General features: G+C 38.7%; 1 protein-coding gene across 1 annotated transcript; it reads left to right on the top strand.

Annotated features, from left to right (window-relative positions):
- The first annotated feature begins 55,773 nt into the window (after positions 1 to 55,773).
- On the top strand, positions 55,774 to 107,101 carry STMN2 (stathmin 2). Its single transcript, XM_058528934.1, has 5 exons — positions 55,774 to 55,892; positions 83,335 to 83,430; positions 87,243 to 87,415; positions 98,284 to 98,475; positions 106,338 to 107,101. Exons 1-5 carry the CDS (start codon positions 55,874 to 55,876, stop codon positions 106,395 to 106,397), a joined length of 540 nt encoding a protein of 179 aa, XP_058384917.1. The 5' UTR covers positions 55,774 to 55,873; the 3' UTR covers positions 106,398 to 107,101.
- The last annotated feature ends 14,795 nt before the right edge of the window (positions 107,102 to 121,896 follow it).

Genomic DNA, 121,896 nt, shown 5'->3' on the forward strand with positions numbered 1-121,896 from the left:
GTACCTGGCACAAAGCCAGGTATATAGAAAATACTCAGTTGATGATTGTAAACTTGATGACTGAAAAGAATACTAATTAAAAACTGTTAATAAATATTTGAGTTACTCTCAAAAATTATGCATTTATTAATCATTTACTAGTCTGTGAAGATTCACAGCATAAACAAAGGTGTAAGACAATACAACATCAGAGTTTCCAAAAGCACCATTTACACAAACATTACCCATTAAATATAATTCATTTTTATCTCTTTATTTTTTGTGAGGAGGTCAGCCCTGTGCTAACATCTGCCAATCCTCCTCTTGTTTTGCTGAGGAAGACTGTCCCGGGGCTAACATCCGTGCCCACCTTCCTCCACTTTATATGGGACGCTGCCACAGCATGGCTTGCCAAGCAGTACGTCGGTGCGCGCCAGAGATCCGAACCCATGAACCCCTGGCTGCCATAGCCGAGCACGCACACTTAACCGCTTGCACCACCGGGCCGGCCCCTATCTCCTTATTAAAATAGTTTCTCTAAAGGTTTCTACTAGGTGTCACTGTTAATATAGTTGATTTATTTAACATTTAAAAATTACATCTCTGTAATCTGTATCCTGCATAGTTGTTTTATTATTACTGTTCCTTTTACTACTATTTATTTAAACTAGCTGTATTTTCTCCCTATTCTCTGTCTGAGGAATCAAAATTAGCGTAGTTCTTTTTCTGGTCAATGAACATTTAACAAGTCAGTTTCTAAAATTTTTACTTCTTGTGGTTAGCTCTACTCCACTAACCCAAAATGAGTACTTTCCTCGCTTCCCCATCCCGTCTATCCCCAGCCCCCTTCCAGGATTTCTGTAGCATATACACTAGCAACACAGTGTCAATCTTGGTTGGTCATCTTAAAATCCTTCCAAAGGTGCAGTGAAAACTCAGCCTTTATTTTATTCTAATAGCCTATAATTTTAAAAAATTAAATCTATACTCCCTGCCTTGAGCATCTATTAATAAGCCAAAAGATTTTATATATCAGTTATATATAGGTTATATACTAGCTGTCATCTTATTACAAGTATTCTTACTCAAGCATAGCTTCTTTTTAAAAACATAATTTTAATAAGTTTATCTTGGGTCTTCCCATTTGATTTACATGGTAGATTTTATAATGGCAACTTTACCAAATCTCAATTGACAAAATCTCTGGAATGTGCTAGAGTATAATAAAACTTTGACTTGAGACATTAGCTAGGTGATAAAAGTGCTACATGAGATTCTTTTGTAACGTGTAAACTGCTAGTTCTAACTTAATGCCCTGTAATTAGAGGGCAATGTAAAACTCATGCCTACTCCTTGAAGAAATAAAAAGGCAGAAGAATCAAGAAACTGGCCTCTTCATTACTTCAGCAGCCTAAGTATGATGACATAAGATGATGATCTTCTGAGTACAAATCAACATAAAATCATCGCCCCTCCTGGGGAATAGAATTAGATGCTATGCCAGGAATCCGCAATCCTGGGCAAGAGTAAAAGATCCCCACAGCTCTACGTCAGGTCTGAATCTGACACAAAATAGCCATAAATTTTCCATCTGTAACTGTCTCTTTCCTTACCAACTTTTGTCCAGTATCCCTTTGCTGCCACTTTTTAAAGGATGCTTGTTTTGCCACTGACCCGACCTCTTCTCTTAACTACAGGCAGCAGTAGCTTTCTTTAAGAGAGACACTCCAAAGAGAATGTAACTTAAAGAAAAGTGAAACGATGCAAGTTTTGTATTCAGTCATTCTATTCTTTTCTTAAAATATGGGAAGTCATCTTGGGGAGAATATCTATATCATCAGAATTTTGATCGACCACTCCCCAGGATGAACTTACACCACACTGAAAGCTCCAACTCGCTTTCCTTAAGCAAACTTGTAGCTGAATTCCAGTCTTCCCTCTATTCTACTAGGCTGGAGAATCTCCCTTTCCTATTCTTCCAGTATCTGTGCCATAGAAATAACGTATACAGTGAACATGTGTAATACTTAAAAATAAGACCTGGACTCCAAGGTTTTTTTCCATATATGAATTATCTTGAGATAAGTCATTGACCAATGTAATACAAAGTATTTGATAACTTGGTTTCATTGAAAAGTATCAAGATGCTCTCTAGATAATTAGACTGAATCTGTCATTTATCACTTGCTAAAGAAGGTGAACACAGTTCACTAAACTAAGTTCCAATGCTGTCCTTCAGCAAAAAACTCTCCACTCAAAGGAAAAACTATACTTCTAAAGAGCTGGGGCTCTGTGCCTTTATTTTACTGTCTGTAAATAGACACTAGAACCTCCAGACTATTTTCCATAAGTAACAGAAAGTATGACTGATTATAGACTAGGGAATAGGGGAGATAAGCTACTAGAAACACTAATATCCATCCAAGAACCCCACCAAATCTGTCTGTCTCAAAACCAAGTTCTCTAAAATCTCTTCTCTGAAGACCAGATCAATTTAAAACACAACTATGACTTTCCCACTGGCTTATTGAATTGAATGAGCTACACATTTTTTTTTTTTTCTTTTGTGAGGAGATCAGCCCTGAGCTAACATCCATGCTAATCCTCCTCTTTTTGCTGAGGAAGACCGGCTCTGAGCTAACATCTATTCCCAATCCTCCTCATTTTTTCCCCCAAAGCCCCAGTAGATAGCTGTATCTCTAGTTGCACATCCTTCTAGTTGCTGTATGTGGGACGTGGCCTCAGCATGGCCACAGAAGCGGTGCGTCGGTGCGCGCCCGGGATCCGAACCTGGGCCGCCAGCAGCAGAGTGCAAGCACCCAACCGCTAAGCCACGGGGCCGGCCTGAGCTACACATTTTTAAGGAGAGAAAACATTCCAAAAAATCATCATAAACAAAGTTGAAAGACAAGAAACTAATCAAAAACAGATTCATAACATATGTGACCCAGAAAGGCTTAATATCCAAACTACATAAAGAGTACAGGACAACATTAAGCAAAAGATAAATGTTTGTATTAAAATAGGCAATGTATATGAATAATTACTTCAAAAGACAAATCATCAAGATATTAAAAAGAAATTTGATCACAATAATAATCAAAGAATTGAAAAGTGAAATGACAATAATAATATACTTTTCTCACTTGTCAAAGTGGAAAATATTTTCCAATATTTTTTCAAAGATAATACCCAGCGTTGGCAAGGGTTTAAGGAGCAAGTTATTTTGATATATTACAGGTTGCAGTGCAAATCACTCTTCTTGTAAAGCAATGTATACTTCTATGATGTGCATATTAATTTACACATGTTTATTTGTAAAGGCGTATATATAATACATATCTTAAAGACATGCATATATTTATATAGTGTATATTATTTATATTATACATTATTTACATATTTATATTTGTATTTTAAAGGCACATAAATTAAAAACAGATTCATTTATTATATATTATATATAGGAATTTATATATTATGTGGTTATTTTTAAAGACATATTTCTATTCTGCTACTATTTCCTAATAAACTAGTTGAAGATATGTTGATTCAAGATTCTGGCTCTCCTAAAGTGGATGACTTTCATGGCACATAGACAAAGACTTCTCTGGGACTGTTCTTAGAATCTTTGATGCCATGTATACTAATGGAGAATCAACAATGAACATCCTTCTTCAACAAACCAACAAAACCAGATGTATTGCCAAGCATTACAGGCACTCTCTCTACAGGCAGAGTGGATGACATTTTCTTCTAATTGAATTTTTCGCTAGCAAAGTAACTTAATCATTTTGAAGATGTCAGTTTCACACTTTTCAAAAGAGGCCCACAAAATGAACTCAGCACATGCATAATATGTGAAAATGCAAAAATGAGGTCACTAAAACATCTGTAGTTTCAGATTTCATGTTGAAGGCGAATGAAGTAGCTTCCAATTCCCTAATTACTCACTTAAAATTATTAGAACTTGTCAGCAATTCTGGAGTGCTGTATATGACATCATTTAAAAAGACTGAATCTGTTCTCATCCTGCTTCAAGATACAAGTTCGTTCCACCATTTCCAGACAAATGGATTTACCAAAATCACTCATTACATAAGGCTTCTCTTACTTGACATTATAAAAAAAGATTTTGTAGGATGGATAAAGAAGGCTATGAATTGCTGAAAACCTTGGTCTTGGTAAAATTCCAGACTTTAAATTGAGACTTCTTCAAAACACATTTTTCATCTGTGTTTTTGATTGACCAGTGTAATGGGTTCATTGGTTCCAAGAGCTTTGTGCTTGCATTACAGAAGTCTTTCCATAAAAGAAGTACTTCAGCTTTTGTGTCTCCTCACATTCAGTGGTAAAAGTAAAACCAATGAATGTATCAGCTAAATTATACATTCGTTGCCTCGACATTTTCAATATCACCTTAAGCCCAATACAAATGCATATAGGTCTCCCAAATATAATCTCAAAACTACATTTTTATAAAGAGTATCAATGGGAAGCAATTGTTGACATCATGACTTAGCAAAGTTGATGACTGATGGTTCTTGACCATGTATGGAAGAATTCAATACCACTTGTTTAGAGTTAAACTATAGCTTAAATAAGATAGTATGTCATTAAAAAATACTTTTAATGAAGGAAATATTCAAAACTCCAGCTCGTTGTGTATCTGAACTTATCCTGAGACCCAATAGGAATCCATAAAGCCTATAGACTGAGGTCCAAACTCCTCGTCATCTTATGATGACCCAAATCATCAAACATTTATTAAACACCTACTATATGCCTGTGTCTTCTCTGTGGTTGCAAAACTGAATAAGACACAACACTTACTCTTGAAAGGTTTATAGTCCTATAGGAGATACAAGTACCTAAAGAGATAAATTCAATATAGTATGGTAACCACTAAAACAAAGGAAAGTAAAAACAATATAAAAGCTTAGAAGAGGAATATTTATCTCTCAAAGAAGACCTCTCCTTGGGGAGATGATGCCTCAGCTAGGTCTTAAAAAGGGAAAGAACTTAGCTAGGAGAAAAAAAAATGTGTGGAGAGCATTTTAGCTAGAGCAAACATCAAGGGCACAGGCATAGATGTATGAAGTAGCAGAGTATGTACAAGAAATAATCAGGACCTCAAAGAAGAGTGTTATAAATATTTAAAATCTAAAATCTGTAGACCCTAACAATTGTTTGGATATGGGCATCAAGAAAGAAAGAGTCTAAGAGTTTAAGACAGGATTCTGTCTTAACTAGGGTTGATGTCATTAAGTGAGATTAGGCTCAATTGTACTTGCTTTCTTATCTCCCACTGCCCCCCGCCCAACACTCACACATGTGTGCACACACACACACACACACACACGGAAAACCTAATCCATAGTGAAGTATAGGTTGGCAGACAGTATGCCCACTCTGACAAACCAGAATCACTGCTCTCCATCTATCCAAATGGTACCCATTTTTCAGAGCCTAGCTTAAGTTCTGACTTCCTTACGGACAGCTTTCCCGACCATCGCCACCTCCAAGATTTCTTTGGTCTCTCCTTACTCTGACCAAACAAATTGCCTGATGTCTAAATCTACACATTTCAGAGGTTAGTCACAGATTATTCTTTCATTACCTTACGCATTTTGTTTGTTTGTTTTTTGGAATAAAAATAGCTTTATTATTGGGGTTAATTGGATTTTTAAAATAACACTTTTTCATGAATTAAATTCTTCAAATATGAAGTGTATAAAGAAAAAGTGAAAAATTACCCAAAATACCATCACCAGAAGCAATCATTGTTCAAAATTTGGTATATGTAGTTCCATACAGATCTCAATGTATGTATAGTTTTATATAAACAAAATGAAACCCTGTATACTCTTTTACAAACTGCTTGTTTCTTTCCACAACATGGCATGTCCATTACTTTAGATAACATATCATTTTATTTGAAAGCTGCAGAGCATTCTATTTTATAATGAGTCATAATTTATGTTCTTCGCATTTATTTTGCTATACTTTCTCTAACGTCTCAAGCTTAGATACTTAATATTAAATATATTTTATTTTCTTACATATGCATTTAAAGCCATAAATTTCCCTTTAAGCTTACCAGCTTACAAATTTTTCTATGTTGTATTTTAACTTATCCAGTCCAAAATATTTTATAAAATCCATGTGATTTCATCTTTGATCTATAATTTATTTAAAAGTCTATTGATTAAATTCCAAACACACAGAGATTTTCTAAATTTTCTTTTGTTATTTACTTTTCTAGTTAATTCCATCAAGGCCTAAGAACATATTATGTGTGCTTTTAAATTTTTGAAATTTGTTAAAACCTGCTTTATGGTCATTATGTTAAAGTTTGGTAAATATTCCATATGAACTTGAAAAGAGTGTGTATTTATCAGTTGGTGGATGCAACGTTGGATAAACCTGAATTAGGTAAAATTTGTAAATCATGTTGTTAAAATCTTCTATACCCTTACAATTATCTGCTTGTTCTATAGGTTATCAAGATAATTGTTTAAAATCTGTTACAATGGTTGTGGTTTGGTCTATTTCTATTTTAAATTTGGTCTATTTTTGTTTTCTATATTTTGAAGCTATGTTTTTAAGGGCATATAAGTTTAGAATGGCTATACTTTTCTGTCAAGTTGAAACTTTTATCATTTAAATAGTGTCACTTTATATTTCTAGTAACGCATTTTTGCGTTAGTATCTGATTTGTCTAATAATAATATAGGAACAGTGTCCTTGTTTTAGTTAGTGTTTGCATGATATATTTTTCATCCTTTTACTTTCAATCTTTTCTGTATCCTTATATTTTAAAAGCCTTTCTTTTAAGCAGCATACAATTGGGTTTGGGTTTTTACCTAATCCGTTAACCTTTGTCTTTTGATTTCATTGTTTAGTCATTTTAATATTGATATATTTGACTTCAAATCTACCATTTTGTTATCTGTTCTATGTTATTTTTTTCTCTACTTTCTTGCCTTCTTTTGGGTGGATTACATATATTTATAATTCTATTTTTTCTTCTTTATGTGTTGGTAATTGCACATTATTTTCATGATCTTTTAGTGGTTACCCTAGAAATTATAGCCTGAATCTATGACTCATCAAAGTTTAATAAAAAATAGTGCTTTCAACACTGCTTAGACTATAAGACTTTAGAATATGTTAACTCTTTTTACCTCTTTTCCACATTATGTGTTATTGTTTTCATGACTTTTAACTTTTAGACTTCACAATTTTTATTATGTGCAGCCAACATTCATTCATATTTACATCGATATGTACATATTCTGTTGCCCTTTACTGTTTCTGCATCTCTGGTTTTCTATCTGGAATAATTTAACTTTATTTCTGAAGAAGATCCTCCTTTAGTGTATATTTGGTGAAAATATTCTCTGCTAGGTTTATCTAAAAATGCTTTTATTTTTCCCTGATTATGGAATTCTAAGTTGGAAGTTATTCTCTTTCAGTAGTTTAAACATTGCATTCTATTTTCTTCTGGGTTTCATTGTTTCTGTTGAAAAGTTAGTTCTACTTGTTTCCTTGAAGGTAATCTGCCTTTAAACTTTTAACTACAAAGTTAACATATTTCCTCTCTGTCTTTGGTTTTTAGTAATTTTATTATGTGGCATCCTACTTGTTGTGGAAAATTTTCAGTCATTGTATCTTCAAATATTGCTTCTATCTCATTCTCTCTCTCCTTACATCTATTAGACCATTTAATTATATCTTCATGTTTATAGGATACAATTAGATATAGATAGATGATAGATAGATAGATAGATAGATAGATAGATAGATAGATAGATAGATAGATAGAGATACAGAGATACAGAGATATAGAGACATATATCATATATATTGTATGTTCTTTACTACCGTTGGATTTCTAATATTCATCTTTATTAATTTTATCCTGAATATACATACAAAGTGTTCTGGATCAGAGATAGGTTTTTTTTAAATACCTCACAGTAAATAATGAGTTTGTCAAACACCGTTTTACCTAGTCCTTACCTCTAGGGTAACATGATGAGAGAAAAGTCAGTTGTGCTACACAAAAAACCAGACGCACAAAAAGCAAAGAACAAGGAAAACAGTTTTTTCTCTGCTTGTAGGAAAAAAAAGGAGACAGCTGCCATCCTTCGCTCTGAAAGGGTGTCCTCCTTACTCCAACATTTTGGTGTGTAATAAAATCTCTCCAGGAGCCAGATAGACCCATGTGGTGGCTTTCAGAACCTAGCAGTGTCTCCAAATTCCAGCCCTCATTTCTCCTTGAAATGTAAATACCTAGGAAGACAGTCCCTCCAGTCTTTCTGGCACCATGGGAGTTTAACCTAAGTACCTAGTCTAGGGCTATACCCACTTGACCCTCTCCAGGACATGACAAGTCTTATTACCCTTTTGAGTCAGAATGATTAAATAGACAAATGGATGCAAATCTAATTCTCACACTATGCCAGGAGTGTTTTTGCAGGTACACTAAGAAATCCAGAGAAGTTTTATTTCTCCACAATTATATTTTCTCACTTTTTATCTGTTTGTGCTTTACTCTGGATATTTTTTCTCATCTATTTAAGTGATTCTTCAGTTGTGACTAATCTGTGTTCAACACATCTATTGAGTTCTGAACATATTTTTGCTGTATTTTTCAGTTATGGAATCTTAATTTGGTTCCTTTTTGCAGGTTTTTTTCCAGTTCCCTGCCAAAATTTTCAATTTGACATTTATTTCCTTGAATATTTTAAACAGAGTTGTTTTAAAGTCTGTGTCTGATAAATTGATTATCTGGATTTTTTAAATCTATTTTTAGTGTCTATTGTTTCTCTTGGCGTTTATTTATATTGCCTTATCTCCTAATATACCTGGGCTTTCTTAATTCTTTTTATGTGTGACGCTAAATTCTAAAGACTTTTTAAAGGTAATTTGAGGCTAAATCTTATTATTTTCCCTGGAAGGAAGTTGAACCTTTTTTTTTTTTTTGGTCATTGAGAAACTACTAGTAGAGACATGAGGAATTCCAAATTAATTTAATGTAATTATCAATTAAGGTTAGTGAATCCGGGCTTCAGTTACTCTGAGCCCTTTATTGAGCTTCTTGCTTACTTCCAGGGAGAAGTCCTTCCAGTTCTCAACCACAGACTGAGTGTGTTCCCAGGAGCCCCACCTTCCTTGAAAGACCCTGAACTCCAAGTTTTGCCAATCAATCAAGGGGAAAATGACCCAAATACATACCCACCATTCTAGGTTTCTTTCTTTTCCTAGTTTTCGGCCCTATAATTCTTCATTGTCTTAATCAATCTTCCATGCCTTCAAATATAGGAGGTTTTTATATTTTGTCCAACTTTTCTAGTTGTTCTCAGGGGAAAGGTTGGTCAAAATTACTTAGTCTACCTTTACAGTAAATGGAAACAATAATATTTAGCCAATCTCTTAATAATAATAACTTACATTTATTGAGTGCTTACTAAGACCCAAACTCTGTTTTAAGAGCTTTAAATATATTATTTACAATTCTCACAAATCTATAAGGTGGGTACTTTTGATATCCCCATGTTATAAATGGTAAAACTGACACCTAGAGAGGTTAAGTGACTTGTCTAATGTCACGCAGACAGCAGTCATGTAGCCAGAATTCAAATTCAAGCAGTTTGACTAAAAAGTCAACAGTTTTAACAACTCTTCAGTTCTTCTTCTTGTTAAAAATTTTTCCCAATTATAAACAACGCTGCCATAAGCCTTATGGTACATATATAATTGTTCCTTTTCAATTACCTCTTAAGAATATATTTCTACAGGTGAAATCACTGGGTCAAAGGAACACACATTTGAAATATTGTTCACATATTACCACACTGCCTTCACTATGTTGAAATGAATTTTTCACCCTCTAAATGTCAATTAATATCTTAAGTATTTTTTCATAGTTTCCAAGGTAAGTTAAAAATAACATTCTATTATTTTTATTTGCCTCACTGCTTATTTAAGTTGAACATCTTTATATATACGTACATGCCACTTGTATTTTTCTTTTTTACATTATCTAATCATATAATTTTATTTTTAATGATATACTCATTTTTTTCTTTTTATTTGTAAGACATTTCTATTCGCTGTTTGTTAAAATATTAAATTTTTGTCACACATGATGCAAATATTTTTCTATCTTATCTTTCATTTTGGTGGGTTTCACTGTGTGTGTGTGCTCGCGCCTTGATTCAGGCTTCCCTAACAAACTCTAAAATTATTTTTAAAAATTCTTCTCTATTGTCTTTTAATACTTTTATTATTTCATTGTTTTAATTTTATATCTTAGGTCACCTAAAATTTATTTTTGCTTAGATAGCAGGAGAAGCGACTTATCCTTTCTTTTCCAAATAGTTAGCTAGTAACCCAACATAATTTAATATTAGAGAAAGTCCATTCTTTACTACTGATTGAAATTGCACATTCATTCTGTGCTAAATTCTCTGACATACCGTTCTCTACTTCTGTCCTCCATTTGGCTCTATTGATCTAGCTTCTTCTGTGTCATTAACATACTATTTTAATTACCAGAATTTGGTACTTTTGCTTACTAATCGTTTCACTTGTATATACGCTTTGTGCCCAACCAGATTCTAACCTCCTTGAAATGAAAGACTAGACCTTATATTTGTGCCTGTTTGTGTGTGTATCTTCAAAAGTACTTGAAACAATACGGTACACTCATGAAACTGAGCTGCATTTATCTGAACTTGGTCTCAGAATTTCATAAGAATCTGTGTTTGTGAAGAGGCTTTCAGATCTTTGCTACGTGTAGAGCGATGGAAATATCTCTGGAACCATCTCAGCTAATCACCGAGTTCAAGGATTTATTGTCCTTTATTCTGTCCCACAATTGCCAGATAATCAGAAGTATTAGTTGCTTTGTTTAAGTATAACGCCTTATGAATCTGATTGCTTTGACTTAAAGTTATGATTAACATGGCTTAGGAATAATTTTCTTACTCTGCAGTGGAATAGAGCAAACTGTTTTTACTCTGGGCATGTGCTTAGGGTTGTGAGAAAGGCCTCATATTGTGGTATAGCAAACATGGGCTTCAATATATGAGATCTCATACAAATTTTGATGTTGTCATCTACTGCCTCTGTGCTTGATATGTAATAGATATATAATAAATATTTTTGTTTAATAAGGAATGAAGGAATAAAGAAATGTATGTAAGTGACATAAGATGTGTCACTAATGGCAACAACCTCTCAGGAAGTAGGCTGTCTTCAGTGCCAATGGTTTCAATCTTTCTTGGTATCAAATTCCTTAAAGGCAACTGTTTCTGGAGATATCTCAGAGGATGAAAACAAAAGCCTCCTTTAAACTGCCTTAAACTCCTTTAAACCGCAAACAGAACTTGAAAAGTTGATTTTATATCCAAATACCTCCTTCCTTCAATCATCCCATGAAATATAGAAGAAAACATTTTCTTTCTTTTTTTTTTTTTTTTGTGAAAAAGATCAGCCCTGAGCTAACATCCATGCCAATCCTCCTCTTTTTTTACTGAGGAAGACCGGCCCTGAGCTAACATCTATTGCCAATCCTCCTCCTTTTTTCCCACAAAGCCCCAGTAGATAGTTCTATGTTATAGTTGCACATCCTTCTAGTTGCTGTATGTGGGACGCCACCTCAGCATGGCCTGGCAAGGGGTGCATCGGTGTGCGCCCCGGATCTGAACCCAGGCCGCCAGTAGCGGAGCGCGCGCACTTAACCTCTAAGCCACAGGGCCGGCCCGAAGGAAAACATTTTCATATCCAACATATAAATCTGGAAACTAGATTATTCCATGACTCTCATTCCTTGGAAGCATGCCTTCCCTCCTTCTTTAATCAAAGCAAGTTGTTTTCTCAGGAAGATTTACACAATAGGTCTAGTGTTTATGAAAACTTCCATGATTTTTCTATAATTCGATGCAATAATGGAGGCTAAATAGTGCCTTTAATGTTTGGGCCCAGGGTAGGGTGTGTTGCCGAGAGGCCTGGCTCTGGAGGAAAGTCCAGTTGAGGGAAATGTACAGGACAAACTGAGTAAGAAACAGCTAGAACTCATTGAGGACACTCTTTCAGAATGAGATTATGAGAACCTGACCTAGGGCAATAGCACATAAAGATTTTTAATGAGGAGAAAAATATGAGAGAGAATAGGATTTGGTAAGTAATTGGATGGACAAAGGATTTAAAAGCAAAGAACTCAAATTTGTCTCTCTATTTACCTGGAAAGGGATAGTGATGATACACCACTAATTAAAAACAGGGGTCTCATGGTGGAAAGGTAACCTTCTTTGGGGAAAGCTGCCAAGTGCAATTAAAACACATAAGTCTACTTTGTGAGATCAGTTGGGCTGAATGAAGAAGAGTAGTGATAGTGGGAGCTTGAGAAAAGAGAGAGGACAGCTCAGGAAGAGTGATCTACGAGATAAACAAGAGGAAAAAGAAGTAGTGGTAAAGCCCAGTCGAAATTAGATGTCATTAATCTACAGTGTAATAAATCATTTCACCATTGAATGACTTTCTTCAGCAGCATTCTGTGACGCAGAAGCAAAAGCTGAGAAAACAGATGCCACACAGAGAAAACAGATGCTGCACCACAGAAAGGCAAAGAGGTAAACAAATCCATGTGCCCAAATATTTTCCAAGTATTAGCTCATTTAGTACTCATCAAAGTCGCTATAGTAGACCCTAGTCGGACTTGCATTGGTCAGATCCTCCTAGAACTTTCCACACACCCACAAACATGTCATCATTTTACAATTGCAATATGACTAGGCATGCTTGATAACTACTCATTATGATACTTTGTTAAAAGTGTTTCTTTTGTTCTTACAACAGTAAACAATAACTTCAATAGGATTTATATGTTCAATAATCTCAACCAGGACTTCAACTCAGTCCTTCAAGAATTCACTTGGTCTTCTGAAATAGGTTTTTATCTTGTTTCCATTGTACAAAAAAAAAAAGAAGCTAAGACTCAAAAAAGTTAGCTAAGGTTATTCAACTACCGTGTGGTGGAGGAAGATTGAGACTCAGACCTTCTGACTCTTACTTTTTCTGCTGCACCAAGCTATGCAGAGCAAATAAAGGAGGAGAGAAAAAATGCCTGTTCATGAAGAAGGTACCAGATTTAGCAGATGTAAAGAAAAGTCAGATAAAAACAAGTTAGCAATCTGTGAGATGGAACTGGGTTAGTAACAGCAAAATCCAGGATATGAGAGTAAGGATGAGCGTTATTTGGAAGCAGGAGCTGAGGTCACTGGCAGTGTATTTAGTAAGGAACTTTGATTCAGCATCTCATGCTCAATGTGGACATTAAAGTTACCAATTATTTAGTGGGAGGTAAGAAGAAATATGAAGAGAGTAATGTCAGCAGTAGCATGAACACAATGTCCAAATGAAGCAAGGGCAGAAAATAATTGAAATGCAAAAGGCACTGAAACGCAGAGAACAGGCTGAGCCTTTCTGAGTTCACCAGAATCACAAAAGAAGGCAACAATCTATCTATCCATCTATAAACATATCTATAGATCTATATCTGTAGTGTTATTTGAGGAAGCCACATTTCCACTGAAGGAGTAAGGAAAGTCTGAAGATGAAGGAAAGTTTCTGGCAGGGAAGTAAAAGTTACATAAAAACCGTGGGAGAGGTTAGTTAAGGGACAAGCATGGGTAGCCCATGAATGGAATTACTGGCTAAGCTGAACTGGAATGAGTTTTAAGGTGTGGAGGAAGCAGGAAACAGGAGGACAAACCAGAAAAACAGAAATGTATGATGTCAGAGCTTGGAAAGTATAGAGGAAGAAAGGAGTGTTTTCGCAGTGTTTCAATTCCAAAGCAAGTAGACTGTGACAAGAGTAGAATTAGGCGGAGACTCCCATAAAATTTCACATGAGGTGTTTTCTGACATTAATGAGCTCTCTTTGGTCATGTACTTTGTACTTTATGGCAAGATCAAGCATTTCCCCTGCCTGTGTTGTTCTTAAATGTATCTCAAATTAGAAGCAAGGTATGTGCTTACCAGAAACATGAGATACATCAAAACTTCGTCCATGAATTTTTTATAGGCGGAGAAGAATTAAAAGATCAGATTAAATTCAGAGCAATAAGTGAAACCCTGCTCAGAATTAATGTGCCTCATTACTTGAGTGAAGTTTTCAAGAGTAAATACTGCTCATTTCGCAGTCAGAGCACTGTACTGGTGACACGTTTCTAGTTCACTCAAGCAATCCACTCATTTTAATGTGATATTTCCTAATTATGATAAAATATTCTAGGATGGAAATTATGTTTGGCCATTTATGCAAACTTTCATTTTGTGCAAATTAATGCAATTCATGACCTGGTATGCCTCAGGGCTTACATATTTAAATGATATTTAATATAATCTTTCCCAATGGATAAAAACATTTTGGAAAAAGACAAGATTTGAATATAGCTACATATGATATTAAGAAAATGTTTACTTAAATTTATATTTGCTTGATGCTTAGAATAAATGCTTCAGTTCATTTAACAATCTTCTACTCTGTTCCCCTGTGCTTTTTTTATTCTTAGAATCTTTGTCATTTGAATTTCTCTGTGTTTTAAATAAACATATGTAAAAAATTTTTACTATCTGTGGTTGGTCATTTGCAAAGACAACCTCAATAGTCCCATCCATTCCTGTGTACATGCACCCTTACAACATGACTTTGCTTCTCCTCCTGATACTGAACCTCTTAACCGCAAATTTGTGTGCCCAATGCACAGCAAGCCAAACCCTGAGACATCGGTGCTGGGAGATGAAGAAAGATTTATTCTAATTGGCCAAAATGAGCAGGCGGGAGCCTGGGTTTGCTCGAATCCCCCTCCTCAAGAACAGAAAGCAGGGGGGGGTTATAGAGCTAAGGGGTTGGCGGGAGGACCTTCTGGGAAACAAAGGGGTCACTCCCGACAAGCCCTGGGCAACCTGACTTCCAGGCTTCAACGGCTGCTAAGGGCCCGCCATCCTGCGATCGCACCCTCTCTGAACGCGTTCTCTCTCTTCTGCAAAACAGGCTCACAAATCCTTTGGAAAACAAGCTCACAAATTCTCTAGACCCCTGAGTCATCCCTCAAGTGAAACAGGCAAAACAGCAAATTGGTTTAATATCTACAGTATCCCTCGGGTATCCAGCTTCACTCCCACCAAGAGGTGAAGTTTTTTCCTCCACCCTTTGAATCTGGACTTGGCCATTTGACCAGTTTTAACCAATGGGATGTTAGCAAACACAAGATCATCAAAGACTCAAAAAGTACTTGCACATTGGGGCTTGCTCTTTTGACTCCAGTTGGAAGCTTAAGACCACAATGTGAATGAGCCTGAACCAGCCTACTGGATAGACCATTTGCAGTGCCACAGAGCACCCCAGATTGACAGCCTGCTAACTGCCTCACTGTGAGTGAAGCCGTCTTAGACAATCCAGTCCCAGTGAAGCCAGCAGACGACGACAGTCAAGTGAATGACCGGGGAAAGACCATCAGAAGAACTGCCCAGCTGAGCTCAAGAACCATCCAAACCGATGACTCACAGAATCAAAAGCAAAAAAAATGTTGTTGTTTTAAGCCAGTGAGTTTTTTTATAATTTGTTACACAGCAATAGATAACTGACACACTACTACATTATTATCCTCTGAAATAGGTAGCATTCATTCATTTAAGGAGGAATAGTAAAGAAGAGTGGTAGTAAACAAAGCAATGCTTTAATTTGGGGAAAAATAGGAAATAAAAGTATGAATAAAATTATGTTAATTCTCAGTCTCATCCAATTGCAATTTATACCACCACTGACCCTGTCTAACAAATCTTTAGTCTTCTAAATTAGCTCAGTGTTCTGAGTGTGGAAATCATGTAACTTCCAAATGGTTTCAATTCAAGCTATGCTACTGTCCTAGAATCCGTATAGTAAACCCATTTCCTAATTTGTTAACAGTAGAAAGCAGGAAGCGGCCTCAGTGTTCATTAGTTCATTATTGCATGCCTAAATTGATCACAAGACACCTGTCCCTCTGTCATTCACTTTATGTCATGCACAGGAAAGGCTCTAGGGGATCTGGCTCCATCATGAGTTAAACTGAGGTTAGGCCAGGATTGCCACTAAGCCCTGCGCCACGCGATGTGGGAAAAATTAATTATTGGTCAGGGTCTACACTCATGGTTTTTAACCAGGGCTGGGCATAGTAATAACCAGTGGACTTTTTCAAACTACTAATTTTTCCCCACCTACTGAAAATTTTAATTCATTTAGTCTGAGATGGGATGCTAGCATTGCTGTGTCGTAACCTCACAGGTAATTGCCATGCACACTGCTAAATAAGACTAACCAGTAAAGGCAAAGGAGGACATTAACAATGCGATATGATTTGAGGGGTAACAAGAGGATTTTTTAATAATACAACTCCCTCTGGCCTAATATAGTGCCTGAAATTACATTGTCTTCTTTGGCAGCAAATATACTCTCCGTGGCCAGGGTAGTTACAATATAAGGGAAAAACCTAGAATCAAAAGACCTGGATTCTCTCCTAACTACTTACCTAACCTTAGGGAAGTCATTTAACCTCTCAGTTTCTTCCTCTGCAAAATAAAGAAATATCTGCTTCCTGGGTTACTGTGAATGACAAATGACTCATAGGAAAGCATTTTGCAAATTCTAAAATGCCATCTAAAATAAGGAATGACTACCCTTCAGCAGGGAAAAGCCATTAGCTTCTGAGAACAAAGTTATTTATTTGAATTGCTAGCCTATTACCTAATAAAACAATGAGGAAACGAGACCGGGCACAGGTAACTTTGGATTGGGAGGGAGGAAGCCTCTGAAGTGGGACAATATGGAGGAAGGAGAAACCAAGTGTTTCGTCTCAATGAGAGACCCTGCCTAAGTAGCGTGAGGACAGTACAGAATAAGGTGGCGCAAAAAAGATGCTGGATGCAACTTTGCCTACTTCCCAATTTAGCCTTGTATTCACTTAACAAATGGCCCCAAATCAAAATGGTTCAATGGGTTCACTTTATTCTTAAATCATGGGACTGCTTAGGGAGAGAAAGAATAAAATAAGATATACCTTGGAATAATGCACTTGATTAGATATATTTGATTTTTGTATGCAGCTATTCTCTTTATAGTTTTCCTTTTGAAAATCAGGTTATTTCTATTTTTCACATTTGGAAGCATAGACCTATAACAGCAGAGTCAGAGGAAGAATTTTGCAGATACAGTACAAATAAAAGCAAATTGCTCTTCTAATTGCCTTGCAGACTTAGCTTATATGAATAACTATTCACAATCTTTTTTTGATTCTGTAGTGTAATAAGGGCTACTTTTCTTTTGAGGGCAAGGAAATAGGTTCACTTATTGAGGCCATAATGATCAAAATGAAAAGTTGAAAAATGATGGGCTCGCACACTAGAGAAAAAAGAGTTTGAACATTTAATATACTGAGCAGTGAAAGTTTTTCTCACTTCAAGCTTTCAAAAATGTTATGTGAAGGTGAACTCTGTGCACTTTGTTTTTTTAAATTTTAATGATATATTTTGTTTAACCCAATATATCCAAAATATTATCATTTCAGTATGCAATCAATATAAAAATTATTAATGAGGTATTTTACATTCTTTTTTCGTACTAAGTCTATGAAATTCAGTGTGTATACACTTGCAGTATATCTCAAACTGGGTTAGCCACATTTCAAGTGCTCGGTAGCCACAATGGCGCTAGGAAATTGGAAGGACGGCACAGATCTAGAACATAAGAATGTTCCTAGAAGAAGGCAACAACTTAGCAAAGAAATTGTCAATTGATATAATGAAGAGTTGAAGGGTGCAGGAAAAGTGGAGTAGGAGCAAAGGCTTCTAGACTTCTGAATGAAAGAGGGGCGGGGTGGGAGAAATGAGAATAGCCTCCGAGGAGATAAGGTACTGGCTGTCCAGAGGAATTGAGAAGCCAACGGGAGAAGAAAAGGAGGATTTTGAGAAGTATTGAGGGTCTATGGGTCCTCTTCATGGGGTTAAAGAGAATCCTAAAGGTCTTGTTATTTTAAAATATTTAAGTTTCCATGGACTTCATTCTTTGCCAAGAGCGCTGCTGTAGATTCGAATCAAAAGGATTAAAACTTCAAGACATTAATAAATATTTTAAAGGAGGAGGGCTTTTAGTCAAAGGGCTGGGGGTGGGGAGATAAATCCTGAATCCATCCCTCTTTTTCATTTCCACAGAATATGGCAACGAACACTTCCTGATGCCTTCTCTTTGATTACCTACTCCCTCCATTGAAAGAGAGGTGGCCAGTCTCATGGGTAGTGGTCTAACACTCACTGGGTCTCTCATTTCTGGTGGGGGGGGTCCAGATGTTAACAGCCACTGGCCCAAGCTTTCTTCCCTCCATGCTGTCAGCTGCAGCACAGGCTTTCCCCACGTGCTCACCTCACCCCTTGCACATCCTCTCTTGTGTGGTAATAGACATACAATTCCAATACAGTGCTGTAACTCCTATAACGGAGCTTTGTTCAGAGTAGCATAAGAGCAGAAAGGAAGGAGGGTCAAGGTTTTGGAGGACATTCTTCACAATCGAAGGACCTCCATTACTACTCACAGTAATTTATATAATGCTCTTTTGTCATTCAAGATTACTATGGAAATGTTATTTTCTCCTAGCTTTATTGAGATATAATTGGCATATAATATTGTATAAGTTTAAAGTCTACAACACATTAATTTGATATATGTGTATATTGCAGAGTGATTACCACAAAAAGGTTAGTTAACAGATCCATAAACTCAAGATTTACAATTTTTTGTATGTGGTGAAAACTTTTTAAATCTTTCTCTTAGCAACTTCCAAATATTCAATACACTGTTGCTAACTACAGTCGCCATGCTGTACATTACATCCCTGGAATTTATTCATCCTATAACTGGAAGTTTGTACCATTTAACCACCTTCACCCATTTCCCCCACCTCTCACCCCCTGCCCACGGCAATCGCCATTCTACTCTCTGTTTCTATGAGTTTGGCTTTTTTAAATTGCGCGTATAAGTGACACCATACAATATTTGTCTTTGTCTGACTTATTTCACATAGCATAATGTCCTCAAAGTTCCTCCATGTTGTTGTAAATGGCAGAATTTCCTTCATTTCTATGGATGAATAATGTTGCATTTATATTTTATACATATACTATATATACCACATGTATATACCACATCACTTTATCCATTCTGTTAATGGACACAGGTTATTTCCATGTCTTGGCTATTGTAAATTATGCTGCAACGAACATGGGGGTGCAGATATCTCTTCAAGATAGTGATTTTGTTTCCTTGGGGTATGTATTCCAGTGGAATTGCTGAATCATATGGCGGTTCTATTTTTAAATTTTTGAGGAAACTCCATACTGTTTTCCATGGTAGCTGCACCAATTTACATTCCCACCAACAGTGAAAAAGGGTTCCCTTTTCTCCACATCCTCCCCAGCACTTGTTATGTCTTGCCTTTTTTATAATAGCCATTCTAACAGGCATAGCGCTCATTACTTTAAGTCCTGCCCCCTTCTCCGTTTCTATCTCAGTGGTCAAGCCCGGCACATTTCCCCAGTGGTCTCTGTGAGGCGAGACCGAGTGGGCTTCTTGGGAAGTGCCTGGCAATGATGGGGGACGGGATGTCCACCTTGGGCTCTTTTTTTCCCCATTGGAGAAGCCATAGGCCCAGAGGGGCCCCTTGGTGTGACACTGCAGTCCTGGAGAAGAGGCAGTGCAGCCAGTGTAGCCGCTCCTCTTACCCTCCATTAGAACGCCATCCTTCTGGATGTCTGTGGTCCAGGGGACGCTTCAGCCCCACCCTTGGGTTTCTGGGACTTTCACGATGATGTCTTGTCTGCGGATAGTGGCTAATTGGTCTTCTCGTGGGTAGGACTGAAGTTGGGAATGACCTATGTTGTCATCTTGATCTGTGCGCTTGGTTTAAATTGAAAGAATGAGATGTTGATTTGGGGAAAATATGAAAATTCTATATTTTCTAATATTAAAAAGCCAGAAATTATATTCCTTTCTTCTAAAAGAACTTCATGGAAATGCTGAACGTTTTTCAAATAAATAAAAAATTGTTTACTAAGCTTGTGAGGATGTCTTTTTTCCTCCATACATTCCTTTACCCTATAAACTGCCAACATGTGCCCTTTTACCCTCTCTCTCCTTTCCTACAAATGGACATAAGGGCATACATTCGTTTTCTCGTGTGATGGACTTAAGGGCAATAGTAAAAGACACCTGGGGGTATTGTCCAGCTATTCTGAGTTGGATAAAGAGTTAGACTTCGAGATGTGACCTGGCCAAGTGGTTTTCTTCCCTTCTGGAGATGTTCTACAAAATGCATTGTTTTATAAGTCTTGGTTCTCTGCCTAGAAGTTTCTACACAACCTGGGACCGTTAAACCAAGCACAATAAACAGACAAGTTAACAATCAATAACGATATAGTTTGATAGACACTGTAGGAAAAGTGTTATAAAAGTAAAACAATATTATAACACGCCATGAGGGCAGTCAAGGACTTGCTTGTGCACTGTGTCCAATGAAGGAGGCGCACATTAGTTTTCTCTTGCTGTGAAACAAATTACCACAAGTGTAGCAGCTTAAAACAGCACCTATTAATTGTCTCACAGTTTCTATGGGTCAAGAGTCCGGCTCAACTTAGCTAGGTCTTCTGCTCAGTGTATTTTCAGGCTGAAATCCAGATGTTGACTGAATTGCATTCTCATCTGGATCTCAGGCTCTTCCAGGCTCATGTGGTTGTTGCAGAACTCAGATCCTTGCAGTTGTAGGACCGAGGTCCCTGTTTTCTTGCTATCTCTCAGGCCAGGGTGCTCTCAATTCCTAAAGGATGCCCACAGTTCTTTGCCACATAGCTTTCTTGTGAGCCTTCTCACGACGTAGCAGCTTACTTCTTCAAGGCCAACAGGAGAATCCCTCACTCCAGTCTGCTAAGACAGAGTATTATATGACTTAATGTAACTTCATGAGTAACTATCCCATTACCTCCACCATATTTTATTGGCTAGAAGCAAATCACAAGTTCTGCCGCACTTAAGGGTAGAGAATTATAGGAAGGCGTGACTCCTTTGCGAGTTACCTTAGGGCATGCCTGCCGCAAAAAGACACAGAAATTTCATAAAGATGATGTCTGAGACAAGCTTTGTAGGTTGCCTTTGATTGGACAACAGAGGTGGAGAGTGGGGAAAGAGATGAGGAAAAGATATTCCAATCAAGGAGAAGGGTGTGAGCCACAGAGCAGAGGAGGGAAAGTACAAAACATGTTCTGAGATAGTAATTAGTCCAAATAACGGAGTGAAAGGACCTCTGGTCTTTCCACTTTGTGTGAATGTCTGGGAATTCCCAAAAAAGAAGGTGGAGTTTCTGCTAACCCAGGTGATGCCTTTGTGCAAATTAGATAAAGACACTCCTTCCCCTCAGTGTGTAGGGTGTCACACCATGGAACACAGCTCCGAGGGTGGTGTGCAGGCTGGGTTTCATCCCCACTCCCTCTTCAACCAGGGCCCTTGTCCAGCGAACAGCCTGCACAACTGTATGCAGTGGCCTTGGAGGGAGAACTGTAGAGGAATTTGGGAAGGGGGGCAGAGTGATGCTAGGTCTCTCAGGTATAATCTGCCCCAGCTGCCTGGCCACAGACCCCTCTAGAACTTTAATGTGTCTCTTTCCAGGCTTTCCACAGTCACTCCTTGATGGCATTGGCTGCCCTGAGCCTGGGATCACTCTGGGGCACATTTCAAAACTGGCAGATCTGAGAGGGGAGAGAGATGGTGGTGGAGATGCAGAGAATGAACACAAAAAGAAAGAAAATGAGCTGGAAATTAGAGTATGGAAGCTGGTAATAGAGGTGTCTGGAAGAAATACAGCTGTAAAGAGACATCAAGTTCAAGAATAATGGGATTTTACCAAAGAAAGGAGATTTGCATTGACAAGATCCAAAATAGAATAAAGAAAGGTAATTTATACATCAATAGAGTGAGCGATTCGTGTGAAGCAGACTTCTAAATGTTCAGAGAAGGGAAAATAATGAGAACTGGGAAAAATGTCTTTTTTCTGAAGATTGTTTTGCTTTTTTTATAAAGTGGGAATTTTCTGCAGGCCTTCATAGCTCTAAACACTATGGTTTTATTTCAAAACCAAGTTAAGTGTAATATATTTCAATATTCCTTATCTGAAACACTTTATTTTTTTTTTAATTTTTTGTTTATTGCAGTAACATTGGTTTATAACATTGTATAAATTTCAGATGTACATCATTATACTTCTATTTCTGCATAGATTACATCATGTTCACCACCCAAATACTAATTACAACCCACCACCACACACATGTGCCGAATTATCCCTTTTGCCCTCCTCCCTCCCCCCTTCCCCTCTGGTAACCACCAATCCAATCTCTGTCCCTATGTGTTTGTTTATTGTTGTTATTATCTACTACTTAATGAAGGAAATCATACGGTATTTGACCTTCTCCCTCTGACTTATTTCACTTTGCGTAATACCCTCAATGTCCATCCATGTTGTCACAAATGCCTGGATTTCATCGTTTCTTATGGCTGAGTAGTATTCCATTGTGTATATATACCACATCTTCTTTATCCATTCGTCCCTTGATGGGCACTTAGGTTGCTTCCAAGTCTTGGCTATTGTGAATAACGCTGCAATGAACACAGGGGTGCATGTATCTTTACGCATTGGTGTTTACAAGTTCTTTGGATAAGTGTTTTCAAGTTCTTTGGATAAATACCCAGCAGTGGAATAGCTGGATCATATGGTAGTTCTATCCTTGATTTTTTGAGGAATCTCCATACTGTTTTCCATAGTGGCTGCACCAGTTTGCACTCCCACCAGCAGTGTATGAGAGTTCCCTTTTCTCCACATCCTCTCCAACACGTTGTTTCCTGTCTTGTTAATTATAGCCATTCTGACGGGCGTGAGGTGATATCTCATTGTAGTTTTGATTTGCATTTCCCTGATAGTTAATGATTTTGAACATCTTTTCATGTGTCTGTTGGCCATCTGTATATCTTCTTTGGGGAAATGTATGTTCAGGTCTTTTGCCCATTTTTTAATTGGGTTGGTAGTTTTTTTCTTGTTGAGATGCATGAGTTCTTTATATATTTTAGAGATTAACCCCTTATCAGATGTATGGTTTGCAAATATCTTCTCCCAATTGTTAGGTTGTCTTTCCGTTTTGTTGATGGTTTCCTTTGCTGTGCAGAAGCTTTTTAGTTTGATGTAGTCCCATTTGTTTATTTTTTCTATTGTTTCTCTTGCCCAGTCAGACATGGTGCTTGAAAATATGTTGCTAAGACTGATGTCGAAGAGCGTGCCGCCTATGTTTTCTTCTAGAAGTTTCATAGTTTCAGGTCTTACATTCAAGTCTTTAATCCATTTGGAGTTAATTTTTGTGTATGGTGTAAGGTAAGGGTCTACTTTCATTTTTTTGCATATGGCTATCCAGTTTTCCCAACACCATTTGTTGAAGAGATTTTCTTTTCTCCACTGTATGTTCTTGGCTCCTTTGTCAAAGATTAGCTGTCCATAGATGTGTGGGTTTATTTCTGGGCTTTCGATTCTGTTCCCTTGATCTGTGTGTCTGTTTTTGTGCCAGTACCATGCTGTTTTGGTTACTATAGCTTTGTAGTATATTTTGAGATCAGGGAGTGTGATACCTCCAGCTTTGTTCTTTTTTCTCAGGATTCCTTTACCTATTCGGGGTCTTTCGTTGTTCCATATAAATTTTAGGATTCTTTGTTCTATTTCTGTGAAAAATGTTGTTGGAAATTTGATAGGGATTGCATTGAATCTATATATTGCTTTAGGAAGTATGGACATCTTAACTATGTTAATTCTTCCAATCCAAGAGCATGGAATATCTTTCCATTTCTTTGTGTCTTCTTCAATTTCTTTCAGCAATGTTTTATAGTTTTCGGCATACAGATCTTTCACCTATTTGGTTAAGTTTATTCCTAGGTATTTTATTCTTTTTGTTACAATTGTAAATGGGATTGTATTCTTAATTTCTCTTTCTGCTACGTCATTGTTAGTATATAGAAATGCCACTGATTTTTGTATGTTGATTTTGTATCCTGCAACTTTACCGTATTGGTTTATTACTTCTAAAAGTTTTCTGGTGGATTCTTTAGGGTTTTCTATATATATAATCATGTCATCTGCAAATAGTGACAGTTTCACTTCTTCTTTTCCAATTTGGATTCCTTTTATTTCTCTCTCTTGCCTGATTGCTCTGGCTAGGACTTCCAGTACTATGTTAAATAGGAGTGGTGACAGTGGGCATCCTTGTCTGGTTCCTGTTCTTAGAGAGATAGCTTTCAGTTTTTCACCATTGAGGATGATATTAGCTGTGGGTTTGTCATATATGGCCTTTATTATGCTGAGGTACTTTCATTCTATACCCATTTTATTAAGAGTTTTTATCATAAATGGATGCTGTATCTTGTCAAATGCTTTCTCTGCATCTATTGAGATACTCATATGATTTTTATTCTTCATTTTATTACTGTGGTGTATTACGTTGATTGATTTGTGAATGTTGAACCATCCCTGCATACCTGGAATAAATCCCACTTGATCATGGTGTATAATCTTTTTAATGTATTGTTGTATGCAATTTGCTAGTATTTTGTTGAGGATTTTTGCATTGATCTTCATCAGTGATATTGGCCTGTAATTTTCTTTTTTTGTGTTGTCCTTGTCTGGTTTTGGTATCAGGGTAATGTCAGCTTCATAGAATGAGTTAGGGAGCTTCCCCCCATCCTCAATTTTTTGGAAGAGTTTGAGAAGGATAGGTATTAATTCTTCTTTGAATGTTTGGTAGAATATACCAGGGAAGCCGTCTGGTCCTGTACTTTTATTTTTGGGGAGGTTTGTGATTACTGTTTCGATCTCCTTACTGGTGATTGGTCTATTCAAATTCTCTACTTCTTCTTGATCCAGTTTTGGAAGGTTGTATGATTCTAAGAATTTATCCATTTCTTCCAGATTGTCGAATTGGTTGGCATATAGCTTTTCATAGTATTCTCTTATAATCTTTTGTATTTCTGAGGTGTCTGTTGTAACCTCTCCTCTTTCATTTCTGATTTTACTTATTGTGCCTTCTCTCTTTTTTTCTTGGTGAGTCTAGCTAAAGTTTTGTCAATTTTGTTTATCTTTTCAAAGAACCAGCTCTTGGTTTTATTAATTTTTTCTATTGATTTTTCAGTCTCTATTTCACTTATTTCCGTTATGATTTTTATTATTTCCCTTCTTCCACTGATTTTGGGCTTTGTTTGTTCTTCTTTTTCCAGTTCCTTTAGGTGCATTGTTAGATTGTTTATTTGAGATTTTTCTTGTTTGTTGAGACAGGCCTGTATTGCTATAAACTTCCCTCTTAGAACCGCTTTTGATGTATCCCATAAATTCTGGCATGTCGTATTTTCATTTTCTTTTGTCTCCAGGTATTTTTTGATTTCTTCTTTGATTTCTTCGTTAATCCAGTCGTTGTTCAGTAGCATTTTGTTTAATCTCCACGTATTTGTGGCTTTTCTGATCTTCTTCCTATAGCTGATTTCCAGTTTCATACCATTGTGGTCAGAAAAGATGCTTGGTATTATTTCAATCTTCTTAAATTTATGGAACCTCGTTTTTGTAGCCTAATATGTGATCAATCCTGGAGAATGTTCCATGTGCATTTGAAAAGAAGGTGTATTCTTCGGTTTTTGGATGGAATGCTCTGTATATATCTACTAGGTCCGTCTGTTCTAGTGTGTCATTTAAGGCCAATGTTTCCTTATTGATCTTCTGTTTGGATGATCTATCCATTGGTGTAAGTGGAGTGTTAAAGTCCCCTACTATTATTGTATTACTGTCTATTTCTCTTTTTACGTCTGTTAATAATTGCTTTATATGTTTAGGTGCCCTTACATTGGGTGCGTAGATATTTACAAGTGTTATATCCTCTTGTTGGATTGTTCCCTTGATCATTATGTAATGACCTTCTTTGTCTCTTTTTACAGTTTTTGTTTTAAAGTCTATTTTGTCTGATATGAGTACTGCTACGCCAGCTTTCTTTTCATTGCCATTTGTGTGGAGTATCTTTTTCCATCCCTTCACTTTCAGTTTGTGAGTGTCTTGAGGTCTGAAGTGTGTCTCTTGTATGCAGCATATATATGGGTCTTGTTTTTTTATCTAATCAGCCACCCTATGCCTTTTAATTGAGGCATTTAGTCCATTGACCTTTAAAGTAGCTATTGATAAGTATGTACTTACTGCCATTTTTTAACTTTTTTTCTCAGTGTTTTAGTAGTCCTTCTCTGTTCCTTTCTTCTTCTATACAGAATTGATGGTCTCTTTAGTTTGACCTCTGTCTGAAAGGTCTACTCTTTAACTCCCCTCTTCCCTCCTTTTATGTTTTTGATATCATATCTAACCTCTTTTTTGTGCATTTGTATCCATTGCCCTCTTATCATGGAAATAGATAATTTTTCCTATTTGTGGTCTTCTCTTTTCCCCTTAAATCATTCCCTTTAACATTTCTTGTAGCACTGGTTTCTTGGTGACAAACTCCTTTAATTTTTGCTTGTCTGGGAAATTTTTGATCTCTCTTTCCATTTTGAATGATAATCTTGCTGGGTAGAGTATTCTTGGCTGTAAGTTTTTTCCTTTTAGCGCTTTAAATATATCTTGCCCCTCTCTTCTAGACTGTAAGGTTTCTGCTGAGAAGTCAGCTGATAGCCTTATGGGGTTTCCTTTGTATGTAACTCGTCTTTCTCTGGCAGCCTTTAGGATTCTCTCTTTATCTTTAACTCTAGACATTTTGATTATGATGTGTCTTGTTGTGGGCCTCTTTGGGTTTATCTTGTTTGCGGCTCTCTGTGTTTCCTATACCTGGATGTCTGCTTCCTTCCTTAGGTTAGGGAAGTTTTCATCTATTATTTCTTGAAATAGATTCTCTGCCCCTTTGTCTCTCTCTTCTCCTTCCGGGACACCTATAACACAGATGTTAGTGCACTTGATGTTGTCCCAGAGGTGCCTTAGACTGTCCTCACTCTTTTTAATTCTTTTCTCTTTTATCTGTTCAGCTTGGGTAGTTTCTTCTAGTCTTTCGTCCAGCTCGCAGATCCGTTCTTCTGTATCCTCTACTCTGCTTTTGAGTCCCTCTAGTGAATTTTTCATTTCCAGTATCGTATTCTTCATTTCTGATTGGTTCTTTTTTATATCTTCCATTTCTTTTTTGACATTCTCACTGAGTTCATCTATTCTTCTCCCCAGATCAGTGAGCATCCTTAACACTCTTTGTTTGAACTCCCTGTCTGGTAGGTTTCTCATTTCTGTTTCACTTAGTTCCTTTTCTGGGGTTTTGTCCTGTTGCCTTACTTGGAATGTATTCCTTTGTCTCCTCATTTTGCCTTTTTCCCTGTGCTTGTGTCTACGTATTAGGTAGGTCAGCTACGTCTCCTGATCTTGGATAGGTGACCTTATACAAGTGATGCCTTAGGAGTCCTGCAGTGTGCTTCCCTCAGTTCTCAATGTTCCAGGGGTGACCCCTATGTGGGCTACGAGTGTCTTTATATTGTGGCCTGTTTGCTCTCCCTGTATGCACCCAGGTAGGCCGAGTTATGCTCCTGGTCAGCTGTTGTAATGCTCAGCTGTTTGTAGTTGTTGTGGGCCCTTCAGTCTCTTTATCAGGTGTGGGGAGCCCCAGCACAGTTGGCTGCAAGTTCTAATACCACATTCGTGTTGCAGTATTTCTTTTAAGTGAGTAGGCCCCCAGCGTGGCAGGTTGTTAGGTCAGGGGCTTACAATTGCTATAAGCCTCCAGCCTTTAGGTCTCTTGTCAGCTCTCTGAGGATTGCAGCTGGGTGCGGCTGGCCTCAGGCACGGGAGCACCCAATTGTTTCAGACTTTGGAAGGTGGGGCAAACTGCCTATGTGGGTCTTTGAGAAGCACAAGTCTTCTGCAGCTGACAAGCCCTGCCGCCCACAGGTCCACACACACAGTCAACACAGTCCTGCCCCGTGTGTGTACCCTGATCTCCCGAAGCAGACCCAGTCTTTCCACGGTAGGAGCCCCACACACTCCACCACCGCCCCACACTCTCCACCCGCTCCTTGTGCATGCCCTGCCCCACTGAAGTAGGCTCAGTTGCCAGGCTGCAGAGAATCCAGTCACCAATCTATGCAGGCCCACAAGTTGTCCAAGGGCTTGTTGTTGGGTGGGACCCATCTCTAGGGTGGGCTGCACACCCTGGCTGAGCTGGATTAAATCGGTGCTCTAGTGGGTGGGGCAGACCTGGGCTAGCAGGCCTCAGGGAGAACTCCAATGGCATCTGTGTCAGCACGCCCACACCAGGCCACAACAATGGCCGCCGCCAATGTCCCAGTCCCTGGAGAGGTCTCACCTCTCACTGAGATGCACTCAGGGCCTATCAGGTGAGTCTCTTTTCACCAAAGCACTGTGCACCTTTCTTTCTGGTGATTTTAGGTTGCTTTCTGAAACGGGTGAGTTGCGCACAGGCCCTTTAAGAGCCGGTTTTAATTTCTTTGTGAGCCAGCTTTTCTGGGGGTGCTCCCCAATGTTTTAGTAGCAGGCACAGTCAGATATTCTGCCACTTGTCTCGATTGTGCTGGGTCCACAAAATGCCCCCAGCGGGGGCGCTCCCGGCTCAGGACCCCGCGCCTCCAGGGAGGCTGCAGACCTGTGAGCTGCTCCCGGGCCGCCGTGAGGTGTTGCGGCTTGTGAAGGCGGCCTTTTTCCTCTCCAGAACGGAGTTTCTGCCTCTTCCACCTCAGTTAGGATTGTCCTTTGTTGCAGGAGTTCCTCTTATCCAGCTTTCAGTTCTGTCTCAGGGGTAATTTTTCTACGAGTAGTTGTAAATTGGCTGTGTCCGCGGAAGGAGGTGAGTTCAGAGTCTGCCTACGCCGCCATCTTGACTCCTCTCATCTGAAACACTTTAAATCTAACTCTATACATGGTATTAAACACTAAATACATTTTTATTTTTCCAAAATAATAACTATTTATCAATTACCTGTTGCATACTAAGTGCTAAGCTTTATAAATATTGCCTCAATTAACCCTTACAGCCCTGAAAGTAATTATTAATATACATATTTTATAGTAAGGAAATTGAGATGCCAAGATACAAGGCCAGACTCCGGGGGGCTCCAGTCCCACTGGATTCCATGTGCATTGTGCCTCCCAGACACTGTATGGCCTGGTCACATGAAGGAAGTTGCCCAAGTCTACCCATCTAACCAGAATAAGCCCTGGTCCTTGACTCTAAGGCCTTCTTACTCTTTGTACTGCACTCAAAAGTAAATTTCCATTGCTCCAAAATTTCGGGAAATTTTACATTTCTCATTTGAGCTTAAGTTTCATGGAGTTACATAGTTATTAGGTATTTATCGAGCCCTTCTATGTGCCAAACACAGCATTTGGTGTTCTACACATTATTTCATTTAATCTTCACAGCTTTCTGATGTGCATACGATCATTGCTCTCATTTCGTATACAAGGAAATGGACAGGTAAATAAACCTGCCCGTGACACTCAGGCAGTAGTTGGTAGATTCCAGCTTGAACACAGGCATCTCTGACTCATTGTGCAAAGTTAGTCTGAGGAACTCTGGGAGACACCACACATCCCTTAGGTTGAGTTCCCCACCATAGTTAATCTGAAAATATCTTGACATTTATCTCTCTCTTATTTAAATTGTCATGCTACTTTGCAATGATTTATCATCGCACATCGGATTTTATAGTCGCCTCCACACAAATCTGTGGTTGATTAATTAACTAAAATTGGAAGACATTTTGATGATGAAAAGTGCTAAGTATTCCTATGAATAATAATTAGTGTGGTACTCAACTAAGTTATGTATGTCAGTATTGGGAATCAATCCACAGAGGGAGGGTCAGACCTCAGAGGATGAGAACTAGATAAGATGGATTAGACAGAGCAACACAGATGACGAGAGCAGAGATTAGCGCAAAAAGCACAAACAACTTATTTAAAGCCTAGTATGCACCAGGAACCATTCGGGACCCTGGAGACACAATGCTGAACAGGACAAAGATGGTGCCTGCCTTTGTGGGTTTTACACAACAGACATGAGAGGTGGCCCCAGCACAATGGAGCTTGGTGCTGAGGAAGTCTTGCAGTCTGCAGGCAGCCAGGTAGAAAGCAAGTACATTGCCATGGTGACTGTGAGTCAGGGCCTGATCCAGTCCCCAAGAGGTTTGAGATGAGGCGAGGCTGGGTTGCAGTATCAGACGAGAACCAGGACAGACGGGGCTATGCCACAGATTCGCCTACTGAAATAAGGCAGTGACCTGCTCACAGGAAGTAAGCAAGAGCTTGTTTACTGGAAACCAGTCAGGGCCTGACTGTCAGGAAGGTTCAAATAAGACTGGTTTTCAGGCCTAGAATTTCTTAAAGCCCCTGCAGCCTAGTAGAAACACAAATGACCCCAGAAGCTGGGGTACTTGTGAGCCTATGTTCTCTGGTGCAGTAGCGCTGCTGAGGGAACTGGAGACAGTGGAGTAGGAAGCCAGATCAGCCACTCCACTTTTCCAGGCTGAGTTTTCTCTCAGAGATGGCTCACAACGTTTATGTAGCTATGATGAGAGATCACACCACCAACTTAGCTCCCAAACCAGAAGTTACCCAAATAGTATCTCACATCCCCTTCCCTCCCACAGAGATTTTCTTGTAAGCATGAATTAGATAAGTATCTCACAAGTGTTCTTGCCCAGTAGTTCCACTCGGGAGCAGTCGCTGCCTTCTTTCCTGGAGACTGGACTCCCAGTGTTTGCTCTAAGTGATGAACTCGCTTAAACAAGTGAGGCAATCGTGACAAAGGCACATACCTGGATGTGTGCTGTCTTGGTTTGCAGGGGCCTCCGTGACCTACTCAGTTCTCTGACTCGCATTCTCATCAGGAAGTCAACTTCATCAAAGGTCCCATTTCATTCTCTTCTGATTCTATGATTCATCCCCTTCTATACTGCAGAAGGCAATGGCCTTTCTTTGCTTTTGCCTTACTCCCATTAGTTTCTCAGGTGCAATAAGGGAGTCACCTTCCTTTAGTGATGGTATGCCTGTGCCTGGAGGCTATAATCAATCGTGAAAGTCACAAATTACATTTATTTGATCAAAAATATTAGAACAACTGTCTTTCGCAGAGAGATGCAATGTTTCTCCTAAAGATAATATATTAAAACAAGATGTCTCCAGTGTAATTTACCCCATACTCCTTAAAGACATTTCTTCTCAAGACATTAATTACAAACTATAAGCTCATTTGCATCTAAGCTTGGACCTATGCATTGCCAAAGCTGTCAAGTATTTTAAAATAAGTATTTGTAAATATTTTTATTTAAAATAAGTATAAAAAAGCTAAGTGACTCTTCGGTGAGCACATGATAAACATTCAAGAGTCAAACAGTCTATGCAACTCTTGATGACTTAACCAATACCTTAGAAAGTTCTTTACATAGTTCAAATTCTTTTATCCTTGAAACAGAGCAGAGTTATAATGCCCATTTGGCAGTGACATGTTCATGTTTGCACTCATGGACTTTGACTATAGCCCAGATCTCCTGACCCCGACTTCAATTTTTTTGTGTGTGTGTGAGGAAGATCGGCCCTCAGCTAACATCTGCCAATGCTCCTCTTGTTTTGCTGAGGAAGACTGGCCCTGGGCTAACGTCCATGCCCATCTTCCTCCACTTTATACGGTACGCCGCCACAGCATGGCTTAACAAGTGGTGCATCGGTGTGTGCCCGGGATCCGAACTGGCGAAGTCCAGGCAGCTGCAGCGGAGCGCGCGCACTTAACCGTTTGCACCACCGGGCTGGCCCACCTGACTTTGATTTTTCTTTCTGAAGTGTGCCATGTTCAAAAGCTGTTATCTGTTTTACTTTTTCAATATGTTTCTATCATATAAGGAAATTATGTTGTATTCTAAATTTTTAAAAACCTTTTTCTATGGAAGTCTTATTCAAAAAAAAAGCTGACTTCCAAGTGGTAACTCAGTTATCACTTTTAATGACACACTTGCATACTTACAGTAAAGACACAATTTATAGTCTGTATTGGTCTGTTTGGGCTGCTATAACAGAATACCACAAACTAGGTGGCTTACAAACAATAGAAATTTATTTCTCACAGTTCTGGAAGCTGCAAAGTCCAAGATCAAGGTGCCATCATGGTGTGTTTTGGTGAGAGCTCTCTTTCTGGTTCGTACATGGAGCCTGCTCACCATGTCCTCATATGGGGGAAGGGGTGTGGGATCTCTCTGGAGCCTCTTTCATTTTTTTTTTTTTTTTGGTGAGGAAGATTGGCCCTGAGCTGACACCTGCTGCCAATCTTCCTCTTTTTGCTTGAGGAAGAGTGGCCCTGGGCCAACATCTGTGCCCATCTTCCTCTATTTTGTATGTGGGACACTGCCTCAGCACGGCTTGATGAGTAGCATAGGTCCGCGCCCAAGATCCAAACCTGCGCACTCCAGGCCGCTGAAGCGGAGCACCCCGAGCTCAACCACTGCACCACCAGTCCAGCCCCTGGGGCCTCTTTTATAAAAGTGCTGGTTCCATTCGTAAAAACTTTGCCTTCATGATGTAATCACCTCCCAAAGGCCCCGCCTCCTAATACCATCGCCTTTGGAGATTAGGATTCAACATATGAATTTTGAGGGATGCATTCAGACTATAGCATAGTCCTTTGCAATCTTCTTGCTAGGCTTTTAACATTTTTTATATGAGGACCTTCTTATCACCATAAAGGAATTTCAGAGAAATCCAGACTTATAGACATGAGTAAAGATTCAGATTAGTATAAGAAGTCACCTATATTAAAATAGAGAAAGAGCGTGGCAGTGAGATAAATTGCTGTTATCCTTAGAGTGACTGAGAAAGTTGAAAGTATCTCTGGACAAAATTGGTCCTGAAAATACTGGATCCTTTCCAAGAATGCTTAGTTGGTTACCTTTTTTATAGGTTGGAATTTTTATATCAAAATCGGCCCTTGAGGACACCTAAAAGGAGACTGAAACTCTTGATTTTTTTCCCTCACTCATCTAGTCTGGGTCTTTCAAATTGGGAAGACTCATCACCAAGGGCTCTTTCTCTCAGGAAAATACTGAGCTGACCAGACTCCTCATCCAGACTGGTGAAGAATCAGAGTGTGAGTGTATAGGAGGAGGTGGAATATCGTGGGAAAAACAACCATCTGTTTCACTCCTTCCTATATTATATTGTGAAGGATAGAGAAGGGAAGTTATATGTTAAATGATAATAATAACTAAATATCTACGAGTAATTATGACATGCCAGGTTCTACTGCTCTACGCCTTTTGCTATGAATTATCCCATTTAATCCTCATAACACACCTTGAGATGGTGCTATTATCCCAGTTTTGTAGATGGGTAAACTAGACACAAAGTGGTTAATAAGGTTGCTCAAAATCACATAGTTAATGAGTAATGTTGCCTGGATTTGCCCCAGGGCAATGCGGCTCCAGAGGCCAGACTTCTATCCACTGGGCCATCCTGCTTCTCATTGTGTAAGTAAACATCTACACAAAGACAAACACACACGATGTGCTTTCCATGTGCCAATCACCACAATAGGAATTTTTACGTGTTATTTCACTGCATCACCATTACCAGTGAAGCATAATTTCATGATTTCCTGGTTCTATTTCTCTATCTAAATTTCCTAAATTTCCGAAATACAATTTTGAGATGTATTAAAACTTCCACTTTACTAATAGATGAGATGGGTTACATAAATGGGTAAATAATTAGACATTTTTAAAGAGTTAAAAGTGAAATTGCCCAAAGGAATAAAAAAGTGAGAACATACACCCCACAATGAAGGAAATTGTGTACATCTAAAGTCAATAGGTGATGACAGTAATTCAAGACACTGGAAAGATGAAGCTATGTATGCAGTTTCTAAAAGGAGATTAAGGAATAGATGGGCAACACTGCAAAAAGCTTTGACATAAACTCCAGAGAAAATAAATCTATAAACCATTTTATTTTTCATGATCTAAAGTGTGAATATTGGGAAGAAGAAGATTGCTTAATTTCTATTAAAAATCAGATATAGACAACCTCAGATGATGAGTGATCATTAAATATGCACCTGCTTGTGCCATAACTATGAAATGGTGGGATTGATTTCTATTATGAATCTACAATAAAAATCATCTTTTCCCGTTACACACATACACACACACACACACACACACATGCATTACATCTTGATTTACACACAATTCTTACATACTAAGGACCACCCCAGCCAGGCTGTAGAAGTTCTTTCTACCTCACCATCAGTGAAGATTTCCCTGCCTCTCTCTCTTCCTTCCACACGCTAACCTGTTCTCAAATTTTCACCACCACCCCCTGCACCTCTCCAACATCCTCTTCCTAGAGCATCCACTCTCAACCACTGGGGCTCCCTTCTCAGCCCTTTATCCTAACACAATAATTCCAGGCCTGCTGGAGACCTCTTCCCAATAAATATTCATTCATAGTGGCCTAATGAAGGGTCTCCACTCATACCTTTGTGTATTCAGGAAAAGAGGGAGGAGAGATAAACTACTGACATCCCAAGTTAGAATTCTGAATGTATCATCCAATGGAAGCAACAATATAAATAGCAATTATATCTTTAACGGTATTAGTAGTAATCTTCAGTTTCTTTCACTCATTTATTCAACAAAACATTTCTTATTGTCTACTATATTCCAGGCACCATTCATGAGTCTGGGGATGTGACCATTAAAAAACAGATAAAATTATGGACTTTCTATGGATTGGTCTTAATACATGAGCATGATGAATAACATCGGTCCTCTAGGAAACTGTGTACTGAGTTCCTGATACCAACTCACAGCGTGCAACAATGCCACCAATCAGTTGAGGAATTCCTATATATGTTGATATCTGTGTATGTATAAATACTAATTTCTCAGTCAAAAACTTATAGCCCATGTATTCATTCATAAACACACAACTAAATAAATATACATGCTTTGTATCCACCTACTATACCATAGAAACTGGTGTCTGGACTCAAATCCTTAATCATGTCCTCTTCTCATTATTCCTCAAGGTACATCAGATTTCTAACATAGATTTTTAAGTCTAAAATAAAGTTCCAAATCCAAAATATTTTTTTGATTTCCACATAGATAAAGCATAGTTACTAACGACATGTGTTTTGGAATCAGATAGACCTGGGTCCAAATCTTAGTACTTAGTTTTGTTACTTTGCACAAGTTATTAAACTCTCCTACCCCTTAGATTCCATACCTGTAAAATGAGGATAATTGTACCCCTCATATAGGGTTGACATCAGAATTAAATCAAATTATGTAATGTATCTGTTAAGCCCACCATGCCTAGTGCAAGGTAAGTATTCAAAAACTTATTAATATGAAATGGTTATACTTCGTCTATTTGATGGATCAAACAACAAGAATTAGTTGACTTGGAAGCCCTTGAGAAACAATAGGCATCTGTGTCCTCTTCCGATGAGAGTATATTGGAATATGAAAGTACACGAGTCCTATTTTGTAACTAGGTGGTCGATTTTATTTTTCTTTCCCTCTCTAATTCTCAGAGAGGGATATGTGTTCAAATATTCCCCTCTACCATGCTTCAAAGAAGCAAATACAGTAATTCCATCAATACAAATACAACCTCAACCTGGGAGGTCAGATGAACACTTCAAGCAAACTCAAAAGGAGCAGCTGAAAGCGATATTTTTTTTAATTAAATCTCCTAAATCCCTCTGACCAAACCTAGGGGGCAGATATGGATCAAAATGATGTATGAATCGTCAGATAACCACTTGCTGCAAATAATTTTCTTGCAGGACTTGGAAATGACATTGATTGAGAAATGGCATGCTGTTTCTCACATAAGGCCATTAGCTAAGGCATCTCTTTAACATTCCTTTCTTTCGTCTCTCTCCCTGGGGCAGCATTTCAATATACAATGCTAGTCGAGAATTGACATTTGTTCTGAATGAGAAATACATTTACCTGAAGCTCTTCCTGAGCAGCTTCTCGGGTGAAGAAACAGGTTCATATGCCTTTGTCTCAGGAATCCATCCTCCACTTAGTTTCCTCAGCATCTGACAGAGGAGGAAACGTTCTTCCAACCACTCAAACGCCAAGCAGGAAGGAGTAAAATTGATCTTTAATTGACTTTCCTAGTGGAAAATTAGAACTATCCTTTTCCCAATAAGTCTTTCTGAACTCCGGCAATTAAAAGTTAAAAACCTCAGGCAGAAAGCAAATACAGGTGACCACATGGTCAAAAAGTATTCCATCTAACCCAGCATTGCCAGCCCTGGGGATGATGAGTCACCAAAGGAAGGAAACCTCTGCATCAGCGGGAAAACTTTCAGGTACTAACTATGGAGAGAATTCAAAGTTTCCCTGTTTTCATAAAGTACCCTGGCCTTAAATATGAAATGTGGAGTTCCTTCTTCACCGGAACCCAAAGAAAGCATTAGCCTTGTGCTCTGTCACACAGTCATTTTCTCTCCTTCTTTGCGTATTGTTCTTAATCTACTCAGCTCGATTTGCTAGTCCTCTAGGGTTACTTTGAAAATAAGAATTAAAACAAACAAGACTAATAATAATCAAGGAGTAGACATAAAATAAATATAATTGTTTTGTTCTGCCTTTGTAGTTTCTTTACATCTTGTTTTTGAAGAATCCAAGTCCACATATATACCTTTGCAAATGTTGTGCATAGATCAGCAATAACCTTGAAAAATAGATTGAAATAGTCTCTCTGTGTATCTGTCTCTCTCATTAGACTATCAGCTCCTGATTATAGAATCCATGGCTTATACTCCCTTGTGGTGGCATAGGATAGTGTCTCAGAAATTTTGCTTCCGTTTTTAATCTATTTGCATTTAGATAAGACCTAGTATGAAATATCTTTAGACAAATTCAAGGATGAATTGATGTTATTTGAAATGAAGGCAGTTTGTGTCTGTCAAATATTAAAAACAACATCTAGCTCTGATACCAGAAATGTTTGTATGAACTGATCCATTAAAGTATATTATTTTATTTGACAAAGATGGCACTGTAAATTAGTGAGGAAAAGATGGACATTTTTAACTGGTGTTGGAACAAAGCATAGCCATTTGGAAAAAAAATAAAATTGGATTTTCATTCCACACTGACATCAAATAGATTAGAGATCTAAAATATAAAAATTAAAGAAACTATGCAATAAATAAATAAAATGAGGTTGAATTTCTTTATAACCTGGTAATTGGAAAAATATCCCTGATTCAGAATTCAGAAGCAACTAAAGAAACAATGTTTTACTACACTAAAAAAAAAAAAAAAACTTTTATAGGAAAAAAATGCCATAAAACAAAGGAGAAACTAAGAAAAGATATTTAGAACTTAATTCATAGACAAAAGGATGATATTTTTATGGTACAAAGATATCCTAAAAATTGAGACAAAAAAACAATAACCAAATAGAAATATGGGCAAAAGATGTGAACAAACAATCCACAGAAGAAGAATGAAATATATGAGAAGATGATTGACCTGACTCATAAATTAAAATTTTATTAAGATACCACTTCTCACCTATAAGATTGGCAAAAATCGCAAAATCTGACAGTATGTTATTTCATTGTGATGGAGCAATCCCATGAAAAGTGGGCATACAAAAAGAAACAGCACTGATAGAGGAGGACAGGGCAGTGTCTAGAAGGATTACTTGTGCATTTTCTTTTTAACTCAGCAATTCCACTTCTAGGTATCTGTCAAGAAATGGCAAAATTATGAAACTTTTTAGGTACAAGGTTATTTATTGCAGATTTGTGGTGGTTTTTTTGGTGTTTGGGGTTTTTTTTTTTTTTTTTTTTGCTGAAGAAGACTTGCCCTGAGCTAACATCTGTTGCCAATTTTCCTCTGTTTTGTTTGTGGGTCGCCAACACAGCAAGGACACCAACGAGTAGTGTAGGTCCATGCCCGGGAGCCGAACCTGGGCTGCTGGGGCGGAGCACGCCAAACTGAACCAATAGGCCATGGGGCCAGCCCCTCATTGCAGAATTATTTTTAATACTGAAAACTGAAAACAACTCAAATGTCCATCTGTAGGCACTGGTTAAATAAATCAAGGTAAATTAAATATTATATAGTCATAAAAAAGACTGAAGAAGATTGCTATAGACTGATACAAAATAACTTCCAGAATATATTACTAAGTGGAAAAAGAAAATAAAAATGAATAGCAGAATAGCATATATAGTATGCTATCTTCTGTCTAAGAAAAGAATGTGTATTTATTTGGCAAATTACATTTGGAAAGAGAATTTTTTATACTAAACTTGTACTAATCACAACTTGTTATAAAAAATGGGTAGCTACAGAAAAAGAGAAGCAAGAGGATGGAAGATTTTGTAATTGAAGCAAAAGCCCTAAAATATGAAAACAAAGTGAAAAAAATGAACCTAATTGTACATCAAGTTAGAGACATAGGCACACACAAAAAAATTGTTTTTTCACATAGTATTTTGACTTTTCATACTTAGTGGAATATAATAAGTTCCATGGACAAATAGAGTTCAAAAGAAATCTTAACAGTAGTCTAGTTGTTGGTAATGATATTGGTATTTTATTTTGAAATTATATACATATGCAAATATGTAATTAAATTAATATTGTTACATAGTAAAATACTCCATGTAAGAGAAAAACAATACAAGTATAAAATCAAAAAAGTTGAGTTAAATATTTTAATGTTAAATCTGATTTGAAATATCATTATAAACTCATGATTTTTTTTCTCCTTTTGAAAATTCAAATTTCTTAGCTCTGTCCACTGAAGAGGCCTGAACAATGACAACCAAATAGTACTGAGCACAACTGGAACCTAGATTATGTTTTCTAAATGCCATTCCCTACTGAAAGGATTCAGGGACTTCAGAGGAATAACTGATTCTAAATGTGGATCTGGAAATGTGCAAGATGAACATTTTGCTGTGTCAAGAAGCAAGGAAATTATCAAAGTCAAAGGGTCATTTCCAAAGGTCACAGGAGCCAACATGAAGGGATGCCTATTGGTCAAATTTGAGGTGATTTGAGCATCAAATGTAATAATGAATGTAATTGTTTAAAACATGTTGAATATAGATTTTTTTATTGTGGTAACATTGGTTTATAACACTATATGAATTTCAGGTATACATCACTGTACTTCTATTTCTGCATAGATTACATCATGTTCACCACCCAAAGACTAATTACGATCCATCACCACACATATGTGCTTAATCATCCCTTTTGCCCTTCTCCCTCCCCCCTTCCCCTCTGGTAACCACCAATCCAATCTCTGTCTCTATGTGTTTGTTTTTTGTTGTTTTTATCTTCTACCTCTGAGTGAGATCATACGGTATTTGACTTGCTCCCTCTTATTTCACTTAACATAATACCCTCCAGGTCCATCCATGTTGTCACAAATGGCTGGATTTCATCTTTTCTTACGGCTGAGTAGTATTCCATTGTGTATATATCCCACATCTTCTTTATCCATTCGTCCCTTGATGGGAACTTAAGTTGCCTCCAAGTCTTGGCTATTGTGAATAATGCTACAATGAACACAAGGGTGCATGTGTCTTTACGAATTGGTGATTTCATGTTCTTTGGATAAATACCCAGCAGTGGAATATCTGGATTGTATGGTAGTTCTAGCCTTAATTTTTTGAGGAATTTCCATACTGTTTTCCATAGTGGTTGCACCAGTTTGTACTCCCACCAGCAGTGTATGAGAGTTCCCTTCTCTCCACATCCTCTCCAACACTTGTGGTTTCCTGTCTTGTTAATTATAGCCATTCTGATGGGTGTGAGGTGATATCTCATCATAGTTTTGACTTGCATTTCCCTGATAATTAGCGACATTGGACATCTTTTCATGAGCCTGTTGGCCATCTGTATATCTTCTTTGGAGAAATGTCTGTTCAGGACTTTTGTCCATTTTTTAACTGAGTTGTTAGTTTTTTGTTGTTGCGATGTATGAATTCTTTATACATTTTGGAGATTAAACCCTTATCAGATGTATGGTTTGCAAATATCTTCTCCCAATTGTTAGGTTGTCTTTTAGTTTTGTTGATGGTTTCCTTTGCTGTGCAGAAGATTTTCAGTTTGTTGTAGTCCCATTTGTTTATTTCTTCTATTGTTTCCCTTGCCCGGTCAGACACGATACTTTAAAATAGTTGCTGAGACCCACGTTGAAGAGCATACTGCCTATGTTTTCTTCTAGAAGTTTCATGGTTTCAGGTCTTACATTCAAGTCTTTAATACATTTTGAGTTAATTTTTGGGTATGGTGTAAGATAATGGGCTACTTTCACTTTTTTTTTTTTTTTTTTTTGCGTGTGGCTGTCCACTTTTCCCAGCACCATTTATTGAAGAGACTTTCCTTTCTCCATTGTATGTTCTTGGCTCCCTTGTCAAAATATTTTTAAACAAGGAAATATATTTTAAATGAGTAAATAATAATAAAAGGAAAGAAAGCAAAAAATGAAACCTATTTAATAGATAGCATTTTAAAAATCCTTCTTCAAAAAATGTCAATTAAGGGGCCAGCCCGGTGGTGTAGTGGTTAAGTTCACACACTCTGCTTTGGCAGCCCAGGGTTCATGGGTTCAGATCCTGGGCACAGGCCTACACACCACTCATCAAGCCATGCTGTGACATCAAGACATGCTGTCCCATACACAAAATGGAGGAGGATGGGCACAGATGTTAGCTCAGGGACAATCTTCCTCAGCAAAAAGAGGAAGATTGGCAACAGATGTTAGCTCAGGGCCGGCTTACCTCACAAAAAAAAAAAAAAGTCAGTTAAAAGCATGAAATTAAGTGTCCATCCTGCCTTCATTCTATTAACTATATTTCAGAGATTCAAAATCATTCGTCTTGGTGAAAGAAAGTTCTTCTTTACAGAATGATGTGGATGAAATTACAGAATTATATAAATTACAGAATTCTTAAAATCACATTTTATAACCCCAAATGAAAGAATTGATTTAAACATCATCAATAGATGAAATCATTAGATGACAGGGACCTGTACAATGAGGAATTAGGCCGCCGCCACCCAAATCCCACTGATCATTCTTAGCATCACAAAAATTCAGACAATTCATGTACCCTAGTGTGTTGTGATAAGAGGGACACTATATCAACCATGAGGGAGTCTTGCCAAAAAGTTTGAGTAAATTATAATGAAGGGAATGGGGCATTCTTGGCTTAACTAGAATGGAGACACCAAAAGCGGGGGTCCAGTAGCCACTACCCAGAAATTTACATGCCACACACATTCCACAGTCACAAAGCATTCTGAAAATAACTGAAAAATGCCTTCCCTGATAATTGCTCATCAGCTCCGGGACAGGTAGCTGTCCCTGAGATCTGCAGTCAAGCAGAAGGAAGGAAATAATAAAGAAAAAAGAAAAAATCAATGAAATATGAAACAGAAAATACAACAGAAAAATCAATAAAACCACCAGTCAGAATGATCAAGAAATAAAGAGCAAAGACACACATTACCAATGTCAAGAATGAAAGAGGAAGCAAATAGAAATCCTACAGACATCACAAGAATAATAAGGGAGTAATATCAACATTTGCATTACTTGAAAATCAAAGAACTCTAATTATTTGTATTATAATTGTGTAAGTATGCTGGAAAGGGAACATAGAGGGAATAGGATTCATTGCTTCTGGCTTGTCGAAGCTTCATGACCTCTCCAGAAACCTGAACTTTTCTGGGTGTGGGACTTTTTTCGTCTTCTTCAGAAAAGAAACTCGAATTCTGTAGAAATACACAAAATGAGCCAAATCAAGATATAAAGGACGCGTTTCACATCAACAACAAAATATTAATGAAACAAAGTTGAGCCTCTAGCTTGACTTGGAGAAGTACTATTGGAAAAATATTTACAAAAACAGCACATAATGAAAGACGGGGAAAATTCCAATTTTTTCCAGAAATTTGATAAGGTTTTTCCATTGAGTGAATATGAAATATGTTCTAATCAAACGTATTGGTGTACCTTTGCCTTTTCCAGAGACTGTTAATAAATTGGGTTATAAATTCTCTCCATTTGAGAGGAGCTCCTATTATGATTTGTTTATAAAGACTAATACGCCCTTATTTAAACTAGCCTAGGGAAATAAAAACTCCAAGAAAGGAAAGTAGAAATGCTTTTTAAATACTGGCCCTTTAAGAATTTGAAAGACCTGAAATTCCTAAGAAAAGAAAGAAAGAAAAAGAACAAGTTTAACTGTGAACCATATTAATGGATTTGGTTGCTGAGTGACAAAACAAAAAGCAAATAAGTGTCGCTTTATATCAAGCTGGTGAATAACTTGTCTTTTTTTTTTTAATGAGAACTTTTGCTCTTTGAAATAAAATTTGAAGAGCTTTTACTATCAGACATATAAATACAGAAAAATTCCATAAGGATAGATTTGGGTAATACTCCTAAGCAAAGTAAATCCTGGTAAGGTGCTGGTGTGTGATGGTTCTTAATTACCTACTTCTCAGTTTTCTCTCTAACTGTGAATGACTAGAAATTGCATTTTTTTTATGGTGAAGCTGATATACATGATGCAGTAGTTGCAAAGAGATACTATTATGTCGAATGATGGATGCACTTTATCCGTTTATCAAGGAAATTGATGCAACTTTTTTAGGATGGCAAATTCAGTGAGGTTGTCAATTGTCCTGGATGTGTGGTAGGGCTAATATTTTTTAAATGTTAAACATCTAAGTAATTTTATGTGTATTTGTGTCTGCTTAAATGTATACCTATAAAATTATTTTAATTAGCAAACAAAGAAAGCTTATAAATCATAGTTTGGAAAAAGGTTGATCTTTGAGTATAATTTTTGTGCTTTCGTTATGCTCGTAAATCATTTTTTAAATTTTTATTTCTACTTTTAATTGTGGTAAAATACATATAATTTAAATCATTTTTAATGAAATCTCTGTTTCTGAAGAAGCTATGGCTTCCAATATCTGTTAGTATTTGCTATTATGTTTATTTTAAATATTTTGCCTTTTCTAAACCAGGTAATAATGTCCTAACTCTAGGAGAAAGTTATGCTTTATGGTAATATATTGATGTAATGACCAGTTTCCTCTGACAAATCTTTTTGATACTGTCTTTCCCAAGTGTGGTCTCCAAATTCAGAATAATAAAACTCTTAACATATCTTTTGCGCTCAGACAATCCTTGGTGCTCCTCAAATAGGCCACCGGGGTTACTGTTTTACCTTATAAAGGATGGATGCTGGACGTAATTGAAATATGATATTCTTCATATATTAATTATCTCAATCACCATGAAAGCTAACTAGAATAAATACCTAGAGACTCTCTCTTGGGATCTAGAATCAGAAAAGTCCTTTTCCTTTCTTAAGCAGACATTATAATTAAACTTACACAATGTTATATGTCAATTACATCTCAGTGAAGCTGGGGTCGTGCAACAGCCAGCCCCAGTGGTCTAGTGGCTAAGATTCAGCGCTCTCACTGCCACGGCCTGGGTTTGTTTCCCGGTCAGGAAACCACACCACCCATCTGTTGGTTGTCACACTGTGGCAGGTGCGTGTTGCTGTGATGCTGAAAGCTATGCTACCACTATTTCAAATACCAGCAGGCTCACCCACGGTGGACAGGTTTCAATGGAGCTTCCTTATTAGACAGACTAGGAATAAGGACGTGGCCACCCACATCCAAAAAAATTGGCTATGAAAACCCTATGAATTGTAGTGGAGTATGGTCTCACATAGCACTGATATAGCACCAGAAGGTGAGAGGATGTCCCGAAAAAGGCTGAGCAGGGTTCCGCTCTGCTTTACACAGAGTTGCTAGGAGTTGGAATCCACTTAACGGCACTGACAACAACAAATGCTGGGAAAAGAAATTAAAATTAACAATTGTCCCAGGGGGCCAGCCCCATGGCTTAGTGGTTAAGTGCGTGCACTCCACTACTGGCAGCCCGGGTTCGGATCCCAGGCACGCACCAACGCACCGCTTCTCCGGCCATGCTGATGCCTCGTCCCACATGCAGCAACTAGAGGGAAGTGCAACTATGACATACAACTATCTCCTGGGGCTTTGGGGTGAAAAAGGGAAAAAAAAAGGAGGAGGATTGGCAATAGATATTAGCTCAGGGCCAGTCTTCCTCAGCAAAAAGAGGAAGATTCGCATGGATGTTAGCTCAGGGCTCATCTTCCTCACAAAAAAAAAAAAAAATTGTCCCAAATGTCCCATTCTGACATTGATTAATGTTCTCCTAGAAACCCCAATATATTATTTGTTGATGACTTGTATCTTCAAAATAACGTATATTTTGTGCTGAGTGTTCTCTTTACAAAAGCTGCCTTATCTAAAGTTTTCAGTTAAGCTCCTTGCTGATAATAGATATGTTGTAGAAGTTGTTTTTGATTGCAGCCTTGTTGGGTTCCCCAGAAGCAGCATCGAAGACCGAGATTAGTTTGTGTAGAGCATTTATTAGAGTGTACACTTGTGTTTAACACCTCTGAAAGGGAAAGAAAGGAAGCAGGATTGAGCAGAGGATAAGGTTGGGCTGTGATGCAGTCTCAACCAAGACCTCAGGTGACCCTGTGGAGAGCTCTGAGGCTGGGATGACCTCTCAGAATTGTTCTCCATTACAGCGAGCAAGTCAGGCATTTTTACTCAGAATCAATCGGTTGCTGGATGTAGACTGCCCTGGAAAGAGAGCATGGCCTTGGGTGAAACAGCTGGAGGAAGCAATTTCCAGGAAGAGCTGACAGCTGAGGGACTGGGTCCTTCGGTCCTGAAGGGGGTTGCAGGCATCACGTCTCAGTTTCCACTATAAGCATGGTATGAAAACAAAGAGGTTTTCTAACTTCCTGAGACACCCCAACACGAAGAAGAAACAAATGACTTTTTAGAGGCAGTCTAACATACAAAGGAAATCTTAGTTATGAATTAAAGCCCACACTTCTGAAGCTAAAGGGGTTACCCCACCCATAAACCACTATGCACAAAGGCACCCTTTATTGATTTTGTTACTTTCAGTGTGAAAAGGAAGTTTCCCCTCTGATTTCATGAATCCATATTTAAATAAGAAGTTGTCATTATTATAAGACAGATATAACCATCTGTCCCTACAGGAAAGAGAAGGTATCTCAGCACTGTCCCACACACAGCCATGGATCTGGACATTCCCAAGACTTCCTCAGTGGCACCCGAGTGAATGCATGCGCTATATCAAGTGTCCACAATGGCAAAGGCAAATTGGTCCAAACTTTTCAAAAATATTGGCAAAGAAATTTCCCTGAGGGACTTAACAGGTGACCAAATATTGCCTTTTCTATAATTGTCATAACCCAGGTAAAACTATAAAGGCAAAGCATGATTCACAACCCCACCCCAAGGATAATTTAACCATCTACAAATGGATTTCATTTAGTTGCTCAAGTCACAAAGCTTTAAGTAGGTTTTAGTAAAAATGTTTAGATTTTCTGGTGAGATTGAAGCTTTCCTTGCTGAAAGTCTAATACTCTAACTTTTGGGGCGGGGGAGTTGTATATTTTGTTGTATTAACCTCTTTACAGGTAAAATGCTTAAGAAGCTATACAAGATACTTTCTTTAAAACAGAACCTTCATTGGCCTATCAGCCTCAAAGCCCTGGAGAGGTAAAATGAATTAATGATATTTTTAATTTTTTTTATTTTAAAAAAATTAAAATTTACAGGAAAGTTGCAAGAACTTTAAGAATTTAAAGAAATTTAAATTAACTCCTGTATACCCTTCACCTATATTCACTAATTGTTAACATTTGGCACATTTGCTTTATATCTCTCTCCTTCTTTCTCTCTCTGTTTATATATATTATACATATTCATATAAATAATAAAAAATTATTATTACTAATGCTGAACCATTTGAAAGTTCGTTGCAGATATCATGACCCTTGATTCCTAAATAGTTCTCCTAAGAATATGAACATCTATCTATCTCCTAAGAATAGGAACATTCTCTTACATAACCACAGTGCAGTCATCAAATTCAGAAAATCCCATAGTGATACAATATCATAATAGAATATACTGATTATGTCTTATATGTCCTTTACATAATTTTTTTTCTTGATCCAGAATCCGATCCAAGATCACCCACAGGAATTAGTTGTCATGTCTCTCTAGTTTATCTGGAGCAGTTTCTCACCTGTCTTTGCCTTTATGACACTGGTATTTTTTAAGAACACAGGCTAGTTGCTTCATGGACTCTGCACCAATATGGGCTTTTTGATGTTTTGTCATAATTAATGTTTGCACGTTTGGCAGGAATACCAAGTAACTGATATTGTGTCTTTAGTGCATCATATCAAGAGGCACATGATGATCATTTTCATATTACTAGGGATGTTAACTTTGATCGCTTAGCTTCGATGGCTTCCACAAGGTTTCTGCACGTAAAATCATCAATATTCCCTTTGTAATTAACAGGTAATCTGTGGGGAAATACTCTGAGACAGTTTAATTATCTGTTCCCCACCAAACTTTCACCTACTGGTTTTAGCATTTATCAGTGGTTCTCAACTAAGTCAATTACCACTATGGTAGTTGCGAATGGTAATTTTTTTCCAACTCTATCTTTCCTTCTACATTTATTATATAACATTCTGTGATAAAGTAGAGCTTTTCCTTCTCTCCCATTTATTTATTTAGCATCACTAGAGCCCCATGGATTCTTATTTTATTTAACAGGTTCTCATTCATTGCTGCTATATTTGTGTTGATGGTTAGGTTGTCCCAGAATTTGGTCATCAATATCCCTTCAAGCTTGCCCCTCTGTCTTTTCTACAATGTCCCTTATTTTTTAGAACTTCCTTACTTTTTCACACAATAAGATGCCTCAAACTCATCTTGAATTTTCTCCATCCCAGCCCTGGAGTCAACCATGTCTCTAAGCTATTCAGAAACCATTACATGGTTTGTTTAAATCTGCCTAGAGTGTTCTCTATAATTATATCAATAAACTTATGTACCTTCAATATGCATTCTTAAGGAATCTTTTCCTATGTAATTAAATGGTCCTCCTATGCTGACTACATGGAAATGTGACCTATACTTTGACAAGATCATCGTGCCTTAATTCCTGTTAGTGGAAAATGGCATTTCAAAGCCAAAATCTAGATGCTAGCTGTGCTCATTGTCCAGGGCATGATTGTATCTAAGCTAATTCAGTGGATAGAAATAAGAAATATATACTTTTATTATATGGTGTATTTTAAATCATGAATTAAGAAATGTGTATATATTTTTATAATATGAATTCTTATATCTCTAATTCCAGTCTAATCCCACAATAGTCTTTCCTACCTTCCCCAATTCCATACTTGTGTCTCCCCACAGAGACAAGGCTGGCTCCCAGCAATAAGATTATATTTACTCAGTTTCTCAATCCTACTGTATATACAAAGTGCTTCCAAAATTTCCACACCCATACTATATGAACAAGAAACAATTAAGAAATGTTCAAGGTTTTGGTTTTGCTGTTGTTGTTGTCTTGTGCAATTTTGTTGTCTTTGAACTGAGGTTATGTCATCAAAGCACTGTGTTTAAAAGTTATAAACTACTGGTATTTAAAATCAGAACAGTTAATATTTACAGAGGAATTCAATCCGCCTTATCCTAAAGCTCTGCCCTAATCTTAACGATGATGTCATCTACATCACAAAATTCCCATAAACTCTCATTTTTTGCTGACCAACATTACCCTTACTACATCCTGATTTTGTCAGGTGTTTTCAAAGTCTAATATCATATAAAAAGCCATACCTAATAGGTGCAAACTGTATATCCCAAAGAGATACCAGTGAACACACCGCTATATAATACACAACCAGTAGACTGGTTATACAGGTTTCTCCCAGTATCCAAAAGTAGAGCATTCCTATGAAACCTCTTCTAAGCCAAAATGGCATAAAGCAAAAAACTCTATTTTCGCTTTTCGCCTTTTTTTGTAAAAGTGAAAATTCTCTTTGGATTTCTTTCAGTTAGCAAAAACAGGTACTAATATAGGTCTTAACTTTCAAAAAGCGGGGAATACCTATATAGAGAAAGAAATTGAAATGTAAGTCAGTCTTAGAACTGTATTGAAAAGGACCATTTAAAGTGTTTCTAACCACTTTAACTCTTAAACTCCAGAACATGCAATCCACGGATTTATAGTTCGCAATGCAAATGTACTAAGGATCTTACAATTTGAATATCCTTTCCCGTTGGAGATCTACTCCTGGGCTCCCCAAAAGGCCCCCAGAAGCAGGACATTTACAGAAATAAACAAACAATTGCAACAGACAATTGCCACAGCTGCCAACGTTGCTAATTGTGGAATTTCCTACCTGGCCCAGACCCTTCTAAAATGTATTAACCCAAACACATCAAATGCACATGCCTCATGGAACTCCAGGCCTCCTACAATTACTGCTGCTATTTATATATCCAGAGTCTCAAAGTCATCTATAGGATGTCAAGGATAGAAAGGGACAAGTGACTAATAATGCAAGTTACGATTCAACTATTTTGTCATTAATCAGTTCAGAACTATTACATGATTTGTTTACATCTACTGAGAATATTTGTTCTTCCCAATTAGACCAATTACAGTCAGGCAGCAACTGGTACCAATTGATTATCTTTGTGTCCTCTCGATATCCACCCAAGGGACTATTTTTCCTATATAATAGGTGGGCCTCCATGCCAGTGATGTCAAAAGATGACCTACACCTTGACAAGATCATACTGCCTCCCTAACCATTCAAAACAAGTCCCTCTGCATCTCATATTTTTGGTGGCGAGCCTGACTTGGTAACTTATCAGAAAAGATCCAAGATCCCAGATATGAAGATTTCTTCCTCAGACTGAAATGTGTGATCCACAATTTATAACTGACTGTAACCAAATAACAAATAAGAGAGCTTAAGCTTTAGAAGTCCACTCAACCCACAAAAATTTGTTGGCTAGAAGAGTCCCAGACGATAAAACTGTCCCTGACTATTTACAGGCCAACCAAGTACTGAGTCAACAGGATAACTAATGCCTGAGTAAACACTTTAGGAAAAGTGGAATCATTCATTTGGAAAAAAAAAAAGGCACATAGTTTGTAAGGTTGGCCAAACTGATCATGGGACTTAAACTCCTGGTTGGCCAATTACAAACCAGATGCAAGGTGGGATTCCAAATATTTCTTTTGATATTTATGACTGTCCTCCTATATCTTGCCTTTTCTACTGAATGATACCCAGTTGCTTAAAAATCACTACACCGCCACTATGCCAGGCCGATACCCAGCCGATGATACTGCATCGAAAAGTCTGAAGCCATTACGGCTCACTCAGCTGATTTTGTCCAAAAGGAGGACAAGGTTACTATCATAGAGAAATGACGCAGTCTTAGCTTAACTAAGGAGGAGAGTTCAGCAGAAGTCCAGCTGAGAGTTCAACAATAGCCATACCCAGAAATAAAACACCTCACTTTCAGTCACAGGATTTCTCAGAAAACTCATAAATAACTCACGTTGCCTTCCCTGATAACTGGCAGTCCCTGATAAATGCCAGTTTGCTTCAAGGAAAATGTTCCCCTCTTAAGTGTTAAAGAATCGGCCTGCCCGTGGACAAAAAAGTGTTTCACTGTCTGTCAGATTGCTGTGGCTTTGCTTTCATAAACCTTTCCTCATCTCGGTTCCACAATTGATCTCCATACCTGTGCTTTTAGGTAGACTGAATGCAAATTAAAAGAGATTGGAGAAACATAAAACTGAATAGAATGTGTGGACCATATATGGGTCTCACTGCAAACAAAGAAACGATAAAAAGGCATTTTTGAGACAATCATAAAAATGTCATTATGGACCAGGTATTAGATGATACCAATGAATTATTATTAGAGTTGTTAAGCATAATAATAGAATTGTATTTATGTAAGAAAAGGTTCTTACTTTTTAGAGATCCCTACTTAAGTATGTAACAGCAAATCGAAATGATGGCTGAGATTTCCTCTTACAGATTTCAGCAAAGGAGAAAAAAAGGAAAAGAAAAGAACAAAAGCAAGGAAATCTTGATAATTTTTAACCTGATTGATGTAAGTTCACTATTTGCTCTCTCTTCCTTTGTTTTCATTTGAAATAGTTCATCACAAAAATTTAAGAATAATATTTTTATATTTTGATGTAAATATTTAATATAACATGTACGTACAAGTTTTTGGAATCCTCTTTCCAAAAGAGGACATTTCCCGCACATTCTAAATAAACCCAAACAGCAAATCTGTGGGCAATTTGTTTTCCGTCATAAAAGACAGCATTTGCTCCCTAGCCTGCACATTGCTCCACTGTTGCTGAACTGAATTCCTGAAAAGTTAGGTGTGATTACTTGGCTTATGATTTAGGAAGCAGTTAGAAAAAAAGGAAGAGTCCATCAAGATGTGAAAAGGTGAGAAAAAGTAGAATGAGATTCTATTGCCTATAGTTGAGCTCAAGGCCAATGTTATTATTGAATTTTTGATGATACAGCTTTTTAAAAACACTACCTACATCTATTAATCTATTAATTCCATTCTATGTGATAATAAAGCAGGATAGGGGTGGGGGAAGTTCAGAGGTTTAGACGTTAATAAATGATTAATGAGAAAATATCCCTGGAAGGCACTATAATAAAATGCTTTTCTTTTCTCTTCACTAGTTCCCCCTCCTTCTCCTTCCAGGTGTGATTTAAAATAAACAAAATTCTTAGGCAACTAATGCTAACTGTATGTAAAATGCAATGCTCATAGTGGGGTTTCTGTTTAAAAAATAAAATAAAATAAGGCCTGTGGGATAAATAGAGTGAGTCATACTTCTCCTAAATTTCTCTTCCAAGCACTTCAGTATTATCTCCATTGTGTTCTCGCTCGACTATTGTAAGCTCAAATGCTGAGTGGAATCCCAGGGGGAATCAACTTCCCAGCTTCTGTTCTCCTTGGACTCAAGCTGTAAATCAGCTCACAGAGAGTTACAGTGATTGCTGCCAAGATAGCAAAGAGTTGTTCAACATTACCAATTTAATGCAAAGATTCAACTTATTAAATTTATATCAAGTCCTTCTTATGATGAGAGCAAGTTAGTTTCCAAAAAAGTTCAATTATAAGACCATCAATAGGACTTACTCATTTCAATAAGTCCTTTTGCTTCTGTGTAAATTATACTAATAACTAATATATACAAGTCCCATTTGGGCATAAGGAAAACCTTAGGTACAAAAAAGGAGATAAAAATTAAGCATTCTTCATTTTTAAATAACTGAACTAAGAGGAAAATAATAAGATATATTCGTTCAGCATTGCAGGAACAACTCTAACACATTGGAAAAACCCTTGAACAATCGATTTCATTGTTAATAAGGAACACTAACTCTCCTGCCTTGGAGTGACTTTCCTTTTAAATAAACCATATTGGATGGTTCTATTAAAAGACATCCAATCCTTTTTGGTTTTCATTAATCTATAAGGGTTTAAATATGGCAAAATAATCAAAATGTTAGTCATTTATCTTTTTTCATGTGTTACTATTTTAGATGCATCTCTAGATATCATCAGCTTTAACTGGATTTCCAACCACCTAAAAAAATTATTTGGCTTTTTTTTTCCCCCACAAACTTCCTTTGTAATAAACTGAGATCAAATCAAAACAATTAATTCAACTCTAACAATATTTTCCATATCTCACTCACTTCTAATAATTACTTTAGAATTCTTTTCCAGGCACTTGATTATTATTAGCAGAAAATCATGTGACTACATTAGATGACGTCAGCTAATCCTCCGAAGCAACTGTTCCTCTCCAGTTTAGAAAGAAATCAACACGTCAGGCCTTCTCACAGACACAATACAACACACTGTAACCCACAGTAATTAAAATCTCTGCTAGCACATCTTTCATTTCCACAACTTCCTCTTACTGCTGTTGAAGATAAAAGAAATTAACAAGGGTCATCTATTGACATGAGCTCTATCCACCCATGTCCTTTTGCGAACAGGGCAGGGTATAAATATAAAATACGAAATATAAAAAAAAAAATTAGTAAACAGCCTAGTACCTGGTCCCAGCATGAGCTAAGCAAAGGAAGGTGGTTGGAAGCATTGCTATGGCTTCACTGGGTCCAATCATCTTGAATTATTTTCAACAGTTTATTATTATTATTGTTGTTGTTATTTTACAAGCATTTAGTGACTGTCTACTATGTGAGTCACGAAGCCAAGCACTAAAAAGGATATAAAGATATACACTACTCAGTCCCCACCCTTAAAAAGTTTAAATGGGGGCTTAGCCCGGTGATGCAGGCAGTTAAGTGGGCAAGCTCCACTGCGGCGGCCCGGGGCTCGCCAGTTAGGATCCCGGGTGCACACCAACGCACAGCTTGGCAGGCCATGCTGTGGCGGTGTCGCATATAAAGTGGAGGAAGATGGGCACGGATGTTAGCCCAGGGCCAGTCTTCCTCAGCAAAAAAAAAAGAGAGAGAGAGAAGAGGATTGGCAGATGTTAGCACAGGGCTGATCTTCCTCACAAAAAAAAAAAAAAGTTTAAATGTATTGAAAACCATAAACATAGTAGCTATAATTTATTAAATAGCCATGATGATTTAGGCAGTTTATACGCGATAACCCTTCAGTCTCCCCAAAATCCTGCACAATAGGTATTGTTGCCCTTATTTCACACTGTACAGACCCAGTGCCTATTCTTTAATGCGGGTATGCACCCATCCCCATCAAAACCATTTGCTTCAGGGAAAGCTGATTCTCATCTCCAGACCTCTGGGGCCCATTCGACCTCTATAGTGAGATGAGCCAACAAATCCCCTTTTATTATCAGAGCTAGTTTGGGTCGTTTTTTCTATTCTTTGCCACCAAAAGCACTCTAACTGATACCCAGGATAATATTCATCCTCCAAAATTAATAACATTTTCTTAAAGAGATGGGCATTACATTTTCCTTCATTGTATATTTTTTTTAGACATTAAGGTAAAGCTTAGCTGATTTCATAATATAAAAGCCTGAAATTTCATTAAATAAATATTCCTTAGATGAATGAATTAGCTGAACAAACGAATGAATAATGAATAAACTACTGAATATGGGATAATTTCTCTGTTCCTATTTTGCCCCTACTCTCTCAGGCTAAGATGCATGATTTTAGCATGATTTTACGCTAAAAGAAAAACAATAATTCTGAGCCAGTTGGTGATAGCCTGCTCTCTTTATATTCTATAGTAAATCATACTAACCCACCCTCTCCCCTGCTTGACATTATTTGAAAATCATGCATAACTGAGGTTAGGTGGCCCACACCCAGAAAGGCAGAAATAGAAAAGAGTCAAACATCTGACACTTGCCCTGTGTACGTTGACCTCTCTCTGACATTCCCTATCCATCAGTAAGTAATGTTCACCAGAGAATGAGAGATTAGACAGTAGAAGGGGTGTTTTGTTTTGTTTTACTCATAGTGATCAAAAGTGCAATACATCTTGTTCAACTGCCAATTGTAGTTGTTAAAGACAATAATGCCATAAGTGAGGGACCTTGTTCTCCAAGGAAGCTAAAGAATGTGCAGAAATGACACATAGCCTGAGGGGAAAGGGTGCGGTGGGGAGAAGAGGAATACTTTAAAGATATAAGTCACAGAGACATGCTGAAAATCCCTCACCTCATGACTGGTAACTACTCCACTGAGAGGGAATTAGCCCTCACATTTAAAGTGGGAAATGACTATAGAGAGGGATAAAATGGTTATTTATTTCCAGACGCCGCCAACTTCCATATTGCTCTCTTGCTGTGTCATAGTCACAGACCTGTACAATGAGAGAAAAAATAATTTCTAATCTTCCTGTTCAAGAAATAATTTTATTGATCTCCACTTCATTTTTTATTTTTTCTATGATTCAGCAGGTCATAATTGCTCCAGTTCCAGTAGCTTTCTATCACTCAGCAAGATGTCCATGGGGTTAAAATATCTTACAAGTTAATAGGAGGTGAAGAAATTTATTTCAGCACCAAGGAGAGTGCCCTGTTATTTTTCTAACGGTTCTATGCATTCAATACTGCATATTATTCATGAGGATAGAAAAGAAGTTTTGAAAGGTGATTTGATAGAAAGCTGCTAAGAAAAATCCTATTCATTTCTATAAAATTAAAAACTTGCCAGGGTTTTGTACACATACATGATTTCAACAATGTGCTACTCTTTTAGCTTTCAAATGCAATGGAATTAGGGATTATTTGCCAATTTTTCAAAGGCCAAAACCACAGTTTCTGAATGGCTCTAGACTGGAGGAAGGTTCAGCGAAGTCACAGAAGTGTTAAATTAACAGTGATTAAAAGCTCCATGAGAACAAGTCCTAAGATCTTTCTCACTGCTTATCTTCAGAGCTTGGCACACGGTAAATGCTCAATGAATATTTATGTGAGTCAAGCAAGAAAGAATGAATTAATGAATGGCATTCATTAAGCGAGTAAGAATAAATTAATGAATACCTTGTTTGTAATGAAAAGTCACTTTTTGCAACCAGTCTCAGAGATCCTTATAAACCACACTGCTCAACCTGAAACTTGAACACATGTTTCCTTGCCCTTTATCAAGGGAGTCTCTGGATCTCAGAAAAACCATGCTCCAGATCACACCTTCCACGTCCACTAAGCTTTCAGTGCAAAAGTTTCTCCTTAGAGCCCTGGAAAGGTCACCGAGGTTTCAATCCATGTAATCCTACATCTCCAGGGCAGCATGGCGTCCACCCACCTGTGGCTCCCCCAATGCTCCAACCGACCAGTCCACCTGGTTCTGCCCTATTACCAGAGGGCAGGTAGGACAGAGGCACAGAACTCTCATCCTCTTCCACAAGGTCCTTAGGTGGACCCTAACTACTTGTCCCTATTCCCAAGCAGCCCAGGCAGCCCCTTCTTTTTGTGCCAAGAGTAGCAAACATCAGGCCTTGCTCTGCTGAGAAATCCTCAAGAGTCCAGAGACATCTGAATCCAGCTGCGCTGGGAGACACAGGACAATAATGCAGTTCTGCTCTGAGATGCCACCATAGCCAGACATGGGGTCACCCTGGGAGACTAGAATTTACCAAAGATATGGCCAAAGGTGAAAGAGAAAACATGAACTAAATACACCTTATAAACAGATGTTTCCAACAGTCAGCACGTTGTGAAGACTTCTCAGGCCTCTGAATCCCTTTCCTTTTTTATGTCTATTTGTGCGATGAAACATGTGTGAACTAAGTCAAGCCTGCTGGCTCGCAGGTAGTCACAGCCCAGATCTTAGCTCCTAAGAGGCTTCTGGGCTAAGTCTCCACTCTACTTGGACCGTACTATCAGGCCCCCAAAACGGGGGGAGCTGCCAGGGAAGGGCTGATTTCCATTTCAAACTGCATTCTGGTACTTTGTACTCCAGCACCATTGGCCGATCAATATTTAATGCTTGGAGATTCTGACTCTGCGGGAGTCATGTCAGGGGACCTGGGGAGCCAATCTGCTTGAGCTTCTGAGTGATAATTATTCATGGGCTCCTGCCTCTTGCTCTTTCTCTCGCACGGTCCCACTCTGCAGACTCAGTGCCTTATTCAGTCTTCTCTCTCGCTCTCTCCGCTGCTGTAGCTGGACCCTTCGCCTTCGCCACCGCTCAGCATCCGCACATCCCTACAATGGCTAAAACAGCAATGGGTAAGGCATCGCGCCTCGTTCTCCCTCGGCTCGACCTGGAGCCCACCTCTCAGCTTCTCTCTTAGAGCTTGGAAGGCAATCGGAGATATTTTAGAGAGAAAAAGACGTTAATGGTAATAGGAGCACCAGGAGGACGGAGGCAGCTCTGGGGGTTTGGGGAGGGCAAAGAGAAGGTCCTTGGAAATTTAAAGCTAAGAATTTCTTTTAGAAGGTAGAAGCAGGTAAGTTGCCCTCCTATGGGTAGGGAATTTATTCTATTTCCGTATTTAAAATTAGGGCTCAATCGTGGGGGGTGGGGGTTACCGTAACTGTTTGCCTTAAAGGGGGTTAAGGGACATTTTGGAAAGTGCTTTGTAACGTCCTTTATTTCCTCTCTAGTTAAAGAAAGAAAATGGGGAAGAGGCAGGGGAGTGGAAGAAAGGAAAAAGAAAAATGCAAAGTCAAAGCGGTCCCATCTAGGCTGTTTGAAAGATGGGTGGAGACGAGGGAGGAGGGCGGGTGGAGAACAGGGCAAATTTTATGGTATTGTCTCGCCGGAGAAACCGCTAGTCCTGGGGCGCGGTGCGGGGAAGTAAGGGAGGGGGCCTATACGCCTTTGTTTTAGGAAGAGGGAGGGGAAGGAGAGAGGAAGTCGGGAGGGCAGGAGGGCGCGGGTGGGCAGCTGCAGGGGCGGGGGAGCGCGCGGCGGGGAGGGGTGAGGGACAGCAGTTTCGCAGGCGCTGGGGTGGGGTTTCTTTGTGTGAGGACGAGCGGTCCCGGGGGGAGGCACCTGCGGCGCCGGGCGCCCAATGCGGGCGGCCCCACCCTGTGCGGAGCCGCGCCCGCGCCCTCACCCCTTCCCCCAGCCGGGTGCGGCATCGCAGCCCAAAGGCGGCCGGGTGGGGAGCGCAGCGCGACACCCCGGAGCCCAGCCCTGGGGGGCCAGCGGCGCCACGCCCCCGCTTTGCGCTCCTGACTCCCAGCCCGGGCCACCGAGAGAGACCTGACCACTGCCCCCGCCTTCCCCACCCTGGCCTCATTGTTCTGTTTTACAGAGAGCGGGGGAAAAGTGGGTTAAGATTTTTCTTTTCAAAACCACATTACATAGAGTGATTCGACATAGGCACAGATAAAGGCTTCTAGGAACTCATCTGGGAAAAAGCTTCTGGAACCCGGATATGTGTATGTATAATAATACAGATACAAAAGAGGTCAAGGTCTTAAATTGAGCTACGTGAAATATCCGTGTCGTAGGTCAGACTGGGCCAAATACCCGCAATTTTCATGGGTTCATGAGATTTCGGATGCAGGGCCTCCATCCCCAACCGTTCTTGGGCCTCAGGTGCCCCGAGGTTCAGCGCTCGGTGGCCCGGGGTGGGCCAGCAGGGAGGGGCCCGAGGTCCCTTGGGGCTGGCGACACCCCTCCCCCGAGACGCGATGCGGGATGCGGAGAAGGGGAAAAGCCCCGAAAGGGCTCGCTCTGGACAGCTCCGCCCTGCCCCACCCTCCCGCGGAGCTGGGTCTGGGACTTGGCGAGGAAAGGGGGAGGGGCCGCTGAGCGGTCTGCAGTGCTAGCGCCCCGTTTTCCAGCCCCGCAGTCCAGAACGGCCCTGGCACCCCTCGATGTTGCGCAGACACGCGGCGTGGCGCCCAGCCGGGCGCCGAGCCCCTCCCAGCCCAGTGAGCGGCTCTGCAGAAGGCTGGCTCGAGCCCCGCCCGGCCACACAAAGGCGCGGCCCCACCCCAGCGGGCCGCGACACCGCAGAGGTGACCCCTTCCCGGGGGTGGGGGGCCGGGTTTCTCTTCTCGCCCTCCCACAGCCCGCGGAGCTCGGGGCTGTTTCCCCCCCCGCCGCAGCCCCCCGCCCACGCTCTGTTCTCCATGCTTTCCCCGGATGGAGACCCCTGGGATGGTCTCCCACGGAGGGACCCTCGCTCCTGCAGCGAGGCGTGGCTCGGCCCCACCCCTCCCAGCTGGGGCCCAGACCCGACCACCCCTCCCAGCTGGGGCCCAGACCCGACCGCCGCTGGCCGGGTGGGGGCGCACGTGGCGAGCCGGCGCGTGGAACGCAGCCAGCCCTGCAGAGCCCCGCGCCGCGCCCTGCGCTGCCCTCCCCGGGCTGGGCGCTCGGCCCCGCGGCTGCAGCCGGGGAGACGGGGTTCTGCGCAGAGCCCTGAGCTAGCCTCGCTTCCCGCAATTCGCGCTTCACCCGCAAGTCCGGAGGGTTCTGAGAAGGGGGGATGGGGGCGATCTCGCCCTGCGCTCTGCAGCCGCACCGAGAGGTTTCTGCTGCAGGAGGGCGGCTACAAACTCATCGTCATCATCACTATTATTGTTTGTATTTCAAATCATTATTATTATTTCATGACTCAGTGGCCCTATTTGTTCAAAAGGTTTGAATGATTGCATTTGATTAAGGATTCTACTCCTCCCTCCCCTTCTCCCCCAAAAAGACTTCTTTCTGCGGTGGTTCATTTTACGTTATAAAGCAAATATATTTTCGGTTCCTGTTGGGATTATGTATGTTCGTGTGAGTGGGATATATGTGCAGGTGCTTGCTAAGGGAAGGGCTTGTGTGCCAAAGATTGCTGGAAAATTCTCCGCAGAGAATCGTTTGTGGCTGCAATGGTGAAAAGATACATATATAATTGAGATGGTATGATCTTCGCCGTGGATTCCATAAGGTTATATCTATAAATATGTAAATATAGGTTATGCATAAAATTTTAACTGTTTTTTTAAACTATTCTTCCAATTGCTGATTCTTGATACAGTCTCAGTTCTGCACAGAAACACGGATCGTGAAATGGTAGCCACCATCCCATTAATAAAAATCCCACCCCAAACAGGACAGATGCAGGCATCCTCTCTGCCATGAGTAAGCTGCATTTGCAAATCATGAAAGGAAGCACAACCTCTGCGATATTAAAATAATGGATTTTGAAATCATTCCAGTTGCAAAGCATAATCAATTAATCAGCAGGGCAGTGCTTTTTCTTGATTCATTAAACAATTATTGTATTCAGCATGATTGTACTGGGTGCATATAATCTCCATTATTTTCTCTAATGAAGTGGGCACATTCTAAATGGATATATAAATAACTAGAAATGAAAAGAAGAAGATTTGGTCAGGATTTCAGAATAAAATTGAAAGAGAAATAGTATTAGCTTATCACTCAATCTTATACGTATGGTTCATACCAGTCTCAAGCGGAGCCTGCAATAAGCATTATGTGACCCAGTGTAGCCCAAAGCAGGTAGCTAGTATGATGATATAAATTAATACACCTGGTGGTAGTTGTCTATGCATGTTAAAATTCCCTGAAAGAAAATATATTTTAAACTGATGAATAATTAAGATTGGATAGTTTGTAATATTAAAATCTAGAACTTTGTTTAGTCAAAATTAACACCGGTTTTGTGATGTGACACAGATTTGTGGTAAATTATTCTAAGGGAGAGGGGAGTATTTTTATTGTTAGAGCAATTGCCTCTGCCGTTCGTCATTAACATTTTTAGCAAGATTTTATTTGTTGCATTAAAAACGGTTTTACTTACTTTGCAGGTTTTTTTTAGTTATTAGTGGCTGGATTGTGGAATAAACCTTTTATTATTTGTCACAGCGTGTCTTCCATCAAATAGCTGGTTCTCAGTGGTAAAAATGCTCCAAGAGGCTAGATTTCACTCAGATTCAAGAAATGTTCTCTCAGAGTGCGATAAAGCCGATTCACACAATAAAATAGTTTTCCTCCCCATAATTCAGGATCAAAATAGTTAACTTAATTCCGTGAATATCTAGTAGTTGCTATCAAGTAGAATTTTAAGTTAAATCTTCACAATTAAAAATGAAATGGAAGAGGAATCAATTACATATTTAATTGAAGATTTTTGTCATTGATGAATCCAGAGCATCTTTAGGAAAATTGCTGATTTATGGATCACCGTTGTTTTTCACTCCAACTTAAAAGGACTGACGTACGCCCCACTCCACCCCAGGAACTCACTGCTCACACAAGGCTGCAGGAAGCTGGCCTCGGAGCAGGTGGCTACCTGCTTTGGGCGTGGTCACTCCAAGCTGCTATCTAACTCCAGCTCACACAGTCTCCTCTTTGGTTTTGGAAAAACACACATTATTCTGCTGTCACAGGATCTGTGACCTTATATGAAAAGTACAAGAAATTTGCCAGACAACAAGAAAATACCAGATTAGCCGATGACCCAGATGCTTCCAGAACGAAGGCTGGTTCTCTTCCCTAGTTCTCTCAATTGGGAAACCTTGGAGTCGGCATTAACTTTTAACTCCACCAGAGGGCAGTCAAGTCCTCTAAAGCAGAAGAAGATGGATTTTTAAACCCAGTTGCAAATACCAGCTATTTAATAAAATCTTTTTTTTTTAATTTGGAACATTCAATTGCTTATTCGATAAGTTAATGCCATGCTTTACCCTAGTGGATGAAAAGGGTTTGTGCACGTTTTCAAGGAGATGGTATGAAATGAGTGATCATAATCTGGAAGTAGATGTAGGCCCTGGTTAGTTATTCTTTTATGATTTTACTTTATAGTTTCATTACATTGTTATTATAACACCATTTATATTACTTTTGGGTATTTGTAGTGGATAAATAGTAGAAAATGGTCAGTAGTAATAGCAAAATTATTTAGGAACAGAATGTTTTAATGTTTAAATAAAGGAATAAATTAAACAAAGACATTGTTTACTTATTCATTTATTTAAAATGTCCCTGATGCTGGGGACACACCTGAATGTCAGTGTCTGCCTTCAGGGAGCTTGCAGGCTAGTAGGTAAAACAGGTAGATACAATGTGATACTGAGGAGGGCTGCCATAAAACAAGTATAAACTAATTTGTAGGATCATCAAAAGTGGATTTTTTTCATGTTTGCATTGGTAAGGAATTCTTTTTCTCTTATAGTTCCTGTAACTATAATCCATCTGAAAATGTTTAATAGTTTCATATGACTGTGTTCCTCAAACTTTAATGTGCATATGAATTACCTGTGATTTTTGTTAAAATGCAAATTCTGATACAGTAGGTCTGATTGAGGCCAGACATTCTGCATTCCTAACGAGCTCCAAGATGATGCTGATTCTTACCAGCAGCCACATCAGTTTTAGAAATATAAAACTGTGACATACGTGTGCCTCCCACCATGAGCTCTGGTCTTATGTCTTAACATTTTCAAATCCATGGCAATCTTTGCAAAATATTTCACTTCCAAACTCATAAACTTAGGGATTTTATTCCTCTGGGAGTTATGTGTTGTGTGCCATCACTCTCTCTTAATTGAATTTTTAAAAATATATTCATATTGCAGGACTCAGCAGAAGACCTTCAAGAGAAATGTGGAAAGTAAGGATTTGGCTCTGGGTGTGTGTGTGTGTGTGTGTGTGTAAAAAATGTGGCTTGTGGGGTGATCAATCAATATTGCTAGATTACTGTTATTTACAAAACAATGTGCAGAAGAAAAAGTTCAACTCAGGACCTTTGAGTTGTGGAATAATGCGCAAAAGTCTGTAATCTCACTCACCATACAGCTAATTCATGCAAATACTCCACATCTGGAGAAATTAAGACAGAGGACTGAACAGCACTAAAATTGTCTCTCAATATATCCCATGTTTATTACTTACCAAATTATCCTAACAGAGTATTTCTTCCTGGATATCACATGAGAAAATTATTAATCGTTTATTGAGTATGATTGTGTATTTTAAAACAGATTATGCTTGTGTTTTCTGCTTACTTAAGCCAATAAAGGCCCTCCACTATTTGATACTAACTTTCTAAGAAAGTCAAACTAGAGGAAAAAAAATGAGTCTTCAAGGGATATCATGAAAAATATTATATGTCAGTCTTCCCATGCATTGGGTGGTTGACCGCGCAAACATTACAATATTTCTGGAAATGCTATCTGGCAAAAATGATACTATGCTTGAAATATCTCAAATTAGAAATTTACCGTTTCCCAAATAGGGCACTAAAAACACGGTCCCAAATACAACTGGCCACGGAGTTAGTAGGATATACTGTTATTCAACATGAAGTTGGATTAAGCCTCAAGGTTATCTGTTCCTTTGTTCCTGTTGTTTTTAGCTATTCATTTCAGGGTCTCTCAAAAGCTAGGAAACTTTCCATTTTTGCAACTTGTGGTACATTTGAAAAATGAAGACATGCCAGGACAGCATTATAAAAGTCATGTGTGTTTTAAAGGTTTAATCCTAGCAGTCTGTTGTGGCTGCATGTGTGTATACCTCATCTGGAGATAACAAAAATCTAAGCTTGAGGACCTTAGAGACTGAGCTAAAAATCTTTTTGACTGGTCCTTCAATCAACAATTTTCCTGTGATGTTGCTTTCCTTCAAGAATCATTTTTCTGGCATAGACATAAATTTCAGAGCATCTGTAAGAAGTGATTTATTTATTGACTTAATCTTTATTTAGCATATATAACATGCTAGGCACTAAGCACTTTACACAGATTGGCTGTATTAATCACCCAATAATCCTGAAGAATAGATACTATTACAGATGAGGAAACTGAGACACAGAGAGGTGGAGTGACTTACCCAAGGTCACACAGTCAGATCCAGAATTTAGGCCCAGGCCCTCTGCCTCCAGAATCTAGGCCTTTAACCAGTACCGGCTGCTCTTACATCTGCTCCCTGTCAGAGGTTCCCACATGGAGGTGAAACCAGTAATACAACCATTTTGTTTAACATGCCAGATGGTCTCATCCTTTCTGTGCACAGACTCACCTTGAAGAGGAAATACTTTCAAATTGATGACTAGTGTTAATAGCTAACGTGGGGCTTATTAAAATAATTGCCATGATTTAGGCTTTTGAGGAAAGAGAGCTATGAGACCTTGGGGGCTGTAATGTATGGAACTCGTGGGTCTCTGAAGGCTCAGCCAACAGCAGGGATTATCAGTATCAACCTGGTTAGCACATTTCAAAATGCATCCTTAACTCCTTCTGTAGACCCTAGATATTTAATATAAACATTTTTAAATGTTTTTTAAATGTCTTATAAATCTAGAACTAACAGAGATATCCATCCCAGGCATCCACATTTAATATAATCATTAGATGGTACTGCAAAACTCTCTTCATCTTGTTACCTCAAAAGCAGGCGGGCAGGAGAAATCCGTGGGAAGTCTCTGAATCTCTTGTGAACCATTTTTAATTTTCTTTTAATAAGGGAATCAGATCCCCTCATTTATCAAGGAGACATTTGCAGTAGTAAAACCTGTGTTTATATAACCCATTTTTATTAGTCATGATTAAAGATAACATTTTGTGTACATTTGCTCTCACAAAACACTTTTATGTGAATGTAAAGGTTAATTAATGCATTTCAGCAATCATTTTGCTAGTCATCTGGAAATATAGCTTCTCCAGAAATCGTACTTAAGAGAAGAAGCCACACATTATACTATAAAACTGTAACCAATGTTTTAAGATTTTTCTCACTTGTAATTTTGTTGACCTCCAGATTAAAATATTTAATACTTGAAAAATTACAGGATTCCAAAAATTTGTTTTTGTGACCAGAAATAGATAATTACAGTTCTTGCATAGTACATTAAAAATAATATTGTCTGGAACTGATTTTTTTTTTTTTAGCCAAAATAGTAAAGCAATGCCTGTAAGAGCTAATTTAGCAGTTATCCTTCTGGAATGATTGTACTTTGGATGTCAGAGTCTGTACATCATCCATTGCACAAGCACTTAGTATGACAGTTGATCATCAGTAATCTGAATCTGTCGATCTTACATCAGGATAAAAAGAAATGGATGGAATTTATCGAAATCCAGTCCCACAAACACTTGTACAAGAGAGCATTTAGAGGTTAATTTTTTATTAGTATTCTGCTCCCTCTTTTGGAAGATTTTTTTTTTCCTATGAACTACAGCCATGAAGTTTAATTTCCATTCAACAAACTGCTCACAGTAACCCTGAGGATAATCTTTCCGTCTGGGCTTCCCAGTGAATAGAAACCATCTCACATGATAAAGCTCAACTTATGATATATTGACTGTTGCAGAACTGAAACCAGAGAATCTCATCAGGATGTCGCTTGTTTTCACTTCTAGGCAGGGAGGCACCAACCACCTGGGGCAGTTGAACTGAAGCACGAGTTCCTGCAGCCTCCCTGGCACCCTGCTTCAGAACACAGTTGTCTTTTCCCCTGCATAGTTTGTTTTTATTCCCAACGCTAATACATATTGTTGTTACTTAAGTCTTAAGCTTTATCTGAAAAGTGACAGTTAGCGTCCTTCTCCTACATTGTTCAAACACATGAAAAATTACCAGAGTCAATTCTAGTCTTTTGATGCACAGATTACCTGATCCAAGACTCCTATCACTTTAAAAATCATCTTTTCATTCTACTTCAGACCTACTTTTTCCTTTTATAGTCAAAAAAAAAAAGCAGACAAACGTGGAAGATATAAAAATGTTCAAAAGATAAATTAAATAGCATGATCTATCTATATGGGACCTTGTAGTTCTTCAAAAATATTCATCCACTCCATCCTTTTTAATCTTCATATAATCCCTATGAGATGGGCACAGTATACTTGTTACTCTGTTTAAAAATGAGTAAATTTAAGCTCAAAGAATTTACTCAGTCAAGTTCACATGTGGTAAGCTTCAGAGCCAGGGCCAGAAAACAGGTCTAATAAAGATATATATATTTAATATATTTTACATATGACTATAGTAATATAACATATATAATAAAAAATAAAACTACTGAAGTTTGGCACTTACTCAACTGTCCTGTAATCAAATATGTACAAGTAGGGAAAGATAGACACTAGGCATTTATTTGCCTGCAGTCTAAAGTCATTAATAGTTAATGGCATTAACTAAAGTAAAATAGATTCAAGCACCAACTCTATTCTGAAGCCTATGCTAGGTATTGGGAGAATATAAATAAACATAGTCCATCCATTGAGCATCTCCCTTGGAGAACTTATTCTTTTGAAGAAAAGAAGACCCTGTACATACAAAAAAATTGACTATCAATAATACTAATTTATAACTATAAATGGAAGTCTTAACTGTTTTAACAACTTTATTACGCTACCCTGCAATATTACGGGGCAGCACATAATGATGTACTAAGAACATCAATTAGAAAGTTCTGAGATCCACCCAAAAGCTGCAAAATTTCTGTCTTTAACTAATCTCCTCCATCAGCCAATCCAGCTGGGGACTCCTTTAGTTTAAGTGTTTCCCAAACTTCACGAGGCATCAGCAGTACTTAGGAACCTCAGATCCCACCCACAGAGGTCCTAGTTCTGTGGATCTGAGATGGGCCCCGTGAATTTGCATTTCTAACAACCTCCCAGGTGGTACTGATGCTGCTAGTCCGGAACCACTTGGATTAAACGTTACACCGGTGAGCAGTGGGGTACCTGGGGCAGCGGACCCGAGCAGAGTGGCCCTCCAGTGTGAGTCCCCTCCTCTGACCGGCTCTGCAACGTGGCCTCAAGAGGCCAGAGAGCCTGAGCCCCAGCAGCTCTGCCCCTCTCCACACGCTGCTGATGCTGCACTGAGGGCAGAGCCCAGGAGCAGGATGCTGAGGCTCTGAGTTCTAGTCTTTATCTCTTACTAACCGACCTTGGTCAGGTCACTTTTCCTCTCTGGGCCTCTAATTCAGCATCTGTAAAATGGCGAAATACTGCCTTGTCCGTATCAGAGGGTCATTCTCAGAATCAAGGAAACAAATGTGAGGTGATTAGTATCTGTCAAGTACTATATGAATGCAAGGGGTTGCATTTTTTAATTGTCATTATGTATAATAACTGGATATTTTATTCATGAAAATACCAGTGCACATGCATTTAGAATGAATAAAGAGGGAACAAGGAGCACAGTCAGAAATAAGTCATTTGCTTTTTGAAAAACACTTCCTAAATAATAAAAAATTGAAATAAAATGTTGCTTGAGGGGCCGGCCCGGTGGCGTAGTGGTTAAGTTCACACGCTCGGCTTTGGCGGCCCAGGGTTCACAGGTTCGAATCCCGGGCACAGAATTATGCACCACTCATCAAGCCATGCTGTGGTGTCGTGCCACATACAAAATAGAGGAAGATGCATGGATGTTAGCCCAGGGCCAGTCTTCCTCAGCAAAAGGAGGAAGATCGGCAACAGATGTTAGCTCAGAGCCAATCTTCCTCAAAAAAAAATGTTGCGTGAATTCCTCAGACAACAGTGTCTGACATTTTGAAGGGCTTGTGCTTAGGTCTCACCTGACCAGCCCCATTTAGATATTTAAGATTCTTCTTCTTCCTAAATGAACGTTGGCTGACAAGACGCAACTAACTCACCCGACGTTTTATTACAGTCGGTCTCCACCCAACTTTTCCCCAACCCAACATTTAAGGCCAAGATGACAGCCACCAAGCTGAGAGGATTGCTGGGCAAAGCCAGGGTGCCTCAGCAGATAGACGCAGAGAATGAGAGGGTTGACAAGCCAGAGGTAAAACTCAGTACAAGTTCTCCTTCTGGTTCTATGTTTCCCCTCTGTTGCCACCACCTTGACATTCTCTACCCTGCGTCTGCCGCCCTGAGCAACTGTACAAGCCCACCTTAGACAAAGTAGCCCCAGCCCAAACGTTCAAGTGTGCAGAAGGCTTAGCTTACGGGTGCCTCCAAACATTAAAAACAAAAGGGGAAAGCTCTGTGTGATAAGAAAAAGCAACCTGGTGTGGAACTCAAAAGAATGCACAATCCTAGCAAAATTAAAAGCAGTACTCTAAGTGTCCCCCAAAAAATGCTCAGGTCAGGAAATGTTACTGTTACATGTTAAGAGAGCTCTAGCAGATTAGAGCAGGGCTGGGTGTTAGATGGACATGATTTTGAACCCTGCTCCTCTATTCACTATCTGATAATCCTTAGGCAAATTATCATTTCTATACCACAATTTTCTCAGTTAGGAAATGGGGAAAATAATGCCATCTAAATCACTTGCTTGTCAAGAGAATTAAGTAAACAATTGACTGTTAAGCACTTTATAGTAAAAAATATTATCTTCTTCCCTGACCCTCTAAATAAATTATGAAAATACTAAATAAAAATAATAATTTAAAGTAAGCATCTAAATTCTTATACTTTGTGAATTTCTACATGCAATAACAAACCTACTAGAAATTACTTGGAATTTAGGAAGTGATCACTACTCAATAATTCTTTGTGATAAAAAGAGAGCTGATATCATGTTTATGACACAGCTGCCAGTACAGTATATCTCTAAGACAAATGCATTCTGGGTAATGCCAGAATTAAAAGTACATTTCTCTTGCATTTACTTCTCATGTCATATTTCCCTGTCATATTTTATATCTCACCCACTTCAAATACGTATATAACTTCAATAAAACTGATCCTTCTTGCCCACCCATTAATGCTCATCAACATAAAATGTCTCATTCAGTAGAAATAAAAACTGATTCCAGAAGCATTACAATGTAAAAGTCTACACTGAAGTCTCTTGAAGAGCAGGAAAGGGGGAATTATATCACGTAACACAAACACACACACACACACACACACAATCTCTCATTCTGAAAATCTTATTAGCCATCAATTTCATCCAAATTCCACATCACAATCTCCCCTCCTTGCTTCTCCAGTATCTCCCTACTTGGCACTCCTGCTCTCCTCACCCTTCCTTCAGCTAGATCTTTTCTTTCAAGGATAACTCCAGGAACTTTCTTATCTGGATGAATCTAGCCTTCCTCCTCTCCATCCATTAGTAGATAAGCACAGCGAAGATACCAGAGCCAAACAGAACAAACATAATATCGCTTATATGACTGTGGTGGGGAAAGGGATATGGATACTTCGAGTTTAGTATTCGTCTCTCTGTCATTCACGAAAGTAACACTTTTTCAATCAATAGTGTTTTAGGTACAAATCAATAAAAATCTATAAGATGTTAACAGAATGTAATTACTAGAATAATAAACATATCCTGGGAAATCAAATCAGCATTCATTGGGCATCTGACTTTACAAGGCTGAAGGGAGGATAATTGACACCAATATAAAAGAGCATTTTAACTATTTTACTTTGCCTCCAAAATATCAGTTTATATGTGTATGGTAAATAAACTAGGAATTATATTTATGATATAACTGCAGACATGTTAATAGAAATATGTGCTTACATTTACAAGGTTAGTATAGTCCTTTTTCATATTAGATACAATTGATTATAATAACAATCTACATATAAAAATACTCAATATTTTTTCACATTTATAGGCCATAAAATACAGATGATAAAGTAAACTCCTACTTTCTCATAAATGTGGAATAATGACAAAGAAGGATCTTTATATGAAAGCATTTTAAATCCTCACAGGGTCATAATACATTGTACTGGGTAGGAGAGTTCAGCTTTAAAGAAAATATAGACATTTTCTCACTTTAAAAAATCTAACTAGGTTCTAAAATATCCAGCCAAGCAACAAAGGTAGAGAGAAAAGAACTACATCTCTTCTATCAATCAAAAACTTGACTTAAAAAAAAGTTTAGCAGTAGAACAAATAAAAGAAAATGAAATTCAGTATTTAGGATGAAAATTTTTTCTAATTTCAGGACTAACATTGAAGAAATATTGAATTAAGCAACTTTGAAAGAATTGGATTCCATTTGTTGAAATTTTTCTTAAAGTAAAATTAAAAAAAAAAAAACGGTGTATACAGTTGTGGTCTGCATTGGCTATGAATTGCAGCAAGCTATACGACAAGTCACCCAAGAGAAGAAATGCAGAGAAATGTCACTGGGGAGGGGACACTGTCCTGCTGGCAGAGCCAAAAAGAATGAAGGCCTACCCACTTAAACTCATTGCAAAGGGAAGATGCCACTCCTGACAAATAACAGATAGCCATGAAGTTATTCTATCCAGAAAACTACATGTTTTGTCACTTTTAATAAATTTTAGAAGTGAATGATGAATACATAGGGTAGGGATAGTCAGCTAAGTCAAATAGGATTACTTCTGAGAAAGGGTTTGCTCTCCTTGAAACCAATACCAGCAGGTTTCCAGGTCAACCTCACATTCTAGCTTCCTTGACTTTTCCTTCCTGTGAACTCTTACAGGTTTATTGTCTAACAATAAACTTGGGAATTAGCCGTATACCATCTTGGAGCACCGTTCTGTTATCCTCCCCCCCGTCATTTATTGTTCCCCTCCTATGCCGAGCCATTTACATGTCACGTGTCCCTACACTCTTTTTCCCATTTAATTCTTATGGCAACCCTGAGACAGGTTTCAACATCCCCACTTGCCAAGAATGGGAAGGAGAAGCCAAGGGAAGTTGAGTGACTTGCTCCCAGTCACAAAGGTGGTCCAGGGCAGAGCTGGGTTTCAAATCTAGCGCTTTCCCCACTGCACTCCAGCTTTCTCATCATGAGCTGTTTTTACTTGTTGTTTTGCTACAGACATTTCTTTATCTTATATGCAGCTATACTGAGTTTTTCTTCCAGGCCAGAACCATGTTTCACTTACTTTGTCTCCCCTACAGCACCTTTGTGGCTGGCAGTAATAATGCTATTGGCTAACAGGTATTGAGTACTTACTGTGTTGAGTACTGCTACTGTGCCAAGCATCTGCCGAGGATAATTATCATCCCCATTTTCACAGGTGAGAAGGGGAGGGAGGTAAAGTCATCCATAGCCAAGAGGTGGTAAAGCCGGGATTTGAAACAAATCAGTCTGACCCCAGAGCCCACTTGGTTGACCACTATACGTACAGTCTCCCTTGGACGTAGTAGGGGCTCTGATTGTGCTTGGTGATTGGAAGAGATAAGGGTGAAGTAGGAGAAGTCTGCAGAATTATAAGAAGCAAGGCGCCACAACACTTGGCTGTAGCCAAGCCCATCCAAACTTCAAAAAGTCGCTTGAACAAAGATAAATTTGGAGACGATTAATCTTTACTAACAATATCTTATATCAAGACAACACTTCAGTTTCTTAATCCATTGTTTAATTCGATCCTTACAACAATATCCTGTCCTTGTTTTGTGGATAAGTAAACTCATGCTCAGAAGGTTTAATGAATCGTCTAGGGCTGAATGGATCCTGAGCTACAGCACAGGTCTTCATCTCCTATTCAATTCTTTCCATTACCCGCTGGTAGCGTTAACTCACCGTTAGTCAGCATCGTGGCCAAAAAAAGTAGCAGAACATATAAATGAATGCAGGGGAAACGGTCACCTGCCTCTTTTTCCTCCTTGACTAGAGAGAGTTGATACCTGCTGTTGTGAAGTTGACCTTATGAAGGGTAGATGTGGGAGGGCTTTCTTAAATTTTGCCGGGGAATCAAGCAATTATAGTTGTGCCACTAACTAGTGACATTTGAAACTATCGATATAGCTACAGCTATGGGATAAGGGCTAAGAGATAAGTGAGAAAAGCCAGCCACTTGAAAGCACACAGAAGTACCAATCTGTAGCATAAAATGAAGCTAGTCAATCTAGTGGAGAAAAGAGTTGAGCTCAATCTGGCTTCAACATCTGGGTTCTTAACCCCCACTCTATACCTAGCCTCAGTGGGGAAGCCAGCTGGGCACTGACAGATTGAGCAGGTATCTGCAGCTGATGGACAGCCCCCCTCTGCTCAGCAACCAATGCATAAGCTTTTATAGAACACCTACCACACATGCTCCTACGTGGGGCGTAAACACTGAAAACATTAAATGAGACACCTTCCCTCATCCTCAAAACATTTAAATATAGTTGAGAAGAAACAATTAGCAGCAAACAAAACAGTAGAGGACTAAGGACTAACCTATGTGGGAAAAAAAAAAAACAGGAAAATGACTGTGTCTTTGAGAAGAGAAAAAAATCAAAGGCCCTTGAAATGAAAACCATTGTTTGATTTACTACTGTTTTTGGGGAAATACAAACCCAGCCTTATGGAATTGCATGAGTCACAAACATTGGAGACATTTCTGAATTGTCACCACATCCTAGTACACAGATCTTCTGTCTTACTCTACCTATTATTACTTGGCAAACTTTTTGAAATTGTGAGCAATATTCCAAACCACAAGTCCACTTTTTATGAATAATATTTAAGCTGAATAAATCCAGAGAAAACAGAACATAAAGGAAAGCCAACATTGTGCCTTTAAGTATTATATATTACCAAGCTGTGTTTTTTTAATAATATCACCAACTTATTATGCCAAATTCCAATTCCAATTTATCTATGGAGATCAAATACTTGATTCCATTTTTGCCTTCAGTTTTTTATTGGAAATGTTTATGACCAAGTCATATATTATTTGCTGCCACAAATAAAATAAAATGCGTAGGTTATTCCAATCCCATTCAGCCAGTTATGCCAAAATGTAATCCTTCTCCCATCAAGAACAAACTCCAGATGGCATCCAGACAGCTTATATTTTACACATCACCTGTTCTGCCTAACAGTGGGAAAAAATATATTCAAAGCCAAAATAGATCTTACATGCAGTATGTGGAAAAGTTCAATTTGCCCAAAGAGTTTGACAATTTGAAATTCAAAACATGAGTTACTTTATGAAGCACATTATATATGAGAATATTTTGTCTATTATATAAATATTTATTATGAAATACCAGTATTCAGAAAAAGGAAACAATTTGCAAAGCAGAAATATGAACCGTAATTTTTCCTTTTCTGTAAAAATGTAATGCCTTAAAGTAATTTATTTAAAAGAAGGTAGGTAAAAAAAGCCCTTACTCCAGAAAACACAAAAGGATGAATCTGGTTGTAATGGGAATGTTATTCCATTTAAAGACAAAATTTGCTAAATTTGTAGAATCGTAGAATTCCAGAGCTTGGAGATACCAACTATCAATGAGAAAAGAGGTTCAGAGAGACTAAATGATGTGCTCAAGGTCTTAAAATAAAAAATCTAAAGTTCTGAAAAGACTTTGATGATCATATAATCCAGTCACCACCGAAGACTTATTTTCCTACCTGAAATATGGAATTCAGACCGTGCTACTCTCCAAGAGCATAGTTTCACTTAAAGCATCTCAACACATTCCATGATTTTGTAAAATAAAAGGGAAATGCCGTTCTTAATGAACATTTTGTAAATGGAGTTCTGGAAATACTACAGAGCACACATACATTGCACTGGTCAGCAGAAGCAGTGACAAGTATCACGTTCTGGATGCACCCCAAGAACTTTGCATCCGTACCTGAGGCACCAGTCTTCACAGGCAGAGGAATCTGCTTCCCAAGAGGGACTAAAATACGTGACCCGCTTTGAAAGGCCACTCCCAGGCACTCTGGAAGAGGGGATTAAAGATTTCCCAGGTCTCAGGAAGGGGAAAAAAAAAAACCCTATCATAATGCAAAATAAATTGCTTTATATTAACCAACATCAAAAATGTACAACCAGATTTAGAAACAGGAGAAAGAGTCAAATATCAAAGAAAGACAGTGATTTTTTTTAAATAATTTTTTTATTTATTTATTTTTCCCCCAAAGCCCCAGTAGATAGTTGTATGTCATAGCTGCACATCCTTCTAGTTGCTGTATGTGGGACGCGGCCTCAGCATGGCCGAGAAGCGGTGCGTGGGTGTGCGCCCGGGATCCGAAGCCGGGCCGCCAGCAGCGGAGCACGTGCACTTAACCGCTAAGCCACGTGGCTGGCCCGATAGTGATTTTTTTAAGCCTGCCGTCACTTCCATTCACTACACGCCCTTTCCCATTTCTGTTTCCCAGTCTGTCCCTGCCACTGCCACCACCTCACCAACTTCTACCCCCAGAGTGGGGGAAGGCCTTCAAAGAAATAAAGGTTATTAGAGTCTTCATCTATAAAATGAGAGTATCATTAGATGATTTCGATTATTTCTACTCTTCCTTCCAGTTCTAAGATGCTATGGCTAGTGATTCAATCGCATTAGACAAAATGAAAACTTACTAATAATCTAAACATATCTATATTGATGAACTTAAAGTAACTCTTTTTGAGAAATAGTGCAACAATGCAAGTCAACCAGGTTTCATAAAAGTGGAAAAAACAAAATGCAGTAACCAAAACAAACTGAAAACCTTTGTAATGTATTTCCTCAAAGTCTGAACAAACTCTCCTGACCTCTCAGGCATTCTTATTTGTATCTTATAGGTTAAGTGTATTGTGAAATCTACCTGCAAGAGTAATAGTTACTTTTTAAATCTTTCTGGGATTTTTGTGCAATGGAATTGTTTATTTCAAGTAAATCAAAACCCAATTTTCAATCTCTTTATCTTCTCTATAGCCATTTGCTTTATTACAAAAAAAAGGCAAAATGATATTTTGGCATGGAAAGAATAATAATTTAACAAAATTACATTTGTCATAGCATGAGCATGTAAAACTTTTATGCCACCGAAAATTACCATTTCTTAGAAGAGCTTTTATTTCCAAATATCCAGAAGAAACAAAAAGCATGTGGAAAAAAGAAAATTCAGAAAACGTACCCTGGGCTAAGTTGTCTTTTAGACTTGAATCCTGTTTGTAGCAGTTATGACAATAAACCGACTGCAGAATTCAGAAGCTTCAGACACATTGCTTAGTTGCTTTGTATATTGCATTTCATTCCTTGCAGAAAATTATACTAATTGGAGTTCTGGTGTGTGCTCTGATGAATCCTATTTCAGAAAATGAGTCTTTACATGGCAAAGCTTGAGGAAGTAGCATTTGATTTCCAAAACGAAAAAGCAATTTTCATGGCATATCTAGATGAACCTGAAGGATTTCTTCATGCTCTTTTGCGGCCTCGAAAATGCATGCTGAAGATAATCATGCCGTGGAAGCTGTAACATTAAGATACTTCACCCTCATCTCAAAGGCTCTGTTACTCTCACATACTCCCAGAGATGCTCAAAAATAACATCACTGCAATCATTTTTTTACTATCAGGTAGTTCTAAACCTTGCCAATATTTATATATCCTATTTTTAAAATATATGTTTGTTCATTCTGTTCTCTTTGACACAAAGTGACTGTAGGACATATTACTTCAGTATGACTAGCAAAGTTACGGGACTTGTTTACATTCAGGGGAAAAAATACCTGACTGCAGAGTTTTTGTTCATTACATCTGTTACTTAAGCATTTAATGCACAGTTTTTGAATGGATGATTAAAGCAAAACTCTAATGAATGTGTTTTGAAAATCCAATTTTTAGGGCACTATTGAATAAATGTAACATACTGTGCATTTTACAAAGCTTCATTGAATGAGACTCTGGAATTCTCCTTAGGTTTTTGGAAGCAAGCAAAATGCTGGCTCCTACATGAGGCTTTTGTGGCTTTTGCCTGAAATAGTTATCTTCTGTTAATTATTTATATACCATTCATTTCCTAAGAAAACATTAAGGGAGACTGCTCTAAGTACAATTTGTATAGTACCCAGATAAGGATTCTATGCAGTGGAATCTTAATAAATGTTATTTGGAAATAATGCAAGTTAAAATACCTTTATTCACAGTTGATGCCAGTTAACTATTATATCAGGTCCATACTGCAAAATCCATAAGCAGTATGGATTTTGTAAGACACACTCAGAACTAAAACAATAATATAGAGCTCTTCAAATGCATAGAAGCTTTACACCATTCCAAGGAAGTAGAGGTTTATGTCCAAACTCTTCGGGAAATATGCTTTGAACTTTTAGGAAATTTTCAGATTGGTAGAGGGATTAAATTAAGATATAACTGATAGAGCTTGTCATACAAATTGCTGCCGAGTCCCTGCTTCATCTGACTTTGTTTCTTCTCGGTGTTCTACATAATTTAGCATATTCCATTATGTGAAGACAGACAACCACGTCTCGTGATGATAGACAGGATTCCCTTTGAGCTCATTAAGCCTGTACCCTCAGTACCTAAAGCACTGGTCAATTCAAGGGGAAGTCAACTGGCCCATTAACTGAGACAAAGTCATCTGAATCTTCTATTACAGGTTTTTTATTTTGCCCTTGTGATGAAAGTCTTGCATTTTCCGTTTCTGAAAGTTTCTGCTTTCCTTGAGAACATAATAGATAATTCACTGTATATGTTGTCTTATATACCACTTTATTCAATACAAAGACACGAGTGATAGTCACACTTAATTCTAAAATCCATGTAAAGTAGAATCTGCGGCTTATTTTCTGGAGAAAAGCCACACATTACAACAAAGTGAACAAGGAAACTAACATTCCTATCATTGGTGACCTAACATTTTTTTTATTCTACAAATTGACCTCACAAATGCAATCATCATTCTGCATAGGAAGTGACTTGTGATGTTTTGCTGAATTAAAAATGAGTGCAAAGTATTTTTCTACTCTTCAGCCAAAAAATTAAAAAGTAATGGGGAGAGAGTCAAATCACTTGGGTGCCACATTCAGCCATTTTGGAGACACAATTCAGAGAACGTCACGAAAGCCTCAAATGACAGTTGCATCTAGCTCAGGAGATGGAAAGGAAGGGAAGGGAATAGTCATTCTTTCTTGAGAACTCCACCCAGGCAGATGAACAGAGTCCATTTTTTCACCCTGGCTTTGTCTCATTTAAGTCCTAACCAATCTAGCTATCATCTTAGGCTTATTACTACTACCTGGTAGTGTTGAGGGCCTAAGAGATAAATATCCCTTGGTGCTCCAAATTAGCTTGATGATAACGTCTTGAAACATAAGCAGAATAAAGTGCTTCCATTACTCCTATAAACCAGTGTAGTTTGGTCTCCATGTAGGACTGTAAGAATTTCTTTCATCAGGGGGAAAGAAAAAAAAGACAAGACCCTGCATGATATAGTGGAACTCACATTAAACTCAACAAGAGCGTTAACTGGAATAAAGAGTAAGATGAGGACCTCGGTTGGTACAATTTACTGCTCTTATTACAATTTCGATCACGAGGACTGATTCATGTCATCCAATTTCTTTTCCTTGTCACAATTGCTTTGCCAAGAATCAATTAAATTGAAATTTAAGAGCCTCATATGTTCCTGTAAAACTCAATGATGGGTTGTACAGCTTTGACCTTCTTAAATGTCCCCTTATTTGACTTGATATCTATTCCTACAGAAAAAGAATGCTGCTTCAGCTGATCAAAATATTAATCTTTCAAAACCTCCCTGGTCATAAGAGCTTAGGAGACCATAATTCTTGCAGGGGGAGAGGAGGGTAGAATGAATGTAGACTGAATCCATTTTTATACTAAACCAATTAGCATTACATCATCATAACAGAAATATCCAGAGCATTACCTCATATCAGTGATCTTCTGGGATGTTAAAATAGATCTTTAAAAATCTTAGATTTATTTTTCATTTAAATGTTGAATCGTCAATTACATACTCATCAACCAAAGTTTTTTTAAGGTCCAAATTCAAGCCAATATAGTATGCAAGTATTTTAATAAAATCATCTTAGTCTATTTCATCTTTCAAGAAGAAAATCATAATGATGGAGCTCCCAAAAGTATTTCTAAATGGGATGACAGATTTGATTTTTAGAAAATAATCTGACCTTGGGCAAGAGGTCAAAAGCAATTAAACTACCAAACACAATATATACACACACACACACACAATAACATACAGTGTGGTTAAAATCAAGAGCTTATCTATGACATGCAAAAAGAAGGCACCCTAAAAATAGCTAAAAGGTAACTGATTCTCATCTATGTTAAGACTTAGAAAATGAGAGAAAAAGAGAGTAGAGGATAGAATTAGAGCAGTGATAAACTGTGGGTTTATCAATTTGTAAACAATTGTGAGTGTAAGTCTCGGGTCTTTTTAGAACCAATTAATAAGGTACCCTGTTTCTCCCGTTTTCTGCTGTCCACTTAAATCCTGGCACCAGCAGTGAGGACTGCCAACAAAGTCACAGCCATCACCCCAATTTGCCAGGTCCTACAGACACTTCTACCTGGAAATGATAGACTTTTTTTTCCTAAGGAAGAGGCGCTTTTAGTCAATGTTTATATAAATTAGTAAGCTTCAACTAAAGACATTTTTTCAATGAAATCTCTAAGAAACTAATGCAAATCTGATGGCTACAAAATCAAGCACAAGGGACCCATATCCTGCTTTATGTATATCAGCTGATTTTATCCTTTACTTGCTGCCCAAAGACCTTTCAAAAGAAGAAATTTAGGTTGAATCCAAATTGAGTATTTTGGGACTTGCCAAGAAAACCTCCTGCTAGACTAATATGAGCTCAGGGAAAACATGAGAAAGCAAGGAGGAGACAGAACATGCTAACAGATCTTGGGCATTCTTCAGCTGAGCCATCCGAGCACAAGTCCATGGTCAGCCTTCCAGTCCTCTGAATGACTGTTACTGCCGTCGGTAAGAACACTGATGTCTCGGGACACAGACGAGTAGCCCACTCAGAGACTGAGATGTTTTCTTCCAAAGTCATATATTAATGACATTTCCAGAGCATTCCTTACCGTCTTTCACATGTTAACAGGAAGTCTAAAACGTATTACTACTTCTTTATAGTCAGCATTAGCCAAAACCGAGGAGTCAAATAAAATTTTTTCTAGAATGAATAAACAGAAGGTATTTTTATGATACTATCGATTCCAAATCAAATAACAACAAAATGATAAGTATGAGAACTCATATTGATGTTCATTCCCACACAAGCCAAGTGAAGTAGAAAATTGAAAATTTTAAAACCACTTATTTTTAATTATTTGAACCTTTCAAAAATAATGGGGTATATTGTCATGAATAATATACATTATTTTCTTGTTGAAACATACTATGTATAAAATTAAGATGTATTGGAAAGTGTGAGCCAAGGGCTTAGAGTTTATGATATATATTTAGAAGAACAATTAGTATTTTGGTGGTGAACATGATGTAATCTATGCAGAAATAGAAATACAATGATGTACGCCTGAAATTTTTACAATGTTATAAACCAATGTTACTGCAATAAACAAAAAATTAAAAAAAAAAAAGAAGAATGGGAGAAATAATTATATATGTGTGTCTATTTCATATTTTACCAAGTAAACAAAATCTCTCTGCTATTTTAACCTATCCCAAGATCTAATCTGATTATTAAATCTCTAGTACCGATTGTATTGTTCTCCTCAACGACTCTTTGTTCCTCAAAGAAAAAAAAAACACCCCCCAGATTTACACACACACGCGAAAAAGAAAAAAAAAATAGGGAAAATTCAAGTAATTGCCTGCCAAAATATATCATTCTTAAAATAGTCAAATAACTGATGCAAAGTTTTTTCCTAAAATACCAAGTTGATTACCACTCTCCCTATTTACCTCGTTAACTGTGATATGAATGTGTAAGGATATATTTAGTCATATAATAAGAATATACCTACTGAGTTACTTTCGAGAAGCTCTTCCTGAGTTTTCCAGCCATCTCTGCACCAAGCAAAATCCACAAGTCAAAAAAAAAAAAGTTACACTTTCTTTCTATAAACCTCTATACTTACCTATAGCCATGTAGTCAATAACTCCTGTGGGAATTAATTAGAGAATAAATGCCAAAGGAAAAAGAGAGGAGGAAAAATGTCTTGGACTCTTTATTCCAAAGATAAGTAATAATATACATTTTTTTGTTAGAAACAATATGTAGAGTGTGAAGGTATGTATAACACATCTGAGCAAATTGTTGGGGAAGTGAATAGCATTAAGAGGAAAGCACATGGAGTCAGATAGACCTACATTCCAACTAAACTCCACACTTCATGATCAACCGCCCATTGAGCAAGTTACTCCACTTCTCTGAGTCTTTTGATGTTATCTGTAAATCTGAACTAATTATAGTACCTCTCTCACATCATTGTTGAGATGGTTAAATGAGAAAATGCATGCAAATATCTTAGCACCATGCCTGGTACATTGTTTGTGCTCAACAAACAAGCAGCTATTACCATTATTCATAGTTCATTGCAGCCATTTGGAAGAATGGAAAAACACTTAGTGCTCATACATCATTAGGTTAAGTGGATATTGCTACAGAATCATTATACATCATGTGGGTTGAATTTTAAATGAATTCACTAGAGAAATGCACTTGGTTGCAAACATTAATAGTTAATAGCAAATGCAACCAACTATGAAAAAGATTGTATGGAATTACCTATCACTTCCCACATCCTTACAAACATGCATACAACTCTGCTTGGTGTTGGGGTGTAGTGAAAAGATGAATATATGCTGATTTCCAAAAGCCAATGAAGAAAATGATTGTCAATTCAAAGTATGAAATATCAGCAGTGAAATCTTAATAGCTTATTTCTAATAGCCTTCGCATTTGCTGGGGATTACAGGATCCCTCACTCTCTTCCCTCTGCCTTTGGCTACAAATTCAGTCATTATTTCATATTAATTCTTCCTTCATAAAGTCTCCTGCATCTTCCCTTTTTTTTTGTCTTTGCACTACCATTTTCCAAAGCCATACCCCATTGCCTGCTGAACTAATTCAGTTATTTCAGTGTGTCTCCTAGTGACAGGTCTTTCCTGCATAAAATGGCCAAATAAATCTAAGAAGGCTTTTATCAGGGAACCTCCCCCTCCCTTCAAAATGTTCAGTGGTTCCTATTGCTAGGATGATTGTAGTGGCCAAACTTTTGACAGTGAAAGGGGATATTATTAATGAACTTAAACCAGAACTGTGCAGGCAAACCAAGACTTACAGCTAACCAACCCATTGCCACCTCTGTGCTTCTCAAATTTTCTTACGAAAAATATTCCTAAGGGTGGACTCAAAGCTAAAGTCTCAAGCTTAAATTTCGTCTAAGTTTACATGTTTAAAATTCATGATATTCTGACATTCTTGTATAAAATATATCAATGTTTGTTTTAATGTAAACATGTTTTAAGTCACAACCCTTTTACGTGAGCAAAAGTTCACAACCCTTTTACGTGAGCAAAAGTTCAAAACATCTTACACAAAATCTTAGAGCAAAATTGAGCCCCCCAGGAAGCCTTACCATCAGGACACAACTCCTGAAAATGCCATTGTCATGTAGTCTATGAAAATGCTGTCCCCTGGAGCACAGAGAACGTCATTCATAAAGACCATGAAATGAATGAGGATCCTTGGAGCTGAGTTATCAATCCTACGTGAATTCACTGCCCTACCCATGAAAGTCTTCCATATGGTCTCTTTAGAACCCCATTTCCATGTCAACATAACAAATATACCTTCTCTCTTCCTTGCTTTCCTAAACACTATTCAGTCTTTACTATCCAGGCCCATTTGCTCTGGTTGCCATATAAAATACAAGACACTCAGTTAAATTTGAATTTCGGAAAAGTAAGGAATGATTTTTAGTATGTCCCGTGCAATATTTGGATTACAACTTAACTAAGTGTCCCGTATTTTTATTTGCTAAATCTGGCAGCCCTAACTGCAAAGCTATTCCTGACCACCCCGCCCACCACCCCAGGGGTTTGGGGTTCCTCTGAATTTCTAGTACAAATCATCTGTGCCTCCCTTTGACACCTACCCTATTTTGCATGTGTTTCTATCGATTTTTATACCCATGTAGTCCACTTCCCTGGCTTGAAAACTCCCTGAGAAAAGGAACACTATTATCTCTCTTTGTAATTCCATAATGCCTCAGAGAAACTTCTGCCCATAGGTGGTGATCATAGATACTTGCTAATGGGAAATTGATTTAAAATCAATGAGCAAGATGGCCAGAACTATTTATTGAACGACTACTTTCTGTTCCATCCAAAACTATGCCGTGAGTTATTTCATAGATGAGTGAGATGTAATACTTACGTTCAAAGAGATTATAGTTTAGTAAACACAAATTACACATCAAAAACCAGTAGTGAATGACCCTAAACAGTATATAATCAAGTATAACAATATATAATCGAGATTGTGTAGTACAGCCAAGGAAGGGCAGTAGGAGATCAATGTGGGTAGCACCCCAAGAGAGAGAAACACTGGGAAGGGAGGATCTGAATTGGGATCCAAATTGTGGGAGGGCTCTAGATGAGAGGAGACTATTGGGAAGGGCACTGCCACCTGGGGAAAGTTTGGGGTAACTGCATAAGTGGAGAGGAAACCCTTCTTCTCGGGGGTTTGCTGCAGGGAAACAATCAGAATTTGCTTGGGCTGTGGTTGCAACTGGTTTTAAAGACTTCCTAGGATTCCAAGCAGCTATATCAAGGAGAATCTATGCGATGGCTGCTCCTGGGTGGAGTCAGCCATGTAGAGCCATAGCTCCTGATAAAAAATAAAGTTAAGATGCTATTAAAGAAATCACCCATGGAGATCAACTGGGTTTTGTGCTCAGACCACCTAGGAGAGAAAGAAGAAATATTTTTATCAGTCGTGGTTATACACTACACTCAGGGCTCTAAGTGTTGTTGCTGGTCCCTGACACGCTTTATGCCCCCCTCTCTTCATTAGCTTATCAAGCATAATTAGTGCATGGTCTTACTGAAAATTATTGAATTTCACTTCCAAGAAACTGAGGACAGATGTTGAGGAGTGTTCTCTTCGGTAAAAATTCATGTTCTTCTACAGCCTTAATCTGTTACTATTCTATGAGATAGCAAATCCTTTATTTTATTTTTATTTTTGCGTTGGCCCTCCCTAATAAAGTTGGTATCTTTAGTATGTGCTTCTAATATGTGCTTAATTTTGCAAAATGTTTTAGATACCATATTTCGTTCTTTTACAAAAAAATGTACAAGTCTATAAAGCCCTGCTGTTCTTGATGTTAATCGGTTCATAGAATTAAATGTATTGAACCACAAAATCTTTCTATCTGACAGAAATTGTGATTGACACTGAATGTCCATGTAAAGATCTGCTTGGACCTTTATAAGTGACATAATTTAATTAACTAAATAGACACATAAGACAAAGGAATATGGTTTCAGCCTTCTAAAATTTCAAAGGCATCCAATAAAACCTCTCAGAATGGGTGTTAGCAGGACTGTTATGACACAAGGCAAATTGTGTTGCTTATTTTAAGGAAATAAGATAAGTAGGGAGGGAGATTCCTTTATAGAGACCCTCTGGATGTGTCAGGTTGTACCTTATGTAATATGACAATATTTGATCTTTGCGTATGGTTCAACAATATGCAAGCATGTCCAACCCTCTTGACACACTGAATCTCATCCTGAAAGTAGAGCTAGCAGAAGTCCTCTTGGCAATCTTGAGATAGATTGATTTACTGCGTTCAGTCCAGATGCCTCACTTTGACACTGGCCACATATGACTTTCACATCTGTGGGCCAGTTTCATTTGCAAAATTGGTGGTGGGGTGGGTGGACAGTTGACTAACTGATCTCTTAGAATCTTCCCAATCTAACATTTTGCAGCTCTAAATCAATCAGGTGTTGAATCTGTTTTCTGCTGACCAACAAAAGATGCACCTGTCAATGACGCCCAAACTAATCTGGGAGTTCCCGCCTTCCCAAGGCTCTCATTCTCCCTTGGGTTACAGGAATGATTAGAAAACCCTGCCAAGAGGCAAACATTACTGTGAGGTTCAATATGTCACTCCATCATCATCTGTTTATACTTCCTCACAAGGAAGTCTATTATTTTATTCCTCACAATATATCTATCATTTTTCTTTATTTATTAATCTCGCTAATTAAATAATCAACAAAGGTCAGAGGATCTCACCTCCTTATCCCTGTCTGGTCCTCACTTGTCCTGGTGACACCAACAGTGATAAAATGCCCTCCAGGGTTACCTGGGCAGGAGGCCTCTTAAAAGAAAGAGGGGAAAATTAAATGGGGAGGGGGAGTGAAGAGGGAAGGGGGTTACCATCTGAACTCCTGTAGCTGCTTGGTGAGGTGGGCACCCAAACTAGGTCATGCACAGAGAAAAGAAGACCCAGATCAGATCTCAGATCCAGGTTTTTGGTGTGTGTGGAAAGAGGGAGATGTAAGAAAGTGCACCTGGGGATGAAGAGAAAGCAACAACGTGGGTCACTGGAGAATGTACCTGCTTAATAACTATCCTGATGAGTTTTCTGCCTGTCCCCAAATGAATATGTGGCCATTCAACCAGTAAAGAACACCTCTTGAATCTTACTTATGTACAGTAGACATGCATGCACATGTGCTAGAATGGACCAATCTCTCTGTTAATTTGGTCTGGTTTTGCTTCCTCCAGATCTTTCCCGTCTCTCCCTCCTGTCCTCCCAGATCTCAATTCCTTCTAGCTTCCTCTCTTTAACTCCCTTTCTCTCACTTTTTATCTAACCTGCTAAAATGTGCAACTTATGTCCTCTGTAATAAGGAACATACACTTCAGAGTTCTGTTTCAACCTTTCATCCATTTACATTTTGTGAAAGAGAGCAAAGCAGTGTCCCCGGCAATATTGATTTTGCAAGATGCTCTAATTATTATTCAAATTAAAAGAAGCATTAAGAGGAAATTCAGAAAATGAAAGATACTAATCGAGAGCCTTTTATTTCAGCCTACAAGGAAAAAATGAAGGAGCTGTCCATGCTGTCACTGATCTGCTCTTGCTTCTACCCAGAACCTCGCAACATGAACATCTATACTTACGATGGTGAGTGGCACACAGCAGAGATGCCCCTGCTGGCTAGACCGTTTGGAAAAGTTTGGATACATTTGTTTCTCTGTTGCAGCTCCTGATATAATTAAATCAATATTTTATAGATTTCCCTATGGACTTGCTGTGTCCAGCTAATAGGTCTTATTGATTGCCTATTGCTCTAAACAGTTTGAGTTTGATGCTAATAAGAGCACATTAACGTCTCTTAAGAAACATGGCTGAATTGTCGTGGCTGAATTAGCAGCTGCATCCAGCATATCAACATCCACAATACGTCCAAGGCTTTTCTTTGCAAGTAATATTACATGCTAATCTGTAATTAGAGCAGATCATAATTTGCAACAAAATGCTTTATACTAAGAAAACTTGGGAGAGGAAATCAACAACCATCCCAGTTTTTGCTTTTTTGTAGTCTTTATAAAGTTCCCATACTTTGTGCGTGTGTGTCAACAACCTAATAAGTCCCAATAATAAAACTGACTTATGACTGAGGCCCCAAATAAAGATGTAAGAAAAGCCTAAAGAATTGGCATGGCTATGAACTTTTTTGCAGTGCAGCCCTTTCTGTTTGATTTATCCTGATTCATTCTACTCAATTTGGTTTCCTTGATGGCTCTGCCACTGTCCGCGTGACCTCAGCAAGTTACTTAGATTCTCTGAGCCTTATTTTATTTTAGTATCTTCCTCCCAGGGTTGCTATGGGGTTTAAATGGTTTAATGCAAGTCAAATGTGGGCCTGGCCCCATTTCTCTCAGAAATGGTAGCCATCCTTCTCAACAACACCATCCTCACTTAATTCAGTCAATTTAATCAAAATGTTTGCCACAGATACATATATGTAGTGGATATAGCTGAGGTGTATTTGGCTACCTCTTTCGCTCTCAATTGTTTTACGTTTCCACATATGTAAAGAAATGCATTAAAGATAAGGTGAAGGGACCTGTGGCAGTTAATCCCTTCTGTGCCTTTAAAGCGTATTCCAGGTCTCAAAGGTGTTTTCCTCCCAGTCATTCTATCATGGCACAAGCATCATAAATGCAAATTAACTGTTCCCTAAGGAAATGTCCTTCCTGTGAAAGGTTTCAGTTTCGGAACAAAACTCTCATTAGAATGCAGGCCCAATGCCTACTTTGTGTAAATTCATTCAGTCAGCAAATAAACTAGACAGATCCTTAATCTGCTAGATGTCTTGGAGACTAGTAATCTAGCTACGTTCCTTATGAGATCCTAATATCTCACTATGTGCTGTCACTGAGTCTCCAAAGATGAGCATGGCCTGGGCCTCTCCTTCAAGGAACTCGGGGCCTAGTAGAAGAGCCTTACGATATACAAGTAGTCAGTGAGGAGAACACAGTGTGCTTACGTGCTGAGACAGAGGTTATACTCTGTGTCCTGGAAGGACAGAGAAGACGACGAGGATGATTTCTGCCGGTTTAGGAATTGAGAAAGGAGAAGAAGAAAACCAGAAGTTATGCATCAACTGAGTCTTAGAAGTTGATTGACAATTCAACATTGCTTGTGTGCTGCTTCCTAAAAGAGTCGGTAGAGAATTTCAAATTTCCAAGGCCTTTAACCTTGCCTTGCATTTCTATATGAAATAGTAACTCAAAGTGTATATCGCAGACTAACATTATAACAAGAGATTAATAATGATAATAATTAGTAGTAGTATTAGTTCTTGTTTATATTTATAAACACTAAATGCAATAGCCTGTGCTTTACGTTTAGAATCCTTTATCTTTTTTTTTTTTTTGGAACATCTTTAAATTTAATTTTTTTTAAACAGCTTTATTAGATACGAAATACTGCACATATTTAATATATACAATTTGATGAATTTGGACAAGTATCCTTTATCTTTTAATCTCCACAACAGACTGTTTTTATTTCCATCTCTTTGATGAGTAACTGAAAGCTTAGAGAAGTTAATTCCCTTTCCCCGGTATCGCGCAGCTAGCAGACTATTTGCATGCAAATACAGGTAATTCTCATTCCAGCGTCTCTAACCCAAGCCATTTAAAATCCCATCATCTCATCAAAGAAGCTGTTTTTATTTGCCCGTGTTCTCTTAAAATCCTTTTCCATAAACTTACATAATTTTTATAGAATTGTATTTAAGATATAAGTATAAATTTGGATACCTTCAGGAAAATTCAAAACATTTTTACATTTGTGGAAAAAAAAACCCCACATCATTTCCAATATATTTTTTGAATTGATTTTGTCTTTAGTGTTTAAGGCTGTAAGGTCAGTTCCCGTTCACCTGGGGTTTTCTTTGACTGCAACCTCCAAGTGCACTAACCAGGCCGCTTAAAGAAAATTAACGGAGCCTAGTATTCACATCAAGAGAAGTAATATTTCTTCTCTGCTCTGCTTTAGTCAGAACTCGCCTGGAGACCTGGCCAGCTCTGCTGCCACAGTTTAAAAGGGACGTTAATAAATTAGAGAGTGCTTCGGGGTTATGAGGCAATGCGGTGGTAAAGATCTAGAAACAGGTCACTTCAGGGCGCTGAAGATGTCTTAGCTGGCAGGGAAAAAACTTGACATGGAAAATCATATTTTCAAATACTGTTTCACATACTATTTTCAAATACTTGAAAGGTGGTGATGCACAACAGAGCATGGCCTAACTTTGGGTATGTTCATAGAACAAAACACAGACCAGTGGGTTAACATGAGAGAGGTGCAGTGTGGAGCTCAAAACAAGGAACATTCATCTAAAAATGAGAGTTGTCCAAAGAGCTCTTTAAAAAATCATTATATTTTACCATGTTATAATTTATGTAATTATAAATGTCCTAGCAGATGCTAGCTATCACTCTATTTTATATTGTAAATTATATTATTTTATATTATAAGTCGTATTATGAAACGTTAAAACTTGAAGGTCTGATAATCTGCTTATCTTTCCCACGTAAGTCTCTGGTGAAAAAAATAGCTAACCATTCTTCAGTTCTTAAGCATCTTTTAAATGCACACAGTGTATAAATTATATAAGCAGATGTTGCCCCCTCTCTCCTCCACCAAAATGCCTCTTGCCCTGGCCCCTCTCTACAGCTGAGGTTTCCTGAAAGAGGACTTTCTCAGTAGCAACAAAATAGGAGCAGATATCACAGTGGGATCTCGTCTTATTGTCCCCATTAGACTGTAAGCATTTTGACGACAGGGACCTCATCACAGATTCCTCCCCAGAGTGGACACTATACATGCTTGAGGACAGATCAACACACATCCTGAAGGGCAAAACAGGAACCAGCAGGACGTTTTGTATATTAGCATTGACGTAGCCAAATATTTCCAACCGTTCAGGGAGCTATGTTGGTTCTAACAGCTCCTGTGATTTCCAACCACAGGATTATATATCAGAACTGGAGAACTTTGTTATTTTCCTCATCACTTAGCCTAGAAATGCCTCTAGCCGTGGTATTTCCAAAAATAAGTTAATAAATCTAAATCTATGCTACTTGATTTTCATGTGAAGCTCATATTTATTCAAAAGGAAAATAAAGTTTAGTTTACAATCAATTCAGGCTATTTTTTCCTAAGCATCCCTACCATTATTCAACTCTCTATAGACATTGTTGGATTTCCCAACACTGTAAATATTTATTCTGTTAAAATATATTCATAATTATACTAAAGAGGTTGGATATGTTCAAAACAATGTAGAGCAAATGATGGCGTAGCATTGTATTGTTGTTTGACAGAATAACAATGCGACTTTCAATTGTCAGAATTCAAATTATTAAAATAAGACCGTGCTGCATATGCTGTATGCTTAACATTCTCAAATATTCCTTTCTTAGATATGGAAGTGAAGCAGATCAACAAACGTGCCTCTGGCCAGGCTTTTGAGCTGATCTTGAAGCCACCATCTCCCATCTCTGAAGCCCCACGAACTTTAGCTTCTCCAAAGAAGAAAGACCTGTCCCTGGAGGAGATCCAGAAAAAACTGGATGCCGCAGAGGAAAGAAGGAAGGTAACTTTTTCCATAGGTGTTTTAGTTCTTCTCTCTTCTCCCTCTCTTCCCTTCTCTCCTCGCCTCTCCTCCCCTCCCCTCCTCTCTCTCTCTCTCCCTCTCTCTCCCTCTCTCTCTCTCACACACACATACACACACACACACAAACTCCTAGCAGAGATTCCCTAAGACAGTGACACCTGAATATGTGTAGGTCTTCAACAGACAACAGACACTAGCCATGCTAGTTCAAGTAAAAACTGCTGCTTTTAGACTAGCTAAAGCCAAAGATCTCAGACACCAAAAGAGCTTCAGTGCCCTAGTGCCCTTCCCCCTATCTGGGCTCCTTTATCATACAAGTCTCCCTGCCTAGTACATTCCCCAAAAAGGAGAAAACACAGCCTTAGGTAAATTAACTCCAGGGCTTGGGGTGGGGAGGGGCACAGGAGTGGTGAGTCCTCCCTCTGAGGGTCCATGTCCTGCTCCCAGTGTAGTGTGTGGTTTTCCTTGGAACTAGAAACCACCAGATCCTCCCTGGGAGATATTTCCTGCCCAGATGCTATTCACACCAGGATAAGCAGCAGGAACTTGCTCCTGTGCTCCTCAAGGCCTCACTACCTGCCCTTGAAGTTTCTCCTTCCAAGATCAGGACCCTCTCTGGGATCTCTGAGTATCTTTCTCTACCCATTTCTAAGCCTTGTGGCATTTTTTTCTTTTTTCCATTGGTCCCTGTTTGTATTAGAGAACTTTTCTTTGCTAAATCTTTAATTTCCCACAATCAGATGACTAAGAAAACTCAAGGGTATTAAAAATGGAGGGCACTCAGAAATCCCAAGGACTCTATACATAGAGACAGAAGTTATGTCTGAATATATCTGTGCCAGCTATGTGCTTATGGGAGTCCATCCCATCAAGATGCTCATGATCAACCCAAATGGAATTATTTTAGGTAACTCATTCCCACATTGTATCTTCCACTGACTTTATCAGGATATATTTTTAGAATCATGTAGTCACTAAAGATATGCTCCATGTACCATCTTATGATTTAAATGGAAACTCTACATTTATAATAAATTTTTATTTTATTAAGATGTCTATAAAAAGTTAGCCAACACATTAAACCCTTCTATGTTGAATGGTTACAAAGAGAATGAAGATAGTCCTTCTCCTAAAGACTGAATTCTCTAACAAGGAGCGCAGGACAACTCCAAATGTGTGTGTATGTGTATGTGTATATATACACACACATATATACACACACATATGTAGTATCAAATAACAAGGCTCAAAGATTAGAAGTCCTCAGATTAAATTTTCTAAACCAGAAAATATTTTTTGTTTTAACCTTCGTGGTTGAAAAATCTTCCTATGTCATGTAACATACTGATCATAATTTCAATTTTCACAAAAGAGTGAGGTTCTCCAAGTGTCTGGTGAGTATTTCTTTACATATATATTTGCTGTATTTGACCAATTACTGTTGTTATAGATATGGATTTTAAAAGGAGGAAACTGAGCTACTAACCCAAGTATATGTACAGGAAATTGCTTTAAAAATATTCATCAGCTTTTTTTATTGATATTTATAGCTTTCTTCTTATGGTAAAGCTAAATTAACTTATTCATAGTTACAGTCCATCAGAACTTTGCTGCCAACAGATATAAATAACTAACTACAACAGTAGAGAGTGTGTGGCACTCAAGGCAGGTTAAGTTCTCACCCAAGGGAACTAGGTTTCTAGGTAATGTATTTAATTTGAAGGAAATTATTAAAAGAAAAGAAAAAACAACATAGAGATGGTCAAAATTAACTCAGTGTTCTCATAAAACTCCCTGAGTTAACTAATTACTGATTCTGGTAAAATTCCTGCACCCTGACAACAATAAATTATCAACAATTATACATTTATACAGTTGAATTATACTAGAAATTGTATATGGCTAAAAGACATTTACAAATGTAATCACCCAGCATTATGACACCCAGGAAAAATGCCCTTTGAAACCCTTTAAAATCAGTCTTCCTTCACATTTCTGGTATTACTTGTTAAAATTTTCAAGGCAAAAATCATTATATTGATTATGTCCTGGTAGAAGGGTTTTAATTAGAAGAAAATATAACTAATTAACAGAAAGTGCCAACTTAAAAAATCATTAATTGGTTTTATTCTATTGGGTTGTAATAACTTAATTAGCACTCATTTGAAGAACTGTTAGTTCTCTTTAAAGAGCCTTCAGCAAGTGCATATATCTCAGTAATTATCTTAGTGAGGCCGTGCATATAACCAAAACCCAACTCAACCAGCTAAAACAAAAAGGGGGTAGGTGACTAAAAAGTCTAGGAGTGGCTGCAGCTTCAACATCAGTTGTACCCAAGAGATCAAGTAATATTGTCAAAAAACTTTTTTTTATATCTATCATCTCTTCCTGCATCTAGGTGGTTTCAATATCAAGAAAGGTTAGTTTCAAATGGTCAGTCCCAAATTATTTCCCTCACAAATTAGCAACTCCAGCAGAAAGAGAGCTTCTGTTTCCTAATAGTTCTAACAAAAGTGCTGGAATTCAGTCTCAGTGGCCTGTCCTGGGTCACATGCACTACCCTGAGCCAATCGTGGTGGCCAAGGGGACGCAGTGCTTTGATTGGCTAGCCTGGATCACATGATCACCACCGACCTGCAGAAGAGTTGAGGTGAGATCCCTGGGTTGAGATATGTGGAGCAGTGGTACCCCAAAAGAAAACTGGGGTATTCTTACAAGAAGAAGGGGAAATGGATCTTAGGCAAGCACAATGACAGATCTCCACAATTTTTATCTGTAAATGTTTGGTGTTATGGTAACAATTAGAATAATTATTTAGCTCATACACTATTCAATTTGTAATTCCCTTCTTTAGCCCTGCCAACATCCTCTGTGGTTATTTTCATATAAATAGAATGAAAAAAGCACTATGCAGCAATAGAGAACAGCACTGTCCCATAGAAATATAATGTGAGCCACGTTTGTATTTTAAATTGTTCTAGCAGTCACATTTAAAAATTTTTTAAAAACGTGAAAGTAGGCATATGCGGCTAGTGGCATCTGAGTTGGTCAGCACAGATACAGATGGTTAGGCCAGGAAACTTCTGGTGAACAACGGGGCATCTTTAGGTGTAAGGTTTTCAAATTGGTACCAGATAATTATTCGGATTCAACTTTCCTTGGTTTCTTTACGTATTCTTTAAGAATAGCGTTCACATAGAAACTCAGAAAGTTCAAAAGAAATTTTCATGCTATGATTTCAGTCCTTACATTATCAGAACCAACTCTGGTGAGGTTAAGGACCTGCTGTAAGTAACAGGATCTTCTAAATCCCACGCTGTCTTCCTTGGCTACCTAGGGTCTCAGTTTACGTGTCAATTCCTCACCGTGGAGAGGCCAAAGCCAGTTCTTATCTGTGATTCTCTCTCACGGTACTCAGGTTTGTTTTTCCTTTGTTGCACTTAGCACCACTGGTAAGCATATATTTATCTGCATATTTATTTAACTCTATATCCCCTCATTAGGGTATAAACTCCATGAAGATAGGGATTGTGTCTTTTGTTTCATAGTGCCTGGCAATAGTTAATATTACAAATATTTTTAAGTGAATAAGTAAATGATAACTTTCAGAGCCTAATGTTAAAGTGGCAATGTCTAACTTGTATGGACTTGTTATTCCATTCTCCCATCCTAAAACAAAATAATAGTCAATAAGTTTCCAAATGACATCTTCTGAAATTGCACTTAATAAACTCTACAGTCCAGAGAATTCTTAGTCTGGGGAAAATCAGTCAATCGACAGATGTTTGTTGAGCACCTCCTATTCGACAGGCACTGTTCTAGGCACAGGGAATACCCTCATCAATCTTACATTCCAATGGGGAGAAATAGCTAATAAATAAATGTATAATATTTCAGATGATATTAACTAAAGCAGGACAAAGGGAATTGGTAGTGCTGGAATGAAAGGCACTATTCACATGGGGTGGTCAGACAAAGCCTCTGGAATATGAGAACATTTAGAAAAAGGTAAGGCCTTTTTCTAGTGCAAAGGCCCTGAGGTAGGAGTGTTTGAGAGAGAACACAGAGGACAGTGTGGCTGAAGCAGAGGAAGCAAGGGGAGACTGGCAGGAACGGAGGTCAGAAGGTAGCATTTCAAGGGCTTTGACTTTGACTTCAAGTGAAATGGGAGGTCACTGAGGAAATAAAACCATTTCACGACTTGATGTGAATTTCAGCATCTTTTCAGAAAAATATCTGCTTAAAAAAGCTGGGTGACTAGAAAAATAAATAGTGTTAGATAAATGGAGAAAAGGTGAAAGTGTTCTAGACTGAGAAAATGGTCTTAGTCCAGAACTAAGGATACCCAGAGGTGAGAATGCAGAAAGTGTGTTTTCAAGGCAGTGGGTAGACCAGTAGTTTGAACTAGTGGATTTGGGTGGGGAGTTGGAGAGTAGTGAAGTGAGATCGTGGAGGGCATTGAATGCCACGCTGGGTACTCAAACCCCATTATGCAAGAAATGAGGAGTCACTAAAGGCTTTCAAAAACACACAGATGTCCAGCCTAGCCCAGTAGTCAGCAAGATTTTCATTGTCCTGGACCCATTTCGTTTCCCATAAGTCCCCAGGTTTTAGAGATTCTACCTTCCAAACATGCTACATGTAAATAAGAATTTGTCATCGTTATACTCACAGGAATCTATAACTGCCAATTAATATTTCTGATTATTATAAAATAATAAGCATTTTCTCACTAAATTCACATAACTCTAACTCAAAGTAAATATAAAGCTAGACATAGGTATAGATATGAAATATGATTTCTGATAGGCTTTTAAAACATAAAAAACTTGTGAGTGCCCCTCCCCCTCCATTAGTACCCTTGAAAGGCTGCTTCGGAAGTTTAGGGACCATATCTGGGAACCAGTGACCTAGGCTGTGTTGCATGGGCCTTCTGGATTTACAGCTGGAAGGTTGCCATGGACGCGTCTCCGTGTGGCCTCAGATTCACTTCCTGTTCAGTGTTTTGACAGTTGCCCCAATTCCTCGCTCCGTCTGTCGACACCACTGCAGCACTGCCCATCTGGTTACTACATTGGACAATCCTCCCTCAGGCTCCTTTGAGCCAGAATTAATGCTCCATTGATTCGCTGGTAGAAGAATTTTGTTATAAAAGGAATAAGTCCTTTTCCTGCCTTTTCTCTCTTCTTTGATCATCTCTGGGAATCAGTGTTCACCTCCATGAGACCATATTATCTCACGAGGTCAGCTTGAAGCTCATATTTTGAAATCAAAGCCTCCATACTGCAGCTGACCTACATAGGTCAAATGATATGGACACTTTAGTCATCCATCCATCCATCCATTTACTCATTCATTCAACAAACATTTACTTAATGAGAGGCAGCAGAGCCAAGCTAACCGTACACCCCAGTTGACCCAGGACAACTCCAGCTTACTCTTGCTGTTTGGACATCATTCTTAGTGATTTCTCCTTTCAATCTTATAAGTGTCCACTTATAAATCTTCTAAGTCTTATTGCCCAATTTGGACAATAAATTATATGGTCATTCTAAGTAGAGCACAGTGTTTAAGAGCATCTTTAAAAGTATAATGGTTAAGAACATATAATTAAGAGAATGCCTGTGATCGAAGTCTGGTTTCACCACTTAACAGCTGTGTGACCTTAGGCAAGTCATCTAACCTGTCTATGTGTTGTTTTATCCATGTATAAAATGAGACTAGTAGTAGGACCTACATCATGGAGTCATTGTGAGAATCAGAAGAGTTACACTACATAAACACATATTACAAGCACTGTGAAAATGTTAGCTATTACTGTGCAAAAGCACATCCAGTCCTGAGTTCACAGAGATGATGGTCTAGCAAACTCATGATTTTATAAACAAAAGACATTTCTCATTAACACAGATACTGAAATGTTATCATATAATACATTTCATAAATATTTTTAAATATTATAACATATTTCTCAAAGTACAACAGATAGTTTGATAGGTAACACATATGTAAATAAGTCATCCCAACTAAAGTGGCTTGAAAAAAATTAATAATATTAAAAAAAGATGAAAACAAAGATTTTAATGACATTGATAAAACCTCACCCTAAAATAGATTAAATTAAAAAGAGCACTACTCACACCAGTCCAGTGAGATATAACTGGCATACTGACAATATTGACACAATCAACTCCAAGGTCACTGAACCTCTGAAAAAAAGATGTGTTGCTTATTTTTCATAAAATCCCATAAAAGTGGATTATTAGTCATTGAACCTGATAGACTGACTTTTCCCATTAGTTGGCATCTCACATTGTAGATGTCAATTAAAGTTGAATCCAGGAAAAAACGAGGTGGCTTGTATACCAATGGATTATGAACTAAAGTGCTGGGTTAATTGCAATTCAACATTTGGGAGTCATTCTGCTCGTTACAGAATGTGACACGTGGGCCAGACACATGGGCCACAGAGCCCTCACTGTGTTATCCCCTCAGTGGAGAGCATCCCCGTGATTTTTTTCCCCAGGACTTAACCACAAGAGATGCATTACAGACTTTAGCAGAAGGGCTCATTCTAAAGGTCTTTGAATTTTAATCATTTTAAATTTTTTATTATGCTTCTGATGCTTCAACACAAAGCAAATATTGCACCCTTTTGTTTTACACAGTTATATTCAGTTGTCATATTTTAACAAGACATTACTTGTGACTTTAGCTGGGTTAATAAACTTCAGAAGTAAATATTGAAATAAATAAATGGAAAACTAGCACTATTTAAAATATAGCCTTAAAGTAAAGTAAACATAAAGTAAAATGAGTATTATATACCAATTAACTCAAATTTATCTTCCACTTCATTTGTACAGTAATTAAACTCTTACACTCAGTAATATAGGAAATGGTAATGAACCTCTTTGGAAAATGTTAAAGTGTTCCTAAACATAAAATAACTCTTCTCCCCATCCCATTATTTTTCCCTTCATGTGCCTCTCATGTAATTATTTCAATAATATGGACTTCAGAGTGAGAAGGTTTATGCCTGTTATTACGACAGCAAGATGGAGACGGTTCCTTAGTCTCCCAGAATGTCATGTTGGGTGTCTCAGTTCTGTAAGTACTTCGCCTTGACATTTGCATTATATCAGCTGATCATTATTATGCCCTAATTTTCCTTTTCAGTATTTCAATGACCTTCTACATTAGGTACATGCTATTCAGAAATGTTCCTCCATAGTCAGATCCTTTTCCCTTGAACAATTTATTTTTAACAACTTTCAGAAAACTCCACCTCTCCAACCTCCCTATCAGTCTGCACAATCAAGATTCCTTTCTGCTAATCTGCCCAAGCAAGGAATAAAGTAAGAATACCTGTTCAGCCATGTAGTGAGAACTTTACTTCTACTCAAATGAAGGAAAATGCTTCCACTTTTCTATATCACATGTTTTTCTTCTGCATCCTCACACTCATTTCATGTCTTAGTGCAGTTTTCTGGACTAAATGCTTATTTGCTCACTGATAGAAATATTGGAATCAAAACCAGTTTTCTCCCTTGAGGCTGTGACTGGGAGATTAAGCTATATTCATGAGAGAATCAATTTGTCCCTGGGAATAAAGTTAGAGAAATTATAGGCAGTGATATCTGGATGCTAGGCTGTGAAAGAAGGGAAAAGAATTATGACTTTCTGCAGAAATGGAGTTACAGAGACCTTAGGAACCGAGGTAAAGGTCCTCAAGACTATTGGCTCCATGGAATAATTTGTTTGAGTTGAGTGCTTATAAGGAAGGATCAAACCAGGGAGTCTTAAATATTTTCTCAGTGAGGAATTCTTTCCATAATCAACTTCTCATCTTGTATTTTTTCATGGACTTCAGTTTTAAATATTTGAATCATGGATAATTATTAGATCCTGCAAATGCATAGTTGAGACAATGTGGCTGTAACATTGCCTTCCAGTATGTAAGAAGAGGCACCCCAGATATCAGCAGCCCTGAAGTGTGGCCTGGCCCCAGTTTGGCAAGTCTTTGTCATTGAGCAACGGCCTCATGTGAGAACACTCTGTACTGCCTTCTGTTTCTGTTTCACCCTGTTAACTGTGCTAAAGAAATGCACTTGACACCTAGGCTGGGTAATCTTGTTTAGCCCCAGTGGCTGCAAAAGTACTAACGCCATTAATTGAGGCATTTCAACCTGAGCCAAATGCCGCGCTCCCATCAACACAATAGGCCTTTCTCCATCAATGATAACGGGACCTGTGGACGTGTTTGTTCACGCAGACCTGTTGTGTCCCACCAAGGTGAGGAATTTGAAAAGGACTGTGTTCCTATATTACCCTTTTAATTCTAAGCTCTTCTCTTCTCAATCCTATTCCCCTGTTGTCTCTTGACTGTCTTTGGCTCTTTCACAAAAGAAAATTAAGAGAATTTTATTGTTTATTTGTTTCCTGAAGCTGCCCCATGGTTTTCTGTCCGTTACAAGAGAAACCTAGGGCTCCAATCTTATCCCCAATTCTTGGACACATTGCACCCTTGTTTTGTGATAACTCAGACTTCTCTCCCTCTAAAAAGTTGTTAGACTGGAGGTTACATAGATTGAACTGAATTTTCTGAAATAAAGGATCGAAGTCGTTTCCTCCTCCCTCTTTGTGGTGCTCACTTAACTGTGAAATTCCTATGGATACAGCCCCATTCTGTGGACGTGTGCGGGTGCAGAGGAGGAGTTAGGAGAGGGCTGACAGTCATCAACCATGAGCATCCCTGAATCTACTAACTGTTGACAATCAAAGAAATTTGAACAAATATCCTGCCCACATGAAATAGGCAAAATTTTCCATTTGAGTTTAGCTGCACCAGTAGGTTCAGTCACCATCATCTCCTAGTCACAAGTGCTTTGAGTTTTACTGTCAATAAAAATGGCTACCATTTGCTCAGACCTAACTTACTCGATATTAGACGCTGTGCTGAAGATCTTGCAAACATTATTTTCTTTGATGCTAAGAAACAATCCTATGAGATAGGTGTATGCCTTTATACATATGCCAAAAAAAATAATTCCATGAAGACTTTTCTCAGAGAGAAACTTTAAACACACACACACACACCCCTTTAGTAAGTGTCTCTCTTTCTGTCACAGTTTAGTAGTCCTGGTAGCAGTAAATAAGTAAAATCAATGTAGGATGCTTTACCAATAGTCCCACCTAGAGGCAGGAAGATGAACCAGCCAGAAATTATTTTATTCATGTTTCTTCCAGAAAGGTTGCATTTGGTTTTGAACTTATTTTGTTAACATTTTCCCATTATTTTTCATATTAATGTTTTTTGCAAGCTATAGAAAAGAAAGAATGTGATGGGTCTACTAAAGATGTCAATGAAACCATTATGAGGTCAAAACAAGAAGCGGGGCTGGTTTTCAGAATTTTCTGTCTAATCCCCAGTGAGTCACTAAACTTGCTCCCGATAAACTTCAGAATAAACACATCCACAAAGACTCCTAAGGCTGTCTGATTTTACCATTCCTGTAGAATTTTATCTGAAGAGAAGTTTCTTCCCTTGTCAAACTTTATATTGTTTGTGCCTTAAGATCTCTCCAGTAAGGCTCCACGACCACTACCACCAACTAAAATGTTTTCCTATTAATGCTTTTAATGGTAATCAATACTTAACATACTTTGGAATATTTTTCTGATTTACTATTGTTTAGATGTTCACATTTACAATTACTCCTGTGAAGGCTCCCCTCAGAGCACCAGCCGGTCCTAAGGAATTACCCAGGAATGATGCGTGTGTAGTAATTTAGTCTTAAACCGAGATAGTTCAATATCGAGTGAGACTTCTCTTAGCTGCATATTGTGGAGGAGAAAATGAATGTGCAAAGAAGTTAAATATCACATCCAGGGTCACCAGCACAGCTAAGACTTGAACACAGGCCTGACACCACAGCCCGTGCCAGTGTATTTTTCAAAACGTATTCTGTGAATGGCCTGCATTAGAATCGCTAGAACATAGATTCCTGGGTCTTACCAAAGAACCTCAGAATCAGAGTCTCTGGAGGTGGCTGCCAGGCGTCCGCATTTTTGTCAAGCACCCTAGTGATGGTTAACATACACTGTACAGAGCCACATGCTCCTGCTGCTGCAGAACTACAGTGCACAAAATGTGGGGGGAATGCGAGGTGGGGTGCCCTGGCTCTGATGTTTCTGCTCTAATCGCTGAGCAAGCACAGGGTTTCAAAGATGGCCCAGGCGACCTCAGCATGTTCAGTAGGGGAACAAGAACTTTCTGTTGTCTGTGGCCAAGTGAACATTAAATTTGCACTGTTCACAAGTCTCCAAAGAGAATTTGGCTCATGAAAAAAAGCAGGAGGTAGGTGTGGAATAAAATGAGACAGTCAGTTTGGCAGTTTGATTGGTAAAGGTTGAAAAGCTCATTGCAGGACCAAGCCAACAGCTAATCAAAAAACAGTGAGGCAGGAAAAAAACTGGACCTTGCCCAATCCTGGCTTCTTTTTCTCAGGCTTCAATGGATGTTGCTATTCAGCGATTAATTATAGCATTTCCTGTTGCATAAATGCTTAGCAGCAACTTATTTTAAAAAACAAAAACGCCTCGATGAGGTTAAATGCTTCTTCTTCTAAGACAGTCTGTCCAAAAGATTCACAGCTGAAAATTCAGCTATGTTTCCCAACTAGCCACATTCTGTAGAAAACTCTAAGCCATGCAGATGAGTACAGAATTGACAACAGTGCTCAAGGCTAGAAGTGCTATTCATTTGCTCTCTCAAATCAGTGGACCATTATTCCAGCAGGTTTGCTTTTGGGTGATTATAAGATGGATATGTTTTTCTTCCCCAGTCTCAGGAGGCCCAGGTGCTGAAACAATTGGCAGAGAAGAGGGAACACGAGCGAGAAGTCCTTCAGAAGGCTTTGGAGGAGAACAACAACTTCAGCAAAATGGCGGAGGAAAAGCTGATCCTGAAAATGGAACAAATTAAGGAAAACCGTGAGGCTAATCTAGCTGCTATTATTGAACGTCTGCAGGAGAAGGTAACCGCTACAGAGTCCCAAGCAGATGCATACATTCATGTGCAACACAGCTGGGTGAGCTCTCAAATGCCCAGGCACCAGAGACTTGGTCAAAACTGGCTGCAGGTGCAGAGCACGGCTAACCCCATGGGCAGGGTCTCCCAGGGTAACATTGACTTAGTGGGCCCCGCATCACGGAAGAGGAATGGGAACCCAACTTAAAGCTGGAATTTTGTCAAATTTTCCAGTGGTGATTAGATTCAGGGAGGCTGATTCATGCTTTTCAAGTGTATAAAAGACTTCTATACAAACCTTAAGAACCAATCTACTGGAAAAATATTAAACTGGAAATATTAAATATTTCAGACAAATATATAATATTAATAAATAACAATAATATATAATAAAATAATATATTTAATATTTAGCTTAATGTTTAATTAACATGTAGTATTAAATGTGCAAATATTAAGTTGGAAAAATGTATTTGTCAAAAAAGGACAGAATATTTATAAACAGGGGGAAGCCCATTCTCTCCATGTAGGGCAATCTACATGGAAAACTAGTGTATAGTAACTGCATGGAGGCAAAGCAAAGGGAAGCTAGTAGTGGAGGTTCATTTCCTCAAGTTCTGATGTCCTGGTGCTTTCTCCTCACCAACCTGACCATGTATGCGTGCCCATCAGTCAGAATGAGCAGTGCTGGAGGTACGCTGGAAAATGTTCTCTCAGAATCTCTATATGTTCTATTCAGAATAATTGTGACTCAACCTTCATCTCGTATTCTAGACACTGAAAAAATCAAGTGGAGTTGATAGGGATGGGGCACACTGATCTTATTCCAAGGATTCTCAGACCATTAGTATCCAGTGCAAGATTTATATCAGTGGCAATCCAGGAGCATTACTGTTTTTGAAATTACACATGTGCAAACATACAGTATATCCCTCTCTATTTTAATTGCAAAAATAGTTTTAAAAATTTGCATATTTTAACTAGTGTTTCCATAAGTGTTGGATTTTAATAGGCAATATATTTTTCTCTGTGCATTTATGTTCACCCAGCGCCTGCCCAGCTCGTTTTTGCACTGTTCCCTATTCTTACCCAGATTTCCTCTCTTCCCCCAGTACATACATGCATACCTGCATACATACATACAGTTTGCCCTGGAAACAATCAACCTGTGGAGTGTTTAACATTCCTGACATCAAGCTGCAGATACTCCACAGGTGGGACCCGGGCATTCATCCTATGTATTTTTCAACTCTCCAGGATGATTCCAGTATGTAGCCAGATTTGAGAACTAGTGGTTTATAGCTTACTCTGATTTACATCTCAGCAGACAGTATTGTATCCCATGCTGAATGAAGCAGCCCAGATCACTTTTAGGACCACATTTTCCCTGGTGTTCCAAAGCTAAAGAGATGCTTTTCAGATCTAATAGGATCTTTGACCAGTGGCAGCCAAGATCTGTTATCTTATCAATAAAGTGGAGATCTTCCTTAGGGAATACCAAATTTACTTTCACTTGACGTATTCTAATTATGTTGTAGATTTGGTACAATTTTTTGTTGACATATTGTGTATGTGTTTGTGTGTACTAACATTACTTTGCTTTCTCCTAAAATAACACGAAGCAAGTTTTTATTATGACCCATATGTAGCTTTTTGTTTGGATGAAATTACTGCAATGAAATTAGAAACTACAAAGAGGGTTAATAATAACAGTAATGCTGAAAATTCATGAAACTGCCGATATAACATAAACTGCTCTGGAATCCGCCACCTCGAAAGACGATTACTACTGAAATGACACCTATTAATGAGTTAATCGCTCAACAAGTATTATTGAGTCCCAACCATATGCTTAGAAACCTAGAAGGGGATGTAATATCAAAAGGTATTTGCCAGCCATCTCTTTCCCAATGCAGACAATATAAAATCCAACAATAAATAACATAGCACCAAAAATTAGAGAAAAAGACAACATGTAACAGAGGCCAATATAGACAGTAAATACAAAAGCACTGAAGAATGTCAGTAAAAATAAATCCGCAGCAAGGCTAACACACTAAGTGCCCACCATTCTGACAGCCGTCACAGCCCCATCAGTTAGCCAAGTGATGTGAAACAATTCCACGTGAGCTTCTGCTGCAATCTGCCTACCAGCCCTCAGTCTCTCTCCTCCTCAGTGAAGAGAACTGAGCATTGGAGGAGGCATATCCTCCCACGGTGCCCACGATGGTATCCTCGGTGTCATTCACTGATAAATTCCCACGAACCACTCGGATTCCCAGCCATGTTAGCTCAAAACCTTTAGCTAAAACTGAAAGCCTAAAACGAAAACAATCTCAGTCGCACTTCAGAATCTACTGGAGAGCAATTCAAAATAAGAAAGTCTGATTTAATTGTCTGGGGTGGGGCCCAGAGATCGGTATTATTTCTAAAGCTTACCGGTAGATGTTAATATTTAGCCCGAGTTGAGAACCGCTGAGCTAAAGGCTTGTAAAACATGCTTTGTTGTGTTGTCATAAATTATATTCAAATATTTTTGATCTTTGCTCCATAAAAATGTTCTTTCTTTATTCAAAGAACAATGTTATCCTCTTCTATTTCAATTTCTGTTTCCATAGCACCTCATTTCAACACTCCAGCTGTTATATAGAGAAGAATCAAATGTGGAGAAGGGTGTGGGAGAAGGGATCCTATGCCACAAAGACCTGCATTAGGCTCAATTTATGTCCAATTGAGTGACATAAATAGTCATACCTAGGACTCAAAATTATAGTCTGTGGATTATGACTGACACCCTGGTGAAGTTGAAAATGTTCTCATTCTTGGAGTAGTGAGAGAGAGACACACACACACCTGTTCTTGCCATGCAGGAAAGGTTAAAGAGATACTTGTCTTCCTCCCCTAACATGTCCTTCTTCTCCTAACACAATGGACAGTATCCTGCAGAAAATTCACCACCTAACCCATTAAGAACGCTAAATACTAGCAGCTCTCTCTTCAGACCAACCAGGAACTGTAGTGAGTAGTTAATTTTGAAAATCAGTTAAAGCAAGTATGATCTTTTTAACGATAATACATACGTTCGTTAAGCATGGAACTTTCGTGTTCAATATTTAAATGTGCACTTAATTACCAATCTTTCGATGTGAGCCAGGACCTTTTTGAAAAACAGATCAGTTAATTGGGGTTCACGTCTTTTCTTTTCATGGATTATCCACACCTCTATCCCATTAGCTGTGATTTACACTTTCAATTTCCTTAAAATTGAAAGAGGACTAAAGACATCTACAAAATAATCTGGATATAGGAGTTATACAACTTTTCCACCTAGCTTTTATAGTTGATCCACTCAATAGCTAATAAGACTTCAGTTTCTCAAGCATTTCCAAAGCTTTCTCTTCGCCCTCACAATATTCCATTACTATAATATTTAATTAAATCACATAGTTGAATTTTCAAATGCAGCTAGCTGAACAGATTTGGAAATATCACTGACTGTAATCAAGCATATAACTCAACCAACAAGAGGGAGAGTATGTGGAAATACTAGGGCAGAGCCTGCTAGCCTGAAGCCACTCAACATTTAACATTTAGATGTCAGACACTAGGATGTTTGGAGGGAATGGAGAATGTTAATTGACCTAGCTCGTCATTTAAAAGGACTTCTGCTGAACCTTGTTGAATTCTCCACTTAATCCAAATTATGTCACATCTCGATTTATAACTCTGCTGCATCATTCACTAGCCAATGCCAACACTGCCCAGCTCAGAATATTGTAACAAATACCAAAGGAGCTTTCAGTGGTGTTCAAGAGTGAGAGAAGCAAAAATCCCAGAGAGCTTTGACAACTTCTTTACCCTATCCAACCACAAAGTACAGTGCTTAGGAAACAAGAGACATGGTTTCAGTATAAATGATCATTTCACCTCTAACAGTATAGAAAAGGTCAAGTGAAAACATTAGAGCCATTATTTTAGTGACAATAGTGCCACATACTATGATGTAGCTTAAAATGATAAAAAAAAAAAATTTCTTAAGAGAATAAGATTCTGTGATTATTTCCCAGGAGATGATGTTGATAATATATAACTCTTTAGATACAGATTTCAACCATTATCCATTTCCATCCATTGTAACCTTTCATTCTTCTCATCTGATTTTTGTTTGTTTTTTGGTGTTTTTTGTATTCTGATTCATGAATGCCATTTGTGTAACAATTTACTATTGACTATGTCTGATGAATGAATAGTGAAAGGAAAAAGGGAATTAAAACTAGCCTTTACTGATTGCTCCCTATAGGCCAGGCATTTTGCATGTACTATTGCATTTAATTCAAACAACCCTAAAAGGAAACACTGTTATTATCCCCATTTCACATCTAAGGAACCCGGTCCTTAGAGAGGATAAGCCATTTAGCTAAGATCACAAAGCAAAGTAGACCACAGAGTCTAGATTTGAACTGAAGTCTCTTTGACTCCAAACTTTTATACAAAGCCAAAGCTGCAACTGTGTGTCAGTCATCAAACACAGCACAGTAAGCAGACTTGGCAGCAGCATTGGAAGTTTATACTCCAAAGCCCACCGTCGTCTTGATGTATGAAAATGTGCTTTCCTGGCACTCACAACTTGCTCCTGGCCCCTCTTTTGTGTTACAAATGCATAGCTATTAGTAAAAAGAAGGATTCCTGATGATGTAGACCTCATCCTGCATTACGATTGACTTATATAACAGAATTTCACAGGTGGAATTGACACCCTAGGTCATCTAATTCAAGCCCCTTGTTTATATTTGATACTTAGTGAGCTGAAGGGGACATTAAAAGGTAAAGAAAAAAAGAGAAAAGACCTCATATTTCTGGCTTCCAGCACAGAAATCTCTCTAATCACATTCCTTAGAGCATCAGAATTTTTCCTAAAACCATCTTTCATACATTTTTGCATATCAAAGGAATAGTTGCATACAAAACTAAAACACTATTTATTACCGTTCTCTTACATTGATGGGGTGAAGGGAGTAAATTGCAGAAAACATTGTAAATTTCAACCTGCTCTCATCTGTCCTGCCCAGTGTGCCTGACGCTGCCTGGCCTATAGTAGAAACTAAATAATGAAATGAATATTATCAAAGAATATCCTTGACTTCTTGATGAGCTTCCTCAGAGTATCACAACTGGTTTAGCAACTTCTGGACTCAAGGTCTTCTGATCACTGCAAACAGCTCATAAGAAAAATAAACCATGTTAAAAATTACGTGCATCCTACATGTCTGCCTTTGATTCTCCCACATTTTGATACACAGTCACAGTACAATTTTATGAGTCTATATTTGATGATTTGAATGTAAAGTTTTCAAAAAATAGATTTATTAAAATACCAAAAAATAAATATTTTTCCTAGAAACTCAGAATTTATTTAAATTTCCTTTTTTTCTCATCTTAGCTCAGGCTTACAGATTATGTTTGTTCTTTCCTATGGCAAAATCCATTGCTTTACAACTAATTTTGAGTTTAATAAGAAATGTGTCCAAAGTAGGCCGGTAATACTAATTATAATGTTTCCTGTTATATTATAAATTTGAATCTATATGAATCTTTAGATTTGAGGCTCTGACTTTTTCCTGGCATAGTGATGGTCTGGGCTTTTTTCTCAATTTTCATCAGAGCTCAGCTCTCAGTAATTAGTTTCTTTCTGCATGAAACAAAGATTTTGCTGCATTTTTCCTCATAATCACAGAACAAAAAGAAGAAAGAGTCAGCTGCATCCTTGCTAATTCCCTTGTGACACTTCCAAACAGGACGTGATTTCTGCATACATGCCTTTTCTCTCTTCTCTTCCTGGCTTTGGAACGTACACAAAAGCTCATTTAAGCCAATTAAGAAAAATTGCTTCTAAACTGTCTCTCTACAGTCAGCTTCCTGCTTACTCCAATTCTATATCTTTTAAGGAAGTGTAGGGTGATATATGCCTTTTTCTCCCAGAACCTGCTTTTGAAAAGACACATTTTTTTCCACACAACTATACAGTTTTGTCCTCGCACTCACACTGAGGTTGACAGCAGTGGTTCAGCGTGTGGCTGTAGAGCCAGCCTCTCTGCCTTTGAGTCCCAGCTCTGCCGCTTATTAGTTATGTGATCTTGGGCAAGTGACTTAGCCTTTCTGTGCCGCAGTTTCTTCATCTGTAAAATGGGAACCACATAGAGCTTCCACCACAGGATTGTTCTGAGGATCAAGGGAATTAATACAGGTAAAATCTGTATTTATGCAGAGCTGGTACATATTGAGTGCCTAATAAGTGCTCAATGTTATAAAGAACCCTGTAAGCATACACTCCTTGAGATTCATAGAGTTTTAGTGGTAAGATTTACTCTACAGCTGGTCAAGGTCATTGTCTCTGAACTAAAGGAATCTATAGAGTCACAAGAAATTTCTGGAGCTACAGAGGAAAAAAATAGCAATATAAATAATATTTTAAATAGAAAAATACTACTACTAATAATGAGCATTTAAAATTTCCAGTGTCAATTTAACAAATATCTTTTAGCACCTATGATATGTAAGACAATGGGCTTTCAGTCATCCAATACAGAACCATGTACTAAAAAAATACTGGATCCACCTTTCTTCCATCAGTTCCCGCCTCAGAAAGTTCAGATCCCAAACCAAGTTTAGCGCCTCAATTCCTCACGTAAATAAACACCCACCGATCATGTACTACGTGCAAAATACTCTGCCACACCCTGCAAGTGGAACAAAAGTGAGAAAATAGACTCCTGGCCCTCAGTGAGCCTGTGTATAAGCATCTGCTTAATATAGCAGATAAGACGAGAGCAGAAATGCCTGTCGTACAAGGCAGAATCCAATGAGTGCCACATACAAGGAAAGACTTATGCAGGTGTCCAAATGGAAAGTGAGATTACTTTTACTTTGTGGTCTCAAGAAAATCTTCATGGAGAAAGAGACAGCTGCTACAGGCCTTAAGGAGTGAGTTTACGATCCTGACCAAATGGAGATGGAAGACTAGGAATCTTCAGCACTGAAAATTGCATGAAAAGACAGTTCCATTAAACTGAAACATCACGTAGGTGTAGGGGAAGGGCAGGGCGTGAGACTGGAAAGGTCATTTGGACTCAAGTTTTGAAAGGCCTTGACTAACAGGTTAAGAGTTTAGGAAGCATACAAGTCTTCCTGCATCTAATCCTCCCAAAGTTTCCATCGGCAATGATAAAGCCCTTAAAAATTAGAGAAAAGGAAAAAGACCATTAAAAATGATAGGGAAAAGGGGTGGCCCAGTGGCATAGTGGTTAAGTTCACACGCTGTACTTTGGAAGCCCGGAATTCACGAGTTCGGATCCCAGGCACAGACCTACGCACCGCTCTTCAAGCCATGCTACGGCAGGCGTCCCACATATAAAGTAGAGGAAGATGGGCACAGGTGTTAGCCCAGGGCCAATCTTCCTCAGCAAAAAGAGGAGGATTGGCAATGGATGTTAGCTCAGGACTAATCTTCCTCACACACAAAAAAAAAATGATAGGGAAAACTGCAATATGATGTTTTATTGCTATTCTCTGGATTTATACAGTAGCCATAATATTCAAAATTCTCTGAATCATATGACCTATTGGTCATAGTTTTAATCAAACACAGTACTAAAAAAATTTTTAAAGACATTATTAAGTCTTGTAAGATCTTCTATTGGGTCCCATGTTTTCTTTTCTTGTGAAATGAGAAAATTTTCTAAAGGTAGATACCAAACTGGGTTATTTCCAGTCAAGCGTATAGTCTGTGAAGAAGTGGGCAAGCCCTTGTGGTTCTCAGTGGACCAGACAACAAGGCTCTGTGACATTTCTTCTCCCTTTGGTGTTTTTTAGGAGAGGCATGCTGCGGAGGTGCGCAGGAACAAGGAACTCCAGGTTGAACTGTCCGGCTGAAGCAATGGAGGGTATGGCACGTCCCCCATTAGTAAACCCCCCTGCCTATATTATAATGGATCATGCGATATCAGTATGGGAAATGTATGACATGGTTTAAAAAGAACTCATTATAAAAAACAAAAAACAGAATCAAAAATAAAAAAAAAAATCAATGCGGTCTCTTGGCAGAATGTTTTGCTTGATGTTTAAAAAATACCTTGGATCTTATTTTGTAAATACTTACATTTTTGTTAAAAAATACAAGTATTGCATTATGCAAGTTATTTCATAATCTTACATGTCCTGTAACAGGCTTTTGATGTCGTGTCTTTCCACTCAAATGAATTTGCTAGGTCTGTTCTTTTTGAAGCTCCCCATGTCTAACTCCATTCCCTGCCCTTTCCATTCCAACAGAAAACTGAGGTCAGTAGACAGTCCATGGTGCTAGAAACCCACCATTGCCTAATGACCTAGACAGCTTTGTAATCTCTGAACTTGACTAAGATCGTACCTAGATCACAGATGTGACTCCACACAAACCTCACATTTGTTCGCTCATAATCTCCTAACTGCCTAGAAACTACAAAACCAGGCTAAGAAAAACCACCAGTCATAGCATTTACTTCTGCTTCTACTGGATTATGTGCTACAAATGTGCTTTAGCTTTAGAAAGGGATGGATGAGAAGACAGATCTGAGATCAATCTGGGTAGAAGCAAACAAATGAACACAGATCCAGATCCAAATGGTTCAAGCAGCTGTGAAGTCGCTCTTTAGGAAGTGGGCTTAATTCTCTAGTTTAAGTTCTTTTGATGGAATGAATTAATTAACGTGTCAGGTGGCTTATTTGTGGATGCCATGATTGATGATGTTCATTTTAAGCTCTTACCTATAGTACAAGTACATGATGCTACTCAATATTTTTCCACTTGGAAACTGTGAGCTGGTTGTTGCATTAAAACACACACGCAAAATCAAAACACTGCGGACTTTCACTCAAGCTGGTCTTTCTTCCCCAGTGTGAGGCAATCCTGCCTATTAAAAAAAAAATCACTCCATCTGTGAGGGCTGATGCAGTTAAGGGGGCTAGGCAGGGCATTTGTGCCAACTAAGAATCACCAGATCCCCACCATAAATACCTATCGCAGTTTTGAAGTCGTTTCTCCCCCAACTCCCAACTCCTGAAGGTTGCTGCCTGCATATTTACTCTCCATTAGTGCTATTTTCCTGTATGTCATTGTGAGCAAGCTGTGATTAATAAAGAATTGGAGTTCTGTGAACTAATCAAGGTTTGGTCTGTTCTCTTGCCTTTGCATGTGTGCGACCCCGGAGTTCAGATTTTAGAAGGATGGCCATCGGATTAGACAATCTCATAAGCAAAGAGACAATAATGAGAGCTTGAAGGAAACCAGAGCCCTGCTGATTCACTTCCCTTCTGGAGCAGCAGGCAGCCTCTCTCTTCTCTCTCCCTCTGACGGGCCAACACCGCGGGAGGGTTCTTCAATCTGTTCCCCTTAAAAACGTTCAGTCCTGAAGGAGATACCACCGGCTCAGACCGATAATTCTGGGGAAGAGAGCCCCTATCAGAGCACTTGGAAGGTTCCTGGCACCACTCCATGTTCTCCTTGTGGCCACAGGACACCTTATCCAGTCTGTTAAAATGTGATTTCCCGCCGTCCTGCTGAATTCTGCACTGCCAATAAACAGACTGCCACATGGACACAGCAGGGTCCTGTCAATGACCCAGATGGATCCTGCAGGACCAAAGGAACCACATCCAGTTTTAGCAGAAAATCATAAATAATTGAAACTACACAGACTTATGAATAAGTAAATTGGGCTATAGTCCATAGGAGTGCTGACAAGCCAAGTTGAGGGTTGAGGCCACCTGGTCTCTATCTTGAATATCCTTTAATTGTGGAAATCTAATATTGCAACAATCCATACAAATGCTTAAAAACATGAACTCCATGATCTTCCTTTGCGAAGTCAATCTGAGCTTCTGATTAGCATACAATAAGCTGTATTTTCACACTGATTTTTATGTAACTTAGTTCAGAAAACATTACTTGAAGGGCTTCCATTGGGCCAGGCCCTGTGATTAAGTCCCGGAAACAGGAAATTGAACGACCACGAGAAGCTCACAGTCTAGTCGCTTATTTTGGCCCAGAACTAGCAAACAGAATATTTTGGTCAGTGCTTGCAGCGTATTGAGGGATAACATAATTTCTATGAAGCTTTCTGAAATATTAGAAATAGCTGACAACTATTTCTCATACTACTTCGTGGGTCCCTTAATTGGAACTCTTGACCAGTCCAACTGCCTAATCTCAAAGGGGAAGAAAGTAAGGCACAGAGAGGGATAAGGGATTTTGCTCCAGGTCACGATGCCCACTTCTCATGATTTCTCTCCTTATCAGTAGCTCATTGCAGACCATCCCCAAATCTCACCACACTGGTGAGGATGGGTTATGTCTACGAAGCTTCCCTAGACCAGTGGCCCTCAAATTTTAGCACACTTCCAAGTCACCTGGAAGTCTTGTTAAAAACAGATTGCTGAGCCACCCCCTCCCCCCGGGTTTCTGATTCCTGAGGTCTGTGTGGAAGCCTGAGAATGTGCATTTCTATCACTTTCCCAAATAATGCTAATGCTCCTTGTCTGCAGCCTCACTTAAGAAGCCCCACTACAAATAATGAGATTGACCCAGGTGTGTGGATTCTCGGGGACAGCCATGTTGATGGTATCTGTTTCACTCAGGGCATGTTCCATTGGGGGTGGGGCGTGAAAAGAAACTCATTCAATCTTATCCAAAAAAGTGGGAGTGGAACTCAAAGGATTCCAAGAAGAAAAAATGAACAACTACACCTTCCAGGATAATAAAACAATAGAGAGAAAGCACCTAAGGGCTGGGGTAGGGCAAAAAGACAGGTGAGGTTAGGGAACCAATGACCTTGCATCTCTTACACAACACTTTATTTCAGTAGGGTTTAAAGCATCTGAGATGCTCCTGACCCTTTAAGAGAAGAACTAAGATCTCTTTGCAGGGATGATGTCATTCCGTGAGTTGTCCAGTTTGTTAGCCTGGTTCCACTTATGGATTTTTTTACAGAGAGTCTTGGTTTCCTCAGGACTGTGTTTAAATTGTGTATATGACTTTGAAATGTTCTGTAAGAAACTTCACATAATCCCATTGGTTTAGAGATTTACTCTCTTCTCCTATCTCTTCTACACTCAAAAATATGTAGAACAACTGAGGGTTGACAAATGCTGTGCTCTTCTCTGGAGGCTGGTACCAGCCTTTACAACAGTTCTGAGGAGGAAACAAAGGTAAAAATGTACCAATAGCCATGCTCCACCACACCCACCCCACGTCGCACTGAGGGAGAGAATGAGAAGGGGGAGACATGGCACCCCTGGCTTTAGCAACCAAGTAATCAATCACCATTTGCATTCCCAGCCCTGGATGAGACAATCATCCTTGACTTCTAATCAGGCAATTTGCTGAAACACTGCTAAAGCAAACACAGAGCCCAAAGCAAAATTAAGATCCCAAGCTCCTCCCCCAAATTAACTCAGGGTCACCTTGCATTCCTCACTGCCCACCTCCAATTGGTCAAGTAGCATCAATTTGACCTCCAAGTTGTCCCTCCTCCCTTGCTGCTTTTCTACTCCCATAACCACTGCCCTAGTTGGGGTCCCATTAGACTCTTAAACAACCAACTAACAAGTCTCCTTCGCTCCAATCTGCAGCCTCCTCTACCCTCTGATCAAGTCTCTCCAGGACTCTACCACCACCTCCCCTTTATCAGCAGAATAAAATCGGCACTCCTCTATGTGACATTAAGGTGCCCCATCATCCCTCTTTTTTCTCAAGAACATTACTCTCCTTGGACACCAAACTATTCACTCTGACCTGCTAAGAACATGAACTCACTGGCCTCCATGCACATGCTGGATTCTCTATCTAGAATTATCTTCTCTACAATATCAGTCGGAGAGGCTAGACCAGGTTGTGATACAGCCTGCAAAATCTCAGTGAAATAAAACCACAAAGGTTTGTTTCCTCCTCCTGCTATACATGTCCAACGTGGGTCACTGCCGCCTCTGTGCTGTGTCATTCCTCACTCTGCAGCCAAAGGCCAATGGAGCTGCCTCTGTCTGGAACATGGCTGACCCCCATGGAAAAGGGAAAGTGCAAGCATGGTAAACCATGCACTGGTTCTCTTACAGCTTCTACATGGAAGTAGCACACGCCACATTTCATTGGCCAAAGCAAGTGATAGGACCACATTTAACTCCACATGGGCAGGAAAGTGCAATCCCACCACAAGCTCAGAAGGAAGAAAGCCAGAAATGTTTGGTAAACAGCACCAATGACTACCACCCTACTGGTGACCAAATATTCCATTCACTCTCTTTCCCACATGAAAGTACATTCACACTGTCCCTAAGATATAAAATCCCCAAGTCCCGTTTGACCGTGACAGCAAGTTCAACGTCCAGGATCCCTGGGTGATGCACAATACTCTCTCTGACAGATGTGAACATGAGTCCTCTTGGCCAGAGACAAATAAATTAAAGAGACAAGTTATCTTCCCCAACGTATCTAATTACAAAGGTGAAATGGGGGCAGGATAATCACAATAGGCATGCTTGTTCTGAAGGAGACCCTCAGGGGATATACAACATTCAATGATGATAGAAATCCTGGCCAGACATTGTGAGGGCCCTCTACCCTTGGGATAGGGAACATTCCTTGCTTCTGTCTCTATTCTGCTCCCAGAGAGGAGCTCCCCAGTCCACGGCTCTTGGTTCTGTCCTCCAGGCAGATCTTCCTGTTCATTTATCCTCCTTGGCCACATCTGCGAGAGCATTGGAGAACATGCCCTCCATGGAATCTGAGCGGTTTTCTCAGCCGGCTTGCTGCCCACCAAACTTGTGGATCAAAGAGTCATTAAGTTTTGACTCATCATCATATTGGTCCAGATCCTGGCAAGAAAAAGATGGCACACTCTAAAAGGGTAGATGAAGAGAAGTTAATGAAGATGCTATTACAAGGATGTGGATGGATAAAAAGAAACCAACAAAGTATAGTGAAGAGACTAGGGTGTCCCAACAGAGAGAAGCCATTTCCACCCATGGCCTGAAGACCCAGGAGACAGGGCCAGCTGTAGAAGGTGGTTGTCTGACCAGAGGCTATGTCCCTCAGGAGAGGAATTCAGCCTCTAACAAACACAGCCCAGCAAAGAGAGATCTGGGGGATAAATATCTCAACATCTTTCTTCTCTCACCCTTCAGTCTCTATCTAGCCAAGGCCTCACATTGGCCAAATCCAACAAGAAACCAGAGGGCAAGGGAGTCCAGTCAACGCAATGTATGGAAGTCACCTCTGGGGCTGAGCAGGATGGAGTCAGGTAAAGAGAATCTGGAGTGGCACAGAGTTTGGCACCCTGCAGTGCAGATCACAGACTTATTTAGTGAACAGCACTGATGACAACCATAATACCTTTCCGCTTGTTTGTCATTAGTGCCGTCACTAAATCTTTCTGGCTTCCTTCCTCTGGGCTTGCACTTCCCCAACACTCAGAGTTAGGTGTGGTTGTGTGACTTGCTTTGGTCAGTGAAATGTGAGCAGAAGTAACTTGTGCCACTTCCAGGTGTAAGCTTTAAGAGGAAATTCTCACTTCACCATGCCCGGTGTCCCTCTGCTATTGTGACCAGGCATACAGATAAAACAGAGCACGGCCCCCATCTGCAAGAGACATGGAGCATGAGTGAGAGAAGCTCTTTTTGTGTTAAGCCTCTGAACTTTGGGATTGTTTGTTATTCATTAACAAATATTAATGAATTGAAATTCTTTTCACCATCAGGCAGGTCTCTTAGCCAGCCACCTCATCTCCAATCTGAAATTGAATGTTTCAACAGCTTTCAAGTGGCTTGCATATTTTCAATTCATTTGAGCCCTAAATCCCAAAGAAACCAATTAAAGCCATGAAATTGGGAGGGATGAACTATTTATCTCAGATACTAAAAGGCAGATTGAATTTCTTCATTGGTTTATTTTGGTGGTAATTATAGTCACTTGCATTGTTTTAAAAGGTAAGAGAGTAAAAAAGAAAACTTTATATGAATCCTAGCGCACAAAAATCTTTACGTACTTACTTGTACCAACCACCTCTGAAAGTTATAATTTCTTAACACATCAATTCCCTTGACCAAGGCTTCAATAGACCCTTTTGTGTATGAAAGAGAGGAGTGAGGTTTATGAACCTGCCGCTAGCCTGGAATATTGTGATTCATTTACATCAATGGGAACTCCAAGAAAGTCTTTTCAAACCTGCTTGTGATAAATATGTTAAATAAACTCTAAATTCCAGTTAAATAAACATATCAATCAGTTCTATAAGCTATATGACAGACATTAAGCTAGAGCACATGTTAGTATGCGATGGCACACACAATCATTGAAATTATCCCCTCTGCGTCTTTTTTGAGTCTATTCAAGTCTTCTCTCTTCCTCACCTCCCTCAGTCCATCAGGGTGCATACTGTACCAAGGGGCAAGGATGCGATGGATATTTTAGAGGCCAAATCCTAATCCAACGGGGCCTCTCTACAAAGTTTCAGGTTAGCATTAAGCACTCAGGTCTTTGAAGAAAAAAAAAAAAAATGCTCTCCTCTATCCCATTCCAGTCCTACTGTCATATTTTTTTCTACCTATCTCATTCAAGCTTCTAGAAGCTGTTTCTCTTCCTTCACCTCCCATGCACCCCTTAATCTACCACCATCTGACTTCTGCTCTCACCTCTCCAGTGAAACTGCTTTCACCAGTACCAACGGCCTCTTTGCTGTTAAAGCAAATGGAAACTCTTACTCTGGCCAAATACTACTCAGGATCAGCCCCAGGCCCTACCTTCCCTACAGAGCCTTCCTTGAACCCTTCACATCCCACAAGGCTGGTGAGCCTCCTCTCCTATGGGCTTCCAAGGCACCCTGTGCAAAATAGTGTGGTAGCAAGGGCATGGGCTCTGGGGTTCAAGGTTTCTAGCTCTCTGACCCTGGGCAAATTGCTTATCTTCTTAAAATTTCCTCACCTATAAGTTGGGGACGATATAATAGTAAACACCTATGGATGACTGGATGATTGTTCTCAATTCTTCACTCTCTCCATGCATCCTTGCCCTTTGCCATCTGACTTTGCACTAGAGGAGGCAGAGTATATTTCCCCACCCCACTGATGTTGGGTTTAACCATGCATCACACTTTGGCCAATGGAATAAAAATAGGTTTGACGTGAGTAAAGGCTTTAACTGTGCAGAGGCTTGCCAGCTTGCACTCCTATGATGTGTCATGAAAACATGTCATGGAGGAGCTGCTGTAACAAGCAGCATGTGGAGACACGTGAGCAGACCCGAATCCAATCAAAAGCCTGGAGCCAGGCCCGGCTAACCAACAGCCTGAAACAGAAAAGAGAATATGCCAGAAAAGTATTTGCTGTCATGAGCCACCAGGGTTTGAAAGGGTTTATAACACAGCATTATTGTGAGATGAGTACCATAATGTCTGAGAAGATTAAACACGCTAATATAAAAGATCTTCACACAGCACCTGATGCAGAGTTAATATTTGATAATGATTGTTTATTAGCATACATCACACTGTATTATAATTTCTGTTTGCTTAGCTGTTTCTCTCATTCAACCATAAGCTCCACTAAGACAGAGTCTCTAATTTATTGTTGAATCCCTAGTATTTAGCAAGTGTTCTATACACACACACACACACACACATTTGTGGTGAGTTAATGAATGAATGATCAAAATGAATTGATGAATTCAAGGGAGAAAAATACTTAGTGCAATGCCTGGCATATGCAAGCACTTAATAAATATTAGCTACCATCTTCTTTCCTTCCTCTATAGTCTGATAGTGTCTGCTTGGTTTTAAATTATTTGAGCTTGAAATTAAGCTTTATGGCATGCAAAGGACCATTTTAGATGATGAGAAAGATAAACTTCCATAAAAAATGGAAAATTTTCTAACATCTAACCGTAGAGAAAAACAGAATAATATCACCTGAGGGCAACTCTTTGACTAGAAATTTAACACCAAAACTTTCAGCTCAGCACCATCAAACCAATACTGGTCCCAACAAATCTCACCACCTGGGCTGCTGATTCTGCTTGCAACTCATGTCATTTAAGGCAACAGCTAGTCCGGGTCTCTGAAACTGAAGCTACTATTTGTTCCTGAGGAAATGGAGTCCAGCTGAACTAAACTATCTTCAGAAATGGGGAAGTACTGCACTAGCACAGCTCTTAGGGTTGGTAAATAAATCCCTGGCGTTTATGTGCTGAACACTGTATGCGTTGTCTCCTTTAAGCCTTAAATTCCCTCTGTAAACAACGTCTTTCCCAATGGAAACCCCTCTCTCCCCTGAGAACTTCTTCTGCAGGCTTCTCAAAGAGATGTGCTAAGTATCTACTTTGCTCTTGTTTGCCACTTCCAGATCATTCTACCTCCTCCCTAAAACACCCACTCTTGAATCTCATGTCACCAGACTGTTCAACCTCTTCTCTTCATCGTTGATGTTCACCACCAACCCCCAGGTCACGTTTCATCCTTTCGCTATGATTTTTAGTTCCCGGATCACTGTTATTCTCTTCAACTCTATTTCTGTCCTAATGATTGGCCATTTTAATACCCACATAGATGACGCTTCCACATTCTGCTCTGAGTTCTTGACCTTTCCTCCTCTTGTGATCTGGCTCCTCCACTTTTCCTCAGTCACTCAGTCTCATGGTTATTCCCTAGACCTTATTATTATCAATAACCATAATCCCTCCATTATCTCCAGTCCACGCATCCCACTCTTTGATCACCGCCTCCTGTCTTTCCAGTTGAATCTCTTTAGCGCCTTGACTCCTATCCTTCAACCACACTGGGACTCCAATCCCTTGATAGTATCTTTTCATGTTCCTTACCCTCCTCAGTCATCACTTCTTCCTTACCAGCTTATTGTCCATGGGCAATCATTGCAATCTCTCCCTTATATATCCCTACAACTCCCTCCCTTAATGTGTTGTTCTCAGTTGGCCAAACCCATAGCCCTAGCTAAACTAACTCTCCCTCTAGTCCATGCCTGTACCCATGCAGATGAACATAGCTGTAGAAATTACACAGATATTCTGACTGGTCTTTCTTTAAATTCACGAACATAACTTCAAATGAGCCCCTGATTTTTCCTGGCAATCCCACTTTATTTTTCTAGTTTTAGTCTTATACTCTTAAACCTCTTCTAAGTTCCAACACTTCCTCCCCTATCCTCACACTCAGCTGATGACTCTCCTTCCTACTTCACTAAACAAATGAGGTAATTAGAAGATAATTTCCATAGACTCCCACCAACGCATCTATCCACCTACCACACTTGTGTTCTGCCTTCCTGTGTATTACCACAGATGAGCTAGCCAAAGTCAGTTCTTCCATTTGTGCACTAGATCCCGTCTCCTCTTACCAACTCAGATGTACTCCTCCAGGAATTCTTTCCTTTCCCTCGTATTTCATCATTTTTCTTTCTACAATGTCAGCATAAAAACATGCTATTATTTCTTCCATATTAAAAATTTTTTCTATTCCGTTTTTCCCACCAGCTACTGACATATTTCTCTGCTCCATTTTTCAGCAAAACTCCTAAGGCATTGTCTCCACCCACTATCATTTCTCTCTTCTTCTTCTCTCATGAACCCTCTCCAGTAAGGCTTTTATTCCCATTCTACTGCACCTGCACTATTCTTCTCAGATTACCGATGACCTCCATGGTGCTAGATCCAATAGTAAGTTCTCAGCCCTCATCTTATTTCACATAACTAATGACTCTCTCCTCCATGATATCTTTCTTCATTTGCCTTTCAGTACCCCAAACTTCCCTGGCTTTCCTCTCATCTCAATGATGGTACTTCTCCATCTCCTTTGCTGGACCCTCTTCTACCCAACTTCTAAATGTCCGAGTGCCCCAGGGATCGTTCCCTGGACTTCTTTTGTCTATCTACTCTTACTCCCTTGGTGGTCTGTAAGGGTGGTCTCCAAGTTTAATCATCTATGTGCTGACAGTTCTCAAACTTTTATCTTTAGATTTGTCACCTGAACTCCAGTCTCATATAGCCAATTGACTACTCAACATCTCCATTTGTATATATTGTAGACATCTCCATGTGCATACTTGTATAATAGGAATCTCGGCTTAACAGGTCCAAAACAAAACTGCCAATATTCCCTCCCAATCCTGCTTCCCCATTCTCTTGCATTTTCATCCTTCTAATTGCTCAGCCAAAAACCTTGTAGTCGTCTTTGATTCCCCTCTTTCTCTCACACTCCACAAACATCAGAAAATTCTGTTGGCTCTAGTCTTAAAATCTATCTATCTACAGAGAGATAGATATACATATATACTCTATCACCTTGTTCTAATCCACCATCATCTCTTGTCTGGATTATTGAGAGCCTCCTAGCTATACAGAAGCAGCATGGTGTGCTGGACAATAATATGGACTTCAGAGCCAAAGCGCCTGCGTTCAAATCCCCCTTTGTTACTTATCAGTCAGGTGACAGTAAACAAATAGCTCATCCCCTTTACCTCTGTCTCCTCAGATATAATTTGGAGGATGATAATAGTACCGACCTCATAAAGTTGTAGTGAAAATTAAATGAATTAGCAACTGTAAGCACTAAAAACAAAGCCTGACCCTTAGAAAGCAGTACATACTACTTATAAAGTATTAGGGTCTTTTTCTTATTTTTATCTAGAAGGAACTGAAGTGCATGCTTTTCTATCATGAGCTTTATATTAAACTCTTATCCCAAACAGCTATTAGAAAGATTTCTTATAGTTATACCTGGAGCACCTATATTCTTATACAAGTTTTATTACAGATTTAGTTTTCAAATACCTCTCTGCCTGCAATGAGATCCTATATTTACATATATATATCTAGGGTGATTTTCGAAACACAGAGTAGGGTATAAATAAATATATTTTCACACGCAGTTATTGTAGCCACAAAGCCCAAACAGTATTAGTGATATACACTTACTCTGATGAGGGAACACATCACTCAACACAACAGTAAGGATCAGTTACAAATTCAAGCAGTTGTCAACAACTTTCTGTACGTAATTCATTTGTTTACTCATTAACAAGCACTCAGCCACAGTATTTTTGCTTAAATAGCTTTTTCATTATTTACTGGGAGATGGACAGTTAATTACCAAATTATATACTATAAAGAAACAATGAAGAGCAATAGAGTAATTCAAAGTTTCCCCCAGAGTTTCACATTTTGAGTAATACCTATCTGGGAAATTTTAACCTTCACACATTCAATATGAAATTGATGGTTACAGAAGAAAGAAATATCATTTCAGGTCCAGAGCTATAAACTAAGCATAGGTATGTATTTTCACAAAAGACATAAGAAAATCTATTAAACATGAGCAATGTCTACTATTACAGAATCACATGCAACCTTCTTAAAGTAGCTTGTACTCTCTTGGCTAGATTTTCATTTTTGTAAAATGAATCTACCATCAAACACAGGAAAAGTGCAAGAAACAGGGCAGTCTTTTGCAAAGGAAAACATCTTACCTACTTCCAATCTGTTCTATATATTCCAGCCAAGGTGGAGATTCCTAAAATTGATATCTGATTGGGTCACTTCTTTACTTAAAATATTTTGGTAGCTTCTCCTGCCCTTAAGTTATTCTCAATTCCCTAGTATAATATACAATCTTGTGATCTCACTACTTTCAACTCTTATAGCCCCATTATAGCCCCATAGTCTACGTAGCAACCTTACTTCCTCTACTTTCTGGAAAGTACTATGATTCTCTCTTCCCAACATTTAACAGAGTGCCCAGTTTATAGCGGAAGCCTGAAGAATATTTGCGGAGTGAACAAATGAATGAATGAATGAAAACAAATGGATGAAACAAAGGGAACATTCAATTTTCTTAATGATTTGATTCATCTCCTCCTTTCATGGTTCAGCCCACAAACATGGCCAATGACAACATTTTAAAAGTCTGGAGAGTAAAAAACAAAGCAAAAACCCAGAATCAAAAGTAACCTCAAGGATTAACAAATTGATTTCTCAGTCACAGGCAAGTCTGCACATAATGTATCAGAGCAGAGAAAACAATAACTTTGTAATTTTTATGTTGTAAACCAAGGATAATAATTTTGAATATATGTGTTTTGAAAATTAATTTTTTAATTCAAATTATAAAAGCAAAGGGTGGTTTCCTCTTATTTGAACAACATCATAAATGGCTTAAGGGGCAAATTTTTTTTAAAAAAACATAATTGAGAAGTCACCAGTTAGACCAAGATGGAGAGCTGGATACACTCATTTATCATTGTTTCTGCCCCAAATCTGTGAAATGGTATAAAAGGTAGTTAAGATAGAATAATTTCATTGCAATAATAGAAAATAAAAGTGCTATAAAAGGACCAGAAATTTTGAGCAACCTTTGAAAGACAGAGAACAGTTGGGACTCAGATCTCTAGAGAAATCCAGCTGGAGGAAGCCATGTATTGCAAAAGTAGATGCAAATGGGGAGAGTTCTAAGTCCAAAGTCCAGAGGTAACAGATGCTGGGGCAATCAGGCATCAGCGTGTTTTAACTGAGGATATAGATCTTAAGCATTCAGGCCAGTTGACTCCTTTCTCCTTTCCAGGTTTTGACGAGCATTAGGCAGCAAGCAGTCTTTGCATTCAGACTAAAACAGTGAGCATGAGCCCTAAAGGGCATAGAGACAAAAAGAATCCTGAAACAAATGAAAATGGAAACACAACATACCAAAACTTATGGGATGTAGCAAAAGCACATCTAAGAGGGAAGTTTACAGCAATAAACATCTATATTAAGGAAAAAAATCTCAAATAAACAACTTACCTACCTTTGTACTTCAAGGAACTAGGAAGAGTAGAACAAACTAAGCCCAAAGTTAGCAGAAGGAAGAAAATAACAATGATCAGAGCAGAAATAAACGGAACAGAGATCAGAAAAACAATAGAAAATATCAATGAAATTAAGATCTGGTTTTTCAAAAAGGTAAACAAAATTGACAAACCATTACTTGGACTTACCAAGAAAAAAAGGAGAGAGAACTCAAACAAATAAAATTATAAATGAAAGACGAAACACTGCAACTGACACCATAGAAACACAAAGGATCATAAGAAACTACTATGAACTATTATGTGCTAACAAATTGGACAACCTAGAAGAAATGGATACATGTCTAGAAACATACCACCTAGCAAGTCTGAATCCTGAAGAAATAAAAATTCTGAGAAGATCAATAACAAGAATGGTTCTAATAAGTCTAGTCCCTTCTACACCTACGCCTGTTTTCCCAACATGGTTCTGAAGACCAAGGGTTTCTGAACACTTTCTCCCCCAGATACCTACCGGAAAAGATACATCGTGGGGCTCTGCTCACCCACTTCTCTCCCATCACTTTGCCTCCAATGTTGGCCAACCATGGCAGGGCAAGAGCTGCCCCCAGTCTCTGAGCAGAGAAACTTGCCCAGCTGGTCTCGAAAGGAATGTTCTACTCCTTGATCAGACCCATGTTCCCTTAATGAGTAGAGAGAGTCTACTCATGGCAGCACACCCAGAACGAAGCTTCTAAACTTTTGAGTAGGGGTCAATTTCTGTGAGTGATACCCACATTTCAGGGAGTTTTCCTCACTCATTCCCTATTTGAAACCTGATGAAATGCAGGTTAAATCTAAGCAAATCAACGATCTAGGTCTTTAAATGGCACATACAATTAAGGCACTACAGAACAAGTAGTACAACATCAAACTGAGAACAAAAGTGGAACTTGATTAATTCAACTGGCACAGTGCCCGGCACACGATACACACTGAATGACACTTTGCAGAATCTGTAGAATCTCATTGCAACAACTTCAGCTCATTATCTCTCTGGTAACTAGCCCTAAGGTTCATTGATTCATTCAGCAAACATTCATTGAGGATCCATCACGGGGTTTGCACAATCTGAGAAAACTATCACATTGATTCTCTGTCTTTTGCTCTTTCTTCTACTCACAAAGATGTGCCCATTCTCTTCACTTATCTTCTACTTGCATCACCCATCGTCATGATTGTCCTCATTTTGCTCTTGTTCTTACTGATTCACGTTCCCATTCAGCATTTAGGCCCTGCATATAAATGAATAGAACCCTAACCTCAGCTTTTAGGCCATCCAGCTGGTTATCCGCCAAAACAACAAATGTGGCTATCTCAAGCTCTTACAATGGCTACCAGTTGCCTGCTGGATAGTCTTAAGCATGGCGCCCTCCAACGTTACTAAACTGATAATCCCAGCTCACACACTCCATGCTCTTTCTCAGACCCACACTTTTGCTCATGCTGTTCTCTCTGCTTGCTTGCCTACCTCCTTCTGCAGCTCAAGCATCCAGTGGCTCCTTTAGGAATCTATCTTGAACACACCTCCATCCCTTCCCACTTCCCCAAGTTGGCTGGCTCTCATCTCTGCTTCTCTAACTCGCTACGTTTTCTTCTATCAACAATTAGCGCACTGCAATTGAAATGACTTCTTCAAGGTTTACCGGTTCACTCCACAAACATTATCAAGGAGCTATTAAGTGCCACATACTTGGCTAGGTGGTAAATACTTAATAGTGAGCAAAATAGATGTGATTCTTGCTTTTATGGCTCTTACATGATTGTGAGGGGAGATCGACAACAAATAAGTAGAAACATACACATACGTTCATACAACTCGGGGAAAATGGCCATGAAAATGATGAAATTCATGCTCTGTTAGAATAAAGGGATAGATAAGATAGAGTTGACCAAAAATCCTTGTCTGAGGTGGTGACAAATACCTGGCACATCACAGGTATTCAATAGATGTTTCCCTAACAGTCAAATTGAATAAGTTATCCCACACTGGAATTATGTTAAGTGTACATGGCAGTTATGATGGTGTAAATAACGTGGGGAATAGAAAGGACAATGGCAAAAGAAGCTATATGAGTGTGCGTGTGGGAGAGAGAGAGAGAGACAGAGGTCCTGAGATACCCTCAGTCTAGGATGTGCTGCATTTGGCCCGTTTCCCTTTCTGGAGGAAATGTGAGATCATTTTGGACCACCAGGGGGCAATGTCTGATCACATGTGACCACAATGCTTTTGAGCCAGGCAATCATTTTGTACAGGAGGCACTTCTGTCTGCTACATCTGTTAAGAAATAGAGGACCTGGACATAAAATGTTATTCATTCCTTTTACATTACTAATAAAACACACAGTCCTCAAAGATGACAAATACGTAATTGGATTAAAATCTATTAAAACGGAAGAAAAAAAGAGGCGTTTCATATTCATAATTCTATAATTATCCTTACCTAATGGAACAAATCTCCACTTCCTAATCATTTATAATTTTCATCACTCAGCTATAGGTCACAGCAGGTAGTAACAT

The sequence above is a fragment of the Diceros bicornis genome, chromosome 33 (assembly GCF_020826845.1).
Source record: "Diceros bicornis minor isolate mBicDic1 chromosome 33, mDicBic1.mat.cur, whole genome shotgun sequence".
NCBI classification, from domain to species: domain Eukaryota; kingdom Metazoa; phylum Chordata; class Mammalia; order Perissodactyla; family Rhinocerotidae; genus Diceros; species Diceros bicornis.

Coding starts and splice junctions, on each gene's coding strand:
- STMN2 (XM_058528934.1), top strand. Junction 83,431..87,242: donor GAACATCTATACTTACGATG/GTGAGTGGCACA, acceptor TTCCTTTCTTAG/ATATGGAAGTGAAGCAGATC. Junction 98,476..106,337: donor TTGAACGTCTGCAGGAGAAG/GTAACCGCTACA, acceptor GGTGTTTTTTAG/GAGAGGCATGCTGCGGAGGT.